Raw genomic sequence first — 144,179 nt, 5'->3', positions numbered from 1 at the left:
TATGCAGACAAGATGCCCTGTGGCTTCTTTGGTGAAGTGCACTCTTCTTACCTCCTCAGTAAAATCCTCATATGGCCTGGGCTGTTGGGTAGGAGGTGGGGAGTTGGGTGGGGGCGTGGAATGGTGACAATCCGGTAATTGTCTGACTCTGGCAGAGCAGTGAGAAACAAATCCAGGGCCAGAATTTTCTCGTCGGTGTGCGAGGGCAGGCCCTGCATGCTGACGCGTAAAGTGACGCGCGGTGATGTCGGGCAAGCGTCCTGACGTCACCGCGCGCCATCGCGATATTTAGGTGGGCAGGCGCGCAATGTTCTCTGATGCGCACCTGCCATTAATTAATGACCCACTTAAGGCGCTTCAGGCAGCAATTGTCAGGGATTTTTCGGGATCCGTGCGATCTTCAGGATGTCGCATGGGTGCAACGGGCAGGCGGGTAGGAGACATTTGTATAAACCTCATCCATGGGTGGGATAAGAGGGGTGAGTGGGGTCACAAGTGTTATTTGTCAGACATTTAATTGTTAAAGTTACTGCTACCTGCCTGTGTGAGCAGGAATGCTTCAAAACTTTTCACAGCTGCTTGGACAGGAGTAACAGGCTTCAGGTGATGAATCTGGAGAAAACATCATTTCTGGGGCCTTGCTGGTTTCAGGGAGCCTTCCCTTAGCCTGGGAATGGAAGTTGCGCTATCCATTGGAGGCATCTGATCTGAGGAGGAAGGGAGGGCCAGAAGGGGGAGGAGGCCAGGAGTGCACATTCAGCCTCCAGGTGAGCCACCTTTGGGTGGAGAGGCGCAGACACAAGGGGCGCAGGGCCAAAAGGAAGTCCAAGGCAGAAGGGACTGCAGAAGACGCCACTATCCTGTTGCCAGGGTATACAGACGGTGATGCAGCTACCTCAATATGTCTAAGGTGCTGTGCCGAAGGAAGCTCCGTCTCTCGAGGGAGACAGTGACCTCCATCTGTCAGATGATCGGCCCTGGGACCTGCACCAACTGTGTGGGTGGACACCCCATGCAGTGGCGCAGAAGGTCACAGCTGCCCTCAACTTCTATGCCTCCGGCTCTATCCAGGGGTCGGTGGGTGATCTTTGCGGAGTCTCCCAGTCAGCTGTCCACACTTGTGTCAAGCAGGTTACAGACACTCTGTTCAGGTGTGCATTGACCTTCATCCATTACCGCTGGAACGAGGCCAGCCAGACAGAGTCAGCCAGAGGCTTTGCGGCCATTGCTGGCTTCCCCCGCGTCCAGGGTGCAATAGACTGTACACATGTGGCCATCAAGGCGCCAGCAGGTGAGTCCGGTGCCTTCGTCAACAGGAAGGGCTTCCACTCCATGAACGTGCAGATAGTGTGTGACCACAGGATGTAGATTCTGCAAGTCTGCGCAAGGTACCCATGCAGCTCCCGTGACGCTTACATCCTTAGACACTCCCAGGTGCCAGGGCTCTTCAGTGCTTCAGCCCGGCTTGATGGATGGCTGCTGGGTGACCAGGGCTATCCCCTCAGAAGGTGGCTCATGATGCCTCTCCACCATCCAAAAGAAGCTGAGCAGCGGTACAATAGGAGCCACGCTTCCACAAGGGCTGTGGTGGAGAGAACCATTGGTCTTCTCAAGATGCGCTTCCGATGCCTGGACCGCTCAGGGAGTGCACCCCAGCACCCCCCAGATCGTGTGTCGCTGATAGTGGTTGCATGCTGCGCTCTCCACAATCTGGCGCTGGAAAGGGGGGATGCTGTGGACGATGAAGATGTAGACGCAGGTGCTCTGGCTGCACATGATGAGCCCAGCAGTGGGTCCGAGGATGAGCACGCGTAGGGAAATGCTGAGGGGGTAGACACTGACCCGAGCATACTCCAGGGAGGCAGGGACACCCAGAAGGCTTGAATCCAATGAACCTTCAGCTAGCATACCACATATGGACCTCCAACACAAGCCTGGGCTGCAGGCTCCATACTCGATACCTGAGTGCAAAATCTGCCTGGATAGGAACATTAACAAAGGGCTTTATCAATAAAGCTCAATGTCACACAAATCACTTATAACATCATGGGTTCCTGTCCACCTGCAGAAGGAAGGAGTCACCCTGAGCCATGCTTACATATCAAAATTTAATGATTTTACAAAATGAAGTACAAAAAAAATTACAAATGTGTTACGCATCACACAAAGTGGTCATGAACTAATAGTGGGGCAACATAAAAGCACCAGTGAGAAACCCGTGGTGTGCATAAGGTGCCTTAAGCTTATGGCTTGTGGGTGCTATGTCTTGTGCTCCCCCCTCGTTGGCACTGGCATCTCCTCACTCTGCTGTCCTGTTGGCTTCTATGACCTTGGCGGCCGTCCTCTAGCCAGTGGAGCCTTTGATGGCTCCGCCTAGGAGTGAGCGGCCAGTTCCACAGCTGGCATCTCCCCAGTTGCCACAGCCTCATCAGATCCCATGGTCACTGGCAGAGGGGCGGAGGAGCTGCTGCCCTCATCTGGAGCGCCCTGAGGAACCCGCAGAGGCAACAGGCAGCTGCTGTGCCAACTGAGGTTGCTTCGGACCTCCCTGCTCATCGTTGATGGATGGGCACTGAGCTAGGATACTTGGTGCCCAAACCAACCCAACACTGGCACTGACCAACTGAGTCCAATGCCGCAGTGAGGGCTTGCAGGTCCGAACGTAACCCCAGGAAGCCCTGATTGTTCTCCTGAGGCAGCTTCTCCACAAGAGTCGCCACTCTCTCCATGAAGCAAGCATGGCACTCGGCCATGAGGCTCATTGCAACGGTGAAGCTCTGCATGGACTCCTCCAGCACGGAGACCATGCCATGCATTGCCTCATGTATCTCCGCCAGATCCTCCCGCATACCGTGCTGCACTTACAGCGTCTGCTGCCTCACAGACGACTCCAGAGGCCCATCATCAGCCACCGACTGAGCATGTGCCTGGTCCCCTGCAGTCCTCTGATTGCCGGTGCCATGGGCACTCTCTATGTCCACTCGCACCACAAGAGCATGCGAAGTGCCCTCACTGCTGTGCCCTGGGACACTGGCCGATGATCTAATTCCCACCAAGGTACAAATATCTGTGTTGTTGCCTGCCTGGCAGAGATGGTGTGATGCTGGTGAGACCAATTGTTCATGGGCCTCAGGTTTGAGAAGTGGCTCCTCTGCCTCCTCCTGGCCTTGCTCCGGTGACGCTGAAAGGAAGAACAAGGACATTCGATTAGTTAAAGTGGAGACACTGTCAATGTGCATGCCTGGCCCCCGGATCAGTATGCACTCATCCTTCCATAATCAATGGTCAACCCATGTTGGAAGCTTCAGTCACTGAACATTCAGCAGTGCCATGGCTGCTGGGACACACATGGTGACCTCAGTGCTCGGCAAAATTGTCTCCCCCTGGCACCCCAGCCTCACCACCACCGGTGGACCTGTGTGCATGGTGCCTCTCCAGATCCATCGCCTCCTTCTCATATCTAATCACGATGGCCAACAGGGCCTGGCCTCTGCCAGTGCACATCCGCATAGTGGCATTGTGTGCAGCCTTTCCCTGAAAAGGAGAGAAGAACATTGATTAGTCCATTGATTGCATCCCTGCCACCCCAACCTGAGTGGGACATTGCAGGTCTCCAATGCTTCGTCACCCCACAGCTACCACACACTCACACAAAGAAGCCAGGGCTGAGCCCCCCCTTGCCCACATGCTGACTCCACCACATTTGGCAACACACGGTCTAACCTTTCAAAGCAAGGAGGCACAAGCACGTGGAACGCCAAGGGCAGCAGATGGATTGTTGCCCCGCCACCTGGAAGCTCCTCTCCCAGCATGTCAGCACTCTGACTTTGACACGTTTCAGACTCCCAGCACTCTGCCTAGGAGCAGATCATTGAGGTTGCCCCCAAAACAGTACTCTGGGTGTCAAAGTCACACATGCTACGGGGGCAGAACACATCTCAGCACTACCCTCTCAGGTTAAAGTAGGCATGGGCAATATCTGCTGGCCCACCCAGTGAGGGACACATACTGTGAATGATTCAATGCTGTAACTGCACTTAGAGTTTGGGGGGGGGGCCTTGGAGGGAAAGGCTACTGGCTTTATTAAGCGACCTCTGCCAACACAGTACTCACTCGTACACGAGCACAAGAGGTAGTGGAATCGCTTGCAGCACTGGATCCACGTGCGTTGCACTACGTCATGGGAGCTGACTATATCGGCCACCTCCTCCCAGGCACATTTGGTCAGGTGGGGGGGCCTCTGCCTCCCGTTCCTCGGAACAAGGACCTCCTGCTGTGCTGACACCTCTTCCAGGAGGGCAGCTAGGCACTCATCAGAAAACCGAGGGGCACACTGCCCCACTGCTCTACCCTCCGGCCTTGCCTGCTCTCCAGCAGTGCTCTGGGGAGCCCTTCTACCAGCCATTGTGATCAGCCTTTGCAAGGCTGCCAACGCTTCATTTACACAGGCTGACAGATCACCATTGGACCCAGCAGTCATTGCACTCCCGCCGCCACCCGCCATCCTCAGGAGCCGTGATTCAAGCTGGACGGGCCTTAATTGGCCCGCCCGCGTAAAATGGCGACGCAGAGCCGATCGCGGGTGGCGATTGGCGCCATGCCCACTCCCGAACAGCCCGCCTGAACGGAAGAAAATTCTCCTCCAGGTGTGTATATGTAAAATGGCAAAAAATAAACCTGTAAAATGGGTTTCCGAGCCTACGGGTAGCACTAGTAAAACTCACCAGGTCCTTCAGGTTCAGAATCATCTTACTTTCACCTGCATCAACTCATCAGTTTATAAATTCACTTCAAGTGAATTGTAAATATCAAAGCAAGAAACTAGGATCTGCAGCACCATTGGCCATCATTAGCATGGATTGAAATTAGGGCATTCGGGAATTGTATTGTGGGAAAGGCCAGAAAGTGAGAAGGAACTCAGCTCAGGAAGTGACTTAATGGCAGTAACTGCTTCAGTCTTAAATATGTCTAGCCTTGCCAATACGTTGGTATTTGCTATTCATGGTTGACAGCGGAGAAGTCCAGTTAAAATAAATTAAAGACAACATGGTGCATATCTGATTCAACGGGTGTTAATTTTACCCTTGCCCACCTGGTAAGGAACTGACTCCATCAGATCAGTTGCTTGTTTTAAATGCTGCTTGATTTTATTTTCCATTGACTTGATTCCCTAGAAACAACCCACATGCCAGAATTAGCTGACGATTGGTATGTTAATCCTGATGGGGCCAACGAAGGTAAGTGCTCTGCCAGCTTCATATCCAATGATGCTGACTGTTAATAATGAGATAGCTGCAGGATTACACCATTACAGACTTTAGTCTCTGATAATATTGGATGAGCAAGTAGACAATATAAAACTTCAAAGCTTAGCCATCTACAGATGAGTTTGCTCTTCCTACTCTATGAAGCACTGATAAGCATTGTAAATTGTCAGAAATTATTTCCAATTCTGAAGTGTAAAACCATATCAGAGATTAGTGCAACATATCAGAGTTATCACTCTTCTAACTTCTGATTCAGATTTTTAAAAAATGTCGATCAAAGCTATTTGGTAATCCAATCCAACTGTATATTTTTAAGGGAGGCATGGGAAAGAAAAAAAGTGGCCATTTCACTTCATTTTAAGATATAGAAACCAAAGGATAAGTAGGAAAAAGGTCACTTAAAATTTTTTGAATGGGAAAGAGAGGAAGAGAAGTAACATCTATTGGTCTAAAGCTGAGGTGGCCTTGTTACAAAAGGCAAAAGAGATATATCATCTGAAATAAGAATATATAGGGTCTGTCTTCATAAATGTGAAAATGAGGAAGAAAATATTAACTTTTTAGCAGTGGAAAAATCTCTTCGGTCATTGGTAATACACTTGCTTCATATGTTTATATTCATATTCGAGTGTTTCATATATTCTAAGATCACTGCCGTAGTTTTGCAACAATCCTTGGTACAGCTTGGTACATAAAGTGTATGGATCAAAGTGGAAGGTGAAAACTGAGCAACACAGTGGGCAGAATTTTACGTCCTGCGGGCAGGCGCGCGCCTAACCCGATTGGGAGTAAAATAGTGCACAATGACGTCTGGCGACCGTCCCGACATCATCGCACACTCGCGCAATATTTCGGTCGGCAGGCACGCATGAGTGTCGGCAGCACGCCCACCAACAATTAAGAGACCTATTAAGGCCATTAATTAATTAATTTAATCCTATTTTTTACTGCTCGTCCAACCTCATGGTTGGCAGGTGGGCGAATAGGCCAGGCAACCTTTGTGTTTTTGAGGAAATCTCACCCACGGGTGGGATGAGGTTTCCGACAGTAATTTTAAAAAAATAAAAATTTTGGAACATAATTTTTATGTCCCTGTTCCATGTGTCTGAGTCGTTTCCTTATTTTAAAAATCTTTAATTTTCATTTTAAAATTCTTCAGCTCCCTCAGGCAGCTCTGTGCTGCCCCCATCCCAGCAGCGCTGAGACTCTAAGCCTGTGTTTCACGCTGGCTGGGCCGTTAATTGGTCAGCCAGCGTGAAATCACGGTGGGAGCCCAATTGCGGGCGACAGTCCATTTTGCAGCCACATGCCAACAAAGGGAAAATCCTGCCCAGTGAGTTCGAAAACATTTTTTACTCTGGTACTTTTGTTGGAAACTGCCCAGACTGTTGTGTTAATTGTATTTCTTGGTCACATATGTGCAAATAGAAACATAGAAACTAGGAGCAGGAGTAGGCCATTCATTATGATCATGGCTGATCATCCAACTCAATAGCCTGCTCCCAATTTTTCCCCATATCCTTTGATCCCTTTCATCCCAAAAGCTATACCTAACTCCCCCTTGAAAACATACAATGTTTTGGCTTCAACTACTTTCTGTGGTAACGAATTCCACAGGCTCACCACTCTCTGGGTGAAGAAATTTCTCATCTCAGGCCTAAATGGTCTACCCCGTATCCTCAGACTGTGACCCCTGGTTCTGGACTCCCCCACCATTGGGAACATCCTTCCTGCATCTACCCTGTCTAGTCCTGTTGGAATTTTATAGGTTTTGATGAGATCCCCCCTCATTCTTCTGAACTCTAGCGAATATAATCCTAACCGAATCAATCTCTCCTCATATGTTAGTCCTACCATTCCAGGAATGTCGGCTAAACCTTTGCTGCACTCCCTCTATAGCAAGTAAACCCTTCCTCAGATAAGGAGACCAAAACTGAACACAATATTCCAGGTGTAGTCTCATCAGGGCCCTGAACAATTGCAACAAGACATCCCTGTTCCTGTACTCGAATCCTCTCGCTATGAAAGCCAACATACCATTTGCCTCCTTTACCGCCTGTTGCACCTACATACTTACCTTTAGCGACTGGTGTACGAGAACTCCCAGGTCTCATTGCACATTCCCCTCTCTCAATTTATAGCCATTCAGATAATAATCTGCCTTCCTGTTTTTGCCACCAAAGTGGATAACCTCACATTTATCCACATTATACTGCAAATATACCACAATGGTTAGTCTCAACCTAGGTCTCAGGTGCAACAAGGTCACAGAAAAGAAAAAAATCCCAGAGTTAGCTATGCAATTGTACTCAAAAAGCCTTAAGCTTAGAGTTTTTGAGAAAAGGGCATGTCAGGCAAGTGTATTACAATTTGCCTTTTTGAGGTTTGCATTGAAAATGTTTCAGGAGGAAAGCAAAAAGAGCTGTACAGAGTAACAACTTTGACATTCCCTGGCTTTGGATAATTTACCATCATGACAAGGTGGCCAATTTTAATAACAGTGGTTCCCAGCTGGAAGTCCATTTCAGGGTACCCTGAGAAGCATTTTAGGATAATGTAAAATTCAACTGCAGAATTACAATATAAAAATCTTAAATACCTGAACTACAGCCAGTTTTATTTTTAATATTGTACATTTGCTTTTTTTTTTACATTTGGGAATAGGCTTAACTAAGAACAACATTTTGTTCTTCAAAGTGCCTTAAATGAGTAATAATGTCAAGACACATTTAAAATGAAATTATGAGGCTGACTCATTGCTCTGTTTTATACTTCCACATGTCATAATGGAAAAAAAAGACCTGCTTGGAAGGAAACTTGCTCCTGATCATAAGCAGGTAATATAGATGTCATGTGTTACCTAAATGCCCACAGACATTGCAAGTTTCAATTACACATGCATATACAAACACATTAGCATGCAAATAACTGAGCTTTCTGCTCCTCATAGAATACAGCTGATATACAAGTTTACAACAAAATACAGAATTGTACAGTAAACAATGTAAAATAAACATTCCCTATTTAACTAATAAATACACATTGTAAAATAATTAAATTTGTAATGACATAATTTAATTGTTACAGATATGCAAAGTGTGCAGATTCAGACAGTCAATGCAAGTACTGGAGACTACCGGTCATAATTTTAACAAACTTTTCCTTCTTAAGCCATGTTGAGATCAGGTGTAGAACGCTTGCTGTGTGATTTTTTGTAGGATTAAAAAGTACTACCATTTAAGAAAGTCAGTGCAGCATAACCTGCACTGTCACTTTGAAATGTTATATGACTGAAGTTTTTATGTTAAATAAGAAAGCTTGTTCACGTTTCTGTGCAGCTCTGTTATGTACAGCTGGTGCAGATGATGATCTTGTTGCCCATCGTGATGGTAAGCGGCGGTTCTGTGGTCTTGCAGGACGTGAAAAGCTCATCCCATTTAAACTCATTGTCAGAGTTGGCAAGGTCTAAAAGAAAGATGTTTTGAAAGGCATTATGAAAAGTTTACTGCAATTCTACAACATGCAGTATAATATTATAAAATTTGATGTAACACTATCAATATGATACAGCACACCATGGCAAATTTATAAAAACATTGATTAGGCCCTACTTACAGTACTGTGTGTTGGTTCTGACACTCTCCTTATAGAAAGGGCATTTAATATAGAATGCATATAGTATAGATTCACCAGGATGGCACAAAGTATGGAAAGCTACTGTTAGGAGAAACTCGAGGTGCTGGAAATATTTCCACTGGAACAGAAGGCTTATAAAATCATAGAAGTTTATAAAATTATGAAGAATATTGACAGAGTTTATACAGAAAGATTGTTTTCTCTGATTCAGGCATCAGTGAAGAGGGCTATTAATTTAGAATTGGCACACATTGAAGAAAGGGGTTCGAAGCAACTGAGGATTGTTGGAGCATGACGTACACTGCCAGAGGGGCTGTTTGAGACACAGACTATTGCACCTTTTATGGAGAAAGTAGGTTAACATTTGAAGCAGAAAAAAATAAAATACCATGGATGGAAAGCAGGTTAGTGGCATTAATTTTGGATTGCTTCAGCAAAGAGCCAGCAGAGACACAATGGGCTGAATTTTCCCCCCGCTGGGGGAGGAAGTTGAATGGCGGGCACGCACAGGTGCGCTTCTGATCGGTGCCCCCGATCGGGGACATGGTGCCATTTTACGTGGGCGGGCCAATTAAGGCCCACCCAACGTGATGTCCGCACAGAAACGCTATGCGCTTCCTGTGCAGGCGGGGGGAAAATCCCAAAATCGAGTGCGCTCTTTTGCACATGCGCACATAAGAGCGCACTCATCTCCCTGAGGCTAAGTGCAGCCTCAGGGATATCGGCTGTAAATGTCAAAAACCTAAAAATAGAAAAATAAAATATCCGTAACATGTCCCCTCATGTGACAATGTCACATGAGTTGGGGCATGTCCATAATTTTCACAAAAACTTTATTAAAATTTTTAAAAAGCTACATGAAACCTCATCCCGCTGCTGGATGAGGTTTCATGCTTTTTCTAATTCGCGCCAGGGCTCCTGGCCTGCCCGGCAACCTTAAGGTTGGACGGGCAGGTCCTTTAATTATTTAATTGACTTTGTCAATGGCCTCAATTGGCCATTGACAGGTCGGCAGGCACGCAGCTGATTTCACTGTACCCCCGCCCTCCTGAAAATTTAAATGGGGCGCATGACATCGGGAGTTCCCCCAACGTCACCGCGCGTCATTTTACGTGTCGGCGAATGGGCCCCACCCCCGCTCACCAACGCATAAAATCCTGCCCAATGGGTTGATGTGGGTTTTTCTCTGTTCTGTAAACTTCTATGGTTCTATTTGGTTTAACACTGAAAAGAACACTATCAGAGGATTTTCCTTGGTCTGTGCCTAAGCATTTTGGATCAGCTGGGCTTAGCAGATATCAGGGTACTGAGCAAGTTGGAGTACATACATGTATGAACACATTCAAACTTAAATAGTAAATGATAAACTCAATAGTAATTAAATAGTAAACAATAGACAGTTCACCATAGGTAGAAGTAAAAAACAGGAGGTTAACCTCACTAGGTCATACTCATGCAAAGAGGCTTGAGAACAGGCACCTGCCTCGATCCCGTGTTGACCAGGAAGAAAAACAGATTTAAAATTAGAAGAGCAACATTAACAACAATTACCATTGAGGATTACAGCTAGAAACCTTCTTGGTTTGCACTGTTGTCAAATAATTTCATTTTGCTTACCACAGGTAATGAGGCTTGCTGCCCTGAGACACATCGGGATGGTCCTGATTTCTTCCTTACCTCTGGTTTTTCTTGTTCTAGGTGAAGTATTTGAAAAAGGTGAGTGATCTTATTTGGATTTTCATGCAAGGATCCAGAATGAGATGTCTGTGGCTTTGTCCTGCCATCAGCACAATTGGCAACCTTTTTCTTCATATGAAAAGAAGGACTTGCTGGTCTTTCATTGTTCCTCAATATTGTTCGGGCAAGATCAAAATTGGACTTTGCATACGATGACAGTTTTGGCCTGGAAAAATTATTAGGAATCAAGTCAACCTTGTCAAACATCTGGCTTTTGTCATTGTCAGTCATCCAACCAGGATATCCACTGCTCTGCTTATCCTGTCCCGCTATGTTTGTGTTGGCGATGTAAGGTGAAACATAAGGTCTAAAAGCTGAACCAGTATGCTTTGAAGAAAATTGTTTGATGGCATGAACGTTCCCTGCAGAGCGAAATGAGAAGTTAGATCTTGGGTAGCTAGATCCTGTCTCAATCTGTGCCAATTCCACTGATTTTCCACAGACAACAGGATCACAGCTTTCAGTATTTAAAGCAGCTTTTCTGAAATTACCAGTTTGTGTTGAAGGTACATCTAATGTGGATTGCACAAACACACTACTGGTACTACAAACTCCGGTTGTTGATGAAGAGCTTGCAAAGTTACACTCTGTTGGATTACATTTTGGAGACAGAGGTTTTGTTTGCCTAAGTCCACTGTTGGAGTTTCCATCCAGGCTCTGCTGCTGCGCTGGTAACATTATGTTGTTATCGGAAGAAAATGTTTTTACTGCTGAACCAAAGTAATTGTTTCCGGTTCCAAAGCCAAGTTTAGTTACATCAGATGACCACCTGCTGTGGTTATTGTTTTTATTGCATTTAGGCTCCATGTCACATTTAATTTGTGCTGCTAAAGTCTCAAAATGTCTTCCACCGATGAAAGATTTCTGTTCATTTTCCTGCAATGAGGCTTCACATTTTCTCAGAACGTAAGGGCAATTGTAACTTTTTTCCTCAATGTGATTTCGTGTTGTGTAGTCGCTGTTATCTTCCTTCACAACATCTTCATGATCCAGTGGAAATGTTAAAAATGAATTTGTAAGGTACCAAGAGGATGTCCTTGGTGGAACTGGTGGTGCTTTTCTCCTTGAGGAAGATACAACATTGAGGCCATCTCCTCCTGAACTTCCAGGAGAAATTCCATGCCTATCTCTACTGGAGTGACTCCAGTTTTTCTCATTATATAGCTCTTCAGGACATTTTTGGTATTCTGAGAGTGTAGGACTTAATGCTTTAAATATGTCATTTGACATGCAGCTATTCTCATCCCAGGAGCTTTCGTTCCTTAAAAGTGTATTTTCATTTTGTTTCTCTTTACATTCTTGCAGATATGAAACTGATTTTGTTCTGGTTAAAAAAGAAAACAGAACATAGATGGTCTATGAGATTAATAGCTTTAAAATGATTAACTACATTTTTTTCTCTTAATAATTCAGTTTGGTAAGCTATTGTGGCTTCCCTGTTGGTTCAAGCTAGTGGGGAGGAACCTGGGTCAGAGGATGCCCAAAGTGATGCCCAAAGTGATAAGTGGTTTTGTTTTTCTCTTTTACCTTCCTTGCAGGGTCTGGAGCAGCAGACGTGTTTTTTCCAGGTTCTAGAAAGAAAACTGGCTACTGACCTCTTCCTCTAAGTGTGATGCCCTCCTGAACCCCCATTTAGCTAAGCACTGGGACCTATTCCTTTGAGTACTTGGCAGCAGCTTCCTGCCACTTGACATCTTGTACTTGCCCGTTGGCCAGCTGCTGCTTCCAGCTGGGTTCAAGAGGACACCAGTGGTCTATGTAGATGAGGAACAGAAATTAAAAGCTCGAGGACATTATGCCGTAGAAGACTGGATCATCTGCTGTCCGCCTTGGTCCCCATCTGCACAACTCTCAACCCGAGTTTTAGTAGGCTCTATAGTTGGATGAAAATAAGAGACAACTGCCCCCAGCCAAAGTTAATGCCAGCCCGTTATGGTACGCTGCATTAATGCAGTGTCCCATCTCAAGTGACTCTTTTCAAAACCGACGCTTTGCTCGAGTCAACTTCATGTAGGATGCTGGATTCCAGCCTATCCTCACAGTACATTGCATCTTGGCAGAAAGTCCTGCAGACATGATTCAGCCCATTTCTGCCCATGAAATATTCTGTCCCATCTTTTTTCATCCTTGATATTTTAACCTGCACACTGTGAATAAATAGGAACTGCAACTTAAAATGTTTCTGATATATTGGTACCTTCTGTGGCTCACTTTTTTCTGGACGTCCTCTTGGTAACTGCACAATTCTTCACTTACTTTTGCTATTTCTTGTAAAGCCTGTGAAAATGATGAGAAAACTTGTAAGATGTAGGTGCCAAAATGTCAACCACATGGTACTTGACTCACTGTAATTTATAGAAATGGACTTACTGCATTCAGAGCACTGGAGAATTTCTTTTTATCATTCTGTATATTTCTCAAATTTTGGCTGCTACCATCTTCCTCTAAACTTTCAAGTGATAATTCCTCAATAAACAATGGAACAGTTGCACTATTTCCTATGCCTTGATCTGTATCATTTAAATCATCTTCCATCTCTGCACCATGGGCCCTTGTATTGTTCATACAATTCTGGTCTTTTTCATCGTGTTGCTCATTGCTTTCAGGACTTGAGGCATGTAAATTGAGCAGTACCCAATCATCTCTTGCGTTTTCTCTTTGTCTCTGCTCAGTTCTCTGTCCATTCAATTTACCATCTTGTCTTGAATTTACATCCCAATAAATCTGCAGATTAAAAAAAGAATTATTATGTTAATACAACATGTATTGTTTCAACAAGTATATAACAAATATTTATTATTCAATAGTTCTCAAATGGAACTAAAATGATCACAAGGCACCCTGCCCAAGCTCAGTTGATTCACCATTATGGATTAGGTGATGTCATTGGTTGCCGTAACATCCTTTCACTTCTAGAACCTGAAATTGAGTCCAGAGTAGATCCAAAAAAAAATTAGAAGCAGTCACTATTGACCAGAAACCTAACTGGACCAGCTATGGAAATACGGTGGCTATATGAACAGGTTAAAGGCTGGGAATTATTTGGCGAGTAATGCACCTCCTGACTCCCCAAAGTCTGCCCACCATTTACAAGGCACAAGTCAGGAGTCTGATGGAATACTCCCCATTTGGCTGGAAGAGTTCAACTGCAACAACAATCAAAAAGTTCAATACCACCCAGGACAAATCCACCTGCTTCAATCAAGCAACCCATCTATCATCTGAAACATTCACTCCTTCTGCCTTTGGTGCACAGTAGCAGCAGTGTGCATCACATACAAAATGCACTGCAGCAACTTTCCACACAGCCTCTACCACCTTGAAGAACAAGGGCACCAGATACATGGAAACACCATCACCTACAAGCTCCCTTCCAAGCCACACACCATCCTGGCCTGGAACTATTTTGCCATTCCTTCACTCTCGCTGAATCAAAATCTTGGAACAACCTCCCCAACAGCACTGTGGATGCACCTACACTACATGGACTGTAGTGCTTCAACAAGGTGGCTCACCACCACCTTCTCAAGGGTAATTAGGGATGGGTAATAATTGCTGGCCTTGCCACCAACTCTTACATCTTAAGAATTAATAAAATAACTCATACATTTTAAGTCCTTCAAGCAGTGAATGCCAGTGCCATATTCAATGATTTTGCATTATGCACTGTTTCCAGAAGCACAAAGAGTAAGCCTATCCATATTGTTGATGTTCAGATCCCTTTTATTTCTAATAATTCAATATCTGCTGGTCTTTTGAACAGCCATGCCGCCAATTCCAGAACTGTTCAGGTTGCCTACTTTTTCTACCAATCAGAGGTGACACATTGGAGCTAATGTAGCTCAAGAATTTTACCGAAAGCTCTATTAAAAGAATGGAGTAAATAATACTGTCTATTAAAAACTATTTATGTTCCAGATCTTGTGAGTAGCTAAGGGCAGAATCATAGCAGATTATACAAAGATAGCGGGTGGGAAAAATTACATTTTACCCACAGGCCGCAATTGCGTGTATTTGTGCCATATCGTCCCATTCCCGGCGCATCATTAATAATGCATTCCCGGAAAACACACCGGCGGGACGGCTTCTGATTTGCCCCGCCCGACATCACCTCAGGCCGTCAGTAATCCGGGCACCATATTTAAAGGGTGCCCCTGCACAGAGCTACACTCTCTAAGGGATCGGAAGCTGCTGCAAAGTCATAGTTGCCAAAGGGAGGAAACATGCTGCCCCCAAATTTAGCAACGTCACACTCGGGCACCTACTGGACGCAGTAGAGGCCCGTCATGAAGTCCTCTATCCCAACTTTGGGCAAAGACTAGCAAGCAAGGTCACCAATCCAACATGGGAGGTGGTGGCAGCGCCAACATCCAGCAAAAGAGGGCAGCCACCCAGTGGTGAAAGAGGATGAATGGTCTCCTCGTTTCTGCCAGGGTAAGTCACTCTTCTCATCACTCTCAATTCACACACTCACAAACCCATCACATATCTACAGTGATCTCACTCACTGCCAATTCAAGGGACATCACCATTCACTCTCAGTCATCCCATCCATGGCACCACTCACCACCCACACATGTCAGGCATCCTTCTCAAGTGGCCTGGCATGTATCCTGTTTACACTCTCTCCACCTGCCTTCATGCAGGACAAGCTGGCACACAATAAAAGGGAGAGATTGCAGACTGTTGGAGGAATGCCTGACATTAAGGCCCTCACAGACTTTGAAAATAGAGTTATCCAGCTGGCCAGCGACGATCTGGACCATTCCTGTGCTGATGTTGAGGTCAGCAGTGCTCAACCAAGAGAGGATCCCGGAGTGCAACATTCATCAGACATCATGCTGAGTCAGTTTCCCTGTTTCCCAGTCCCCTGCCATGCACTAAATATCTCTCCTTGCTTTCGCAGGCACATCTTGGAAGCAGCCAAGGGGGGTCCCCGGCCCACGTCCTTGACTCAAGCCCCAAAGACACCTCGGAAGAAGAAGCTGATGAGACCTTCATTGAAGACCTGTCACAGCACTCACCCAGAACCGCCACCAGAGGCACACACCTCGTCGGGACCTAGTTCTAGAATAGCCTCGGGGTCACAGCCTGGTGAGCACATCACGCAGGGACTTCCCAGGTTTCTGGCATTCGGAGGGCTGCTGGAGGCCAGAAATCTGCTGAGTTTGAGTCAGACGAGGAGTCACTGGATTCAGTCATAGCTCAATTGCTGAAGCTGTATAGGCAAGCTCCGGAACATCAGGAAGGGATGTCCACTGCACTCCTCAGATTGCAAGGCATGATGGGGGAGTCCTTTCGCCTTCAGTCTGAGGTGATAGTGCCGGCATGCCACTGCAGTGAAGTCAACAGTAGTAGGATGGCGGCCACCATGGAGACCTAGTTCCAGGACATCAGTCCTACACTGCTGCATGGGCTGAACTCCATCGCCATAGTTAGCCTCCAAAAATGTCAACGCGAGAGGGTTCGGGGCAGCTCCATCTCACTCCAGGTTCCCCTTCTCCTCAAGCAGTCAGCCCCTGGGCCCTCGGGCACCCATAGGGAGGAGGATCAGCCGGTGCTCACTCTGGGACCATCCATCCAGGTGACTCCGTGAGTGTGTAGCCCATCCGGATCCCCTCTACATGTGACCCCAGCAGCTCCAGCTCCACAGAAGTGGGTGGTAAATGTGACATGGGGTTATTCTAGCAGGCAGGGCTTATAATTAGATGCAAATGTATTAAAATGATGTTCCTGAATGTGTGGTGGCTGGAAACGCGGCCGACCATTGATGAGTGGAGCGGGTAATCGCAAGCTAGTTTCCCAACGGCTTAGAACCGATTTTTGGCCTTCTCGCCATTCTGTCCCACCCTGCCCGCCATGACGGCCAACATCAATGGGGCCAGAAAATTCCGGCCTAAGTCTTTTGAAAAATGGTAAATCCCATTGCGTGTTAAAAATATTCCTACTTGAACAAGCCTTTAGCAATATAAGTGGTGAAGAGAAGGGAAATTTACAGCAAAATGAAGACAAATTAAGGTCTGAGTGATTAAAAAGAACTGAATTGCAATCTAGATAAGAATTTGTGTAACAATGGATTCCGCAGTCAATGGCAAAGCGCTCCCCACTGCACTTGAAGAAAGATACCCACAATAGTCGATCTTTGTGAGATGGATGTCCCCTTTCATGACATCAGTTTGAATCTGGCATCAAGTCAACATCCATGCATTCGGCAACAATGATGTCATCAAGCAGGATAAGCTTTGAAGTATTCTCACAGACAATAAACCAGGAAGTTAAGCATTAAAACATTAGGAGCAGGAGTAGGCCACTCGGTCCCTCAAGCCTGCTCTGCCATTCAATAAGATCATGGCTGCTCTGATTGTAACCTTAACCCAACATTCCTGCCTACCCCCGATAACCTGTCACCCCCTTGTTAATCAAGAATCTATCTAGCTCTGCTTTAAAAATAAGACTCTACTTCCACCGCCTTTAGAAGGAGAAAGTTCCAAAGACTCACAACCCTCTGATAGAAAAAATTTCTCTTTATCTCTGTCTTAGATGAGCGATCCCTTATTTTTAAACAGTGACCCCTAGTTCTAGATTCTCCCACAAGAGGAAACATCCTCTCCACATCCATCATGTCAAGACCCCTCAGGATACTAGGGGGCGCGGTGGCATAGTGGTATTGTCACTGGACCAGTAATCTGGAAACCTAGGGGTAATGCTCTGGGGACCAGGGTTTGAATCCCACCATGGCAGATGGTGGAATTTGATTCCAATAAAAATCTGGAATTAAAAGTCTAATGATGACCGTGAAACCATTTCCAATTGTCATAAAAACCCATCTAGTTCACTAATGTCCATTAGAGAAAGAAATCTGCTTTCCTTACCTGGTCTGGCCTACATGTGGGGATAGGCAATAAATGCTGGCCATGAAAGCGATGCCCACACCCCATGAACGAATAAAAAAGTCTTCTACACACTCTCTCTCGCTGACTCAGCTGTTAGCAGTATCACTGCTTCACATGCCCATAGCAAAGAGTTATAGACCTTTAGTTGTCTCTTTGGACCTTCTGGCCTCTTGCAAGCTGATCTCACTTTAAATCTGTTTTCTGCATTTTGTTTCTTTAAACCTGAAGCTTGGAGCTTTTCTCTCTGCCCCTCACTCTCAGCTTCATTAACAGAACCTTTTCCAGGTTCCTTTGACTAGAAGGTCTGCTTGGGACATTCTCCTGTTCCACTGGACTTTTCTTTAGCTTGGGACTGGCTATCAGTCCTCTTTGCTGCAGTATCTCCTGGCAGCTACTTTCAAAACCAACTGAACTCAAACAGCTTCCCAAATCAAACTGCTGTTTCTAGTTTCTTGTGTGTTTGTCTGTGGGAGGGACCTACCTCTCTGGACCCCTGTAGCTCGGCAACAGCCCAGGTTTTTCCACCTTTGTGTTTGCTTAACTTCTCTTACAGTCATAAAACTTATTAGAAATGTAGACACCTTTTAAAGTGAAACTAAAACTTAACTTGACCTTTTTCTTAACACACAAATACAGGAATACAAATCAAACTTAAATTTTAAAGCTAAAACTCATTCCTAACACCAACAAATACCAATATAATTTACTTAAACTATGTCTATTTCCTAACACTTTCCTACCTATCTTCATGACACCAGAAAATCCCTTCAGTCTCTTCATCTAAGTCATTTATATAAATTGTAAACAGTTGAGGTTCCAGCACTGATCCCTGTGGTACACCACTCTTCACATCCTGCTAACCAGAAAAAGACCCATTTATGCCAACTCTCTGCTTCCTGTGAGCTAGCCAATCTTCTAACCATGCCAATATGTTACCCTTTACACCATGAGCTTTTTTTCTGCAATAACCTTTGATGTGGCACTTTATCAAATGCCTTCTGGAAATCTAAGTACAGTACATCCACCAGTTCCCCTTTATCCACATCATATGTGACTCCATCAAAGAACTCCAATAAATTCGTTAAACATGATTTCCCTTTCTTAAAACCATGTTGACTCTGCCTGATTGCCTTGAATTTTTCTAAGTGCCCTGCTATAACATCTTTAATAATAGCTTCTAACATTTTCCTTATGACAGATGTTAGGTTAACTGGCCTAAAGTTTCCTGCTTTCTGTCTCCCTCCCTTTTTGATTAAAGGAGTTACATTTGCTATTTTTCAATCCAATGGAACCTTCCCCAAATTTAGGGAATTTTGGAAAATTAAGAACATTAAGAAATAGAAGCAGGAGTAGGCCATTTGGCCCCTCAAGTCTGCCCTGCCATTCAATAAGATCATGGCTGATCTGCCCCAGGCCTCAACTCCTCTTTCGTGCCAGATCCTCATAGCCCTCAACTCCCCGATATTTCAAAAATCTATCTACCTCCTCTTTAAATACTTTCAGTGATCTAGCATCCACAACTCTCTGGGGTAGAGAATTCCAGACATTCACTTCCCTCTGAGAAAAGAAATTCCTTCACATCTCAGTTTTAAATGAGTGTCCCCCTTATTCTGTAACTATGTCCCCTAGTTCGAGATTCCCCCACTAGTCATCTTCTCAACATCTACCCTGTCAAGCCCCCTCAGAATCTTATACATTTCAATAAGATCACCTCTCATTCTTCTAAACTCTAATGAATAAAGGCCTAACCTGTTCTTGATATGTCAACCCCTTCATCCCAGAAATCAGCCTAGCGAATCTCTTTTGAACTGCCTCCAATGCCTGTATATCCTTTCCTAAATACAGGGACCAAAACTGTACACAGTACTCTAGGTGCGGCCTCACCAACACCCTGTACAGTCGTAACAAGACTTCCCTATTTTTAAACTCCAACCCCCTAGCAATACAGGCCAAAATTCCATTTGCCTACTTCATTACTTGCTGCATCTGCATGCTAACTTTTTGTGTTTCATGCACAAGAACACCTAGATCCCTCAGTGCTGCATATTTTTGGAGTCTCTCTCCACTTAAATAATAGTCTGCCTTTTGATTCTTCCTATCAAAATTCATGACCTCACACTTTCCTACATCAAATTCCATCTGCCAAGTTTTTGCCCACTCACTCAACCTGTCTATGTCCCCTCGCAGATTCCTTATGTCCTCATCGCAACATGCCCTCCCACCTTTTTTTGTATCATCAGAAAATTTGGATACATTACACTCTGTCCCCTCCTCCAAGTCATTAATATAGATAGTACATAATTGAGGCCCTAGGGCTGATCCTTGTGGCACTCCACTAGTTACGTCTTTCCAACCTGAAAAAGACCCATTAATCCCGACTCTCTGTCTTCTATGTGTTAGCCAATCCTCAATCCATGCTAATACGTTACCCCCAATACTGTGAGCTCCTATCTTGTGCAGTAACCTTTTATGTGGCACCTTATTGAATTAAAACCAATGCATCAACTATTTCACTAGCTACTTTTTTCAAGACCTTAGGGGGAAATCCATCCAGATCTGGAGATTTGTCAGCCCACAGCCCCAACATGGCAAGGCAATATAAGATAAGGGGTACAATTCTTAATGGGTGCAGGGATGAGGAACCTGGGTGTATATGTGCATAGGTCATTGAAGTTGGCAGGACAGGTGGAGAGGGCAGTTAATAAAGCATACAGCATCCTGGGCTTCATTAATAGGTGAATAGAGTACCAGAGCAAGGGGTTATGCTGAACTTATATAAGACACTAGTAAGACCTCAGCTGGAGTATTGTATATGTCTGAGAGCCACGCTCTAGGAAGGATGTGAATTCATTGGAGAGATTGCAGAGGAGGTTTACAAGAATGGTTCCAGGGATGAGAAACTTCAGTTATGAAGATAGATTGGAGGGTTTGGGACTTTTCTCTTTGGAGAGGAGAGGGCTAAGAGGAGATTTGATAGAGCCATTCAAAATTATGAGGGGGCTGGATAGAATAGATGGGGAGAAACTGTCCCTGCTTGTAAAAAGATCAAGAACGAGAGGGCACAGATTTAAAGTGATGTGCAAAAGAAGCAAATGAGATCTGAGAAAAACATTTTCACACAGGGACTGATTTGAGTCTGGAATGCATTGCCTGGAAGTGTGGTGCAGGCAGGTTCAATCGAGGCATTTGGAGCTTTGGATGACTATTTGAATGGAAACAATGTGCAAGAGTACGGGGAAAAGGCAGAGCAACGGCACTAAGTCATAATGCTCATTTGGAGAGCTGGTGCAGACACGATGGGCCAAATGGCCTCTTTCTGCACCATAACAATGCCGTAATTCTGTGATAGTAAAATTTAAAGGGTAGGAATAATTTAAGAAGAGTGGTGGGGTGAAAGTTCTGGAAGCTTATAGAAAATCTCAAATAACATATCCATCCATTAGCAACCTTTGTCAAGACTGGGGCAGAGGATTAAGAAGTGACAAGAACGAAGGTAAAGGAAGCCCAATGTGCAAATTGCAACTTTAGTTGACTGGTTCGAACACTTGTTGTGGCAGGTCTATGGCGCGTCCCAGCAACAGTTGTCTTTATAGCAGATAACACAGCTCTGCACCCGACTCTCTTCCGACCTAGATCCTATGAAGACGCTTTCCCATAGTCATCGAATGGTGGGTACGATGATGCCTGAAAACATGTTTGGCCACATCTTGCCAGGTGTGGCTAATTAGTCTTCACTGACATAATTTATTCATGTAGCATGATTTAAAACATGACATGGTATACATTGGATGCTACTAAAGAACCATCTAATGTAATAGCTTGTTAAGCCTTCTCACATTTTTGTGCTAATTGGCCTGTTGTCATACTTCCATTGAGAACTGGAGCCTTTATCTTCTCCAATTTTTTTAATATTCATTCATGGGATGTGCGGGTCACTGGCTAGGTCAGTATTTATTGTCCATCCCTAATCGCCCTTGAGAAGGTGGTGGTGAGCTGCCTTATGAACCGCTACAATCCATGTGGTGTAGGTACACCCACAGTGCTGTTAGGAAGGAAGTTCAAGGATTTTGACCCAGTGACAGTGAAGGAACGGTGATATATTTCCAAGTCAGGATGGTCAGTGACTTGGAGGGGACCTTCCAGGTGGTGGTTTTCCCATCTACCTACTGCCCTTGTCCTTTTAGATGGTCGTGGTCGTGGGTTTGGAAGGTGCTGTCGAAGGAACCTTGGTGAATTCCCACAGTGCATCTTATAGGTGGTACACACTGCTGCTACTGTGCAGCAGTGGGGGAGGGAGTGAATGTTTGTGAATGTGCTGCCAATCAAGTGGGCAGCTTTGTCCTGAATGGTGTCAAGCTCCTTGAGTGTTGTGGCAGCTGTACTCATCCGGGCAAGTGGGGAGAATTCTATCACACTCCTAACTTGTGCCTTGTAGATAGTAGACAGGCTTTGGGGAGTTTGGGGAGTCAGGAGGTGGGTTACTCGTCGCACAATTCCTAGCCTCTGACCTGCTCTTGTAGCCACAGTATTTATATGGCTAGTCCAGTTCAGTTTCTGGTCAATGGTAACCCCCAGGATGTTGATAGTGGGAGATTCAGTAATGGTAATGCCATTGAACATCAAGGGATGATGGTTGGATTCTCTCTTGTTGGAGATGGTCATTGCCTGACACTTGTGTGACGTGAATGCTACTTGCTACTTGTCAGCCCAAGCCTGGATATTGTCCAGGTCTTGCTGCGTTTGGACATAGACTGCTTCAGCATCTGAGGAGTCACGAATGGTGCTGAACATTGTGCAATTATCAGCGAACATCCTTACTTCTGACCTTATGATGGATGGAAGGTCATTGATGGAGCAGCTGAAGATGGTTGGGCCTAGGACACTACCCTGAGGGTAGATGCTGAGAGGATGTTTCCTCTCGTGGGAGAAACTAGAATTAGGGGGCATAGTTTACATATAAATTAGGAGCAGGAGTAGGCCACTCTGCCCCTCGAGCCAGCTCCACCATTCAATAAGATCATGGCTGATCTGATTGTAACCTCAACTCCACATTCCCGCCCACCCCTGATCACCTTTCACCCTCTCGCTTATCAATAATCAATCTCCCTCTGCCTTAAAAATATTCAAAGACTCTGCTTCCACCGCCTTTTGAGGAAGAGAATTCCAAAGGCTCACAACCCCCTGAGAGAAAAGTTTCTTCTCATCTCTGTCTTAAATGGAGGCCCATTATTTTTAAATAGCAAACCCTGGCTCCTGATTCTCCCACAAGAGAAAACATCCTCTCCACCTCCACCCTGTTAAGACCCCTCAGTCACAATCAGATCAGTCATGATCTTATTGAATGGTGGAGCAGGCTTGAAGTGCTGAATGGCCTACTGCTGTTCCTATTTCTTATATGTTTCAATCAAGTAAATCAACTTTAAAGATAAGGGGTCTCCCAAATAAGACAGAGATAAGGAGGAATTTCTTCTCTGAGGGTCATTAGTTTTTGGGATTTTGGGAGCAGGCACAGGTGGACACGGACCCGATTGGGTCCTCGCTGCCATTTTACATGGGTGGGCCAATTAAGGCCCGCCCAGCGTATTTCCCGACTCCCAAGGATAGCAGGAGTGTGCGGTTGGCAGCGGCGTGCACAGACCATCGGGTCCAACAGCGACCTGGCAGTCTGTTTAAAACAAGGCCTGGCAGCCGTTTCTAGGCTGCTCACAATGGCCAGTGCTAGGCCGCAGCAGAGGGGTTCGGGTGAGCAGGCCAGGCTGCAGGGTAGGCCAGCAGGGGGCCAGTGCGCCCCCTCGTTTTTCTGATGACTGCTTTGCTGCCCTCCTTGAGAAGGTAGCAGCATGGTGGGAGGTGCTGCTCCCCCAGGATGGGAGGAGGAGGCCCCCCCACATGACGAAACATACCTGGGAGGAGGTGGCGGAGGTGGTGAGCTCCCGCAACGTAGTGCAACACACCTGGATCCAGTGCCGCAAGCGCTTCAACGATTTGTTGCGCTCTGGCAGGGTGAGTACCCATGTTCACATTGGGCATTTAACTCAGCAGGTAGCCTTACCCTCTGCAACCCCCGCCCGCCAAGTCTCAGTATCATGACTGCATTGAATCATTGACGGTATTTTTCCTTTGCTGGGTCCAGATGCTGCCCATGCTAAGGTCAGCCTGGGTGGGTCATGAGGAGATGAGTTTTCCCTCGCAGCATGTGTTGACATGAGTCCCACATGACTGGTTTGGGGGCAACCTGGAGGAGCTGCACCTAGGCACAGACTCAGAACTCCAGGACATGTCCTAGTCAGGGTAATGAGATGGTGGAAGGGGAGCTTCAAGGCATCATGGCAACGAACCATCTGCTGCCCTCTACACTGCATGTGCTTGTGCCTCCTTGCTATGGGAGGAAATACCGTGTGGTTCCTAAAGTGATGTAGGCAGCATGTGTCCAAGGTGGGGGGGTTGGGGAGCAGGCCTAGCATCTTTGTCTGAGTGACCGGCTGCAGTGGAGTGAGGAGGCACTGGAGGCCTGATATGTCCCACTCTTGTTGGGATGGGCCGTGCATGAACAGAGTCAATGTGCAATTTGCCCTAATCAATGCTCTTCTCTCTTTCTCAGGAGAAGAATGTGCAGAACATGACCGAGCGTGTGAGGACTGGAGGCGGCCAGGCACAGCTCTCCATACTAAGCCGCTTCGAGTAGGAGGCCCTTGATCTAGAGAGGTGCCATGCACCCAGGCCTACTGGTGGCGGTGAGGCTGGGATGCCACGGCCAGGTATTTATGCCCAACAGTGAGGTCAGCATTGTCCTCCCAACAGCCATGGCACTGAAGATTGTTAAATTAGTTATTGTTGCAACATTGCTGGGCCATTGATTATGGAAGGTTGAGCACATAATGAGCTGGGGGGACAGGGATGAACTTTGTCATTGTCTCCATGCTAACTGATCCACTGAGGGTCATCATCAGAGCAGGGCCGGGAGGAGGAGCAGTAGATGCCCCCTCTCACACCTGAGGGGCCTGAAGTGTCACCAGCGTCACACCATTTCTGCGAGGCAGGCACCAGCGCAGATACTAGCACCTCAGTGGGAATTCGAACAATGGCTAGTGTCCCGGGGCACAGTGGTGACGGCACTTCACAATCGCTGGAGGAGCTGACAGAGACAGAGTGCCCATGGCCCCAGCAGTCGGAGGACTTCAGGGGACCAGGCACATGCTCAGACGGTGCCTGATGATGTGCCTCTGGAGTCGTCCGCAGCACAGCAGGGGCAGGAAATGTGGCCGGGTGTGCGGGAGCATCTGGGGGAGATACATGAGGCTATGCTTGGTTTGGTCTCCGTGGTGGAGGAGTCTACGCGGACGCTCACCGAAGCAATGAGCCACATGTCTGAGCGCCAAGCGTCCTCCATGGAGAGATTGGCAACTCTCGTGGACAGCCTACTCCAGGAGACCCATCAGGGCTTCCTGGGGATGTGCTCTGACCAGCAAACCCTCACATCAGCATTGACCTCAGCTGGTTACTGCCAATGTGGGAGATGGTGTGGGCAGCAAGTTTCCCGGCTTGTTGCTCATTCATCCACGGTGAGCAGGGAGGTCCAAAGAAACCTTACACCGGCGCAGCAGTTGCCTGTCATCTCTGCGGGCTCCTCTCAGGGTGCTCCAGATGAGGGCGGCAGCTCCTCCGCCCCTCTTCCAGTGACTGTATTATCTGGTGAGGCTGCGACGACTGGGGAGATGCCAGCTGTGGAACAGGCAGCTCCCTCCCAGGCGGGGCCAGCACAGGCTCCACGGGCCAGAGGACGATCGCCAAGGTCATCAAGGCCAACAGGACAGCAGAGTGAGCAGGCTGTCTCAGATGCCACTCCCAGCGATGGGGCAGCACCAAGACATAGCACCCATAAACAAAAGCACAAGGTACCTTAGGCACACCATGGGTTTTTCACTGGTGATTTTGTGTTGGCCCGAGATGAGGCCCTTATTAGTTCTTTTTGATCGTTAACCCTATTGTTTTCTCTTTGTGATAAGTTATTTTGCTTCACACATTAAATGTAGATGTGTGACCATGGCTGAGGGTGCCTCGTTTCTTCTGCATGTCTATGGTTGACAAAAGTGTAATGAGTGATTTGTTAGACATTCAAGGCCCTTAGTTAGTGCTGCTGACCTGGCAGATTTTGCACTTAGGTGTCGAGTGTCGAGCCGACAGCCCAGGCTTGTCCTGGTGATGCATCTGTGGTGTGCTAGCTGAAGGTTCACTGGATTAAAGCATCCAGGGTGTCCCTGCCTCTCTGGAGTATTCCCGGGTCAGGGTCCACCCCCTCAGCTTTTCCCTGTGCGTGCTCATCCTCGGATTCACTGCTGGACTCACCGTGTGCAGCCGCAGCCACTGTGTCGACGTCTTCATCGTCCACTGTATCCCGCTTTCCAGCGCAAGATTGTGTAGAGCGCAGCATGCAACCACTATCACCGAGACACGACCTGGGGGGTACTGGAGTGTGCCCCCTGAGCAGTCCAGGCATCGGAAGCGCATCTTGAGAAGACTGATGGCTCTCTCCACCACAGCCCTTGTGGTGCCGTGGCTCCTATTGTACCGCTGCTCAGCTTCTGTTCTTGGATGGCGGAGAGGCGTCATGAGCCACCTTCGGAGGGGATAGCCCTTGTCACCCACCAGCCATCCATCCAGCCGGGCTGGAGCACTGAAGAGCCCCGGCACCTGGGAGTGTCTGAGGATGTAGGTGTCGTGGGAGCTGCCTGGGTACCTTGCACAGACTTGTAGAATCTGCATTCTGTGATCACACACTATCTGCACGTTCATGGAGTGGAAGCCCTTCCTGTTGATGAAGGCACCGGGCTCACCTGCTGGCGCCTTGATGGCCACATGTGTACAGTCTATTGCACCCTGGACGCGGGAGAAGCCAGCAATCACCACGAAGCCTCTGGCTCACTGTGCCTGACTTGCCTGTTCCCAACGGAAGTGAATGAAGGTCAATGCATGTCTGAACTGAGCGTCTGTGACCTGCTTGACACAAGTGTGGACAGCTGATTGGGAGACACTGCAAAGATCACCCACCAACCCCTGGAAGGAGCCAGAGACATAAAAGTGAAGGGCAACTGTGACCTTCAGAGCCGCTGGCATGGGGTGTCCACCCACACAGTTAGGGGAGATCTCAGGGCCTATCATCTGACAGATATAGTTGACTGTCTCCTTTGATACACGGAGCCTCCTTCGGCACTGCACCTCAGACGTAGAGGTAGCTGCTTCGCCGCCTGTATACCCTGGCAGCAGGATAGTGGCAACTTCTGCGGCCCCTTCCACCTTGGACAACTTCTTGGTCCTGCACCCCTTGTGCCTGTCCTCTCAAAGATGGCTCCCCTGGAGGCTGAAAGTGCCACCTCCCCCTTCTAGCCCTCCCTTCCTCCTCAGAGGAGCTGCCTCCAGTGGACAGATCAGCTCCCAGACCCAGGCTAAGGGGAGGCTTCCTGGAACCTGCAGGCCCGGAAAAGATTCATCACGGCAGTGTGCTGACCTGAAGGTTAGGAGTCCAGAAAAAGCAGCTGGGATGCCTTCTGAAGTACTGCAGATCACACAGGCAAGTTTGTAAAACTTTCAAAAATAAATACTTCACAGAGCAGATTCACGGCCCCACTGAGCCCTCTTATAACGCCCGTAGATGTGGTTAATGCAAATGTCTCCTACCCACCTGCCCGTTGAGCCCGTGCGCTGACCCGAAGATTGCACGGGCGCCGAAAAATCAGCATCGATTGAATACTAAAGGGCCTTAAGTGGCCCGTTAATTAATGGCGGGCGTGCATCGGATTTCATCGCGTGCCCACCCAGTGAAATACCACGCGGACATGCAGGGCCCGCTCCCCCGCAGGTCAAATGGAAAACTCTGCCCAATATGACGTTATCAAGTTGCATGTAAATGGAGTAGAGAAGCAACGTAAAAGACTCCCTTCATACCATGCTATTTGCAAGAACATTTTAACATCTTACCAAGAATGTTTCTGCATGCTTTTTACATATGCTAAATACAGCACCTGCTCTATCTTCCTCTGCATGTCCTTCAGTTGACTTTCCCATTCCTTTCTTTCATTATCAAATTGTTCAAGTAACTCCATCTTCTCCCTGCCCCAGTTTCTCTCACTGATCTCCAGCTGTTTCCTTAGGTCCATGGCTGCTGAGCGAATGTTTGCCAACAACTGCTTCTGTTCTTCCCTTTCTTTTCCAAATGCTTCTCTTGGTTCTTGAGGTGTTTTTTCTACATACTGTTTACGTGCCTTTACTTCCAGCTATTTGAATGCAAGAAATAAGACATTTGTGAATATTTCATAATGATGAATTTGTATTTTTATAAATTGTGTGTTTTAGGTTTTTACCGTGTGCCATGTGCTATTTGTTAAGAGAATGATCATGAAAACCAAACCAGAAAATGCTCCATATTTCCAAAACAGTTAAAACGTAGACAGCGACATCACATTGTATATATATATATATATATATATATATATATATACATACACACATGAATAATTAAACTATCTGCACCTTTTTTAATTATGCTTGCTATCTGATTTTATGATGTTTACTTTTATTTTTTAGATTTTGAAAGTCTAACATTCTTGAATTGGCTGTCAACATCCATACTTTTAAATCCATTTATCATAGCCTATCCAGTTTTATCTGGTCTTATGAGTCTGCTGCCAGGCAATGGAAATTAGATTTAACAGTAGAACTCGGAATTTGAAGAATGTTACAAAGGCAATTATTTAAAAAGCTTTGGAACCACTGACCTTAAAATTATGCTGTGAAAATATGAGCCTACACGTGCTTAATGCATTTGTATCAAATTCTTTGTTGTTTTAACAGAGACAGTAATCCATTTACACACATGGAGGGAAATGTGTCATTGCAAACAGAAATTTCATGCAAATGTTTTAAGGCTCGAGATTCATGCTGCATAATTCTGAGATAAACGTACAGAAGATAGGGGCAAAACAAAGAATATATATTCAAATCTACTCAGAACAAGGACTAACAGAATTCACCTTTTTCAATAGTTTGCTGTAAAAAGTCCACAAAACAATGTATTTTAGAATTATTTTCCTGAATATATTCTTAATTACAGGTGAATGGTCATCTGCTATGTCTTACCTGAAGCTGCTTGAGTACAAACAAGAAGTACTGGATTGTGAAATTAGATCAAAGTCAGTTCTGTCTGACTACATTGAATTTTGACCCTGTACAAATTGATGCTTAAGCCTAGAGAGGGTATTGAGAATTTCTGTTTGAAGCAGATGGAAAGTTTTTCTTAATATTAGTAAGGGGCATGCAAGGCCTCTGTTCCATTTAACAACTGGTTAATGTTGTTGATGGTGAGCCCACACCATGCCATTGAAAACAGGTGTCCAGGGTTGTTGCCGAATATGTCATCGTTTAAAGAGCACTTAGGTGATATGGGTAGTAAAGTGTTAATATGTAGTCTAAATGAACAGCAGAGGTTCCCATCTTCTTCCTCTATTGAAATAGTAGAGTGGGCCTCTGCTTATCGTGCTTGAGATGCTAATGGAGAAGCTATACATGGTATCAGTAGACACCAGCCCACTGGCACTTAATGGAAAGTTGGCTGGGCAACCTTGAGAATAACAAAGTGAAAGTATGGAGCAAAATAGCATGGTGAAATGTGAGCTCATCCTCACCCATGCCAATAGCAGTACTATAGATTAGCCATTAGTCCCTATAGTTAAATGTCAGTGTAGCTTACCATCAACAGATATTTTGGTAAGGAATTTGTAGCTCAGGTACAAAATGGTGACAAATTATAACATGTATTAGATTCAAGCTGGGAAGTTTGAGCTCAAGAACTGCACTAAAGATAGACATTGTTTGCTTGGTTTGTAAACATTTCACTTTATTTGGAGGTTTTAATGTTGAATAAGGAAAAAATTGACATAGGGCAGAATCTTCTGCCTGTCAGGCAGGCCGGTCGGGAGTGGGCGCGGAGCCGATCGCCGCCCGCGATCAGCTGTGTGCCGCCATTTTACGTGGAGGGGCCAATTAAGGCCCACCCAGCATGATGTGCGCCCGGTAGCACTCGGTGCTACCTGTGCGGGCGGGAGGAGGAGAGTGAGTCGAGGCCTGTGCTTTTTCGCATATGTGCGCGAAAGAGCACAGAAACCTCCCTGAGGCAGCTCCGTGCCTCAGGGAGATTAAGTTCAATTTAAAAGTTCAAAATAAAGAAAAAATAAAATTATTTAGACAAGTCACATAAGCTGGGACATGTTTATGAAATGTGTAAAAAAAAAATATTTATTTAATAAAATCTTCATGAAACCTCATCCCACCTGTGGATGAGGTTTCATGAAAAAAGCGAAGGCCACTTGGGTTCTTCGCCTGCCCGCCAACCTTAAGGTTGGATGGGCAGCCCTGTCATTTAGTTTAATTGGTGAATTAATGGCCTTAACAGGCCTTTGACAGTTCGGCGGGCACGAAGCCACCTCCGGCACGCACCCGCCAAATGGAAGATTGGAATGACATGCGGTGACATCAGGACGCACACCCGACGTCACCGCGCATCATTTTAACATGTCGGCGTGTGGGAAAATTCAGCCCATATTGTCTTGCTGCCACTGAATAAATATGTATAAATGTAGCTAGTTAGCTAGCATTGTACTTAACACTGTAATAAACCCTTTGGTTTGGGGTTAGACCTCAATACACTGAGTAACTCCTTATTACAAATGTTCTTCACTGACATTTGCACTATCCAATTCAGTTGAATAACCACACATTGAAAGTTTACTCTTAGGCTGAGTGGATGCTGTTCATTATGAGGATAACTTAAAAATAAGGAGGTAAGCTTTATTCACTATGCTATCTGTAGTATACAGATGTAAATCAATTTACAAAGATCAGTTTTTCAATTCCATTATGCACATCATCCAGAGGAAATCTTCTTTAATATGCTTCCTTAAGATTGATGATAGTTATCTGATATACAAACTTAAGGCTAAATATTAATTTAACTGTCAAGACATAATTCAACTTACGTGTCTATTTAAATACAAACTGCTTCTTCCTAAAAGAAACTAATGAATGTCAACATGCTATGGAAAATAGCAAGGGGAATCAAGTATTAAGGTAGGCAAATGTTGCTACAGCTGTACAGGGCCTTAGTGAGGTCGGATCTGGAGTACTTGAACAGTTTTGGTCTGTGGAATTCTCTTCTCCAGAGAGCAGTGGAGGCTAGGCCATTGAATATATTCAAGGCTGTGTGAGATAATGTCATGCCCAGTACAGGCATGAAGATATTACAAATTTTAAAGCTATATTTAAAAAGTGGATACCAAAAGCTGTTTAAGATGACTGTAGGATATCATGTCACTTGACAGTATACAGCTCCAGACCACCCTTAAACTCAAGCCAATGCCTAATTAAATATGTGAAATCACAGCCACTTGTGGAATTCACACATCCCTTTGTTAAGGATGGACCATCAACAGAAAGGACAACATACCAGGCAACTCATCTTTCTGCTTTACCATGGACAGGAGAAACATCGAAACTCAATGGATGTTAGATGAATATGAAATGGATCGCATCAACCTTTCATTGTATTGTGATGGCTCCTCACTGCAAACACAAAGAACTTGGCTGTCTGAAACTTTTGGGGTTTCAAAAGCCACAACCCAGGATATTTACCACCGCATTTGGAAAAGGACTTTGGACTTGTAACCAGTCACATGGGTAAGGCAGCCAGGTTTCTTACCTGCTTTTAAAAGTAATAACAGAAGCCGTCCCAGGGCAGCTTGCATCATAAGCAACATCGGAAAGCCACTAAATCAGTTGCAAGGCAACTACACAGCAAAGGTAGTAAACAGCTATACCTTGAAAGTGGGAGGAGGAATCTCCTCCCAACCTGTTCCAACTTCAGTTCACCTGCGAGCTGTCCTCCTGGCAATTTGTTTACAAGAAGCCTCACAGCTAAGTGAGAATCCTCTGCTTTTAAAGGCCTTCACTCCAGCTAAAGCATCAATTCATCTAAGAAACTACGGGCCTGCTACGGAAGAGGTTGAAATAATTCCAGATTGTAAGCATATTTTTTTTATTCATCTGTATCTAATCTTTGTGTGTGGTAGAGTGTGAGATGTCGCATTTTAAACCTCCAGGGCAAGTGTGTAATAATAAATAATCTTTATTTTTAAATTCACAAAATCTTGCTGCTGAAATCGCTTAAATTGGACAGTAAGAAAACACACTAACATCACACATAAAAGTACTTTGATCATGGACAAAAATAAAACATGTAGGCTGGGATTTTCTGGCCCCTTTGTGGCAGGGCCCGCCACGAGAGATTCGGCGGCCCAGCCAAAAGTCCATTGACTTTCGGTATAAGCTGACAATTCCGGCAGCAAGCAGGGCCAGAAAATGCCGCCCTTAATTTCTGTCCATGACCATAGATTTTTGATTAACAGGGGAGACAAGGGTTATAGAGGGCAGACAATAAACTAAAGTTGAGGCCACAATCAGATAGCCATGATCTTATCAAATGGTGGAGCAGGCTCAAGGGGCCGAAAAGCCCACTCCTGTTCCTAATTCTCGTGTTATTGTATGCATGCTGCAGTAAATCATGGAATTCCAATAGCCACTCCCCTTGTCTAATTTTATTATTTACACAAACTGGTTATTAAGTGAAATTGCATTAGGAACAAAAAGGCAGGATGTCCGTTGCAAATACAACTCAAATCTGATATCCAAAAACAACCGTAAATGGAAAGTTGATACTGTTCATCTGGTCTATTTCTTGGTGTTGAGTTCATAAACTTAAAGGAATAATCAGTAGTCATAGATCAATGCTTCAGCAGCCTTTTTTAACTGAATTCTCAAAACAAAAGCATAGAAACGAAGAAGGTGTACATGTTTCTTCAGATGGGGCATGTATTTGTACATCTACATTTCTTAGCATGACTTGTGCTTTTGTTGAGAGAAATTTGGGTCAGGCAGTTGACACAACTTGTTTTGTCTTGGTTTATGAGGATTAGTTAGGTCTGGGAAGCTGGGGGAGATGAGAGGCCCTGCTTCAGTGGTCATCTTGGTTATGTTTGTTATGGTTCATGATTAATGGGTAGATTTCTGTGCTGGGGCAGGGATTGGTTTTGCAAAATAAGCCTCCAAGAATTTCTCCCAGACTGGTATTCCACCAGTTCCAGGTGGAGGCCAAACATCACTAATTCTGATCTCACATGTCAGTAACATTTCATATTGTCAATGAATCATTTACTTAAATTTGTAATACCGCATTGTGCAGTATAAATATTCTTGCTGAGAAAAGAGACATGTTGAAGTTTGTCATCTTGCACTCTTCAGGACACTTCTCAAGAATACCAATATACGGGGAAGACAATTTATACTGTATGTGAAGAGAGTGCTGATTGGTTGCCAAGTGGACTCTAATTGGTAGAGGCATTGCCATGGAGAATGCACCATTAATGGTGTCAGACAGTTAACTGCCAAGCATTGTTTGAAATTTAAACCAGGCAGCTTGACCCTGATTAGTCAAGGCATTGACCTGAGGAATGAGTCAGTGAACGACTGTCACTTATTTTATCTGAAACAGGCACAAGGTGTGTACATGTTCTTTCTGTCTGCAAAGAACAGGGCCCTGTGTATTAATATATGTAGTTTCCAGTACACATAAATGTGCCGCACAGTGAGCCCGACTGACTATTTTAAATTGTTGTCAGCGTAATTCTTAGCACACTGAGGGTTATTTAGCAAATGTTGTCCAATCGCGAAATCACATCTAATGTTGGACTGTGTTTTGAGTTTTGCAAGCACGGGCTGGTTGGGTATGGTCTGTATCTTTACCATTGCAAACAGCGGCTGGGACATGCTGTTTGATACGATCCGCCAGTCTTTGGGACATACGGCCTACATACCCAACATCACACTGGCACTGAACTCATATACCACATTACTCATCTGTGTGATAGGCAGAACATCTTTTTGGCTTGACGGCAGCATCCTGATAGTGACGAATAACACTCATGTTGCTATTGCATAGTAGTAGCATGAAACAGCTAGCTTCAGCTGTTGCTCAAATTTTTGAGATATTTTGCCCTTCCAGAGTAATCTGAGGTAGACTGGGCATTTTTCAGGGCCAAAAGTGAGGGCCCTAGGCCCGTTCATGGGTTTGTGCTGACAACCAATTTAAGATGGTCAGTTGGGCTCGCTTTTGTGGCACACTTGCATGCTCTGGAAGCTACATATATTAATACACAGGGCCCTGTTCTTTGCCGACAGAAAGAACATGTACACACATTGCGCCTGTTTCAGCTAAACAAAATAAGTGACAGTCATTCACTGATTCATTCTTCAGGGCAATGTCTTGACCAATCAGGGTCAAGCTGCCTGGTTTAAATTTCACACAATGCTTGGCAGTTAACTGTCAGTCACCATCACTGGTGCATTTGCCATGGTAATGCCTCTACCAATCAGAGTCTACTTGCCAACCAATCAGCACTCTCTTCACATACAGTATAAATTGTTGACTTCCCCCTATATAGGTATTCTTGCAAGGTGCCCTGATGAGCGCAAGATGAAAAGCTTCAAAGTCTCTTTTTTTCAGCAATTCTCAAGTTCTGTACTACCAAATTGCTATTTATAAATATTCTATCAAATTGTTGCGTAGTGTGCTACCAGATAATAAAGGTTTTCCTAGCATCAATTGCTGAATATTATCCAGAATCTCACTGCTTCCTGTTTCTTCTATACATCTTACAATCATGTAGAAACTTTTCCAATGTAAAGGTTTACCTGTCCAATACGACATTTCAGCTCTGCTCTCTCCAGTTCCCAGGCATACTTGTCACTGGAATACTGATGCTGCAGTTCTCCCCTTTGATCTTCTTCCTTTTTAACTTTAACCTGAACACCTTCCAAAATAGTCCTAAGATCAAGTAAAATTCTTCTGTTTTCACCAGTCTAGGATAAAAGTTTACAACTCTTTAGATATATATTTTAAAAATCAACATATAAAGTTTCATTATGTGCCAGCTTGTGTCAGGTGGTAGAACTCTCAACTCTTGTGCCAAAAGCTTTGAGTTCCATAACAGAGTTTATGTTTGTACTGCCAGCGAAAATCTAAGAAAATACAGTATATTTTAGCAGGATGAGTCATTAAACCTATCTGCCTGTTCAGATGGATGTTAAGATCTCATGGCATTATTAGGACAGCAGGCATGTCTCCTGATGCAGGCCTCACCAATACTACCAAAAAAATCTTCCACTTATGTGGGATACCAGAGTGCTGCTGACGCTGGTGGAACTATGTTCCTGTATGAGTCAGTAATTAGCAATAAATAAATCTAGAATACAGGTTTTGTTTTCCTGAGCTAATTTAATCTGATGACTAACATATGTTCAATCACGTTATTTCCACAAAAGGTTGAACTGTCAAATTGATCATCAAAACAAAGGAAGTTCTGTTTAATAAACATTCACACAGCTTTACAAATAGCTGAGGCCAGAGCACTGATCCTTGCAGCACTCCACTAGCCACAGCCTACCAACTTGAACATATCCCATTTATGCCTACTTCTTGCTTCCTGTCCGTTAACCAATTCTCTATCCATGCTAATATATTATCCCCAACTCTATGAGCCCTTAGCTTGTCGATTAACCTTTTTTGTGGCTCCTTATCGAATTTCTTTTGGATATCCAGGTATACTACATCTTCTGGTTCCCCTTTATCTACCCTACTTGATACATCCTCAAAAAGCTCTAATCAATTTGTCAGACATGAATTCTTCTTTGTAAAGCTGACAATACAAAGCTAGGTGAAACTGTAAACTGTGAGGAGGACACAGAGGCTGCAAAGAGATTATCAGGTCATTTATTTCATTGTTTGTGCAGTCTTGCTCTGTGTACAAATTGGCTGTAGTGTTTCCCACAGTACAACAGTGATCACATTTCAAAAGTACTCGATTGGCTGTGAAACATTTTGGAAGGTCCTGAAAGCAAGTTCTTTTTTAATCTTCCAAATCACACAGTACTTTGAACGGTCATGGAAATATAATTACTGTTGCTACTCAAATTACGTAGTAAATAGAGCATGTAAAATACTATTCAGAGTTAACAAAATGCCTTATTATCAGACTACTCAAAAGGCACCATTCCAAGAAACATATAAAATGTCCACTTGGTATTTATTCGATGTTTATAATTAATTGTTAATTAATTAAATTTTAATTTAATTAATTAATTAAAATTACATTTTCTTTTAAAAGTCAGAGTCTGTCGATGTTCACATTTCAGCAATTTTAAACATTTATCATGACTTTTTGGGAGGGAATGTTTTTAATTAATTGAAGGAAGCAAGAACATAGAACAGCTAAATACTGTTAGAAAGGGGCTGTGCACCCCATGAATCAAAATAAATGTTTGATTATTTAACTTTTAACATCAACATTTCATGTGAAGGAACTTCACATAGAGCACAATATGTGCTACCGTTAAAAAAGCAGAATGTACCAAGCCGCCTCTTTCAAAGATCATTGACTTTTTTCCTGTCAATTTGGAACTCAATATGAATTATATCTGACGCGAGAATCCCCTTTAGTAAACAACTACAATATGTACTTCATTTTTACACGATCTACCCTGTTGATGATGTTAATGTTGGGAACTTTGATGAAGTCAACAATGAAATATTCCCCAGATGACTTTAACCCTCACTTTGCCGATCAATGAGTGAACCCTGATGCACTGTATTTACTTGGATCTGGGCGATTTCCCTCAGTAACATCTCCTTTTCTTTCACCCAGACTTCTTTGTCTTGTCTGTAGCGTTTCTTCACTTCCTCGAATTTTCTCTTGAGCCGGAAGAGCTGATACTGGACCTCACTTCTATCGGGTTGAGTTGTGCTGGCGATCACTTGCACGAGCCCTTGCCTCGGCTCCTCAAAGCCATTTGAGGTTGACATGTTTCTGAGAGGACTCCGGCTCCTCTCCCTGCCTCTGCCCTTAGCCAGGGGCTTAGACACGGGCTCCGCGCCCCGCACTCTACTCGCACAGCCTCCACCATAAGACCCTGCATTATGGCCAAAGACATTCCACATCTCCGGCATTCTGCGAGCAGGGAAGATACCTTTTTTTTTTAAACCCCGCGTCCTTCGTCCAGAAAAGGAGTGGCGAGTCACTTCATCTAAAATCAGCCCTGGCTCCGTGCAGCCTCGCCTCTCGGCGCTGCTGAATGGCTCAGGGGCATCGGTTTCAACTGGTGCGCCCGCTAACAAGGTCAAATCAGGCACAACACGTTGCCAAGATTACGGTGTGCAAACCACACGATGGAACACCGCAGATTCCTAAACTTATTTTAGCACAGTTTGTTTAACAACACCAGTGACATTTAGCCCCCTGGGGATTATGGTATTGCTACCTTAAAGGCGCCATATAAATGCAAGTTAGCTGTTAAACTCCAACGGACACTCCCCCAATCGCAGTCCTCACAAATAACCTCACAAAACTATAGATTTAGTGCAAACATACCGGCTCCTATAAATATAACTGGTGATGCAAGGCGATTGCACTTGGCAGCAAGCTTTATTTCCCTCGCTCAGAATGCCCAGAGCTGTTTTCTCTCCAGCTGTTACAAACTACAAAGCTTTCATTGCTTTGGATCTGATGGTCGGTTGTTGTTGGATAGTGCAAAACCGCCACTGCTAAGCTGAAGAACCGATCCTTCATAAAACTGCAAGAAAGCTGCCTATATCGTGGATATTATTGAAAATGGTAGAAACTCTGGCACTGAATAGCTGTCATCACTGAGCAACAGGAACTCAGGATAAACACCCTCCTCAGAGCATCACGTTCTAGAAACATTTTTAAAACCCGTCCAGTTTAGTTTAAATTCTGAAAGAACAAACAGCAACATCAGGCCACCCTGTGAGCAAGCATCGCTGCTAAAAACAAAACATGTGTTCGGTGTGCCTCACCTGCCTTCCCCCATGAAGTTACTCTCAGTTTTCCCCCTTCTCTGGACATGCTGAACGTGTGGGTCCACAACAGAGCGAGCCACTGCATGCGGAAAGATGACGCGCTTCGGAAATCTCTGTCCGACCCCTTCTGAGAAAGCGAAAGAGACGTCAAGAACAAGATCATTGTTCAATTTATCTCCAAGTCCAAAGCGGCTCACTTCCCAACACGTGACGTAAAATCAGAGCACTTAAAAAACCCAGGCTGACTCTCCAACATGAAATGTGACCCTCCCAGGCTGAGACCACTTTCAGGTTTACAATGAACCACAGCTATGACAAGGAATTCAGCAGCGTGTAGTGACAACAACAACTCTGTCACCTCCGGTTTAGGGCCTTAATCCTCGGGTCACATACACCACACCCCCATCTCCGTGCTTCGGAGACCCAGCAGGCGTTATATAAAACACAAAGCCCTTGATGCACAGAGCCACCAGGATCGTTATTGATTGTATAATTCACAACAGCATAAAACTCGTCTCTTTTCTATTCTGAGTAAAATTGATGCGATTTTGGTTTTCAAGAAACACCTGCATTTGCTGCTTGGTACAGAACAGGAATCTGTGCGCTATCTTCGTATGTTTTTGTCTTTGCTAGCGGTGTATGACACACATACTATGCATAACCGGATGTTTATAAGTGAAATCCCTGGCAAAGCAGCACAACCCGTTAAAGTAAAGGGGGTCACGTTATACTGAGTAGCCCAAGCGTCCCAGCTTCCAGATGGTGGATTTATGTCATTGACGTTGTGCTTATTAACCAGTAAGTTTGTGATGCATTTAACCGTTTTATGTTATCAAACTGCAGATACCCACTACGTTTTAGAAATTAAAAAATTGCATTTATTTAGCGCCTTTCACACACTCATGATGTCTCAAGGTGCTTTTCAGCCAATGAAGTATTTTTGAAGTGTAGTTACTGTGGCAGCCAATTTGTACACAGCACCTCCCACAAACAGCACTGTGATAATGGCCAAATGATTTTTTTTGTGTGTGTGATGTTGATGGAGGGGTATATCTTGTCAGGACACTGGGGATACCTCCCTGGTTCCTTTTGAAACAGTGTCATGGGATCTTTTACGGCCAAAGTGCAGATGGGGCCTGGTTTAATAGGCTGGATTTTCAAGGCGCCAAAAAGCTGGCCATCCTGCAGCCATTTTACCCTGAAAGCAGTATTAACTGCCCACCCCCATCTGGGGAGGAAGTCCTGCCTTAGAGAGCTGCCGACCCAGCTCTGTGGCCCCAGCAGCACCAGGTTCAAGTGGTGACCACTAGTGGAGCTACAGGAAATCCCTGAACAAGAGGGGGTTATGGAGCCCGGACTTCAAGGTAAGTCCATGGTATTGGCGGGGCCTGGTTGGCAGGTCCCAGCAAGGGGGGGGGCGAGGGTGGGTGAAGGAGTGGGGGTTGGGTATGTGAGGCTGGAGGGTGGGGGGGGGGTGAGAGTTAAAGGGTATGTATGACCTTGAGAGGATGTCCCCAAGGGGCCCGGGGACCTGCCAAAAGTGGTCCTCCCCTCTTGCCCGACACCAGCTTGCGCAGCAAAAGCTCCTGGGCTACATGCCTGGCATGGGCCTCCCTGTGCTGTGGGTAAAATACCAACAGCGCCAGGATGAGGCACTTTACTGGCCATTAATTGGCCACTTAAGGGCCTCAATAATTACTAGGACAGACAGGCTGCCTGGCACCTCCCCCCACCTGGCATAAAATGGGGGACAAGTCAGGGCAGACAGCAAAGCAGTGGGCAGGCCACACATTGCATTTTACAAGCCCCTCCACTGCCTTCAAACACACCAGCGGGGAGCCATAAAATCCAACCCAGTGTCTTATCTGAAAGATGGCACTTCTGGCAGAGCAGCACTCCTTCAATACTGCATTGAAGGGTCAGCTTAGATTTTTGTGCTGATATCATGGAGTGGGACTTGGCCCCAGAACCTTCTGACTCAGAGGCAAGAGTGCTACCAACTGAGTTACAGCTTACTCATGAAGGTAAGTTAGGTATAACAAGGGCCAGCCTTTACATCCTGCTATTGAACTGTCACAAGATCATCCGAGTCTCATGTTTCTACATTTTTTTAGTTCTTTGATCATTGAGTTTTTTATTCTGCAAATAAATGGAACTGGCAACATTAGTTAGTGTCCTTCCCCATTATCAATGTTAAGATAATAACAATTTCTTATTGCATATCCGTATAAACAATATTTAAACAGAAAATAATAAAAACATGCAACCAATCTGACAGCTGCATCTCTGGAAAGAGAAAGGCGGCCAATGTTTCAGGTTAATTACCGCTCATCAAAACTGGCAGATGCTCGAAATGAAGAGCTCTCAACCAAGTACGAGCAAGTACGAACAGGAGAAAGGGCGGATTGAAGAACAGGAGAGAACAAAGGTGAAGATTCATAAACAGGGTGGAGGGCTGGATTAAGTAACAAAACATATGACAGTGCAAAAGGAGGTGATAATTGAACAAGTGCAATTCTGATGAAAGGCAATCAACCTGAAATATTAACTTTGTTTCTCTCTCCATAAGGGTCTTGCCTGATCTATGAGAATTTCCAGAATTTTCTGTTTTTATTTTGTAGAATCATAGAATGGTTACAGCACAGATGGAAGCTATTTGGTCCATCGTATCTATGCCAGCTCTCTACGAGAGCAACTGAGTTGATCCCACTCCCTCTATTTTTTCCCTGTATCTCTGAATTTTTTTCTCTTCAGATAATTATTCAATACCCTTTTAAAAGCCATAAATTACAGATTTCCAGCAGCTACACTATTTGGCTTTTGTAATGTGTCTCCAGAGTGCACATCTTTTTGCATCCTGTTTATTTACTCAACCTTGGGACATTGTAGCATTTTCATTCCCAATTGTGGATCATATGCTATTTTTGAATCTTTGAATCATAAAATTTCTTCTTGAGACTGTCAATGTAGTGTTTTTTTTTTATCGACAGGGTATTCGTTCATAGGATATGGACATTGTTGACTAGACCAGCATTTATTGCCCATCCCTGATTGCCCTTGAGGAAGTGATGGTGAGCTGCCTTCTTTAACTGCTGCAGTCCATGTGGTCAGAAACTGGCACAGAAATATTGATATTTTTTTCTGCTTTGGGTCTTTAAGTTATGACAGAGAGAGGTAGCCTCTATGCAATTAGCATGGGTTTCATTGGAATTCAGATGATGAGGTCAGAAACTGTGGTTTCATTCAATCCATTTAATCACATTATTGATAAATAAGGAAATATCCAGAGGGACAAACATGTATGCTAATGGAAACAGAATTAAGAATAATAGCTTATGCTGGAAAGGCAACAGTATATAGATTAGGAGATATAACAGAAGTAAAGATCACCAGAACCCAATTATGAAAAATAACATAGGCATATTGCCTCATCTCACTTTCTAGAGCATTTAATTGCACTTGAAGTTACTTCAGATAAGCTGTGTACAGACATGTTTACTTTAAAATGACCGGATTGCTGCTCATATGTATATGGAGAGTTTCTATCTTATAAATCAAACACCCATAGGTTAATTGCAAAACCCAAGAAAATAATTAGTGTATCAACTCAAAAATGTAAAGGTACCCTTATATAATGACTTGTGAATATGTTTCCTCGTAAAGCAGTAGCACCACCAGCAATCCCCCCCACCCCCTCAAAACTTCAGACAATGGATAATTCTTTCATCCTTAACACTGGATAGCCAATGATGGCAGGTAATTCCGCTTTGGAGATATCACAGTTAGGCTTGATATTATGGTTATTTGGTGTGCACATGTACACACTTTCAGCAAGGATCACTGGATAGTGATCAGAAGCTTTTAACCTGAGTAGTCTTTTGCAACAAGAACAGAAAATGCTGGAAAAACTCAACAGGTCTAATGGCATCTGTGGAGAGAAAAACTGAGTTAACGTTTTGAGTCCGTATGACTCTTCTTCAGAGTTAAAGAGAAGTAAAAATGTGATGAAATCTATACTGTTTAAGGGGGGTGGAGCAGGTGAAGCTGGATAGAAGGCCAGCAATAGATGGGGGCAAAGGAGACAGACAAAGATGTCATGAACAAAAGGACAAAGGGGTGTTAATGATAGTGGTACTGGCTAAAGGAGGTGCTGATGGTGGCCTTAAGGTAAGAAAGCAGAATGTGATAAGAGCAGGACAAGGGTAAGCACTCTGGAAAGAACATGAACAAGTGACAGATGGCCCCAGTGGGGGTGGAGTGGGGGGAGGGGACTGTAGTGTGAAAAAAGATTGAAAATAGGATAAAAATTGGGGATAAAACAATGAATAAAAATGAAAATAAAAAAAAATAAAATAAGTGGATAAAAAATAAAGATTAAATAATAAAAATGAATATTGAGTAATGGGGATAAAAAAAGGGAATGGAGGAGAGAGTTCATGGTCTGAAGTTGTTGAACTCAATGTTAAGTCTGTATGTTAAGTCTCAATGGAAGGCTGTAAAGTGCCTAATCAGAAAATGAGGTGCTGTATCTTCAGTTTGCATTGGGCTTCACTGGAACATTGCAGCAGGCCAAGGACGCACATGTGGGCATGAGAGCAGAATGGGATGTTGAAATGGCAAGCGACAGGAAGGTCTGGGTCATGCTTACAAACAGACCGAAGGTGTTCCGCAAAGTGGTCACCCAGTCTGCATTTGGACTCTCCAATGTACAGAGGACCGCATTGGGAGCAGCAAATGCAGTAGACCAAATTGAAGGAGGTGCAAGTGAAGTGCTGCTTCACCTGAAAGGAGTGTTTGGGCCCTTGGACAGTGAGGAGGGAAGAGGTAAAGGGGCAGGTGTTGCACCTTCTGCGATTCCATGGGAAGGTGCTGTGTTTGGTGGTAGGGCCTCCCTTGTCCTCACTTTTCACCCCACCAGCCTCTGCATTCAAAGGATTATCCTCTGACATTTCTGCCAACTCCAGCATGATGCCACCACCAAACACATCCTCCCTTCACCACCACCCCCCGCCCACTACGGCACTTTTTCACACCACCGTCCCTTCCCCCACCCCACCACTACTGCAGCAACCTGTCACTTGTGCATGTTGTTCTTTCCAGAGTGCTTACCCTTGTCCTGCTATTATCACATTCTGCTTTCTTACCTAAATGCCACCATCAGCACCTCCTTTAGCCAATACCACTAATATTAACACCCCTTTGTCCTTTTGTTCATGACATCTTTGTCTATCTCTCCTTTGCCCCCACCTATTACTGGCCTTCTATCCAGCTTCACCTACTCCAATCATCCCCCCCCCCCGCCTTAAACAGTGTGAATTTCATATTTTTACTTCTCTTTAGCTCTGAAGAAGTCATACAGACTCGAAACGTTGACTCAGTTTTTCTCTCCACAGATGCTGTTAGACCTGCTGAGTTTTTCCAGCATTTTCTGGTTTTGTTTCAGATTTCCAGCATCCGCAGTATTTTGCTTTTAATCTTTTGCAACTGCCAGGTAAGAAGTACTGAGGCCAACTCCATCATTAACCATAACTGCAACTTCAACACATAGCAGGGAGAAAATATGGGATATCTTTAGATCATGTAACTTAGTACATTTAACCACTGGGCCAGCTGTAGCAGGTGAATGCATATGTAAATAAGTAGTTTTTACTAGAAACTGTAGAAATTGGAATAAACATTTTGTTCATCATTTTTGTCTCCCACTGAAATTGTGGAACAATTCATACTTATACAACAACTTCAATGTAACAAAACATTCCAAAGTGTTTCACTGAGGGCAAGGCAAAATAGAGTTGGACACACACTTGGTGCCATGTTTAGGGAGGTTGAAGTAAATACTGTAAAAAGAACCATAGCACCAATCCAGAAGTGTTTATTACATTGCTACTGAGTTTTGGGTATAATAGGATAATACAGTCTAAAGCCTGGAGAGAAAGTTCAATATTATGTCTTTGATCAATCATATCAAAATTTAAATATTTTAATACCTCAACAAACATTCCAGAGTAATGCTTTTTTCCAAGTTAATTTTACTGCCTTAATTTTCTTTATGCTAATAGGGACATCATGGTGAACCATAATAGATCGTAAAACTACTCCTAGTCTATCCTGTCATTAGGTCAGAATGAGGTTGCACCACATGATTCAGCCAAGACTGTTTTAGGTTTCATTTTACTGAGTGATAGGCATTTGAAAAGACATTCCGCTCTATTTTCAGGTTTTCTTACTGGAAGAGCTAACAAGTTTTCACTCTGTGATTAAATTGCAGATGAAGTGGAGTCAGAGTTGGTAGCAGTACAGTAGTTCTCTGTGCATCACAATAGACTGCTATCAGTGTCAAGCACAGCCATAAACGTTATTTCTCCATGAAATTAAATCAGTGCTTTTCTCTGACAGATCAGATCAGAACAAAACTGAACATTAGAGAAGGGTGAGGAATTTAGAATAAAAAAGGCTCTTCTTCCTAATAATTGAAACTTAATGCTGTTGTAAGGCATTGACCCAAAATGGTGGCTAATTATTACTTCTAATTGCATGGACTTTACCTGCTTAAATTAGGCTCTTCTGAGCAAAAATATTGGTGGATTTAACAGTGCAAATTCTTTGATCTCTAACAATCAAATTAGCCAGGCCTATTGTTGCACGCTTTCCTTCACCATTTGTTGGAGAAAGGGGAGCAGGAGGTTGTTAGAAAAGCCAAATGTATGAGGTAAAATCACAGGAAAGTTACACAATCCTATCACTACCTGTCCAGCAAGATGTACTCCAATTCTGGAACATGACTACTGATGTTCCCCAGCAATCTGTAATGAGGCTGCAGCTTTTCACTGTAATTTATCAATGACTTAGATGAAAAAATAATTGCATTTCCAAATTTGCAGACAACATTAAGGTGGCTCGGTAGCACCACTACTGACCAAGCTGGTCGAGTCCTAAAGGACAAAGCTGCTAGGCTGGGCCTGTGGCAGGTGATGAGGGAAACAACAAGAGGGAAAAACATACTGATCTCATCCTCACCAACCTGCCTGCCGCAGATGCATCTGTCCATGACAGTATCTGTAGGAAAGACTACTGCACAGTTGTTGTGGAGACAAAGTCACGCCTTCACATTGAGGATACCCTCTATCGTGTTGTGTGGCACTACCATGCTAAACGGGATAGATTTTGAACAGATCTAGCAACTCAAGACTGGGCATCCATGAGGCGCTGTGGGCCATCAGCAGCAGCAGGATTGTACTCGAACACAATCTGTACCTCATGGTCCGGCATATCCCCGCACTCTACCATTACCACCAAGCCAGGGGATCAACCCTGGTTCAGTGGAGAGTGCAGGAGGGCATGCCAGGAACAGCACCAGGCATACCTAAAAATGAGGTGTCAACCTGGTGAGGCTATAACATAGGACTACTTGCATGCCAAATAGCATAAGCAGCAAGTGATGGACAGAGCTAAGCGATTACACAACCAATGGATCACATGTAAGCTCTGCAGTCCTGTCACATCCAGTCATGAATGGTGGTGGACAATTAAACAACTCACTGGAGGAGGCAAGTCCACAAATATCCCCATCCTCAATGATGGGGGAGCCCAGCACATCAGTGCAAAAGATAAGCATTTGCTACAAACTTCAGCCAGAAGTGCCGAGCGGATGGTCCATCTCGGCCTTCTCCGGAGGTCCCCAGCATCACAAATGTCAGTCTTCTCCATGTGGTATCAAGAAACGGCTGAAGGCACTGGATACTGCAAAGGCTATTGGCCCCGACAATATTCCAGCAATAGTACTGAAGACTTGTGCTCCAGAACTTGCCACGCCCCTAGCCAAGCTGTTCCAGTACAACTACAACACTGACATCTAACCAGCTATGTGGAAAATTGCCCAGGTATGTCCTGTACACATAAAGCAGGACAAATCCAACCTGGCCAATTAACGCCCCATCAGTCTACTCTCGATCATCAGTAAAGTAATGGAAGGGGTCATCAACAGTGTTATCAAGTGGCACTTGCTTAGCAATTACCTGCTCACTGACGCTCAGCTTGTGTTCCGCCAGGGCCACTCAGCTCCTGACCACATTACAGCCTTGGTTCAAACATGGACAAAAGAGCTGAACTCTCGAGGTGAGGTGAGAGTGACTGCCCTTGACATCAAGGCCGTATTTGACCAAGTGTGGCATCAAGGAGCCCTAGCAAAACTGGAGTCAATGGGAATCAGGGGGAAAAGTTTCGTGGCACAAAGAGAGATGGCTGTGGTTGTTGGAGGTCAGTCATCTCAGCTCCAGGACATCACTGCAGGAGTTCCTCAGGGTAGTGTCCTCGGCCCAACTATCTTCAGCTGCTTCATCAATGACCTTCCTTCCATCATAAGATCACAAGTGGGGATGTTTGCTGATGATTGCACAATGTTCAGCACCATTCGCGACTCCTCAGATACTGAAGCAGTCCATGTCCAAACGCAGCAAGATCTGGACGGTATCCAGGCTTGGGCTGACAAGTAACATTCACGCCACACAAGTGTCAGGCAATGACCATCTCCAACAAGAGAGAATCCAACCATCACCCCTTGATATTCAATGGCATTACCATCACTGAATCCCCCACTATCAACATCCTGGGGATATCATTGGCCAGAAACTGAACTGGACTAGCCATATAAATACTGTGGCTACAAGAGCAGGTCAAAGACTAGGAAGTGTGCGATGAGTAACTCACCTCCTGACTCCTCAAATCCTGTCTGCCATCTACATGGCACAAGTCAGGAGTGTGATGGAATAATCCCCACTTGCTTGGATGAGTGCAGCTCCCACAATACTCAAGATGCTTGACACCATCCAGGACAAAGCAGTCGCTTGATTGGCACCATATTCACAAACATTCACTCCCGCTACCACCAACGCACAGTGGCAGCAGTGTGTACCATCTACAAGATGTACTGCAGAAATTCACCAAGGCTCTTTGACAGCACCTTCCAAATCCACAACCACTGCCATCTAGAAGGACAAGGGCAGCAGATAGATGAGAACACCACAACCCGGAAGTTCCGCTCCAAGTCACTCACCATCCTGACTTGGAAATATATCACCGTTCCTTCACTGTCATTGGGCCAAACTCTTGGAACTCCCTCCCTAACTGCACTGTGGGTGTACCTACTTCACAACAACTGCAGCGCTTCAAGAAGGCAGTTCACCACCACCTTCTCAAGGGCAACTAGGGATGGGCAATAAATGCTGGCCTAGCCAGTGATGCTCACACCCCATGAATGAATAATGAAAAAACGTATGACATTGAGAGATTTTAGTTAGGTAAGGGTAACATGTAGATGGAATTCAGATACAGATCAGCCCTGTTCTTCTAACCAAGTGTCAGAAAATGCTTGAGGGGTTGAATGACCTACCCCTTCTCCTATGATTTATAGATCCAGGTACAGTTTTCAAGACTTCTATCAGTTATGAAGCTTCAGAGGAACTTTATTGATTGCCGTAGTCAGTTTTTCAAACAAGGTTCACAGCTCTCACAGAAAGTAACTATTGCTCTTAATTCTTTTGCCACAGGTTTATTTCAAGGAGCTATTGGGAACTTTTGTCAGATCAGGCAACATGTTGTGTATTGCTCGAAAGACGAGTCACCAATATCCTCTTTGGCAGGGTATTTCTACGAATTTTTAGTGAATCCACAGATGACTGAGATGAGAACAAATTTTTCAGACTGCCAGTTTACCTAGGGTTGGAGTGTGTGGCTATTGATTGCTTCCATGTGGCATTGCATGCCTGTACTTATATGAATCACACTGGCTTCCATTTTCTACAGTTCAGCTGATTTGTGATGACAGACAAGGCTTTTTGTATGTGAATTCCCAACATGTTGGGTGCTTTCATGATTCTTTTAGGCTTCATTAGTCCAATGCTCCAGCTCTATTTCAAGGCAGAGCTGCCTCTGAGGCATGCACACCAACTTCTCCACTGGTGCTGGGAAAATAATTTTGGTTATTAGTGATCAGTTGGAGAACAGACTTCACAGAATCAGAAATCCACTGTGTTAGGAGTCATTCAATGTCCATTAGCCCTCCAAAATGCTGCTATGTCTACTTTGCAATCTGGTTGATGTTTTCAACATTTCCAATCAGGCTGCTAAGGCCTGAAAACCTTTGTTCAGTGCCTCCACATTGAAATGACAAAATTGCCTAGGTATCTCATGAAGTGAAAAAACATTGCAGACTTTCTCCACACTGTTTGGCAGAAAATTGGGATGAGAAGGAGAGATTGAGTAGAATGGGCCTATATTTTCTGGAGTTTACATGACGAGAGGCTGTCTCATTGAAATGTATAAAATTCTTAGAGGACTAGTCAGGGTAGATACTGATGTCACCATTAGCACATTTCTTAGCTAATATCACCACCGTCAACACCCCTTTGTCCTTTTGTCTATGACATCTTTGGCAATCTCTTTTTTGCCTCCACCTATCACTGGCTTCTACCCAGCTCTACTTGTCCCACCCTCCTCAACCAGCTTATATTTCACCTCATTTCTATTTTTCCTCAGTTTTGATGAAGAGTCATACGGACTTGAAACGTTAACTGTATTCCTCTCCGCAGATGCTGTCAGACCTGCTGAGTTTTTCCAGCTATTTTTATTTTTGTTTTAGATACTGAGAGGCTGTTTCGTCTTGCTGAAGTATCCAGAATTAGGGTTTATATGTCTCTGGATAAGAGATTAGGATTTAGGATTGAGATCAGGAGAAATGTCTTCACTCAGGGTGCTGTGAATCTTTGAAATTCTCGACCCCAGAGGTCTGTGGATGTTCAGCTGGTGAGTATATTCAAGATTGAGATCTCTAGATTCTTGGGCACTAAGGGAATCAAGAGATATGAGGGTAGGGCAGGAAAGTGAAGTTGATGTAGATGTTCTGCCATGATCTTACTGAATGGCAAGCTCAAGGGGCCAAATAGCCTACTCTTGCTCATTAGGTTCTTATGGTTTTATGGACGATCACTCAGATGTTAATGATCAACTGAGTAATGGATTCCAATGCTATCCCCACTGTTTTTTTTATTTGTTCATGGGATGTGGGCATCACTGGCTAGGCCAGCACTTATTGCCCAACCCAAATTGCCCTTAAGGGCAATGTCCAGAGGGCATTTAAGTGTCAACCACATTGCTGTGGGTCTGGAGTCACAATTAGGCTAGACAGGTAAAGGATGGCAGATTTCCTTCTCTAAAGGACATTAGTGAGCCAGATGGGTTTTTACAACAATCGGCAATGGTTTCGTGGTCATCATCAGGCTTTTAACTCCAGATTTTTGTTGGATTCAAATTTCACCATCTGCTGTGGGATTTGAAACCAGGTTCCCAGAGTATTACTCTGGGTCTCTGGAATACTAGCCCAGTGACTATGCCACCGCCTCCCTCTCGCCTGTCTGTCGCGCATCTTAGGGGAGGCCATGGAGAATCTTCATAGGTCTCTGATGTTCTGATAGCATCCTTCTCTTCATGGCAAGAACCCCAAGATCACCAACCATTTTCTTTCAACCAGGGTTTGACTTGTCTATGGGTTTGTTCAACTCCCTCAGACACCAATTCCACATTTGCATTCTCTGACTTCCAAGTACTCTGTGGTCTCACCACATTTAATTCCTCATCCACACAGTCTAGAATCCATGAATGTCTCTTGTTTGCTGTGTGTGAGGGACAAGGTGAGTGAAGGGGTAGTCATTGCAAGGTGTAATGGGGATTGAATTCTCTTTCTCATTATCATCCTGCTCATCTATATTTTGCCTTGCAGCTTCTTGTGGGAGAAAACAGTACTGCAAACTTCAGTCTGCTTGAGCATCATTCTATCTTAACAAAGGGGACTGTAAGTAAGGTTGTTGGAATACAGCATCTGTAATATTGTAAACAGGCGGTGTGTCAAACACATTGGCCTGGAAATTACTGGGTCCAGAATGTTGCAATCAAGTGCAACAGAGCAGGATATGCCGACAGAAATTGGAGGAGCCTGACCCCGTAGGAAATCCTGGCGTCAGTGAACTTATTTTTCTTTGGCGCAGCCAGCAGAGGGTTAGATACACCAGGGGAGCCTTCAGAATTCAGGAGCAGCTTGAACAAGGGTGCAACTACCCTATCTAAAGGGCGACATTCAGTTAAAGGGCCAAGCAAACGTTTGGAAGAGAGACTGAAAATGTTAGTGCTAAAAAGCCCTGAGCTGGCGCATTTCTGCTGCTGCTGGGGTCGGAAGTCCTGGCTGAATACGCACAATATAATCAAAGCACAGAAAACTTCAGGGGCAGTGGCAATGTGCCCAGCATTGTCACTGACTGGAAGTTCTGAGCCTTGGTGTTCAATTGGCTGCCCAATCACCGGATCCTATAGTCACAATCAGTCAGGATCCACAGATCTTGTAGTAACTGTAGGTGTCAAGGAAAAGGATCTAATTTGAGACTTCAGTGTGGTAGCATGAGTTATAGGATGTGTTGCCAATTGACTTTGTTTCTGGGACAAAGAAAATGGCACCATGTAATACCCTAAAGGGCAAATACCAGCAAGTTTATTAGCTCTATTATTCATAAGAAGGTTTTCTTACTTTTGTTGACCTTGTGAGGTCATTAAACTTATACTGACACCGCAAGAGGGTCCTGGAGATTGTGTAGGGACACTTATAGCAACAGTCAATCTCCTCGTTTTGGCTGCATGAGATGGTTTCTTCCATGGGAGTCCAATGATTGTGTCCCTCCTTTCTCTATTTCAGGTCAGTTGCACTTCTACATCAACCTCTGGGAAGTTAGATGCTCACTCTTTCCCTTCTTTAGCACTAACAATTTCAGTCTCTCTTCCAAACGTATGCTTGGCCCTTTAACTGAATGTCACCCCTTAGATAGGGTATTGCACCCTTGCTCAAGCTGCTCCTGAATTCTGAAGGATCCCCTGGTGTATCTAACCCTCTGCTGGCTGCGCCAAAGTAAAATAAGTTCAATGACGCCAGGATTTCCTATGGGGTCAGGCTCCTCCAATTTCTCTATGCATGTCCTGCTCTGTTGCACTTGATTGCGACATTCTGGACCCAGGAATTCTCAGGCCAAAGTGTTTGAGACGCTGCCCGTTTACAATATTACAGATGCTGTATTTCAATAATCTTCCCTTCACTTACAGTCCCCTTTGTACCAAAGTCCGTTGGCTGGGTTTCATGTAAATGTCATTTATTCAAACACAGAGACAATTCCGTTCATTGTTTTCCCCGTTTGGAAGCCCTATTAAGATTTTATAATTTAGGCAGTTGGCGATACATTCTTCCCATATAATGAAAACAAAATACTGCAGATGCTGGAGATCTGAAATAAAAACAGAAAGTGCTGGAAAGACTCAGCAGATCTGGCAGTATCTGGATAGAGAAACAGAGTTAATGGGCAGAATTTTTCAGATGGCGTGCGGGGGCGGGCCCAACACGCTGACGCGTAAAATGACGCGCAATGACATCGGGCATGCGTCCCAACGTCATCGTGCAGTCCCGCGATATTTCGTTCAGCGGGCATGCGCCAGAGTCGTCTGTGCGCCCACTGATATGTAAATGGCCTATTAAGAAAGTAATTCATGTAATTAGTAACGCTGCCCGTCCAACCTTACAGTTGGCAGCCAGGCGAAAAGGTTAGGAAACCTCATCCACGAGTGGGTTGAGGTTTCCTAAAGCTTTTATTAAATAAATTTTAAAAATTCCCAAAATATAAAAACATGTCCCAAGTCATGTGACAGAGTCACATGAGGGGACAGGTTTAAATAACTTTTTAAGTCCTTTATTTAATTATTTTAACATTGATTCAATCCCCTGAGGCACGAAGCCGCCTCAGGGAGATTGAAGAGCTCTTTCACGTGCATGCGCACGAAAAAGCACTGGCCCTGACTCTCCCTCCTCCCCATGCCCGCACAGTTGCGTCTTCCACTGGGTGGGCCTTAATTGGCCTGCTGCGTAAAATGGCAGCACGGAGCCGATCATGGGCAGCGATTGACTCCTCACCCGCTCCCGCCAAGCCTGCCCACCATATGAAAAATTCTGCCCAATGTTTCAAGTCCAATAATACTCTTCTTCAGAACTAAGACTTTCTTCTTGTCTGTGTGTTTTTAAAATCCAGATAAATGCAATTTGTTTCATTTCTGTACCCAGTAAGAGGATTAAATCCTCTACAGCCTGACATAGTCATTGTGCATGCAAACCTCTTTACAGTTACACTGTATCTCAAGTCCAAACCTCATAAATCCAAATCTTACTGTACCAGTATGATATTCCTTATCCTTATTCAACATGCAACCCAGAGTCAACTTAAGCGTCATGCTACCCAGTCTGATGTGAAACTTTAGTTTAAAAATAAATATTCACAGACAGTCATCATAAAAAAAAATATGTTTACTGTTTTATTAATATTTTTACTTTTTATCAAAATAATTCTAATAAAAAGATACAACAGCACATTTCCTTTAGGCTAGACCTCAATCCACTAATGTTGATTTCTTACATTATGGCATTCTGACTGTTACTTTGCTTTTGATATTCTCCATTTATGTTTTCATACTTCCCAGTATAATCCAGCTTTTTAAGGTTACAGAATCTTACACGAGGTTGTCTCCAGGCAGAACAATTAATACAGATATCTGCAGCGACCCTAAGCAGGTTAACAAATTTTTTTTTGTGGACGAGATTAATAACTGACAGTTTTCCTTGTACGTATTGAGCACAAGTAAATGAGTTACATTCAATATGGCATAGGCAATGTTTAAAATTAATCCATTTATGCACTTGCAGCAGAGACTTTCCATGTTACATGTTGAAGTTCACATTAATCATCTCATCACTAAATGCACATAGTACTACTTATATGGGCAAAAGTTTTGATTCCTTTGCAAACACCACTGTGTCTCTAAACATAATGCTGGCAAAGCACCAAAACATTACAACATGCTGTTGACCTTAAATAGGAGATCAAATTCCTTGGTTGTTCTGGGGAACATCTGTTATAAGTCTGGTGGAAAAACAATGGAACAGCTCAAAACTGGTTAGGACCTGGTTAAGCCAGGTTCCAAACGAAGCTAAAATAAAAGCAAAATACTGCAGATGCTGATCCAAAGTAAGCTGGGAGTTTTCTGCAAGCAGCAGAGCTACTGTCCATCCCTTCTGAGGCCATTGGAACTGAGATGGTAGGATCAGGGACAATAACTCTTTATGCTGAGGTAGCCAGCTACCTTGGCTGTTATGGGTCACAATATCTGTCTGGAAGTGGGTATGCCCAGTGTCAGATGAGATGCACCAGTGGTGAAAAGGATGTTACTGGCCCCCATCAAGGATGTATAACCCAGAAAAATGGTTTGGCCCCTACTCCCATGAAGTTGAGAGGATTTTTAAAATATATTTTTCAGTGTCACTATGAGGTTCTTCTCGAGTCCGGGAGGAGCCTGAGCATCCCCCCAGAGGGCAGCATGGATATGGCAGTGTACCAGAAATAGGCCTACAGTGATGTGGATGCCTGTCCTAATGAGCTGTGCTCCTATTTAACCAGAAACTCTAGCAGAATCGGTGCTGGAGATCACCAATGGTAATTGTAACTGTTCGGAACATGCCCTGCCATTTTAAACATCCTAGGAGACTGAGGAACTAAACCAAGAACACAGAAACTGAACATCAGTTATCTCAGTCATATGTCAGAGCTTCTGTCCATCCCTTCTGAGGCCACTGGAACAGAGGTGGTGGGATCAGTATCACTATAATCACTATAATATCATTATCAACACTATGAAAATCCTGATTACATTCACTCATGTTATTTAGTTAACATTGCCATCCATTGTATTAGTTTCAAACCTTGCACAAGCAATTGCATTGCAGCCTTATTGTTTTGTTCAGGCATTTCAATTTTGATTTACTAAGGGATTAGGCTCAGATCAGAAAAAAATGAAGTTGAAGGTCCTCTATATTCCACCAGACTGGTCTTCAAATAAAAGCGTTAAGCCTATTGCAAGTTTCAAATTAAACATTTTATGCTAGTTTCAAATAAGGAAAGACAAGTAGTTTTAACAACTTAGTATACCATTGCACTTTAGACCCAGGCAATAGGGTTAACCTTACCTGCTAAATTCTCTTCAAAGTTCTTCTAAATACACAATGTAAAGTGAAATTAATATCTCACAATGCATGATAGATTCTAGTGCTCCTGACCCTGCTGTTCTAAAATCTTATACTGATAAACTCTGAATCACCACATTTTAAGTAAAGTAAAAAGTGCACTCCCTGAAAATTATCAACATACTAATATTCTTTAAGTGTAAATACTACTGCTCTTTCAATTCAAGTGGTATCATTCTAACTCAAAACTTCATATCGCTTAGGTGCAGGAAGTTAAACAATAGATGGATCACATTTAGAAAGAAACAGTGTGTTGCAACAATGTGTTGCATTAGCAACGCATTACATAATCTAAAATCATAAGAATATACCAACATAAGAAATTGGAGCAGGAGTAGACCATACGACCCTTCGAGCTTGCTCAACTATTCAACATGATCATGGCTGATCTTCTGTCTCAACTCCAATTTCCCACCTGCTCCCCATATCCCTTGATTTCCTGACAGACCAATAATCTGTCTATCTCAGCCTTAAATATATTAAGTGATGGAACATCCACAAACCTCTGGGATAGAGAATTCCAAAAATTCACACCCCTTTAAGTGAAGGTGCTTCTCCTCATCTCAGTCCTAAACAATTGATCCCTATCCTGAGACTGCATGTGCCCCATATTCTAGATTCCCAGGCAAGGGAAACAGCCTCTCAGTGTCTACCCTGTTAAGCCCCTTCAAAATCCTGTATGCTTCATTGAGATCACCTTTCATTCTTCTGAAATCCAGAGAATACAGACCTAATTTACTCAGCCTCTCATCATAGGACAGCTCTCTCACCCCAGGAACCAATCTACTGAACCTTCACTGTACCACCTCCAATGCGAGATATGGAAACCAAAAGTGCACCCAGTACTCCAGATGTGGTCTCACCAAAGCCCTGTACAATTGTTGTAAGACTTTCTTATTCTTCTACTCCAATCCCTTTCCAATAAATGTCAACATGTCATTTGCCTTCATTTTTGTTTGCTGTACTTGTCTGCTAACTTTCTGTGCTCCTTTACGCAAGTCTCTCTGCGCATCAAAATTTAGAAGTTTCACGTCTTTTAAAAATATTGTTTTTCTGTTCTACCAAAGTGAATTACTTCACACTTCCCCACAGTATACCTCATGTGCCACCTTGTTGCTAATTCACTTAACCTGTATATTACTGAAAAGAGAGATATGTTGCCAAATCTTTCCACCTTGTATTCATTAAAACAAATGCAAGAATGCCAAATTTCAAACAATCACAATAATTTATACTACAGGAGAAAAGAGTGCTGACTGTTTGGAAAATTGACTCTGATTGGCTGAGGCATTGCCATGGGGAAAGCAATGAGGAACTACAGGCAACAAAAACAAAAATTGCTGGAAAAACTCAGCAGGTCTGACAGCATCTGTGGAGAGAAAGAGTTAACGTTTCGAGTTCAGGTAACTCTTCAGAACTAAAGAGAAGTAGAAATGTCATGAAATATATACCGTATAAGGGGGGTGGGACAGATGAAGTTGGATAGAAGGCCAGTGATAGATGGAGGCAAAGGAGAGATTGCAAAAGATGTCATAAACAAAAGATCAAAGGGGTGTTGATGGTGGTGATACAGGCTAAAGGAGGTGCTAATGGTGACATTAAGATTAGAAAGCAGGATGACCCAGTGACAGATGGCCCTAGTGGGGGTGTGGTGGGGGCAGGGGACTGTTTGGGAGCAAGGATCAAAATAGGCTAAAAGGTGGGGTTAAAATGGAATGGAAATAATTTTTTAAAACAATAATAGAAATAGGTGGGGAAAAAAAATTAAAAATAAACATTTGAAAAAAGGGGATCAAAAAGGGTTCAGGATGGAAGAGAGAGTTCATGATCTGAAGTTGTTGAACTCAATGTTAAGTCCAGAAGGCTGTAAAGTGCCTAATCGAAGATGAGGTGCTGTTCCTCCAGTTTGTGTTGAGCTTCACTGCAACATTGCAGCAGGCCAAGAATGGACATGTGGGCATGAGAGCAGGGTGGTGTGTTGAAATGGCAAGCGACAGGAAGGTCTGGGTCATGTTTGCGGACAGACCGAAGGTGTTCCGCAAAGCGGTCACTCAGTCTGTGTTTGGTCTCTCCAATGTAGAGGAGACCGCATTGAGAGCAGCGCATACAGTAGACTAAATTGAGGGAAGTGCAAGTGAAGTGCTGCTTCACTTGAAAGGAGTGTTTGGGCCCTTGGACGATGAGGAGGGGGGAATTAAAGGGGCAGGTGTTGCACCTTCTGCGATTGCATGGGAAGATGCTGTGGGAGGGGGTAGAGTGTAGAGGGTGATGGAGGAGTGGACCAGGGTGTCCCAGAGGGAACGGTCCCTACGGAATGCCGAGAGGGGGGGTGAAGGAAAGACGTGTTTTGTGGTGGCATCATGCTGGAGTTAGCGGAAATGGCGGAGGATGATCCTTTGGTTTTTTTTCTCTCCATGGATGCTGTTAGGCCTGCTGAGTTTTTCCAACATTTTCTGTTTTTGTATTAAACAGCATAGGTGACCTCCATTGTATTTTAAAAGTCATTAGTTAATGTTCAGCAATGCAATCAAACATTCCAAACATTCCGATAAAGTCTTTAAGCAAACAAAATTCAGCATTTTCCAGGAGTGCACAGACCTGTTTGCAAAACAATTTTCACCTTGAAAATATGTGTCGATAGTCTATCAAGCAAGTTGCTGAGAAATCCACACAGGGAAAATTTGTGCGTTTAATATAGAGTGAACACACTCTCTCTGCTTAGGGCCGCATTGTTAATTTTGCCATTGTTTGTCCAGCGGTACCACCCTGCTATTAGAGCTTGGCTTGCAGCATTGGCAGAAGCCCAGCAGAAAAAGCCCAGGCCCCAGTGACAGAACTAACCATATAGGGCCCAGTGATCGGTCAGGCTGATTGTTGAACTACCAACTCAGGAAGGAAGAAAACAGGCAACATAGCTGTTGCATTAATAGTTTCAAAATGAATAAAGTTCAGAAATATCCAAGGGTTTTAGTGGACTCAACAGAGGTCAGGCGAGGTGGTATCAGGGAAGGCCTTCTTGGGAAGGTATTGGAGGGGACAGTGCCCAATCATGGGGGCTTTCGCAAACAGACATGCTGGATCAGCAGGATAGGTCTAAATGCACTGACCTCCAGTCTTAAACTAAATGTAACTGTTGTGTTCCCCAAGTCTTGGATAATCCAGCTGTCCATAGTTAAATTTAAAAAGCTGAATGACAATGGAGCTTGCAACCTCATTATAATATTTAAAGAGCCAATTTGCTTCCTTGAAACAAGTTGATTGCCCATCCACCGACCCACCTCCATGAAAGCCAGGAGTGGGCAGGTTGGAGGTGAGTAGGTTGGGATTTTGATTTTTAAGACTTTAACCCCTCACCTGACTCCAACCCACCCATTTTCCATGGTTAAAATGCTCCTCTTCTATGGAGAAACATAGATGGTACAGCAATTCAGGCAGATGAGCAGATGCATGGTTTAATGTGAATATCCGAAGTTTTTAATCCAAGTTTTGCATTCCTATTAGTTTTATGAAAACAATGGGCGGAATCGTCCAGTCCAGTTGGCGTCAGGCATCATGGCGGGTGGGCAGTTGGGGTGGGGACAATATAGCGAGAAGGCCAAAAATCGGTTTCATGCTGCCGTGAAACCAGTTTGTGATCACCTGCTCACCTGTCAATGGCAGGCTGCATTTCCAGCCACCACATGTTGGGAACCTAATTTCTCATTATAAGCCCTGCTTGCCGGAATCATCCCCCCACATCAAATTTACCGCCCATGTCGGCATGACTTGAGAATGACGTGCTTCATGGCTGCTTTTAAAAGGCGTGCACCTGGCGACCTGAACCTCGAGGGGAACTCAGAGGTCAGTGCACACAACCTTACGCAACATTCACAACGTTCATCAAGGACATCAAGGAAGAGGCACTGTGCATTTGGGGGACACAGGCAAGTTGTTTTATCTCGGCTGGCTTTCAGTGCAGTGCCAGGGCAAGGGCTCCAGTGCAGGTCAGGCCAGGGAGAGGGGTGGTTGGGGGGGCAAGGCAGCGCAGACTGAACAAGGTACACAAGGACATGACTGGGTGGGGGTGCGGTCAAGGCAGCACAGGCTGAAGGAAGTCCTCAAGCACATGTTGGGGGGGGTGGGGGTGAGAGAAGCGGCCACGCAATTGGAAAAGCTTGTCGAAACTGAGCATTCTTCTACAGCTGAGACCATTCAGCAACAGTTCCATTGACATGCTTGGAGTCTGGCCTCTGAAGTTTTCCTGGCCACTCAAACAAAGTAAAACTTGAAAGTGCTACCAAATGCTCTAGAACTTCTCACATCTTGGGTGCAAACTGCAAATTAACGTGCGTTTTAAGGGGCAGCAGAACAATTAGATGACTGGGCAAAAGAATCGCCTTGCGACAGGTGGCCATGGCGCAGTCACTGGTGGAGGTGCTCGCAGCCCCATTCCAGTATCTTCATTAAGGTTTGGACCAGTGTCCCTCATGGTTCAAGCTAACAGTGCAGCCTTGCAGTGCGGGTTAGGAGAATACCTGCGCCTGAGCTGAGAGCACAGTATGCAGTCCAGTGGCTGAAGCTGCTGCCAATCGGTCAAGTGGAGTGGGGCGGAGGTGGCTGGGGTTTCAGACAGCCAATGAGCGCTTTACATATTGGTCATCCAAGTGGTGGCCAGCACTCTCCTGCATGCATGAAGGGGCCTTCAGACTTAACCAAGAGAGGTTCTTAGGACACATATGCAAACCCACATGGTTCTCTCTTTAATCCAGCAGGAGGAGAACATCAGGATCATGGAGCCTGGTGATTTAGCGGTATGCATCATGGCTTACAGAGAACAGGGAAGAAGAAGAAGAGAGCGGCGGAGGCGCCTGGCTTGGCAAAGGGAGCAGCACCTCCCTCAAGGCGGAGGGCCTGCTGTGCAGACAGCTGAAGATCCACAGTAAGCCGTCACTCATAGGCTCTTTGCTAGACCAGGGCCTATGGACGGCATTTGTCATTCCTACAGATGACTGAGAATCAGTGTCAGCGAAGACTGCGCATGTTTACGGAACTGGTCGGTCACATATGACACCTGCTGCAGGATTTGGCGCCATGGGGAGATGGAGGGCATCCACTGCCAGTGACTGTGAAGGTAACCACAGCGCTCTTTCCAGGGCTTCCACAGGTGACCTGTGCAGGATCTCACAAGCCTCTACGTACAAGTGTATCCAGAAGGTCACAGATGTCATCTTCGCGAAGGCGCCGAACTTTGTGCATTTCGCTTGGGATCAGAAAATCCAGGAAGCAAGAGCGCTGGGATCGGCGCAGATCTCTGGTTTTCCACAAGTGCAGGGTGCCATAAACCCTACTCAGGTTGTGCTTAGATCTCCGTGGCAACAAGCAGTTAACTATGTCAATCACAAGGACTTCCACTCGCTGAGTGTTCAGCTGATCTGCAACAACCACAAACGCATCCTACAGATCAGCACATGATTCCCAGGGAGGGTCCATGACTCCTACATCCTTATCAGGTTTCAGATACCTGACGTCTTCCAGGGTCCACAAAGGCTGCAGGAATGGTTCCATGGAGACAAGGGATACCCACAGAGGATGAGGCTGATGACCCTTGTGTAGCGGCCTCAGACTGCAGCAGAGCGATGGTATAACAAGGCTCATGCCGCGACCCGGACTTTGGTGGAGCAAACAACAGGCATTTTGAAAATGAGGTTCCAGTGCCTCGAAAGGTCCAGTGGAGCACTGCAATACAGTTCCCAGAGGGTGTTGTGCAACATTGTAGCTTGCTGTGCATTACACAACCTGGCATGGCAATAGGGGAGGACCTGGCTGAGGTGGAGATGGAGGAGCTGCACGTCTCCTTCGATAAGGGGAACTTCAAGGGGATGATGGTTGATGAGGTCCTAGAAGGTGAGGATACTGGTGATGAGGCCATCGCACTGGCCATACAAGGCAGGCAGGCTCGGGAGGCCCTCATTGCCACAAGATTCATGGAGGATGATGACGAGATGCAGTGAGGACAGTCCTGACATCCCTACCTTGCATCTGTGAATGTTTGATTCCCTTGTGGCTGATGCCAGTGCACATACCCTCAGTGCTCAGGTTCATGTCATGGAGACGCAGCGGAGGCCCTAATAGTCACTAGATTCCAGGAGGATGATGACAACATGCAGTGAGGGCACTCCACAGATCTTCACATTGCCTCTGAAGATTTCTGACTCCTATCTGGCTGAAGACAGCCCACTTGCGCTCCGTGATCAGGGTCATATCATGGAGTCGCAGCCGTGAAACTTTAAATGCACCTGATCCTTTGTCCGCCTTCAGCACCTGAGCCCTTCAGGAGCACAGCATCACCGGTCACAGATGCTGAAGAGATGGGGATCAGCCCCACCTTAAAGGTGCTGAGAGACACAGAGAGAATGACGGAACTCAGCGACACCTGCCCACTACATCCTGTCAGCAATGACCAGCACCGTCGAGGTGCAGGCATCAGTAATGTGTCCAGTGAGTGTGAGGCCAGACCATCACTTTAGTCTGAAGTGCTGCACAGGGAAGAGGCCCTGGACTGAGACACCTGCCTTTATCTTATACAGGAAGGTTTGACATCTGACTGGCACGAACACTGCTCATCAAAACGAGGAGCCATAGGCAGGGAGACATTCTTGGGAGTTTATTGACAATAGTGAACATTATGTACAAGTGATTAACACTTGGTGACAGGCAGCCTGCTGATTGCTACGCCCTGAATGTGATGACCTTGGCGGGCATCGTCTGGAAGGGTGTGACCTGGAGCGCTCTGGCCTGCTTTCGGGTTCTGCCTTGTGGCAGTGGCACCCTCCTCGGCTTGTGGAGCTGGAGCTGCTGGGGTCACAGGAAGAGGGGATATGGATGGGCTGGACACTCCCTGAGTCACATGGGTGGATGGTCCTGGGGGGTGCACGTGCTGATCCTCCTCATTATGGGTGCCCAATGGACCCTGGTTGACTCCTTGAGGAATAGGGGTAGCTGGAGTGAAATTGAGCTGCCATGCACCCCTCTCGTGTACACACTGTTGGAGGCCAATTATGGCATCTGCGATGGAGTTCAGCCCGTGCAGCAGTGCAGGACCAACGTCCTGGACCAAGATTTCCATGGCGGCTGCCATTCTACCAGTGTTGACCTCAGCGCATTGGCATGCTGGCACTATCACCTCAGCCTGAGGCAGACAGACTCCTCCATCATGCTTTGCAATCTGACGAGTGCAGTGGACATTCCTTCCTGATGTTCTGAGCTTTCCTTTAAAGTTTCAGCAACTGAGCCATGCCCGAGTCCAGAGACTCCTCATCTGAATCGGAATCAGCAGATTTCTGGCCTCCAGCAGCCCTCCAAGTGCCAGAAACCTGGGATGTCCCTGCCTCCGCCTGCTGTGGATCAGACTGTGTGATGTGCCTCACCTGATTGTGACCCTGAGGCTACTCTAGAACTAGGACCCACTGAGGTGTGTATCTCTGCGTTGGTGGAGGGTGTGGGTGAGTGCTGTGATGGGACTTCAATTAGAGTATCATCGGATTCTGTTCCAAGATGCCTTCGGGGCTTGAGTCGAGAACCTGGCTCGTGGACTCCCTCAGCTGCTTCCCAGATGTGCTTGCTAAAGCAAGGAGAGATAATTAGTGCATGGCAGTGGACTGCAGAGCAGGGGAACTTACTCAAAGTATATACGTCTGATGGATGTTGCACTGCTGGATCCTCACTTGATTGAGCATTGTTGACCTCACCGTCAGCACAGGAACAGTCCAGATCATCACCAGCCAGCTGGATGATTCTGTTTTCAAAGTCTGTGAGGACCTTGATGTCGGGCATTCCTCCACCAGTCTGCAGCCTCTCCCTTTTGTTGTGTGCTAGCTTGTTCTGCATGAATAGAGGTGGAGAGAGTGCCAGGCCAGATAAGAAGAATGCCTGGCAAGTGTGGGTGGTGAGTGGTGCCGTGGACAGGATGAGAACACGATCTGCAGAGCAGATGAAGCTGTGAGAGAGTGAATGGTGATGTCATACGAACATACAAATTAGCAGCAGGAGTAGGACAGTCGGTTCCTTGAGGCTGCTCTGCCATTCAATAAGATCATGGCTGATCTGAATGTAACCTCAACCCCATATTCCTGCCTAACCCAGTAACGTTTCACCCCCTTGTTAATCAAGGATTTATCTAGCTCTGCCTTAAAAATATTCAAAGACTCTGCTTCCACCACCTTTTGATGAAGAGAGCTCCAAACACTCACTATCCCCTGTGAGAAAAAACTCTCACCTTTGTCTTAAATGAGCGACCCCTTATTTTTAAACAGTAATCCCTAGTTCTCGATTCTTCCACACAAGGAAACATCCTCTCCACATCCACCATGTCAAGATCCCTCAGGATCTTAAAGGTTTCAATCAATTTGCCTCTTACACTTCTAAATTCCAGTGGATACAAGCCTAACCTGTCCAGTCTTTCCTCAAAAGACAACCCTCCTATTCCTGGTATCAGTCTACTAAACCCTCTCTGAACTGCTTCTAAAGCATTTACATCTTTCCTTAAATAAGGAGACCAGTACTGTACACAATACTCCACATGTGGTCTCAACAGTGCCCTATACAACTGAAGCATAACCTCCCTACTTTTGTAATCAATTCCCCTCACAATAAATGATAACATTTTATTAGCTTTCCTAGTTACCTATTGTACCTGCATACTAACCTTCTGTGACTCATGCACTAGGACACCCAGATTCCTCTGAATCTCAGAGTTCTGCAATCTCTCACCATTTAGTTAATAAGCTTCTTTTTCATTTTTCCTGCCAAATGGACAATTACTCATTTGCTCACATTATACTGCATTTGCCAAGTCTTTGTCCACTCACTTAACCTATCTCTGTCCCTCTGTAGCCTCCTTATGTCCTCTTCACAATTTACTTTTCTACCTATCTTTGTGCCATCAGCAAATTTAGCAATCACCCCTTTGGTCCCTTCATCCAAGTCATTTATATAAATTGTAAAAAAGTTGAGGCTCGAGCACTGACTCGTGTGGCACACCACTCGTCACATTCAGCCAACCAGAAAAATACCCATTTATGCCAGCTCTCTGCTTCCTGTTAGCTAGCCAATCTTCTATCCATGCCAATATGTTACCCCCAACACCATGAGTTTTATTTTCCACAATAACCTTTGATACGGCACTTAATCAAATGCCTTCTGGAAATCTAAGTACAGTACATCTACTGATCCTCCTTTATCCACAGCACATGTGACTCCTTCAAAGAACTCCAGTGAATTGGTTAAACATGATTCCCCTTTCACAAAACCATGTTGACTCTGCGTGATTGCCTTGAGTTTTTTAAGTGCCCTTTAATATTAGCTTCTAACATTTTCCCTATGACAGAATAAAGGGGTAGCATTTGCTCTTTTCCAATCGAATGGAACGTTCCCCGAATCTAGGGAATTATGGAAAATTAAAACCAATGCATCAACTATCTCACTAGCCACTTCTTTCAAGACCTTAGGGTGAAGTCCATCCAGGACCTGGGGATTTTCTGCCCACAGCCCCTACAATTAGGTATACTCCAAATTCCCCAATTGCTGAATCATAGAGTCATAGAGGTCCACAGTACAGAAAAAGGCCCTTCAGCCCATCGAGTCTGGGCCGGTCAAACAAGTACCTAACTATTCTAATCCCATTTTCCAGCACTAGGCCCATAGCCTTGTATGCCATGGCATCGCAAGTGCACATCCAAATACTTCTTAAATGTTATGAGGGTATCTGCCTCTACCACCCTTTCAGGCAGTGAGTTCCAGATTCCCCCCACCCTCTGGGTGAAAAAATTCTTCCTCACACTCCCTCTAAGCCTCCTGCCCCTTACCTTAAATCTATGCTCCCTGGTTATTGATCCCTCCACCAAGGGGAAAAGTTCCTTCCTGTCTACCCTATCTATGACCTTCATAGTTTTATACACCTCAATCATGTCCCACCTCAATCTCCTCTGCTCCAGGGAAAATGACCCCAGTCTATCCAATCTCTCCTCATAACTAAAACTCTCCAGCCCAGGCAACATCTTGGTAAATCTCCTCTGCACATCCTTCCTATAATGCAGATTCCAGAACTGCACGCAATACTCTAGCTGTGACCTAACCAACGTTTTATACAGTTCCAGCATAACCTCTTATAGTCTATGCCTCAGCTAATAAAGGCAAGTATCCCATATGCCTTCTTAACCACCTTAGCTACCTGTCCTGCTACCTTAAGGGACCAGTGGACATGCACACCAAGGTCCCTCTGATCCTCGGTACTTCCCAGGGACCTAGCATTCATCGTGTATTCCCGTGCCTTGTTTGTCCTGCCCAAGTGCATCACCTCACACTTGCCTGGATTAAATTCCATGTGCCACTGATCAGCCCATCTGACCAGCCCGTCTATATCCTCCTGTAATCTAAGGCTATCCTCCTCACTAATTACCACCCCAACAATTTTCATGTCATTCGCAAATTACTGATCAACCCTCCTATATTCAAGTCTAAATCATTTAAATATACCACAAACAGCTAGGGACCCAACGCCGATCCCTGTGGAACCCCACTGGACACAGGCATCCAGTCACAAAAACACCCCTCAACCATCACCCTCTCCTTCCTGCCACTCAGCCAATTCTGGATCCAATTTGCCAAATTGCCTTGGATCCCATGGGCTCTTACCTTCGTTATCAGTCTCCCATGCGGGTCCTTAACATAAGCCTTGCTGAAGTCCAAATAGACTACGTCAAATGCATTGCTCTCATCTACACACACCTGGTCACCTCTTCAAAAAGTTCAATCAAATCGGTCAGACATGACCTTCCCTTAACAAAACCATGCTGACTGTCCTTGATTAATCCCTGCCACTCCAAATGTAGATTAATTCTGTCCCTCAGAATTGCTTCCATTAGTTTCCCCACCACTGAGGTTAGACTGACTGGCCTGTAGTTCCCTGGTTTATCTCCTCCTCCCTTCTTGAATAACGGTACCACATTGGCTGTTCTCCAGTCCTCTGGCACCTCTCCTGTGGCCAAAGAGGTATTGAAAATTATTGCCAGCACACCTGCTATCTCGTCCCTTGCCTCAATCAACAGCCTGGGATACATTCCATCTGGGCCTGGAGATTTATCTACTTCTAGGCCTGCCAGACCACTTAGAACCTCCTCCCTTTCTATGCTAATTTCTTTAATTATATCACAGTACTTCTGACCTGATTTCCATACCCACGTCGTCCCTCTCACTTGTGAACACTGACACAAAGTATTCATTTAGTACCCTACCTACGTCTTCCAGCTCCACACATAAATTACCACTATGGTCCTTCTTGGGCTCTACTCTTGCCCTAGTTATCCTCTTATTCTTAATGTACTTGTAAAATAACTTTGGATTTTCCTTTATTTTACCTGCCAATGTTTTCTCGTGTCCCCTTTTTGCTCTCTTAATTTCCTTTTTAAGCTCCCCCCTACAAATTCTATACTCCTCTAGAGCTCCCACTGTTTTTGAGCCCTCGGTATCTGCCATAAGACTTCCTTTTTCTCTTTATCCAATCCTGTATAATCCCTCGACATCCAGGGTTCCCTGGATTTGTTGGTCACACCCTTTGTCTTTACTGGAATATGTTGGCCCTCTACTCTCCCTATTTCCTTTTTGAATGAGTCCCATTGCTCTGACGCCGATTTACCTAATAGTATCTGCTCCCAGTCCACTCTGGCCAAATCATATCTGATCTTATTAAAATCGGCCTTCCCTCAATTTAGAACTCTGATTTCTGGCCCATCCTTGTCCTTTTCCATAACAGCCTTGAAACTAACGGAGTTATGATCACTATCTTCAAAATGCTCCCCCACTGATACCTCTCCCACTTGCCCGGCTTCATTCCCTAAAATTAAGTCCAGGACCATCCCCTCTCTTGTAGGATCTTCTACATACTGGCTTAAAAAGCTCTCCTGGATGCATTTTAAGAATTCTGCTCCCTCTAAACCTATCACACTATGACTAGTTAATGCCAGTTAATGTTGGGGAAGTTGAAATCCCCCGCTATTACTACCCTATTTTTACACTTCTCTGAAATTTGCCTACATATCTGCTCTTCTATTTCTCCCTGACTGTTTGGGGGCCTATAGTACACTCCCAGCAATGTGATTACTCCTTTTTTGTTTTTATGTTCTACCCATAAGGCTTAGTTTGAGGAACCTTCTAAGATGTCATCCCTCCTTACTGCTGTAATTTATTCCTTGATCAATATTGCGATACCCCCTCCTCTTTTACCTCTTTCCCTGTCTTGTCTGAAGACCCTATATCCTGGAGTATTGAGCTGCCAATCCTGCCCCTCTCTCAACCAACTCTGTGACAGCAATGATATCATACTTCCATGTGTTAATTTGTGCCCTCAACTCATCTGCCTTTTCAGACTCCTTGCATTAAAATAAATACCATCCAACCTTGCCAAGCTCCCTTGTGCCTTAACTGGCCTATAATTTCTATGCCTTCCAGACTCACTTGCTCTCTCTTCTAATTTTGGCTGTGCATCTCCCGCTGCTGAACCTCCTCTCAGGATCCCATCCCCCTGCCAAGTTAGTTTAAACCCTCCCCAACAGCACTAGCAAACCTCCCCGCAAGGATGTTGGTCCCATTCCGATCCAGGTACAACCCGTCCATCTTGTACAGGTCCCACCACCCCCAGAAACGGTCCCAATGTCCCAGATATCTAAAGCCCTCCCTCCTGCAGCATCTCTCCAGCCACGCATTCATCTGGACTAACCTCTTATTTCTATACCTACTAGTGCGTGGCACTGAATCGATAAACAATTAGTAAGAAAGCATGTAGAGGCAAAATTCAACATTTGCAGGGACCCCAAATCAGATCAGGCATTCATTATATACATGGCCAAATGTTTGTTTCCATTGACTTCAATAGGCATGTGTTACTGCGGTTTTGTGCTGCCAAGATTGAATTTTACTCTAGTAGAATGAAAATATAGCCAGAATTTTTAGCTGTGCGGGTGGGCATGTGCCCAACCTGACCGAGCGTGAAATGACACGCGATGACGTCGGCCAAGCGTGCCGTCATCGTGCAGTTGTGCAACAGTTCAGTCAGCGGGCCAGCAGCGCGCTTGCCGTCGATTAAAAGGCCTGTTAAGGCCATTAAGTTATCAATTGACTTTAATTTTTCACTGCTCGTTCAACCTAACGGTTGGCGGGCAGGTGAAAAGGCCAAGCGGCCTTTGCATTTTTTTGGAAACCCCATCCACAGGCAGGATGAAGTTTCCAAAAGCAAATACAAATAAAATAAAAACTTTATTTGTTAATTAAAGACATGACTCTGCTCATGTGACAGAGTCACATGAGGGGACATGTTTCATTACATTTTTCTTCTTTTAAAAAAAATATCTCTTCATCCCACTGTGGCAACCCCGTGCCTCAGAGAGATTATTCAGCATTCTTTCGCGTGCATGCCTTAATTGGCTTGCCCGCGTAAAATCGCGGTTCGCTGCCAATCGCAGGCAGCGTCGGCTTCCTGACTGCCCCCGTTGATCCCGCATGCCAAGGGCAAAATTCTGCCCATATATTGTGAGCTCCCCCTGATAGCTCAGTGGATAAATACACCAAATGGCTTAATATTCAGGCATACATATCAGGAAAATAGCAGATTTGGTTTTTGTATTCCCTGAGTTAGTGCACCTCAATAGGAACAGCAGTAGGAACTGGTGGCTCTGGATAGAAAGAAAAATCAGCCACACATTAATGGCTGATTGCTATCCAATTACCTGGAAATTGTATATGTGTGCGGGTGTCTAGAGGATTCAGGTTTCTTCCCGGGTTGTGATGCCTACAGTCAAACAATCTGCTAAAACTCAACTGTGGGCCCATATTGAAGAATGAGCAAATTGATGAAGTACTCACACTTTGTCAGTACTTGTGGAACATTGTGCTGCCTTAGGAAAAAGTTAACATACAAAAAAGATATTATGTATTGGACCCCATGCATTTTAGTTCATCTTATCTTGCATTTGGCAGGAATGGATCAAAATTCCACTTGGTGTTCTATGCAATATCAATTTTTGAAAATAATTAGCAGTGACATTTGACTCATAACTTGAAGTTACCACAATAAAATTAGAAAGAAACATGACAACAAAATCACATCAACGCTCAATTCCATCAATTAAATTGACATTCAGTGAAGCTGTTGCAAAACACTAGACAACGTTAAGAAATCACCTGGAAGTATAGGGAGGCTTTTCAAGGTCCTCTTCATCTCTTGCCAGGACACATATCCATTCTTCAGTGAAATCAAAGTGGCTGCCAGTTGCAGTTCTAAATTTTCAAATCATTTCGCCACAGAAGGGGTGTTGAAGTAACTTGAATCAAGGCATTGCTTCTACAATAAATCCTGCTCTTAAGAGTATTAGGTTCAAAGGATAGCCACATTGGGACAAATAGAGGATTTGTATGTTCATGAGCTCCTCTAAAAGCCAACTGCTGAATTTGTTATGGTTAATGACATTGGGAAATAGGTTCAAAAACTTCCGGTTGACAATTAGACTTGAAATGTTGGGAAGAACTAAATTCTGTATGTACAGGAGGAGTTAATTGACAGGAATTTTCATGCAGGCAGGAGTGGTAGCTGATTTAATTGGTAGTTCTTCTAACTACCTGGAAACAGAACACGAGTCGAGGGTCATCCCTCAATTTTCTGTGGACACACAACAAAAGAGAGAAACATATGTTCTTGATTAATTGGTAAGGTCTGTTCTGAAAGGCAGGTAAGGTCTAATTCATCTTTAGTCTAGCTTAGGACTGGAGCTTGTCAAGCCCAATGTAGGCATTTTCAGTTAGTCCAAAGAAGTGCTACTTACCTGGTAACCATAACAGAGTGGCATGGCTTGTTATTTTTCTCAAGGAGGAACAGAAGTAAATGTAAGCAAGATGATATTTGCTATAACCAATACTCAGTGTTTTCACTGACTGTTAAATAAGGCAGGTTAATTATTAATATCTGGCCTTAGATATTAGGTGGTGAAAATAAGTAATACAAGATCTAGTTACATGAGAGACTGGTTAGCAATTTACCCAAAAGAATATCTCAGGCTGACCTCACTTTTGTAACAGTTCCTTTTAAGTAATGGGGTTAAGCAGCATGCAGAACACCACCAAAGTATGATGGCTGGTAGGGGGTGAGCGGGCGGTGGGATCAGGGTGGTGGTCAGACTTGAAGATTGACTAGACCAATCAAAGAACATGTAATCTGGCATCTTTTCCACAGGGGGTTTGTGGTATCTGCAAGCAGGGAAATAAACAGCAAGGCTCTTCAATCAACAAGACTGAAGAACCTTCAATGGGACACACAGGTCGGAAATTTCCTATTGGAAGTGAGAAGCTGGGATCAAGATTAATCCCGATATTGTGATCCTACCTCCATCCTGGCAGGTGGGATTTTTATGTCTTGGGGGGAGGAATAGTCTAGAATCAGGCCTGCTTCTAAGGCAGCAAAAGAGGCAGGCTGGTGCAAAAGTAGCCAGGTTAAAAGGCCTGCCTCCATTCCCAAAAGCATTGGCTCAGTTCTTAATTGCCATCAGCAGCTCCTCCAAATAACCTGCAGATCAGCGTAAAGATCTTCTCACCCTCACCCCCTTAAACACCCTATCCCTCTCACCCCTACAGCCTCCTCACTTCCCCTTCACTCACCCCCTCATCGCCTAGCCCACTCACTTAGTATCCACTGTAAAAACAGAACTCACAAGCCCTATAACATTTGGAAGTTGTTGAAAAGCTCATAAATCTGTCAAAATAAAACATCACTTGATAATGCACTTACAAAAAATAAACCTCTTCAGAGTCTCATAAATCTGTCAAAATATACAAATGTCATTTGAATAGACACATAAAATTGATTAGCCTCTTCAGGAGCTCATAAATCTGTCAAAACCATCAAACTCACATTCCAAAGAATAGCTGAATGAACAAACTCTGCACTTCAGAACACATTAGTGCTTTTGAAGGCAGCCAAGCTATCAAACTCACATTCCCTACAGCAGCTGAGTAAACAAACTCTGCACTTCAGAATCCATCTATGCTTTTAAAGGCAACGAAAAGTTAATATATCTGTCAAAGCTTTGCAAACAGCCAAACAGATGACTGAACTGATCCACAAAGAAGGAATGAATGCAACGTGGAAAGCTTAAACAATTAGCTCTGGATCTCACACTTGGCTAGCCTTTCAATACTATACAATGTAGAATAGCACTTTATCCAGTGGATAATCTATTCTAATGTATCTGAAGACCTGTCCACATTTGCAGTGCTGTTCTTTCACTTGACAGCTTGCCAGCTGTCAGAAGTAACAACCTGGCAACCACATTATTTAATGGTCACTTACATTTTCCAATCACATCATCATCATCATCATCATTTATTTTAGGAAACACATGTACAACTCAGGCTACAGCATTTCATGATAAACTGTAAAGGGGACAACACCACTTTTATTCATCTCTTAAAATTCTTCCTGCCTCCAACCCATGGTTCACACCTCCACTCTGCAATTGTGATTTAGAAGGGCTTCCAAATCCTGGATGCTTTCATCAAAATCCCAGAGTTTTGATATTCCTACTTCTAAAACGTTGCCAGCAGCTTCTAAAACAAAGCACCCCAGATCCTGCTCCTTCCCCTTTCCGCATCACTAAAATAGCCAGAGCTGGAAACAGAGACGGGACTTCCACTTTCACATCTTGGGAGCCTTTTTTTTAATGAATCTGACCTCGTTTGGACCCATTTCTGGACCACAAAATCCTGATCCCATAATCCAAACCTCTTATATAAGGAAGTGGAAAATAAGGTTCAAATTATCTATAGAAAGTGAAATAAAGATTGTGAAATACAGTTGGTATTAATTGAGATATACAAAAGAGACAGGCAGAAAAAGTAAAAAATAAATTCAAATTTTCTTGTAAAAAAAATTTCCAACATTCGTTTTCTTCTGAGGGAATGAGACTCTGCAATTGTAAAATTAATTTTTCAGGGCCAGAGAAATTCTTCATTAATAATTATTACTTATTACCCCATTAAAAACTCACTTAATCCTGAATACATCAGCCCTAATTTTTCAATCTGATTTTAGTACAGAACTAATGGGGCATGTACAGCAAGTTCATGCCATTGCATCACTTCAGTGTGAGTCTATCTCCAAGAACTGTAATAGTGACCCATGTGGTGGAGCAAAGTGCCTCTGACAGCAACTTTTAGATCCTCATGTTTAACTATGCACATGCAGATATCTGAATGCTGTCTAGGTATTATTGCATGTGGGCACAGGTTGCTTCAGTATTTGAGGATCTGTGAATGGAACTGAACACTGCAAGCATCAGTGAACATCTCCATTTCTGACATTTTGATGGAGGGAAGGTCGTTGATGAAGCAGCTAAAGAGGTTTGGATCTAGGACACTACTCAGCGGAGCTCCTGCAGTGATAGCCCGGGTCTAAGATGATTTGACTCAAACAACCACGACCACCTTCCTTTGGGTTAGTTATGACTCCAGCCAGTGGAGAGTTGATTCCCATTTACTTCAATTTTACTCGGGTTCCTTGATGTCATACCTGGTCAAGTGCTGCTTTGATGTCAAGGGCAATCACTCTTCACCTCACATCTGAAATTCAGACAATTTGTCCGTGTTTAGACGAAGGGTCTATTGAAGTCTGGTGCCAAGTGGTCCTGGCGAAAAACAAACTGAGCAGGATCGAGCAAATTATTGGTTAGTAAATGCCACTTGATCGCACTGTCAATATCACTTTCCGTCACTTTTATGTTGATTGAGAGTAGACTGGGGTGGTAATGCCAAGGTTTGATCTGTCCTTTTGTGTACAGAACATACCTAGGCAACTTTCTACTTTGTTGGTTAGATGCTAATGTTGTAGTTGTACTGGAACAGCTTGGCTAGTTTTGGAGAGCCACTCTTTGGCACTACGTTCAGGATGTTGTCAGGGCCCACAGTCTTTGCTGTATCCAGTGCATTCAATGGAGTCAATGGGAATCAGGGGGAAAACTCTCTACTCATTGGAGTCACACCTAGCGGTTGTTGGAGGTCAATCATCTCAGTACCAGGACATCATTGCAGGAGTTCCTCAGGTTAGTATCCTTGCCCTAACCATCTTCAGCTGCTTCATCAATGGTCAGAAATGGGGATGTTCGCTGATGATTGCACAATGTTCAGCACCATTCGCGACTCCTCAGATACTGAAGCAGTCCATGCCCATATGCAGAAAGACCTAGACAAAATTCAGGTTTGGGCTGATAAGTGGCAAGTAACATTCATGCCACACAAGTGTCAGGCAACCACCATCTCCAACAAGAGAGAATCCAACCATCTCCCCTTGACATGCAATGGCATTACTATCATTGAATCCACCACTTTCAACATCCTGGGGGTTACCATTGACCAGAAACTGAACTGCATCAACCACATAAATACTGTGACTACAACAGCAGGTCAGAGGCTGAGAATCCTGTGACTAGTAACTCATCTCCTGACTCCCCAAAACCTGTCCACCATCTACCAGGCACAAGTCAGGAGTGTGGTGGAATACACTCCACTTGCCTGGATGAATGCAGCTCCAATAACACTTAAGAAGCTTGACATCATCCAGGACAAAGCTGCCCACTTGATTGATACCACATCCACCACCTTCAACATCCACTTCCTCCACAACCAACGCACAATGGCAGCAATGTGTACCATCTACAAGATGCACTGCAGCAACTCACCAAGGCTCCTTTGATAGCACCTTCCAAACCCACGACCGCTATCATTAGAAGGACAAGGGCAGTGCATTGGAATACTCAAGTTCCCCTCCAAGCCACACACCATTCTGACTTGGAACTATATCGCTATTCCTTCACTGTAGCTGGATTAAAACCCTGGAACTCATTCCCTAACAGCATTGTAGGTGTACCTATACCACATGGACTGCAGCAGTTCAAGAAAGCAGCACATCATCACCTTCTCAAGAACAACTAGGGATGTGCAATTTAAAAATGCTGGCCTAGCAATGATGCCCACAACACATGAAAGAATTAAAAAAAACTCAGCCATATCTTGATATCATGCAAAGTGAACTATTTGGTAGGCTAGCTGAAGGAGCATTGGATCAAAGCTTCCCGGGTGTCCCTGCCTACCTGGAGGTTACCCAAGTCTGCGTCTATGCCCTCAGCGTTCTCCTAGAGTGTGGAGAGTGCAGCATGCCACCACTATAGTGACACATGATCTAGGGGGTATTGCAGTGCACTCAGGCATCGGAAGCGCATCTTGACAAGACCAATGGTTCTCTCTACCACCGCCCCTGTGGAGGCATGGCTCCTATTGTACCGCTGCTCGGCCTCTGTTCTTGGGTGGCGGAGAGGCGTCATGAGCCGCCTTATCAAGGGATAGTTGATGTCACCAAACAGCCATCCATCCAGCCGGGCTGGAGCACGGAAGAGCCTCGGCACCTTGGAGTGTCTCAGGATGTAAGCGTCATGGGAGCTGCCAGGATACTTTGCAGAGACTTGCAGATTCTGCATCCTGTGATCACACACTATCTACATGTTCATGGAGTGGAAGCCCTTCCTATTGATGAAGGCACCCGGCAGACCCACTGGTGCCTTGATGGCCATGTGTGCAGTCTATTGCACCCTGGACACGGGAGAACCCAGCAATCGCTGCGAAGCCTCTGGCTTGCTCAGCCTGGCTGGCCTTGTCTGTACGGTAATGAATGAAAGTCAATGCACACCTGAACAGAGCTTCTGTCACCAGCTTGATGCAGCTCAAGATTGGGACCATTCCACACAGATTCCCCCACTGACCCCTGGAAAGAGCTGGAGGCATAGAAGTTTAGGGCCACCATGACCTTCAGCACCACTGGCATGAGGTGTCCACCCACACAGCTGGAGCTGATCTCAGGGCCGATCCTCTGACAGATGGAGGCCACTGTCTCCCTTGAGAGACAGAGCCTCCTTCGGCATTGCACCTCAGACATATTGAGGTAGTTGCATCGCTGTCTGTAAATCCTGGCAGCCGCGTTCTGCAGCCCCTTGGGCCTTGGCCTTCCTGTTGGCCCTGCGCCTCTTGCGCCTGCGCCTCTCCTCCCACAGGTCGCTCCCCTGGAGGCTGAATAGGGACACCTGGCCTCCTCCTCCTCTGGCCCTCCTCAGAGGAAGTACCTCCAGCGGAGACCACAACCCCCCATTACCAGGTTAAGGGAAGGCTGTCTGATACCTGGAAGACTCCACATGATGTGAGTCCTTCGGGGGCCTGGAAGACAACACTGAGTCCTGAACTGAAGCTCTAAATGCTCTGAATACAGCGCTAAAGCAAAATGAACTGTCCTGTTCACAGAAGCAAGCAGCAGCAAATGTTATCCAAAACTTCTCACTATTCTCTTTGTGAAGCCCACTGACCCCTCTTATTCTGCCCGTGGATGAGGTTTTGCAAATTGTGGCCTGCCCACCTGCCTGTTTTGCCCATGTGACAGCCTGAAAATCACATGGGCTTCATAAACTTGAGTCAATTGGTCTCTCAAGGGCCTTAACTGGCCACTTAATTAATGACGGGCGTGCCTCCATCTTCATTGCGTGCTCGCCTAGCGAAATATCATGAGAGTGCACGTTGACATCAGGACACTCGGCCAACGTCAATGTGCTTTATTTTACACATGGGCATGTCAGGAGTGCACCCGCACACCAAGGGTAAAATTTTGCCCCAGAAGTTTGTTCCATCTCTCTTAACCTGCAGACACCTGTATTTCCAACTTCACATTATCTGCTTAGGCCTGACATGCCCCATAGTAATGGCATGGAAGGAAAGTCAACTTCCACAGAAGCCCAAGAAAAATAATGGCTACCAGCTTCAGGGTCTTCTGACTTTTGTCCAAAAACATGCTGTGTGAAGTCTGCCCCTATCAAAATATTGCACTTTCCTTTTTTCAGCATCCTAACTCCAAATGTCTTTTCAGGTACTTTAATATCTGTGGACTGGCCAAAGCTGTAACTTGCATTTTCTAACCTTGGGTTGCCACCTAGAGAAGGCAGACCCAACAAAAAATAAAATAGGCAGAAGGTACAGTGACATTATCCTGTCTTATTTCAAAATAAATATGGTATTTGCGCATATTTTAAGTGCGGGACTCTGATCCCTCCACCTCCTCAGAAGTATGCAAACAATGCAAAAGAGTTTATGGAATATAGGAAAACATCCCAAGGTGTTTCACAGGATACAAATTGACACTGAATCAAAGAAGGCGATGATAGGATATCAAGATGGGTGACTAAAAGCTTGGTCAAAGAGGTAGGTTTTAAGGAGGGTCATAATGGAGGAGAGAGAAATGGAGAGGTGGAAATGAGAATTGTGCATTGGGTCTGTGTGAATGTCAGTTCTCCAAAGAATATAATGATCATGTGGATGAGGTATTGGTGAGGATCAAACATACTGCAGCATTTCCATCACCCTGTAAAAAATTATAAGTTGTTATATCCTCTACTACATGCAACAAGAACGTGACCATGCTTTTGCTCCAAAAATATAAATGACACCTCTATTCCTAGCCAGTGATGAGACTGCTACCAATTAAACCATTGGGCTAGAGATAATTTCTGTTGTTACTGCTACTATGATGCCTCAGTGAAATAAATATTATTTCATTTTTCACCGTCATATATCGTCATTTGGTAAAATTTTGTTAAATTTATAAGCAGCGTACATAGGAAGTTAAGTACAGCAAAGATGTTGTAAGAGCTCATATTCTTATACAGTATCAAACTTAACCAAAAGAGAAACAATTTAGAAAATCACTCACCTAATGGCTTCATGTAACAATCCATGTTGAAAATTGGTAGTCTCCAGTATTTTACAAAGCTTTGCATAAGATGATTCTGTAATGTCTTGAATGCTATGTGTGTTATTTTGTATTTGCTGAATTCTTGATGAGATATTAAAATAAACAAACAAACTAAAAAGGTGGTATACTGAAGTAGATGGAGATTCTACAGAACAAAGAAAAGTGTGAAAAGAAAAACCAATTTAAATATGGTAGCGTAAGACAATGATGAAAATAATACAAGGATGAGAATAAGCAAAATAATAGGTTGAAACATCTGGGCAGGCAAATACAAAAAGCAAGAATTACCGTTAAATAACAGTCATACATATATCAATAGAAGCAACTTGAGTTTTCAGAAAAAATACAAGTATACAAATGTCACAATATAATTTTATGAATATATTATTGCAGATAAAACAGTAAAGGACTTTTGATACATAAAGCTGATGACTGTTACTGAACTTGTTATGTCAGGATAGGTAATGTTTGCAATGCACACTACTGAACTTATCCAAGGTTCTTAGAACTTAAGGATAAAGTGAAACTAAATATATGTACTACATGTGTTACCTGAGAATCTACCTGAACATTTTTGTGCATTTAGGTTGTCTGCTTTCTTAAATACTGCTAAAGTCCAGTGAACTACCCTATTTTGCTAACTGTGCTGTTACTTACAATATAATAACCAACGATGTACCCACCAGAATATAAGTATGCTACAAAAATGTAAATTATACATTGAAGTTGCCAACATTTAATTATATTAAACAATTGATGTTGAACTTGCTTACCTGACTGACAGACAAAGGTTCCTCTGTATTTTTTTCATCTGTTGTTTTTGGAACCTCTAGTCTGTCTATGAAAGTTTGCAGCTCCTTCCTAAATGCTTTCATCTGAGCATTGATCCTGTAGAGAAGTTCATGTTCTCTAATCCTGCTGCTTTCATCTTCTTCCTCCATTCTGCCAAACAGATCACCATTTGCTACATAAATTCTTGCTTCAGTTATAATTGTGCTTGTGTCTGTGATCAATCGATCTATAGTTCTGCTCAGTCGCTCTGCCTCCAGCCGTATGTCCGACATCTGTTGTCGGTCCTTGAGGTTTTTTTGAAGCAATCTGCCATCTGTAGAAAATAAAGACCTTGGTGGAGTCTGTAAGCACCTGATGTTGCGAACTTCTTCAGAGTCACTTTCTCCACCAATGGGCCCTTCTCTTTTCCTGTGAGGAGGCCGAGAGTCATCATCACTTTCTTTTTTTCCTGTGTCACTTTCTGCATCACTGTCTCTGGGGCTGCCACGGATGCCCAAATGGGATGCCAGGTCATAGCGCTGCATATTGGACATCAGTACACGATTTTCATATTGTAGTTGCATGACTTTGCCACTGAGTTCATTGATTTGCATCCTAGCTGCCTTTAGTTCCTCTTGAAGGACTTCTGTAACTTTGGAATTATCATTATTCCTGGATGTATCCTGCACACTTCCTGTTTTATACTTGTATTTATTGACTTCAGCAGAAAGTCGTTTATTTTGGTCTTCCAAGTCAGCCAGATTTCGTCTCAGCAATTCAGCTTCATCCTCAACAAGCTGCAAGTTCTGTCTTAGTTCTGACACAGCTTCACTTTGATCCCGAAAAGCAGAAGCACCAACACCAATATAATCTTCACCACCCGCTCCTTCTTTCTCATAGTGGCCCCTTATATCATCCAACTCAGCCTTCAATCCTCTATTTTCAACCTCAAGCTCAACTATCTTTCTCCCCAGGATATTGGCTTCTTCTTCCACCAGTCGGAGACGAAGTTTTAGTTCAGCTTCTCTGGTTGTAGGAGGTCCTCCTGCTTCACCTTTTGGCAAAGGACTATCCAGATCCCCATAAAAGGATCTGTACTTTTGCAGTTCGCACTCAAGTCTATCTTTCTCTTTATCAATTTTTGCCATTTTCTTACGCATTAGAATTGCTTCTTCCTTGACAAACTGTAGTTGGCATTTTATATCATCATTGTCCTCCTTGGGGTGGGGGGGTAATTAACAAAAAAGATTCTCATGTCTACCATTTGAAGTAACAGATATCAGTGAAGCACTACAAACAAGTAAAATTGACTTTGTACAACTGTGAATCAGTGAAATAGTGCAACAGTTTCAGTTTTTTTTCATGCTTCAGAAGATTTCTATTAGAATGAATACTTTCAGCTACCAGCATGTGAAAAGTTAACAACAAAGAAAACTTGTATTTGTATAACAACATTGACATAATAAAAGATCCCAAGGTGCTTCACAGCAGTGTTAAAAGCAAAATTTCAAACCGAGCCTCATAAAGTGATATTAGGGCAGAAGGCCAAAAGCTTGGCCAAAAGGATCGGTCTTCAGGGACTATCTTAAAGGAAGAAAGAGAGAGATAGATAGATAGATAGATAGAGAGAGAGAGAGAGAGAGAGAGAGAGAGAGAGAGAGAGAGAGAGAGAAAGAGGAAGAGATTTGGGATGGCAAAGAGGTTTAGGGAGGGAATTCAAGAGCTTTGTGCCTAGGCAGCTGAAGGCATGGCCACCAATGGTGGAGCAATTAAAATCGGCGATGTTCAAGAGATCAGAATTAGAGGAGCGTAGATGTCACAGGGGGTTGTGGGGCTGGAGGAGATTACAGAAATAGGGAAGGGTGAGGCCATGGAGGGATTTGAAAACAAGAATGAGGATTTGGCATTACTCAACCAGGAGCCAATATAGGTCAGGAAACTCAGGGTTGATGAATACGCTATACATATAACTAAAATATCAGAGAGGTGCATTATTCAATCTAAAATCCATCTGAATTTCATGAAATAATGCTGGAATGTACTGACAGAATTAATTTATTAAAGATTACATCATAAATCAACTGATCCAGATGCAGATTGGGGAGCAAGACTGCACCATGCTTCAAGTTCACTTATTTGGTTGAAGGCAAGCCATGTTCAGATTTTTAGGATTATCTTGACAATAATCCGATGATTTTGCAATTTGTATATCATGAGTATTGGAAGCCCTTCTCTTTAAAGGTGAAATGTTTGCAGAGGTAGATTTTCATTTTACAATAAGAGATAAAATAGAACAGAATGGAAAAGAAGCACTGAGCCCATGGTTCTCAGATGCCAGCACTGCATCCCATTAGAACTGGTTCATCTCAGGGCAGCAGCTACCTCTGCCATTCAAGTCAAAAGGCCTCATAGAAAAATGGTTCAAAGGTAATTGGAGTCAGTGCTTAAAGCTTAAATCAAAGTCTATGGCACAATAAACACCAAAGGACAGGAGTTCAAGTAGGCAATAAGTTTAGAGATCTTCTAGGGTCACTTTAGAAGGAAAGAGACAACAAAATATTCTTTAAGTAGGACTCTGAAATATACAAGTACCATTGTACTTTTTAAGTCCCTTCAGACTACCTTTCACTTATATCAATGCTTACCTTGCATGCCTATTTTGCCATAATGCTCCATTGACATCCTAACAACAACCTAAAAAGAAACTGGTGGGGGAGGTGTGGCAGGTGAGGGGGGATGAATTTTAACTCCAAAATGTTGGTGGGTTGTGGTCAGATGAGATTTTTAAAATTTTAACACCCAATCCACGCACTTCCAGGATTAACAGAAGCAAGATATCAAGATATTCAAAGGCACACAACCTGCTCCCAGCAGGTGAGTTAGTCACTTAATCATTTTAATAAGGATGGCAGCCTCAGGTTTAACATATTTTCTAGGTTCAACCCTGGTTTCTCACGTTTTCTAGGTGTGACAAGCCCAGCAGCTCAAGCGAGCAAAGGAAGGCTTCAGAGAAAAGCTAAATGCCTTTACAGCACTGCTTGTGGGCCAGTAAGAGCTGGAATGCTTCATCCCAGACTCCTAAACTAACCTGCTACCCTTACATTAGAACACAGCCCAGCCTGATACAAAGAATCCCCGATCGGGGACTGCGTCCCAACCCGCAAACAAACCCACTCTTCAGGAGGAAGCTCGAATTCATCGAACAAACCCCATCCCCAACTGAGATCAGACCCACAACCCTCACCCCGCCAACTAGCAGCTGCAGGCTCCTTACTGGGGCTAGAAGTCTGTTTTGGAGTCTTCGGTGCCTGATTAGAAACCACACCTATCAATCAGGATGTCTTCCTGATGGGGATCCTTCTATCGAAGAAAATGCTTCTTGTGGAGATAAACCTCTACAGCATGTGTAGAAAACCTTCAACCCTCAGAAAACTTGTCCTCATCAAAATTGGGCCCTGAGTAGCCGAGTGAATGGGTAAAAATTGCACAAAAGCAAAATACCACAGATGCTGGAAATCTGATATAAAAACACAAATTGCTGGAAGTACTCAGCAGATCTGGTAGCATCTGTGGAGAGAAAAAATGTTAATGTTTCATGTTGATGACCTTTCGTTAGATAAAAATTATTCTTGCCCTAAATTTGGGTGTGTGTATGGAGGGGATCTCCTTACAGCATCTGCTTTTGGAAGAAGAATGCTTTCTACAATTAGAAGCATTTTACAGTCAGTGGACACAATGCTCATCAACCAGGGACAGCTAAAGGTCACTGTGGAGAAGGCATACCCATGGGGATAAATTATGCTTTCAAAGCAACACAGCAACAGTAGCAGCCCATTTAGATCACTAGTGAGCTGCTGAACTTTGAACAAACTGATACATGTCCTTATTATCAAAATTGTACAAGAAAAGCATCCAACACATTTGCAAGCAGGTTATCTGCCCCACACTGTTGATAGAAAAAAATATGGCTAATGAGAGGTGGAATGTGAAATTCCACAAAACAGTTTTAAACTCTTGGCTTTAATCATAGAATCAAAGACATTTATGGCACAGAAGGAAGCCATTTGGTCCATGAATCTGCTGTCTGAGAAAGAGCTATCCAGCTTAATCCCATTGTCCAGTTCTTGGTCCGAAGTCTTGCAGGGTATAGCACTCCAAGTGCATATCTAAGTACCTTTTAAATACAGTGAGGGTTTCTGCCTCTACAACCCTTTCAGGCAGTGAGTTCAATGTCACTCTAGGTGAAAAGATTTCTCCTCAACACCTCACTAACCCTTCTACCATTTACTTTAAAGCTAGGCTCCCTGCTTGTTGACCTCTTTCCTAAGGGAAAATAGATCCTTTATACCCACTTTATCTAAGCCCCTCATAATTTTATCGTGCTTTCCATGTAGCATCCTCATTATTCGAGAGTTGCTAATCATGGTTCAAGCTGTAATGTAACTGCAGGGCAAGACGAAGAGGCCCCCAGAGCTACCTCAGTCGATACAAGGATTGAACCCACACTGTTGATGTTATTCTGTACCATACTCTAACTATCTGAGCTAATTGACCCCTCATAATTTTATACACCTTAGTTAAATCTCCCCTCAGCCTCCTCTGTTCCAAAAAAAACCCCAGGCCGGGATTTTCCCTGAAATCAGGCAAAGTGCATTAGCGGGCGTTAAAAATTGGCACTGCACCCGCCGACTGCATTGGTGGGTTTTTGCGCTGTATCGTGCTCTCCCGCCTTAAGTAATTAGTGATCCACGGGGATCATGCCGTATTGCTGACGGGCAGACTTTGATTCGCCCATCCCGCCCGTGACCTCTGAGCTCCCTAACTCCGGGCATCATATTTAAAGGGTACTCCTGCACAGTGTTTGCACTATCTCAGCTGAAGAAAGCTGCAGGAAACAAATAGCATCCAAAGTGGGGAATCATGCAGTGCCTAAATTTAGTGATGCCGCACTGGAGCGCCTGCTGGATGCAGTGGAGGCCTGCTGCAATGTCCTCTACCCCTGCTCTGGACACAGAACTGCAGGCAATTGAACCAATCCAGCTTGGGAGGTGGTGGCAGTGGTGATCAGTGCCACAATGCACTGCAAAAGAGGTCAGCCACCCAGTGCAGGAAGAGGATGAATGATCTCCTCCGTTTCTCTAGGGTAAGTCACCCATATCATTACTCTCAACTCAAGCACTCATAAGCCCATCACACATTCACAAGGATCTCACTCGCTGCCACCTCAAGGGACATCACCACTCATTCTCACACACCCTCACATCGCCATCTGGCCTCACCTCCTCTGGAGCTTGCAACCTTATCCTGTCCAGGGCTCCACTGGCCACCCATACATGCCAGGCATTCTCGTCATCATTACTCACATGTGTCTTGCTCACACTTTCTCCATCTGTCTTCATGCAGGTCAAGGTTGCTCACAATAAAAAGAGGTCCCATACCGACGGAGGAGTTGTCAAGATCAAGGTCCTCTCTGACTTTGAGAATAGAGCCATCCAGCTGACCAGCGAGGATCTGGGCCGCTCCTGTGCTGACGGTGAGGTCGGCGGCACTCAACCAAGTGATGTCCTTCACCACAACATTCATCAAACAACCATACTATGAGTGATGTGTCCTGTTTCACAGTCCCCTGCCATGCACTAATTATCTCTTCTTTCTTTCGCAGGCCCCTCTGGAAAGCTGCCGAGGTCAGGCAGAAGCCAGGCCATCGACTCCAGCCCCAAGGGCACCTCAGATGAGGAAGCTGAGGGGAGCCACATTGAAGACTCATCATCACACTGCTCACTCACAATCACCACCAGCGTGGAGACAAGCACCTCGGTGGGACCTAGTTCTAGAGTAGCCTCAGGATCATAATCTGGTGAGCACATCACATTGTCTGGTCCACAACAGGCGGAAGCAGGGACTTCCCAGGTTGCCAACACTTGGAGAACTGCTGGAGGCCAGGAATCTGCTGAGGCCAAGTCAGATGACGAGCCTCCTGACTCGGTCCTAAATCAGTTGCTGGAGCTTCCGTGACAGTCAAGGGAAAGCAGGAAGGGATTTCAGCTGCCCTCAGATTGCAAGGCAAATGGAGGAGCGCACCTGCATTCAAAATAGCACCGGCATGCCAATGCTCCGAGGTCAACACTGGTGGGACGGTAGCCAACATGGAGACCTTGGTCCAGGACATCAGTCCTGCACTGCTGTGCGGGCTGAACTCCATCGCTAAGGCCCCTGGTAGCATCCATCAGTGTCAATGCAAGAGGGGATGGGGCATTTTCATCTCACTCCAGCTGCCCCTTCTCCTCAAGGAGACAGCCAGGGGCCCTTGAGCACCCATAGGGGGGAGGACCAGCAGCTCGATATCCCAGGGCCATCCACCCAGGTGACTCCGGGACAGTCTGGCCGATCCAAATCCCCTCTTCTTGTGATCCCACTAGCTCCAGCTCTAGAAGGCCAAGGGGGGTGCAACTGGCCCACAGTAGGACCCCGAAAGCAGGCTGGGGCCCTCCAGGTCTTAGCCATCCAGAGGAAGCACACAGAAGTCATCAAAGACAGGGCATAGCAGTCAACAAGCTACCTCCATCTCTGCTGTGGATGTTGGAGGAGCAGTAAGATGTAGTGGGAGGCTAAGGAAGGCGAAGATGTAGTTGCACAACGTGAGCACTGTTGTTAAACACTTGTACATAATGTTCACAAGTGAAAATACACTCCCAATTATTTCATGCCTCCTTGTGTATGCCTCCTTTTTATGATGAGCTTTTTAATGTCAATCAAGTGTGAAACCTTGGTTTCTGCACACACTAATGGCAATTGTTGGTATCCTGGGCCTCTCTTCTGTACAGTGTGTTCCAATCTGACCACAGTGAGTGTCCTGTTTCAATGTCACTCTCCTGATCAGTAATGCCTGCACTTTGAAGTAAAGTGTGGTTGCTGCAAGAATCTTGTACCCAAGTGTCGTGGGGTCCCATGATGTGCTATGTTGGTTCTGCACCATTGAGGTGGAGGTGTCCCCCTATCTCGTCTGCATTCTTGAGATGTAAAGATGTGGTGTTGAAGGGAACAGGTGATGATGCTTGCAGAAGGCTCATGTACTCTGAAACTCCATGTGCCCACAGTCTCTCAGCAGGGTCTCCACGCTACAAACCCATTCACAGAGATTATGTGTGCTGCCGTCAGCCAGACACCTGTCTGGAGAACCTTTCCACCTCAAGTTGATGAAGCAATGGCACACTGGTGTACAGGCACTGAGATGTCCAACCTTGAGTGTGCAACCCTGAACTTGTGACTATTGCGGGAAGAATGGTATCTTCATAAAGTTGGTGGACAGTGATATTTGTCCCATCGCCTTCACTCTCCAACAGTTTACTGATGCAGCTTGCAAATGGTGATCTCAAAGGGCCACATCAGCCTTTAGGCCTGCCCTGGAATCACTCATCCTTTCTCCTTTATACATATCTTTCTCTTTGAATGTAAATTTTCCATTGTATCACGAGACTTTTAATTTTACCTCTTTTAACAATAACATCCTTTGATTTCGGCAATCTTATTAGTAAGCTGAGGGAAAAAAATGAACACATTGCTTGGCGTCTTCTAGCTAGATGCAAGATTTCACCCATTCTTTTGAATGGTTTATTTAAAAATACAACTTGCCTCCTTGAAACCTATGTTTCTAAACTTCCCCATGTTTATCTAATTACCATTTCAAACCTACTTCTTTCTATACATCAAAGCCTCTAAACCAGCTGGCTTTAATCCATTTAAGACACACACACATAGACACAGACACTACAAGACTCTATTTTAAAAAATAATTTCCAATAACAGTATAGACATTAATATCTCTTCATGACAATGACTTCTCTCAGCAGCAGTCTGAGGCCACCGCACAGGCATCATCAGCCACGTCCTTTGTGGGTAGCGCTTGTCTCCGAGGAGCCAACCCTGCATGCTGTGTGGTCCCTGGAAGATGTCAGGGGTCTAAGGCCTCCTGAGGATGTAGGAGTCGTGGACGCTTCCTGGGTATCTTGCGCAAACGCGCATGATATATTTGTTATAGTTGCAGACCAGGTGAGCATTGAGAGGGTGGAAGCTTTTGCGGTTCACTGCTTATTGCCAGGGAGATTCAAGAGCCACATGAGTGCAATCGATGACACCCTGCACCCTGGAAATCCAGAAATCTTAGCAAAGTCCAGTGCTCTTGCCTCATAGCTCGCCTGGTCTCTGTCAAAGTTGGCAAAATTATGTGCCTTGGCAAAAATGGCATCCGTGACTTCCTGGATACATTTGTGGGTGGACGCTTGCAAAATTCCAGAAAAGTCCCCAGTGGAGGCCTGGAAGGAGCCACTGCCGTAGAAGTTGAGTGTGGCTGTAACTTTCACTTCCACTGGCAGTGGATGCCTTCCAAGTCCCCATGGCACCAAATCCTGCAGAATGTGGCATGTGTGCATGACCAGTTCCCTTGACATGTGCAGGCGTCAGCGATGCTGGTTCTTGCTCATTTGCAGGTAGCACATGCGCCATCTCTAGACCCTGGGTCTAGTGTGGCTCCTATTCATGACGGCTCTCTGGCGATCATCCTCTGCATCTGGAGAAGGCCCTGCTGCCCCTTGGTATTGAGGGTTCTGCTCCTCCCTTTGGTGAGACAGGCGCCTCCATTGCATTCTTCTACTTCTTCTCTCCTGCCTATAAGCAATAATGCAGTCAGTGATAGCACCAGGCTCCATCTTCGTGACGGTCTCCTCACTGCAGTATCAATGAGGAAGAAACAACATTTGTTTCCTAAGGTCCACTTTTGGTCAAGGCATCACCTGTGATTGTGGTCTCAAGGCCCATTTATGCATGCTAGAGTTCAGGCCCCCAAAATCCAAAATGATGCTCAGTGGGATAAAGGTTGACCGCCACCACCCAACCCCGCCCCAACCTACATGACCAACTGCCGACAGCTTTGGCCACTTGACTAGGTGTTCTGCCCTCATCTCAGGCATTGCATCATTTTAACCTGCACTCCAAGATTGCACGGTTTGGTATGACCATGGGGGTGAATGTTCAGTGTCTACCTTAGAATAATTTAGGGGGGTTGGAGTGTTCCCCTCTGTGAGTGTTCCATGGCCACTTCTCCAAAGGGGATCCTCAAGCTTGTTCAGTCACCCAATAGTTCTGCTGTGCCATAAAACTCTGTTGATTTTGAAGGCTGCAAGCAAGGGGTTAAAACTAGGGAAGCAATCATTGCCACTTTGAGGAATTAGTGTTGCTTGAGTGGGCATGATTGTTTCACTTGCCTGACTCCATTCATGTCAATTGAGATGGTGGTAAATTGTCTCAGCTGTGGCAGTGCCCTCACTTTTGAACTTATTTTCCAATTGGGTAGCCATTTGCTTCCCCCCAACCCCCCCAGTCATGTGTTTGTGTACAACCTTCCCCGCTCTTCGCTCCCAGTGGAGCACTTCCCCTTAGGCCCCTTCCCTTTACTTAGTGCTGCCTTGCCCCTTCCAGAATGGAGCCCATGCCTGCAGCGCAGTAAAAGCCAGCCACGCCATAACCCTGGTCTGGTCGCTGTGCAGACTTGCCTGAGAGATACCCATGAATCCGCAGCATGCTTACGTCAAAGCCTTGTGCTGATTCCCACGAGCACTGCGCTAAGTTGTGCGAACTAACCTCGGAGTTCCCAGCAAAGCGCAGGTCGCCAGCTGCACATTGTTTCAATGCTGTTGTAAAACACGTTCTGATTTCACATCAATGTGGGATTCAAATTCAATGTGGGGGGATGATTCTTGCGAGTAAGCATCATAATGAGATGTAAACATATGATGATGGCGTTCCCGACGGGAAACGCGGCCTGCCATTGACAGGAGGAGCACACAATCGCTTCCTGCTTTTACGGCGTAGGAAATCGTGCCTCAGGCCTTCTCGTGAGATTTTGCGATCATGCCTGCCAGGGCACCTGCCCCAATCGGGACTGGAAAATTCCGGCCCCAGTCTCTCCAATCTTTCCTCATAGTTAAAATTTTCCAATCCTGGCAATATTTTCATAAATCTCCTCTGTAATCTCTCCCGTGCATTCGCATCCTTCTTGTAATGCAGTGATCAGCATTGTACGCAGTACTCTGGCTGTGACCTAGCCAGTATTTCATCACCTCCCTACTCTTTTTATTAGACATGGTAGTGTAGCGGTGATAATACTGGTAATCTCGAGGCCTAGACTACTGAATGCAATAAACAGGAGTTCAAGTCCCACCTTGGGCTGTAATGAACATGAATTCTGTCTGTCAAATTAGCTCAGCTGGTATCATGGTCACATTTGTGTCTGAAGGTTCTTGGTTCAAGCCCCACTCTATAAGCCTTGAGTGCATAATTCGGGTCAACACTTCAACATATACTGAAGCACTGCTGCATTATCAGGAGTGCTACCTTTCATTAGTTTTTGGTATGCATAATGTTAAGGTTCAATCCCTGTACAGACCATTAGGAGTTTATTTTTAGGGAGAGAGTGAACCTGTGAGAAAACAGTAACAGGGGCCAACAGGTAAAAGTGGTAGATAAGAAACAGTGAGAGTGGAGAAAGTAAATCTGAAGGTAAACATTGTGACAGTCAGTGTGAGAGGAGAAAGACAGCCTGTGGGGAAACAGTGTGAGAGGCCAATTGATAAAAGCAGTAGCATGGAGTTAATGAGAGCATATCTCAGTCTTTCAGCAGTCAGCTTCTAAGAAAGAAATGAAATGCCGGAGGCAAGGAAGCGTGCACCTGTTCATGGGCAGAGTAGCGAAGTGGCAGAAGCGCTATAAATAGCAAGTCCCAGAAAGTAGAGCTCAATCTAAGTGTTTGGTGCTAAAGGAATGCCAGCATCAGGGAGAGAGGCAAAAAACACCCAAAATGACGTCAACCCAAAGGAAGGAGTTGGCATGTGAAAGCAAGTTCTCAACTGGGGAAAGGCCAACTGCCCTCTTGAACAACTGCAGTCCACCTGGTGTAGGAACCACCCACTGTGCGGTCATGGAGGGGGTTCCTGGATTTTGACCCAGTGGCAGTGAAGGAGCGGTGATATAGTTCCAAGTCAGGATAGTGTGTGACTTGGAGGGGAACTTGTAGGGGGTGGTGTTCCCATGCATCTCCTGCCCTTGTCCTTCTAGGTGGTAAAGTGTATGGTGCTGTCGAAAGAGGTTTAGCAAATTGCTGCAGTATCTCTTGTAAATGGTATACACTGCTGCAACTGTGTGTCAGTGGTGAAGGGAGCGAATAAGGCGGTGGATAGGTTGCAAACTGCTTTGTCCTGGATGGTATCAAGCTTTTTAAATATTATTGGAGCTGCACTCAGCCAGACAAAAGAGGACTATAAAAAGCTACATGAATGTAAATCATTGTCAGAGCAGTATGAGGCATTCAAAGAGGATTCAGAATAAATATTGTTCCACAGAAGAGTGGATTTCCATATTGAAAGCCCCTTGGATGTCAAGGAGCATACAAAGTAAGATGACAAAATTAGAGAAACCTTTGTCAGATACTGAGTGCTCAATGCTGCAGGAAGCCTAAAGGAATAGAGAAAATCCAAGGGTGAAAATAAAGAGGAAATTAGGAAAGCAAAATGAGGGCATGACAAAAATATGTGCAAGTAAAATTAAGGAAAACCCAAAGATGTTTTATAAATACACGAAGAGTCAGTGGATAACTAAGGAAAGAGTAGGATCACAGAATCACAGAATTTTAATGGCACAGGAGGCCATTCAGCCCATCATGTCTGCACCGGTTCTCCAAATGAGCATTATGACCTAGTGCCATTGCCCTGCCTTTTCCCCATACCCTGGCACATTGCTTCTATTCAAATAATCATCCAATGCCCTCCTGAATGCCTCGATTGAACCTGCCTCCACCACACTTCCAGGCAGTGCATTCCAGACCCGAACCACTCGTGTTGTGAAAAAGTTTTTTCTCACATCACACTTGCTTCTTTTGCAAGTCAATTTAAATCTGTGCCCTCTCATTCTTGATCCTTTTACGGCCTCCTTCTGTGCCATTAAGATTCTGTGATTCTGTGATCCTACTCTTTCCTTAGTTATCCACTGACTCTTCATGTATTTATAAAACACCTTTGGATTTTCCTTAATTTCAATGGGAACATTGAAAGATCAAAAAGGTTAACTTGTGTGTGGAGGCAGAAGACATGTGCATGGTTCTCAATGAATACTTTGGGTTGTCTTCACAAAGGAGAAGATAATGTAGACATTGGGATGAATTTAGTCAGGGTGACAGGAGACCCGAAAGCTTTGGGGGGGGGGGGGGGGGGCGCAGGCGGTGGGGGACTAGGGAGGGAAGAACCCTGCCTCGGTTTTTTATGGGCCTCCGGCTGCATTTTGGGCCCATCCGGCAACTAATTAGTTGGCTCCCATCCCTTTAAGGGCGGAGATCCTGCCTCCGAGGGCTGTTGGCCAATCAGAGGGCCAGCAGCCTTCAGTCTCAGCAGCAGCACTGGGAGCAGTGGCTACTGCTGGGACTGCATCCAGCTGAGAGGAAACCACCCTCACAAAGAGGTGACTGGATCATTTGGCAACTTCAGCAACATCTGCACGAGCACTCCCACAGTCAGAACCCTTTGGCTCTACGATAGCTTGTGCTTTCTCCTCTGATTTCCAAATACTTGTAAAGCACATTGAGAAAATCAGCATTAAGGACTTCACAGGTCTCACTGTTTCCATCAAATCTGTTCTCACACAACAGAAGACAGGCAGGTGTTGACAATGGTGAGGAAACTGCTCTCTAATCTGCTCTAAAGCTTTCTGCAGCCTCCCTTCACCGACTAGTCAGGAAGAAAACTTGTATAGAGCCAGGCAGCCCCTGCAACTGCCTATGTTTATGGGCATCTCCTTCTGGTTATGAAAGCTCCACATCACTCGCAATGGGTTAATGCTGATGCCTTTCTCCAGGGTAAAATTCTGCAACATGCAGATTGCCATGGTGAAATGGAAGACTTTAGCAAACTATATTATAATGCATTGTCTGAAAAGTCTGGGTAATGGAAGAGTCATTTGCGGGTCCAAACTGCAAGCTTAAGTTTTTTTAAAATTCATTATAAGGCTGTGGGTGTCACTGGCTTGGCTGGTATTTATTGCACAGCCCTAATTGCCCTTGAGAAGGTGGAGGTGAGCTGCCTTCTTGAACTGTTCCAATCTCTGTGGTGTAGGTACACCCACAGTGCCGTAAGGAAGGGAGTTCCAGGATTTTGCCCCAGCGACAGTGAAGGAACGGCGATATATTTCCAAGCCAGGATGGTGAGTGACTTGGAGGTGAACTTCCAGGTGGTGGTGTTCCCATCTATCAGCTGCCCTTGTCCTTCCAGGTGATAGTGGCCGTGGGTTTGGAAGGTGCTGTATAAGGAGCCTTGGTGAGTTCCTGCAGTGCATCTTATAGATGGTAAACACTGCTGCTACTGTGCAGAGTGGTGGAGAGAGTGAATGTTTGTGAATGTGGTGCCAATCAAGCGGGCTGCTTTGTCTTGGAGAGTGTCAAGCTTCTTGAGTGTTGTGGGAGCTGCACTCATCCAGGCAAGTGGAAAGTATTCCATCACAATCCTGACTTGTGCCTTGTAGATGGTGGACAGGCTTTGGGGAGTCAGGAGGTGAGTTACTCGCTGCAGGACTTCTAGCTTCTGACCTGCTCTTATAGCCACAGTATTTATATGGCTAGTCCAGTTCAGTTTCTGGTCAATGGTAATCCCCAAGATGTAATAGTGGGGGATTCAGCGATGGTAATGCCATTGAATTTCATTGATGGTTAGATTCGCACTTGCTGGAGATGGTCATTGCCTGGCACTTGTGCGGTGCGAATGTTACTTGCCACTTGTCAGCCCAAGCCTGGATATTGTCCAGGTCTTGCTGCATTTGGACATGGACTGCTTCTGTATTTGAGGAGTCGCGACTGGTGCTGAACATTGTACAATCATCAGCGAACATCCCCACTTCTGACCTTATGATGGAGGGAACATCATTGATGACGCAGCTGAAGATGGTTGGGCCGAGGACACTGCCCTGAGGAACTCATGCGTGATGACCTGAAACTGAGATGATTGACCTCCAACAACCACAACCATCTTCCTTTGTGCTGGTATGACTCCAACCAACAGAGAGCTTTCCCCCTGATTCCCATTGACTCTAGTTTTGCTAGGGCTCCTTGATGCCACACTCGGTCAAATGCTGCCTTGATGTCAAGGGCAGTCACTCTCACCTCAGGAGCTCTGCTCTTTTGTCCATATTTGAACCAAGGCTGTAATGAGGTTAGGAGCTGAGTGATACTGGCTGAATCCAAACTGAGCGTCAGTGAGCAGGTTATTGCTAAGCAAGTGTCGCTTGACAGCACTGCTGATGACCCCTTCCATCACTTTTCTGATGATAGAGAGTAGACTGATGGGGCAGTAATTGGCCGAGTTGGATTTGTCCTGCTTTTTGTGTTCAGGACATACCTGGGCAATTTTTTACATGGCCGGGTAGATGCCAGTATTGTAGCTGCACTGGAACTGCTTGGCTAGGGGCACGGCAAGTTCTGGAGCACAAGTCTTCAGTGCTGTTGCCAGAATATTGTCTGGGCCTATAGCCTTTTCAGTATACAGTGCCTTCAGCCATTTCTTGATATCACATGGAGTGAATCAAATTGGCTGAAGACTGGCATCTGTGATGCTGGGGACCTCCGCAAGAGGCCGAGATGGATCATCCAATCGGCACTTCTGGCTGAAGCTTGTTGCAAATACTTCAGACTTATCTTTTGCACTGATATGCTGGGCTCCGCCTCCATAAGAATGGAGGTATTTATGGAGCCTCCTCCTTCAGTGAGTTGTTTAATTGTCCACCACCATTCACGACCAGATGTGGCAGGATTGCAGCACTTAGATCTGATCTGTTGGTTGTGTAATCGCTTAGCTCTGTCTGTCACTTTCTGCTTATGCTGTTTGTCACACAAGCAGTCCTGTGTTATTGCTTCACCAGGTGGACACCTCATTTTTAGGTTTGTTTGGTGCTGCTCCTGGCATGCCCTTCTGCACTCTTCATTGAACCAGGATTGATCCCCTAGCTTGATGGTAATGGTAGAGTGGGGGATATGCCAGGCCATAAGGATACAGATTGTGTTCGAGTACAATCCTGCTGCTGCTGATGGCCCAGAGCCTCATGGCTGCCCAGCACTGAGGTGCTAGATCTGTTCAAGATCTAATCCATTTAGCATGGTGGTAGTGCCACACAACACGATGGGGGTATCCTCAATGTGAAGACAAGACTTTATCTCCACAATGACTGTGCGGTTGTCACTTCTACTGATACTGTCATGGACAGATGCAACTGCGGCAGCAGGTTGGTGAGGATGAGGTCAAGTTTGTTTGCCCTTTTCTTGATTGCTGCATTGCATCTTGATATTATACATGATGCTGCCACTGTGCATTGCTGGTGGAGGGAGTAGATGTTTAAGGTGGTGGATAGGGTGCCTGTCAAGCTGGCTACTTTGGCATCAATGGCGTTGAGCTTCTTGAATGTGGCATCAAGGAGCCCCAGAAAAATTGGAGTCAATGGGAATCAGGGGGAAAGGTCTCCTCTGGTTGGACTTATACCTAGCACAAAGGAAAATGGTTGTGGTTGTTGGAGGTCAATCATCTCAGTTCCAGGACATCACTGCAGGAGTTCCTCAGGTTAGTGTCCTAAGCCCAACCATCTTCAGCTGCTTCATCAATTACCTTCTTTCCATCATAAGGTCAGAAGTGGGGATGTTCGTTGATGATTGTACAATGTTCAGCACCATTCACGACTCCTCAAATACTGAAGCAGTCCATGTCCAAATGCAGCAAGACCTGGACAATATCCAGGCTTGGGCTGACAAAAGGCAAGTAACATTCACGCCAAGCAATGACCGTCTCCAACAAGAGAGAATCCAACCATCACCCCTTGACATTCAATGGCATTACCATCACTGAATCCCCACTGTCAACATCCTGGGGGTTACTATTGACCAGAAACTGAACTGGACTAGCTATATAAATACTGTGACAACAAGAGCAGGTCAGAGGTTAGGAATCCTACACGGGTAACTCACCTCCTGACTCCCCAAAGCCTGTCCACCATCTACAAGGCACAAGTCAGGAGTGTGATGGAATACTGTCCACTTGCCGGGATGAGTGCAGCTCCCATAACACTCAAGAAGCTTGACACCATCCAGTACAAAGCAGCCCGCTTGATTGGCAACCCACACACAAACATTCCCTCCTTCCACCACCGACACACAGTAGCAGCAGTGTGTACCATCTACAAGATGCACTGCAGGAATTCACCAAGGCTCCTTAGACAGCACCTTCCAAACCCACAACCACTACCTCTAGAAGGACAAGGGCAGCTGATAGATGGGAACACCACTACCTGGATGTTCCCCTCCCTTCCTAACAGCACTGTGGGTGTACCTACACCACATGGGCTGCAGTGGTTCAAGAAGGCAGCTCACCACCACCTTCTCTAGTTCAACTAGGAATGGGCAAAAAATGCTGGCCCAGCCAACAAAGCCCACATCCCTTGAATGAATAAAAAACTTGCCAAGGCTCCTTCAACCTTCCAAATTCATAACTTCTGACACCTCGAAAGACAAAGGCAGCAGATGCTTGGGAACACCATCACATTCAAGCTCCCCTCCAAGTCACACACCAACCTGACTTGGAAATATATCGCCATTCCTTCACTGGGTCAAAATCCTGGAACTCCCTCCCTACCAGCACTGTGGGTGTGCCTGCACCTCAAGGACTGCAGCGGTTGAAGGCGATAGCTCACCACCACCTTCTCAAGAGCAATTAGGGATGGACAATAAATCCTTACCATGCCAGCTATGCTTACATACAATGAATAAAAAAAGCAAATCTGCACACCTTTAACATTTTCCAAAATGTTGCATACCAAATAACAGACGTCAGTTGCACAAAACCCAGAAATATGCATGCAGTCTTCAGGGTTCATTATGCTGCTTAATACCATATGACAATAAGCATCTTGTTGGCTTTCGGTGAGGCTGCTGAGAGATGATCTCCTGCCTAACCAAAAGTGGATAGGCTTGGGGGTGGCAATCGATTTTGGCAATTTCTGATCATACTTCCAGTGCCTAATGCTGAACTTACACTGCCACTGCTAACATAAAGCAGTGAAGTACATCTAAAAATCTAGACTGGAAGAGATGCAATAAATTATTACGTTGTAATAAATTTATAGCTTCATGGTGCTGATTTTTACTTTCGGTGGACTTGAGGTGTACGGTGGGCAGTGACTGTGTCACCCACTTAATGTCCTTGTGTGAGGTCTGAGCCATTTTGATGCTTGGGCTTCATTTGCAGGGAAATACAATGGTGTGATCATTGAATCAACACTCAAAGGCAGCGTAGCCGAGCAAAGGAGGCACACAAAATTCGGCGACTTCTCCCCACAACTGGAAGTGAGAGCATAACAAGAAAGGCAACCTTGGGAAGTGGTGGGGTGGTGGGGCAGGGGGGGTAGGAGGTGTGGGGGTGGAGTCTGAGGGCATGAAGGACCAACAGTTAATGGGGAAGATTTACGTAGGCTTTAATGCTCCTTCTGATTCCACAAATATCTTTAAAACGTAATGGTCCCATTTTTCTGAGCACCGATCACTCTACAGTGATCTCTTTAAGGATTAATAGTAAGGCTGCTCTACATCTAGCACCAATGGGTAGAGTGTGTGCTGCACACACTCTGCTCATTAGGACTGGAAAATTGCATTGAGATCCTATATACGGTACATCTTGGGACCCCTACATGCATGCCTTAATATGGTGTCAGCTTGATCCAGGTAGTCACTCTGGCTGCCTAATTCCAAGGCCACCTAGAAATGTCAGTGGGCCTATTGGGAGGGGAACAAGGCAATAAGATCAGCGCTGCAATTTTTTGAGTGCTACTGCCCTGTTCCTTCTCAATGGTGATAGGGAAAATTAGCCCCCATAATTATGTAAAAACAAATTTGAACAATTCATCCTAAAAAAATACAAAATATTGCATCTTTTATTTTCTGTTAAAAATGGTGTCCTGTAATCACACAGCTACCAGCATCAGTCTTCAAACGTCCCTTGAAAAACTGACACAGCGCTGTTAAAAATCGATTATAAACCTATTATTGATATTGCTAATGTACATTTCATATTTGCTCATCTAAATCAATTTCCCTCTGACAATAATTTGATACAGTGAGATGATTTGATTTTACAAATAAATGTTTGCTATTATCAATATAGATTACTTTATATAATATGTCTTAAGCACAATCACAATACCTCGTGAGTGACCTGTTGGGATTTCTTTTCAGATTTTTGCAGGTCTTTACTTCCTCGTCGCTTTAATGAAGACTACAAGGGAAAAGAAATCAGATAATCATGATGGTAATTTTCAATTTAACCACTAGTGGATGGAAAAATATTCATTACTATTTAGCATAGTCAAATAATACATTCATGAAAATTCCTTTGAAACTTCCTTGCCATCAGTACTACACCCTTCAATGTTCATTTGTTACATTTTATTTAATTTTAGTGCATGTATAGATTCTAACAACAAATTAGCAAAAAAATCAGCACACAATAAGTAATGTTTCTTCATATTCAACTCAGTTTTAACAAGCCAAGTGAGATTAAAAATACAATTTAAAATATTATGGGACCAAATTATGCAATTCTTACCCCAACATCTAATGCTACACATGCTAAATTTTAAGGCAAATGTATTATCTTTTATTTTTATTTAGCTGTCATGTTTTATGCTAAAAAAATATTTCATTTGTATATGTGAGGTATTTAAATGGGCTGCATTTTGTCCACTGCAAATACATTCAGATCTTTTATATCATTCTCAACCCCCTAAGCTATACATTTTTCTCAGCTGCCCTTCATAAAGCTTAACATATTACGCCTATCCATCTATGTTATATATCACATTCAGTAAACAGTACATGCATTTCATTGAAAACTCATTACAAGTATCTCCAATACCTCCTATTCCTGTAGGAATTGCTAATAATATGTATTTTCAATGTTAAAAATACCACACAGTGTGAAAAATAACAGCTGTTTTTTTATGCTTGAGAGTATATTATTCATAGTATGCAGCTGGCTGACAGGTTTACAAGAATCATTCAAAATATTTGCTGAATTTCTTTTAGGCCAGCATCTTTTTTCTCAGTAACAAGGAGGTTGATTTAAACTGGTGTGGGCTTTAGCCAGTTACACATTTCAGGCCCAGGGTATTTTAATTACCAAGCTTCATTTAAATGCCAGTGGTGTGGAACAGGTGTGAAGAGGGTGCACAGCAACTGGTAGATGAAGATCAGGCAGCCAAATGTAAGTGACAAGGAGAGGGGTTCCTGGAATTTAATAGAAATGAAAATCGGGAGAGATGTATAACAATGTATAACAAGATGGTTGAATCGATGTCACCCGTTTTACACTGCCACCAAAATCAAAATTATGCCCAATGTTTTGTAAGTATTGGGCATAGTTCAGTAGGTCTTATTAAAGTATTTGTACTCTTAGGTAGTTCAACAGATAGTATTTATTAACCACTAGAAACTATATACATAGGTACAATAAAGGTCCACACTAGGAGCTGTCTCCATGCTTGCTTCTACACACAGCTCTGTCCAATACTACACTGACCCCCTAGGTGCAGGTCATGTGTTCTCTTACATCGCTGTGTGGCGTTGCTGTACTCAGGCCCACATTAACCCTTTGTGTGCCAGGGCCTTATACCATACCTCGACCCAAGTCTTTATCCAATGTATTTACAAGTTATCCCAGTTTACCCCATGTACTGTATTACATCATTACTAACACCTCATCTCCCATTCAAGTCTTTGAGTTCAGAGGTTCAGGCAGTCTCGAGACCTTATAACCCTTCCACATCTTGTCCTCACCACTGTTGGAGGAGCGGCAGGCTCTGCTAGTAGAGGTAAACTTTGTTGAATTGGAGGTTGTTCAGGCATTTGGGTGTCTTTTCATTCTCTTTTTCCTTTCTTTTTGGCATTGAATTGCTCTTTTTCGATTCCCCAATTGTAGTGATCAATGGCAGTTGGTTTATCCTGCTCTTTATGGGGTGAACCATCTCTGGGCTTGTCCCTATAGTGTTTTTTCCTCTTCTTCCTTTATGCAGCTTGGACGCATGCTGGAATGGAAGATGGCTCTTCCTGTTGTGATGGTGTGACCTGGTAGTAAGCTCACTGTTGTGTTTGGCTCTGTGGTGTGCTGTCGCCAATGGATGGCTGCTACTCAGTTCCAGCATTGCTTGTGGCCCTGTCATGCAGGCTGGGGATGGCAACATCTGCTCTATGGTCTCAGGACCTAAATCTACAACTGGCACTGGAGCCAGAGGTTGAGGCTCTTCTCATTGCTGATTCCTCTCTTGACTGTCATCTGCTCGAGGTGTCATGGTATCCATCTGAGTGATTCACTGTCTGACCAATGTGGGGCTTCTGGCACCTGTAGCAAAAGTGGACAAACCTGCTCTGCAAACAGAGAAGACAATTCAGAGCTGAAGTCCCAGTCAAATGAATCTTTCTTGTTGGATGGAGCTCTCAGGAACTTGCAGTTCTGTATAATTTATGACAATAGTTGTCTTGGCATCTTTTGCTGTTTTGAGAAGATTCAGGACGACACAGGTATCTCTGTTCAAGAGGAAAAAGACTGGCTACAGATGACATACATCAGCTGAAAGGTTTGTTTGCTGCCATACCTTAGTGGTTCCAGAATCATGCCTGTGACCGGAAGTCAGGTTCCTCTAGGCCCATAAAGTGGTGCGTCTGTTGTTCCGAGCCAGAGGTCTCTCAGCCATAGTTCTTTGTCCAATAGGAACACTGGCTCCTGTGTCCAATTACATTTGTGAAATGGCCATTAACTGAGATGTCCGCATTCCAGAACGAAAGTCCAGGATTTTTGGCCTTACCCAAGAAGTACAGTTGTGTGTCCTCTTGGAGTGCTGTCTCGAAATCGTGAATCCGCTTGGGATCTTCTGTGTGTTTAGGTGTTTTGGCTTTGCACAGCTTTCCGGAGTGTCCTATTCAGTTACATTGAAAGCATTCGGCTGAAATTGTCAGATATTGATCATGTCTGTGGGGACGCTTTACTCCACAATGCTGGCATGGTCATTCTGTTGATTGGGTAGGGTATTGCTTCCTTTCACCTGGAATGTCCCTGTTTCTGTGCCGTTTCACTAGCTGGACAGTGGAGTTTACTTTGTACCATGATTTGCATTCTCCCCTTATTTTGGAGCTGCAAATGGATTTCAAATCGCCTGAAAATCTGAATGGCCTTCTAAAGGGTTTGATTTTCCTTTGCTTGAAGTATGTCTGAGAGTGCGTCTGCCACTCCTACAACTATTCTATCCCTGATTAGCTCAGATTTCAAGTCACCATAATCACAGCGTTCAGCCATTCTGTACAGCTCAGTAATGAATGAGTCAATAGGTTCCCCTGACTGCTGGACACATTTATTAAATTTAGACCTTTTATTTAGCAGTATTTAACTTTTTTCAGAACCTGTGTTGTTCAGGAATTTTAAATTTTTTGCTCACCTCTGCTAGGTCTGCTGACTATGCATACTCTGGGCATTGAAGTTGGACTTCCACAGGATTCAATGGAGTCTTCTGCTTTTCTCTGGAATTTCCTTCTGCGTCTTCGCTTCTTGAGGTTTTCATCAGGTCAGAATGCTTCTTTGACTTTTTTCTGCGGTTTTCCAGTGTTTTAATTTTCTTCTCCGTTCTATGTGAGGATTTGAGTTGTTCAGCCATGTTGTAAGTTGTTGGGCTAGTTCAGTAGGTCTTATTAAAGTATTCGTAGTCTTAGGTAGTTGATTAGTAAGTATTTATCAACCACTAGAACCTATATACATAGGTAAAATAAAGGTCCAAACTAAGAGCTGTCTCATGCTTGCTTCTACAGGTGGCTCTATCAAACAAGGCACTGACCCTTAGGTGCACGTCATGTGTTCTCTTACATCACTGTGTAGGCAGTACTCTACTCAGTCCCACATTAACCCTATATGTGTCACACCCTTCTACTACACAATGTATGAGTGAAATAGAGAGAAACAAAAGGCAATGCTCCAATTGCTTACATTTGTTTTGTGTTTTGTAAAGTTTCAAAAGTGTTCTTGACTAAGGAAGTGAAAGGCAGAATTAGAGAGAGGGATGAGGGTGAAAGAGAAAGACAAGAGGTAAACACACAGAAAGAGGGGAAAGGAGAGACCGTACTTTTAAAATCTAATGTTAATTACATTTTCAAAATGATCAATTGAATTTTGAAGCCATTTGATTATCCACCTCTATTTTCTTGACAGAAAAAGTCATTGCTATTTGCATGTAACTTTGAGCTAGAAGGGGATAGAGACACAAACAGAAAGATGCAAATAGAGAGAAACACATTAGAATTTCTTTTGTTAATGTTGAATTTTGAAGACAAACCAAGCTTTTGAGGGAAACAAGTAAGAAAGAATATTAGGAGGGGAGGGGAAGAGGGAAACCTCTTAAGAGAAAAGAGCTCTACACTTTTCATTACACATTCCTGCAGGAGTAACTGAAAAAAAGAGAAGTGGATTAAGGGATAGGGTAGAAGAAGGTAACAATAGACCAAGGGGGCGGGAAGGAATAGCAGTTGAATGGGTTACTCAAAGGCAAAGAAAGACCGAGGACATGGAGGGAGAAGAAAGGGTAATGGGAAGGTACAGCAGTGGCGAGAAGGCCAGGGGAGGAATTTTCCGTGCCCGCTGGCATCGAGCGTACTCGGTGGCGTGAGCGGACAATATAGCAAGAAGGTCAGAAATCGGTTTCATGGTGTCGTGAAACCAGTTTGCGATCGTCTGCTCAGCCCGTCAATGGCGGACCGTGTTTCTTGCCATCGGACATCAGGAATCTCATCGTAATACATCTGCATATCATTATAAGCCCAGCCAGCCAGCCAGAATCATCGCCCCACGCTGGATGGTCCACGCACATCGGCATGAATGCACACTGACGTCTGTCACAGCAGTATGTATAAGGCGTGCACTTGGTGTGCTGCACTTTGAGGGGAACTCAGAGGTGAGTGCACAGTATCGGTACGCAGTGCTCACCTGAGGCACCTGTTGGACTTCAAGGTTGAGGCCCATTGCAGGGGCAAGGTCTGCCCTGCAGTTGAAATAACTTGGGGGTCGGGGCAAGGGCTGCCCTGTGGCTGAAGGTATTGCACAAGCACGTGCGAGGTGAGGGGGAGAGAAGCGGCCACGCATTAGGGAAACCTGTATAAAGTGACCATTCCTCTGCAGCTGAGGCAGTTCAGACGCAGCCACATTGACATGCGTGGAGTCAGATCTCTAGTTTATCTGCCCACTCAAGCAACTCAGGGACATGAAAGTGCCACCAAGTGCTCCAGAGCTTTTCATCCCTTGGGTACAAACTGCAAACTAATGAGTATTTTAGTGGACTGCAGAACAGTTGGACAACTGGGCACATTGTACAATCCCCTTGCTAAAACTGGCCATGGAGCAGTCACTGCTGGAGGTGCTCACAGCCCCTTGCAATGTCAGCATCCTGGTTTGGACCAGTCTCCCCCATGGTTCAAGCTAACAGTGCAGCCTTGCACTAATAAAAACAGAAAATGCTGCAAAGACTCAGCAGGTCTGACAGCATCTGTGGAGAGAGAAACAGAGTTAACATTTCGAGTCCGTATGAATCTTCTTCAGAGCCATACGGACTCGAATCATGGGCCAGAATACTGCCGTCGGCATGGTGGGGGGCGGGCCCGATGCGCAAAGTGACGCGAGATGATATCGAGCATGCGTCCCGACGTCATGGCGCATCATTTAGATATTTCACTCGGCGGACACACTCCGGAGGCGGCTGCACACCCGCCAAACTGTCAACGGCCTACTAAGGCCATTAAAAAAAAAATTAAACTTGTTAGTAATGCTGCCCATCCAACCTTAAGGTCGGCAAGCAGGCGAAGAGCCCAAGCGGCCTTCGCGTTTTTCAGGAAGCCTCATCCATGGGTAGGATGAAGTTTCCTGAAGGTTTAATAAAATAATTAAATAAATTTTGCGAAATACACAAACATGTCCCAGCGCATGTGACACTGTCACATGAGGAGACATGTTTAAATAATTTTTTAGATCATTTATTGAAAATTTTCATTACCAACTTAATCTCCCTGAGGCAGCTCAATGCCTCAGGGAGGTTTCTGCGCTCTTTTGCGTGCATGCATGAAAGAGCACAGGCCCCGACTCTCCCTCCTCCCCCCCGCCTGCATAGGTAGTGCTGAGCGCTACCAGCCACGTATTATGCTAGGCGGGCTTTAATTGGCCTGCCCATGTAAAATGGCAGCGCGCAGCTGATCGCGGGTGACAATCCGCACCGCGCCCGCCCTCGCCCACCCGGCACAGGTAAGATGCAGCCCATTAACTCTGTCTATCTCCCCACAGATGCTGTCAGACCTGCTGAGTTTTTCCAGGATTTTTTGTTTTTATTTTAGATTTCCACCACCCGCAGTATTTTGCTTTTATCTTAGTGCAGCCTTGCAGTGCAGGTTAGGAGAATGCCTGCACCTGAGCTGAGATACAGCATGCAGTCCAATGGGCAAAGCTGCCGCCAATCGGTCAGGTAGAGTGAGGCAGAGGTGGTTAGAGTTTTGGGCAGCCTTGCAGCGCAGTAAACTCTGGCCATCCAAGTGGTAGCCAGCACTCTCCAGAATGCATTAAGGGGCCTTCAGACTTAACCAAGAGAGGTTCTTAGAACGCCCAAGCTAACCCACACATCTCTCTCTTTCCTTCTGCAGGAGGAATACATCAGGGACATGGAGCCTGGTGAACTAGCTGTGTACCTCATGGCGTACAGAGAGCGAAGACGACAGAGAAGAGCATGATGGAGGTACCTTGTTGCATAGAGGGAGGAGCAGTGCCCTCAGGAAGAAGGGGCAGCTGAGGCTCCTGCACAGGCTGCTGAAGAGCCACAGCGAGCCGTTGTCAGTCGGCGCCTAGCTAGATCCAGGGTCTATAGATGCCACCTTCATTCCTGCAGATGACCGACAACTAATGTCGCCGAAGGCTGCACGTTACGGTGCTGAAGGTGAGGAGGTTCTCGAAGAGGGTGATGATGAAGCGGCAAGGTGATGGCGTGGTAGGCGAATGAGACCCCATCCGCCATGGAATCGGCGTGCTTCCTGGAAATTCATAATTAATGAGGCGGGTTTGGTACGATACGGCGTGAGAAGCCGTTGTTGCAGTGGGCGGGTAATCTGGGACGATTCCGCCCAAAGGATATAAGCTAATGGGCCGTAACTTCATCAGTGTGGCAATCAGCATCAAATTACCACTCCATGCCCACTTACCTATGCCAAATCTCTTCCATGTCAGCCTCGCCCGACCTTTTAACTCAGGTCCGGCAAGATCCAGGCAATGCAGCTGTCTCCGAAGTCCAGCACCATCGAATTGAAGGAAGACACACCCCCTTTTTTACAGCACTAGCTGTAAGTGCCTAAGGTCAGGTGAGGATAGGGGGAGGAGGTTGGACATCAGGAGGGGCTGGGTGGGTTGGACATCGGGAGGGGGTGCAGCGGGCCGGACATTTATGGGGTTGGGGGTGCTGGACATTTGTGGGGTTAGGGTATTGGACATTCAGGGGGACTGGGAGTGGGTCGGACATAGGGAGGGCTGGTGGGGTCGGACATCGGGAGGGGGTGGAGCGGGTCAGACATTCAGGGTTTGGGGGGTGCTGGGGGTTCGGGCATGGAGGTGGGGTGGGGTGGATAGGACATCAGGGGGACTGGGGGGGATCGGACATGCACGTGGGCTGGGGAGATTGGCATTTCGGGGAGTGTGGATCAGACATGATAGTTGGGGATTCGGATCAGGTCAGGGGGTAAGTGTTGGGCCCCGGACGGGGGTGTCATGTGAGGAGTCCCATACAGGTGGGCGGAATCCCATGGGGGGCTGGCGGGTGGGGAATACTGTGGCAGGTGTGGTTAGTCACAGGTGGGGGAGTCCACTGGGGGGTCAGGGGTCGGGGGAGTGTGGGGGGAGTCCTATGTGGGATCGGTCTGGGTCTTTACAATAGTTACCCAGAAGTTGGAAGAGGTTTCAATTCTTCTAACATTTTCTGGATAGCTATTGGTATAACCTCGGTGGAACTATCCGAAGTTTGCGATTTAAGCCGCATTTTCAGATGGTACCCAGTGCAGCGCAATTGTCCAGAGGAAGTGTGCACTTCTGAGCAATTGCCGTACAAACCCTTACCTGCTAGAGGGATTCCCCAGTGCAGCTTTGGGGTACCTCCCCAAATCCGACACTGGGGAGCTCGGAGGTTACGGCCCATTAATCATGTAGTTCGCGAGTTTATTATATAAAAAAAATTGTTTAACCTCAAAAATGGATCAGATATTTTTAAATATATACAGTCAAAAGTGATGATTGATAAAAATAATTCTTTACCACCAATTTCTATTTTATTTCCTAATCACCAACAAAAAAACGCATTTATTTTTTCACATCTGTTCCTGATCGCATGTGCTGCTTTAGTCTATCTGTCATTTCAGAAAAGCATGATAGCAATATATTTATATAAGTACACCAGATACCTGAAGTAAAAGCTTTGATAATTCAATCCCCATCTCCAGTTTATTTTAAAGTATTGGAAAAGGCAAATAAATTCTCAAATCCTCAAAGGATAAGTGGGCAATCCCTCTTAACCTTCAAACTATAGCTTACATTCCAGAAAAATCTGCAAACTGTGCATGCTTAGAATGCATAGATGTGATTGAAAGTACCATGGGATAAAAAATGTTAACTGAAGCCCAGCCCTTTAAGACAGACGGCCACCTTCAAAACACTTCAACGAAAGCATTAAAAGACACAAAGAGCAATGCAATACATTTAATTTCTTACAACATTTCCTTGAAATCTTTAATGCGAAAATTGAAATTACAGCTAATGAAGAAAAAAGGGAAAATTAAAAATATTCAGAGGGAGAATGCCAAATCTGTCCCATGTTACCACCTGGTGACCACAGCAGGGAACTACAGAGTCACAGGCTGTCACATTAATGAGAAAATACTGGAAACACGAAGCAGGCCTGGCACCAGCTGTGGAGATAATCTGATGAATGATCACAGGCCTTAAACGTGCAGGCTGTTTCTCTCTCCTCAGATGCTGCCAGGTCTGCTGAGCTTAAGAACATAAGAAATAGGAGCAGGAGTAGGCCATTCGGCCCCTCAAGCCTGCCCCACCATTCAATAAGATCATGGCCGATATGCCCCAAGCCTCACCTCCTCTTTCGTGCCAGCTCCTCATAGCCCTCAACTCCCCGATATTTCAAAAATCTATCTACCTTATCTTTAAATACTTTCAGTGATCTAGCCACCTCTGAGGTAGGGAATTCCAGGCATTCACTACCCTATGAGAGAAGAATTTCCAACATTTTCTGTTTTATTTCAGATTTCCAGTATCTGCAGTATTTTGCTTTTGAGTGGGAAAATCCTAATGTGGCAGGACAGGAGTCACTAAATCTGAACATAATTAATATTGAAATACCCACATGCCATGTTGAAACAGGAAAGGTGACAGGAAGTACCATATATGTATTTCCTGTCATCATTCTACATGTGTGTCTGCTGTGGCTCAGTTGATGGCACTCTAGTCTCTAACTCAGGAGCTTGGCCAGATGGATCACACCTCCCCGCCCCGGAAGAAAATCCGGCATAGAGCCTGCAGATTGCCAGCCCATCCCACAGCCATTACGCAGTGCAGGTGGGACAGTGTGGGACTTCCGCCCCTCACTGGGGAGGATGTCCCGCCCTCAGAAGCTGCTGGCCAATCTAATTGGCCGGCAGGTCCATCAGTCCTGGCAGTGCCAAGGGCATATTAGTGGGCACTACCAGTACTGCAACCAGGAGCAAGAAGAAGATCCATGAATCCCAGAGCCAGGTAAGTCTGGGGTTTTGGGCAGGGTGTGTTTGGGCAGTTTAGTAATGGGTGCATGGGGGTCGTGTCTTTTATAGAGCAGGCAGCGAGGAAGAGAACTATTATCTTAGGGGGGGGTCTGCCCCCCGGAAGAGCAAAGGGCACCCCCCTGAAGTTCGTGCACTCCCTTCCTTCCCTCTCTTTGAAAAAGTTTTTTTTAAATGGCTTGCCCACTCCCACCCAACTGCTCATGCCAGCCGCGTTATGGTGTGGGCAGTGTATTATCCAGGTCAATTGACTTGTTAACAAGCTCAATTGACCCCTAATAATTTATTTAAATATAGCAGACAGGCTGCCGATTTCAGCGCCCACCCACCCCCCATATTATGCGAGTGGGTCCTATTTTTCGTGCCACCCCCAAATCCCCAACATCCCCCCGCCGAAAACACACCCGGCAGGGACACGTAAAGTGCAGCCCCAGGAATCAATGCTGACATTCCAGTGCAGTACTGAGGGAGTGCCACAATGTCAGAAATTGTACATGATGCTAAACCAAGGCCCCATCTGCCCTCTCAGGTGAATGTAAAATAACCTGTGGCACTATTTCGAAGAGGGGTAGGGCTGTTATCTCCAGGTCCTGGCCAATATTTATCCCTCAATCAACATCACAATAAAAAGATTATCTGGTCTTTATCACATTGCTGTTGATAGGAGCTTGCTGTACATTTACTGGCTGCTGTGTTTCCTACATTATAATGACTACACTTGAATAGTATTTCATTGGTTATAGAGCCCTTGTGATATCTGGTGGTCATAAAGGGAATTATATAAGTGCAATTCTTTCTTTTTTTAGTGTATAAAATGATCATATTCGCAACTTAGCAGGAATAATCTTTATTTTTACAAGGCGGCAAATTTTATAGTCAGGCCAGTATCTCATAGTACGGAGTACTGCATGTTCGAGATAGACACAATTCATAATGTAACTCCATAATTCAACAGGATAATTCATGCATGTGGAAAATAATAATTTAGGTTTGTGAATTATAGTGGTCCAATTGTGCTAGCAGTAAAACTTGGACTACAATTAAAAGATCTTGATTTAAATCAACTATTATTAATTACTAATTCATGGTTCATAGTAATATTTTACAGAATGCAACCCAATGTCAGTATTCTCAAATTAGGCTTGGAACTTGCTGTATAATGTATGTAAATTTGGAGCTAGAATCTATGTAGGGCAATTCTGTTCTACTTTTGGCATTTCCTCCCCAGTGGCAGGCTTAACGCAGCACAACAATTGATGGCAGACTCCTAGATAACTCACAGAGGAGTCTCTCCAGTTTTTGATTTCCTTTGTAACTATTTGCACTAATTCTAAATCTATTACTTTTGCCACCAATCTCTAATAGAGCACTTATTCAAAACAAACATATTTAATCACCTTAATATATTGTCTTACTGCACTGGTCAGAACTACCAACAATCTATCAGTAAAGCATGTTTGGGAACTGGGTAATGCAGCGAATTAGACATGATCTTCCAGTTCTAGGACTGGGATTCAAATTGTCAGCCTAAACTTATAGGATGAAAGAGTTCTCCATCTGTTCACTGTAAAGGTTCTTTGTGAAATGAGTGTGGGCAGCCACAATGCAATGTCTAGTGGGCATGGGTCAACAGCAAAATAACTATGCCATATTTGGTGTTAATTGGCAATGTTATTCAGATAGCTGGTGTAGAAAATGAAAAATTGTCACATTGGTGCAGGATGCTGTTCTGATGCTGGGCCTGAGGCATGGTGTTGGGGCAAAGTGGAGGATGCTTTACTTAGCCTGCCTGTGCTGCAACTGGTTTGGGAGTGTTAGATCCTGACAGTCATTTGGAAGAGTTTAATTCCCCAATAAAACACCCCCATCTTAATAAGAGCAGCATTATTTTAAAATAAAAAAAACCCTTCAATTTTGCAGTATGACTTCCTATTAATAAATCAACAGGAATTAGATTTCAAAGATTGCTCAATAAATAAATTCTGTTCTATTTCAATCCTTATTACATTTAATATAGAAAATAACAAATAGCTGAGGATCATTCCTCCTGTAATTTGAAACACTGCAATTTTCCTTATTTTACAACAGAGGTGGTTAATGTCATATTTTAAAGGATTAGCGCTTAGATCCCCGGTGTGCATAAAATCTTGACAATGGCATAAAAAGCATAATTGCTAAGTATGCTGATGACATAAGCATGCAGAAAGAATAGTGAAAGTTAATTCAATTCAAAGAAACCTAGACAGGGTAATTAGTTTGACTGGTTGTCAAATCGCATTGAATAAGAAAACACAAAATAATGAACATAAAAGGCACATTTCATTCATTTTAAATCACTATGAATAGTCGCACCTTAACTGCAAGGGAGCAGGAGAAAAAAATTGGACATTGTTACCAATTGCTCTTCAAAAATATCTCCATACTGTAGGAATGTGATTAGTAAGTCAAACATAATGTTTGGGTCCCTTGCCAAAGACAAGAAATGTGAATTTGGGGCTGTGACATTAACCCACTATAACACAACTGTGAGATTATCTTCAAGCAGTATTTTTAATATTAATCATTGTACCTCCAGCTTTTTGCTGATGCAGATAAAAGCAACAGCAGTGATGATTTCCAAAAAGCAATGACTGTGTTTTGAGTAAATGCTTATGGCACTAAAATTATTTCCCACAACAGGGGCAAAACTGACTAAAATAATTGGGGGACAGCTGAATGACTTTAGAAAGGATTCAAAATATTCCTTCTAATTCCTGAAATTATCAAGATTTATATTTCAATAGTTGGATTGGATATAAGATGGATAAAACTGAAGAATGAGAGTAAGAAGAAAGTAAGAGAGGTTGAGGAGATTGTTTGAATTAGTTATCTTATCTTGCACGTGGTGTGTGATGAGTACCGAGTCTGCAGAATCTTTTGAAAAGTAACTAGAAACATTTCAAATACAGAAATGTGTAAAAAGACATTAGCTTACTAGTCTTGATCATTAATGTGGTTGCATTTTTTTGTTTCCAGGATGTGGGCAACACTGCCAAGGCTGCATTAATCACCTATTCCTTGTTCCTTTGAGTGGTGATGGTGGGCTTTTCCCTTGTGGTGATGGTCTTCCCACAATGTGTATTTCTTGTACGTTGCCCAGTGGTGATAAAGAAATAGTGGTTTATGTCCAAGCAGAATGGTTTATGACTTAGACGGGAACTTACAGGTGATGGCATTCCCATGATGTCGTTGTCCTGGTCCTTTTCAATGGTAGGGATTGCAAAGTTGGAAAATGTTGAAGTAAGTGTAGCAGGTTGCTGCAGTGCACACTGTACATTCTGCAGCCACGTTGCACTGGTGGTGGTGACTACAGAGTTGAGTGGCAGGAGTACTGGTCAAGCTAATTGCTTTGCCCAGATGGTGCCAAGCTTTCTGAATGATATTCCACCTGCATGAATCCAGGCTTCAGCCTACCAAACAATGAAATCTAGAACAGTAAGGGCCTATTCTTCTATTAACTGTGCCTGTTGTTTCATTCTTCTTGATGCATTAGTTTTATCTTTTTTTTTCTTTATTTTTCCATGAGATATGGGCATCGCTGGAAAGGCAGCATTTGTTGCCCGCCCCTAGTAGCCCTTGAACTGAGTGGCTTGCTCGACCATTTCAGGAGACAATTAAAAGTTAACTACACTGCTGTGGGACTGGAGTCACATGTATTCCAGAACTGGTGAGGAAGGCAGTTTTCCTTCCCTGAAATACTTTAGTGAACCACATAGGTTTTTACAACAATTAATGATAGTTGTCATGGTCATCATTACTGAGACCGGCTTTATATTCCAGACTTATTAATTGAATTGAAATTTCACCGATTTTAATTTGAATAGGTTAAATTTGGGCCCATGTCCCCAGACCATTCACGAAGGTGGATTTTTGCCATAAACACTATGGGTAGTAATTATTAATACCCTTGCGCTGATAGTTTTCTCTATGTTAGTTTGAACAAGTTCATCAATGCTCATGTGTAAATGTGTTTATGAATTCATTAGCATATTGGAATTGGCTTCAGTGAAATGTGTGCAGTGAACATGACATACAAATTAGCTTTGATGAGTCTGACTTCTAGGAGGTACAAATTACAGAGATAAATACTACCACAAATTGGTACCATTACCACATCTACAAATTTAAAATGTGAGCTTACACTACTTCCCATGATACCAATTGTTTCTTTCTTCATCTTGCTTGTTTGAATACTGTGGTTTGTCAGGAAGATATAATAATTTCCATAATGTTATTGGAACTTATTGTAAAATAGAGTAATAGTGCGATGTGTCTATGTGTGTGTGTGTGTGTGTGTCTGTGTCTGTTTGTGTGTGTGAGAAAGAGACTTAATTGAATTAGAGGCAGCTCGTCTGGGTACTTTGATGTAAGAAGAGAAGTTAGGTTTGAAATGTTAATTAGGTAAACATGGGAAATTTTAGAATGTGAAGTGTAAAGGAAATATTTGCATTTTTAAACAAACTATAGTTGCTTGAATTCAAAGGAGGGGATGCAATGTATACCTAGCCAGCAGAAGTAGTAAGAAATAGTGTGTTAATTTATTTTTCCCAAAGAATACTGGTGGAATTGGTACTATGATAGATTTTTTATTCGTAGAGGTAAAGTACAAAAGACAGCGAAACAATGGGAATTTGCATTCAAAGAGGAAAATATGTATAAAGGAATGAAGGCTGTTTGTAAGGGAGGCATTTTGAGATCTAACAAGTGTGAAAAGCCTTCAGTATCCAAGCTTCAAGCTGTTGTCTTCAAAGGGCTGAAGTTAAGAAAACTCACTTTGAATTCGACTTGTTCAGGGTATCATGTTTCTTTGCCTGGGTCTTTTAAAATCTATGGGGAGGATTTTCCCCTCATTGGGCAGCCATGGGCAGGCAAGCCCGGGAGCAGCCGCGAAACCAACCGCTGCCCGCAATCGGGCCCTGACCGCAATTTCACACTGGCTGGCCAATTAACGGCCAGCCAGTGTGAATCACACGCTGAAATGCTCAGCCCTGCCTGGGTGGGGGGGGTGGAGAGGAGGGCAGGTGCGGAAGTCAGCGCATGCATGTGGGTACGCTCGCAGAAAGCTCCCTGAAGGTACAGGGCTACCTCAGGGAGCTGAAGATTTTTAACTTCACAAATAAAGATTTTAAAATTAAGGAAAACATGTCCCCGCTCATGTGACTTTGTCACATGAGCAGGGACATGTTGAAAATGAGTTTCAAAGTTGTTTTAAAATCAATGGTCAAAACTCATCCCACCCATGGATGAGGATTCACAAAAAATGCAAAGGCCACTTGGCCTTTTTGCCCACCTGCCAACCTTAAGGTTGGACGGGCAGTGAAAAATGCAATTCCATTAATTGATTAACAGTCTTAATAGGCCTCTTAATTGTCAGCGGGCGTGCTGCCGACTCCCACCCGCCGACTAAAATATTGCATGAGTGCACAGTGATATCGCGACGCTTGCCCAACGTCATCACGCGCTATTTTACTCTCGTTCAAGTCAGGCGCGCGCCCCTGATGAAGGAAAAACCTGCCCTATGTGTCTTACTGTTGCCTTAACAAAAGTGTAACTGGGAGTCAGATTAAGTAGGGGATTTAGAAGTTATCATAGTAGTAATTTGTAGATCTATGTATGTATTTAAAGTAATTTCTTCTATTAATAAATGTTTAATCTAGTTTGTAAAAACCTATAGGACTTGGTAGTCTTATTATTACTGAATTCAAGTCACACATCTCAAAATTTATACAAATTGCAAAACAAGTTGTGGCAATTGTTTTATGTTTCCCTTTGGGGTCTGAACAACTCAGCATTTACCATCAGCTGTGCCATAGTTGGAGGCTCTCTGCGGGATATATATGAAATTCCTTGATTGGCTTGGAGTTGGTGCATCCCAAGGTTACGAGAAGCGCTTTGAATTCAGGAGTTGGTGTGAGGTTTTTTTTAAGTGGTGAGACTGCATTATGGCTTTGGCAGTTGCTCAGACTTGTCTGGGAGTTGAAGTTATAGCTTTGGTTGCTTACATTGGTAACTAAAGATAAGTTAATGCAGTTGGCTGATAAGTTACAATTAGGGTTATCTGCAGTGGCTAAGAAAGCAGATATAATTGAAGGAATAATACAGCATTTAAAGTTGGAATTGATACCTGACACTAGTGAGTCACAGCTGGAGGTGGTGAGACTCCAGATGGAAATGATAAGGCTTGAGCTTGAACAAGCAAAGGAAATGAAAAAAACTGGAGCTAGACACCACTGAAAAAGAAAGGACATTTCAAAGGGAGCAAGCGGAAAGGCAGAAGAAAGAAAACAAGCTGCAATTGGAATTCCAGACAAGAGAGAAGGATAAAAAAAGGGAAAAAGAGAAGGAAAGAGACAGGACATACCAGCTTAAAAGGCTGGAAGTTAAAAAAGAGATATCAGATTCTGAGGAAAGTTCTGATGTGGAAAAAACCTTTAACCTAAAACCCAGTGGGGAGATGTTTAATTTTGTACAAGCTCTTCCAAAGTTTGAGGAAAGAGATGTGGAAACATTCTTTATTTCATTTCAGAAGATAGCTAAGCAAATGAAATAGCTACAGGAAAACTGGACATTGGTGTTATAATCTAGGTTGGTGGGCAGAGCACATGAGGTTTATGCTTCATTGTCAGAAGAAATGTCGGTGAACTATGATGTGGTAAAAACGGCTATTTTGAGTGCATATGAGTTGGCTCCAGAGGCATACAGGCAGAAATTTAGGAATATGAGTAAACATCCTGGGCAAATTTATATTGTGTTTTAAAGAGTAAAACAAAGTAATTTTGACCGGTGGATACAGGCATTAAAGATAGAGGCAACATAGAGAAGTAATTCTTTTGGAAGAATTTAAAGATTCAATTGCTTCGGTAGTGAGAATCATGTGGAGGAACAGAGGATTCAAACAGTAAGACAAGCAGCAGAGATAGCTGATGATCGTGAGTTTGTTCATAGTGCCAATCCTTTTTTCTGTCACCCTTTCAAATCGGAAAAGGATAGAAATTGAGAAGGTGAAAGGAAGGTGGGTAGTCAGGGAAGAGAAGTTGTTGGAAATTTGTCGGAAGTTTTTTCTCAGAATAAAAAGGAAGGTGTTGAGGGTAGAAGTGACATTCAAAAATTGAGGTGTTTTCATTGTAATAAAGTAGGACATAAAAATATGTGTGCTGGAAATTGCAGGAAAAATCTGTTGGAATTATAAGGGTGCAGTGAAGTTCTGGAAGTAAGAGTAGTGTGGGTTCTGAGGTTCAGGCACAGGAAAAAACAGTGGTTTGTGTACAGGTAAAACAGGGAGAATCAGCGATAGGTAAAAAAGTGGGAATGTGTTCACAATTTACCCAGGAGAATTCTAAGGAGCAGGTTGCAGAGATGTTTAAATATTGTGTATATGAAGGGAAAATCTTTCCATGTGTACAGAGTAGAGTAGATAAAGATGCTAAAATTTTTAGAGACATGGGCTAGTCAATCCTTAATGTTGTGAGATAGTGATATTTTTTGTTCAGAGGGAGTATTGCAGGAACAGTGATAATAAGTCGGGTTCATAGAGGTGCTTAACCTATTCCCTTGTGGAAGGTAAATTTAAAGCGTAAGTGGAAAACAGGTGATGTGAATGTTGGGAGCGGTGGGAAAATTGCCCACTGCAGAAGTTCAATTTGTCCTGGGTAATGATATAGCTGAATCAGAAATGTGGGTGATGCCTATGGTAGTTGAGCAGACTGTAGAGGTGTCTTCAACAGAAGTGTCGCAGAGGTAGCATCTCGGATTGTTTCAAAATTGTGCGATAACAAGATCACAGGCTCACAGGGTGAAACAAGAACAATAGGAAGTTCAAAGCAGGGAGAAGACGTGAAGTCCAATTAGCTAACACTGTGTTTGGTAACATTATTCAGGAGGAAAGAACAGAGGTCAATTCATCTGAAGTGTTTAACTCAAGGAGGTTAATGGAGTTACAGAGAAAGGATTTGCAATTACAACATTTATATCAAACAGCTTACTCAGAAACAGAGGCAAAATGTATTCCAGAATGTTATTACCTTAAGGGTAATAAAGAAAATGGGGGCCTTATCATGTTTCAGCAAATGAAAGCTGGAGGGAGGTACATCAGATTGTAATACCATTTGGATATAGAAATTAGATTCTGAGGATAGCTCATGAAATTCCAATGGGGAGACATTTAGGAATTAGAAAGACACTGGCGTAGACACAAAAACATTTTTTTTGGCCTGGATGGCATAGGGATGTAGTCAATTTCTGTAGAACATGTCACACATGTTAGGTGATAGGGAAACCACAAACAGTGATTAACAGTGATTAATTCTAATTCCAGCATTTGAAGAACCTTTTACTAGGGCCATGATTGATTGTGTAGGACCCCTCCCTGAAACGAAAAGTGGAAATCACTATTTACTGACAATAATGGATGTGTCTCCCAGACATTACAACAACGAAGATTGTTTAAATAAGGAAATACAATCAGATCTAGGTTCATTTTTTTTTGTCACAGCTGTTTAAGGAAGTAATGAACAGTTTGGGGATAAAATAATTTAAGTTAACAGCTTATCATCCTGTGTCACAAGGGGCTTTGGAAAGATGGCACTAAAAACTGTGATGAGAAAGTACAGTCAGGATTATCCGCAGAATTGGGGTAGCGGAATTCCATTCTTGTTATTTGCTATTAGGGACGCTCCTAATGCATCGACTGGTTTAGTCCTTTTGAACTAGTTTATGGTCATGAGGTCAGGCGGCCACTGAAATTGATTTATGAGAAATTGGTGGGTCAAAATTCAGAAACTACTCTCCTGGATTACGTATCAAATTTCAGAAAGATTGGACAGAGCATGTGAGTTGGCTAGGGAACATTTAAAGATGTCACAGCAAGTGATGAAACTGAAAGCAGACAGGAAAGCTACAGCCCAGAATTTTGTTGCTAGGGAGAAAGTGTTAGTCCTGTTACCAGTACTGGGTGATTCATTAAAGGAAAGGTTTAGTGGGCCTGACAGGATTGAAAAGAAATTGAGTGAAGTAAATTATTTAAAAAATACTCCAGATAGAAGAAAGAAGCAGAGGGCATGTCATGTAAATATGCTTAAAAAATACTTTGACAGGGAAGAGGACCAAAATGAGTTTTTAGTGGTGGTAGATAATGAGAAAGAAGTAGAAATGCAGAATTATGAAATTGACTTGCCTCTAAGCAAATTGGATAATGAGGGGGCACGTGAAAATTTAAATGTAATATTGAATTACCTTCCAGACAAGTGTCAAAGTTATTTGGAAAAGTTATTGTAGTCACACAAAGATATTTGTGGAAATAAGCTGGGAAGGACAAATTTAGATATAAATGATGTATGTGTATAAGTTTTATCTTTGCTAAGGCAACATCCTCATAGATTAAATCTGGCAAAGTTATCACAAGTACAGAAAGAAATTGAATTTATGCTTCAAAATGATATCATTAAGTCTAGTTGCAGTAACTGGAGTTCGCCTATTGTACTGGTACCAGAACCAGATGGGACATAAAGACTGTGTGTGCACTATCAAAAGTTGAATGCAGTGACAAAAGTGGATTCATGCCCTATACCAAGGTTGGAAGATTGCATTGAGAAAGTGGGACAATCAAAATTTATCACAAAGGTTGACTTGCTAAAAAACATATTGGCAAGTACCGTTATCGGAGAAAGCAAAGGAAATATCGGTTTCTGTGATGCCAAATGCACTTTATCAGTTTAAAGTTATGCCATTTGGTATGAAGAATGCACCTCTGACATTTTAAAGATTCACGAACAAAATAATTGGAGGCCTGAGCAGTTGTGCTGTATATATTGACAACTTGATAGTTTTCAGTCCTATGTGGGAGGAGCATTCACAACATCTGGAAGAATTATTTACTCAATTACAAGAAGCTAATTTGGTGATGAACTTGGCTAAAAGTGGATTTGCAAAACCACAAGTTACTTATCTAGGCCATACCATTGGATATGGTAAGGTGGCTCTGAGTGATGTGAAAGTCAAGGCTATCGTGGATTTCCCAGTGCCTACAACAAAACAAGAAGTTTTGAGATTTCTGGGCATGAGTGGGTTTTATCGGAAATTTGTACCAAATTTTAGCATGGTGTTGCTGCACTGACCAAATTATTAAAAAAGAATAAGAAGTTTCAATGGACACTATAGTGTCAGAAGACATTAGACAGTCTGAAAACAGTATTAACCAGGACACCAGTTTTGGCAGTACCCAATTACAGCAAGCAATTTAAGCTGGCCATTGATGCAAGCGGTATAAGCATTGGGCCATACTGTTACAAGAAGATGAAAATGGAATTGAAAAACCGATAGGGCAGTTTTCGCAAAAGTTGAATGTACAACAGAGAAGATATTCAACGACTGAAAAGGAGACATTGGGTTTGGTGTTAGCATTGCAGCATTTTGAAATTTATGTGGCAAACAATTCTTCAGAAACAATTGTTTATACAGACCACAATCCTTTAAAAGCTTCTGGAAAAATTTCGAGACAGAAGTACAAGGCTATTCAAATAGAGTTTATTACTGCAGCCATTTAATCTACAGATTATACATGTCGCTGGACAAGAAAATATAAATGCAGATGCGTCATCAAGAGTTTGAAGCCTAAAGGGAAAATTAGACGTTTAAAAACCTGGACTCTGAACTGGAATGATTTCTGTTCATGCAAAAGATTTGTGTATATATATATATATATATATTATGTTAATGCATGCATCTGGTAATGTAATAGTGTAAGTATATACATAAGTATAAGAGATAGTATAAGATGGGTTGATAAAAATGAAGCCATCTTTTTAAATTTTAACAGTTCATTTTTCAATACGGAGGTGGATGTCAGGAAGATAGAATAATTTCCATAATGTCATTGGAATTTATTGTAAAATAGAGTGGGCGCCGCCATTTTACGTTGGCAGGCCTTAACGCATGCCTGGAAGTGCTGAGCATTCCCTGTGCGGGCGGGGGAAGTAGACTGAGTCGGGGAGTGCACTCTTTCGTGCATGATGTGAAAGAGTGCTGAAATCTCCCTGAGACACAGAGGTGCCTCAGGAGATTAGTTACACGTTTAAAACATTGAATAACGGGAGAAAAAAGTTTTAAGGACATGTCCCCTATGTGAAACTGTCACATGAGCTGGGACATGTCCATTAATGTTAATAAAAAATTTTCCAACACTTTAAAAACGTTCATTAAACCTCATCCCATTCGTGGATGAGGTTCCATGAAAAATGCAAAGGCCACCTGGGCTCTTCGCCAACCTTAAGGTTGGACGGGCAGCTCAGGTTAATGATTTAATTGGTTGTTAAATGGCCTTCATAGGCTCTTGAAAATTCGGTGGGCGTGCAGCCGAGCAGGGCGCACGCCGGACGTCACCCCGCGTCATTTTACGCCTCAGCGAGCGGGGGCAGGGCTCGCCCCCACTCGCCAAACCGAAGATTCTACCATGTGTGTGTGTATGAGACTTAATTGAATTAGAGGCAGCTTGCCTGGGTACCTTGATGTAAGAAGTTAGGTTTGAAATGTTAATTAGTTAAACATGGGAAGTTTTAGAATGTGAAGTGTAAAGGGAATATTTGCATTTTTAAACAAACTATAGTGGCTTGAATTCAAAGGATGAGGTGTAATGTATACCTAGGCAGCAGAAGTAGTAAGAAATAGTGTGTTTATTTATTTTTCCCAAAGATTACTGGTGGAATTAGTACCATGATAGAATTTTTTATTAGTAGAGAGGTAAAGTTCAAAAGACAGTGAAACAATGCGAATTTGCATTCAAAGAGGAAAATATGTATATAGGAGGGTCAAAATCCTGGAACTCCCTCCCTAACAGCATTGTGGGTGTACCTACACCACATGGACTGCAGCGGTTCAAGGCGGCAGCTCACCACCACCTTCTCAAGGGCAACTAGGGATGGGCAATAAATGCTGGCCCAGGCAGCAGAGCCAAAACCCCATGAATAAATTTTAAAAAGGCTGTTTGTAAGCGAGGCATTTTGAGATCTAACAAGTGTGAAATGCCTTCAGCATTCATGCCTCAAGCTGCTGTCTTCAAAGGGCTGAAATTAAGCAAATTCACTTTGAATTCGACTTGGTCAGGGTCTCATGTTTCTTTATCTGGGTATTTTAAAATCTGTGTCATACTGTTGACTTAACGAAAGTGTAACTGGGAGTTAGATTGATTAGGGGACTTAGAAGTAATCACAGTAGCAATTTGTAGATCTATGTATGATTTAAAGTAATTTCTTCTGTTAATAAATGTTTAATCTAGTTTGTAAATCCCCAGAAGACTTGGTGGTCTTACTACTACTGAATTCAAGGCACGCATCTCGAAATGGATACAAATTGCAAAACAAGTTGTGACGGATGTTTCAAGTTTCCCTCTGGGATTTGAACAACTCAGCATTTACCATCAGCTGTGCTGTAACAGGTTCTCCAGGTTTTAGTGGTTGTTTTCTGCACTGCTGTTGGTGGGTAAAACAGCACTGGGACCCCAAGAAGAGATGGTGGCATACTGATATCACTGGACTAGTAATCCAGAGGCCCAGGCTAATGCAGTAAAATGGTCTAGCAAGCCACTCAGTTCAAGGGCTATTAGGGATGGGCAACAAATGCTGCCTTTCCAGCCATGCCCACATCCAATGAAAGAATAAAGAAAAAAAAGATAAAACTACTGCATTAAGAAGAATGAAACAACAGGCACAGTGGGATAGTACTATGTCTGGAAGAGTTTTGGAGAACAGCAGAAAGGTGTTTCAAGCAACAGCAATGAATAGATAAGCAGCAAAATCAGCTGGTGGGGGAGGGGCCAATGGGTAGGCTGTAATCCTGGTCAACAAGAGAAAGGGTATTGCAAGAGCTGACAGCAGGAGAGTGGCAAGTGGGACAGCAAGGCCAGTGAGAAAGTAGTCAGTGGGAGAATGGAGAATAAGACCAGTGGGAAAATGGCTTGTGGATGATTGTGGAGATTCATGCATGATGAATTATCTGTATTTACCTGTGGTTGATACTGTTGATCTGCCTACAGTGGCTGACAACGGAGACCAATTCTGCATAAAGGTTTTTGGTTTACTTTCAGTAAGCACATCATTTTTCAAACTTGTCCATTTTCCTACAGTGACTCAACATATTATCAAAAGGGTAGGAGTCCACCTTATGCTATTGAATGAAATCCATTGCCAATGAGGGAAATATCCCTCTGCAAATGCAGCTAATTTGAGGTGCCAAGCCTGCTGTTTCTGACTGCTTCACATCTGCTTAGCTTGTTACTGACACAGTCACATGGAACAGAAGGTGGATCCAATTAAGAGGGAGAGAGCCTCCCTGTGATTAACATTTATTTGAGGAAAGGTTCTCCTGGTTTCTCTATTTTGTTGAGTTTTTTGTGTCATTCTGACTCAGACCAGTAATTATTATTTAAAAAAGGAGCCTTTTCAAAGCAGGAAGTTAGCTTTCTCACTTTCGTGGAAGAATCTATTTTTACCATTTTATAGTTTATTTTCCATATCAATGATCCAAGAACCAATCAAATCAATCTGTAAAAGGGAAAGAGTTATGTTGGGAACCATCAAATACAATTGATGATCACAGAATCTGGCACAGGCACCTCAAGGGATGGTCAGGAAAGTCCTGGCAAACTTTAACAAGAGCTAGAATGCCAATTTTTTTCATCAACACAAATCCCAGCTCCAATAGGATTCTTCTTCATCAACTATCTGAGAGACCCATCAACTATCTATTCATGCAATTCTCTTCAGTCTCCCCACTTGACATCTTCAATGATAGGCAACTCCAACAATGAAGGACCAGTAGAAAAATAAAAATATAGCAAAGGCAAAAAAAAAAGCAAGAGAGTAAAACAAAATAAGAAAGGTAGGAAAATAAGGAGGAAGACAAAGATCAAAGTAGAGGAGATTAATAAATAGAATGAGCGATATGAAAGCAGGAAGAGCGAATAGAAGTCGAGGTAACAGTGAGAAATGTATGTGGAAGAGGGAGTGAGGACGGAGATGGAAGTGCCGAGCCTGAAACTGAATTGGAGATGAGAACAAGGAACAGATGCAAAGGAGTGGAGTATTAAAAACAATGGAAGCAAGAGAGAAAAGCACAATAGCAAAGGAGGGTCAAAGTGATATTTTGCTGACTTAACACCTAAATGGAATTGCATGTAAAAGATTTTACTCAAATGCTATTGTTCATTATTTAAATATACAGAATAACTAAAGGGATTCCCCCATTCTCTTAATTCAAAAATGCTCAGGCCAAAAACTGAGCAGCAGAAGCATCACAGAATGAAACCAAACAATCACACTGTATTTTCAATTTCATTGGCGAGGTTTGACAATCTGTCAAATATTATTAAGCCAGCACAAGGAACAGCAGTAGGTGAGCTTACAATCAAAGCATCAATGTTTATTCTATGACATAAAAACTATAAGTGTATTCAATGCAGCACTGAAGATGAAGGACATGAAAGATAAGTCTTTAAATATTTTGTAAGGGTTTGAGCAATGGTAAGCAGGGAGCATAAATTTTGGATTAGTATCGGAGGCAAAATGAAGGAAGTTATGTTTTTCACAAAAATAATATCTGAAATACAAAATGCTATTGAAACTGAAGTTATTCACAAAACTAATGGGGGGATTAAAGCGGTGGTTTTAGGAATTTGCATTCTCATCACGGAGTTCTGTCAACAGGGGCTCATTTTGGGAAATGGTAAAAGAAATGTATGTTCAATTTCCCAAATACATCCTGAAATTAAACACCCTTGACAGTTCTGTCAGTGCAAACTACTACCTCATCGTCAATCTCTTTTTCTGGCAGTGAGCTAGAGTTTTGTTGTGAGTCCAAGAGGAGACATGAAAATTAAAATTTCCTAGACACTATTTTGTGCAACTTCCAATAGTCCCTTTAAGGACTATTGGTTCAGCTGCACAATGGCTGCTACAACTACCTGCATCCTGTATCAGGCATGAGGATTGTACGCCCATTTACAGATCTATCCGAAAATTGCATCAGACAAGCCTTGGGAATCAATAGGGCAGCTGGGACACCCCCATCCTCTAAGTTTTCAACTTTCAGCCACCTGGTTTTCATACAGAAAACAAGAAACCATGAGTACCCCCATTTAGAATCTCTCCCATTAGCTTTTCATTCCTGCCACAACACTGAAACTCCATTAGTTATCAATGACATCCTCTGCATCTGTGGCCAAGGTCTGGAACCTTTGACAGACAGGCTGATATGCCTGTCCTCCATTGTCTGGCTCACTGGAACCGCCCTAACTTGGTTCCATTCTTAGCTATCAATCATAGCCAGAGCATCTCCAGCAATTGCTTCTTTTCTTGCCCCTGCACCATTATCTCTAGTGTACCCAAAAGTTCAATACTTGGCCTACTCTTCTTCTTCACATACATGCTGTTCCCTTGATAATACCATTCAAAGATCTGGAGACAGCTTTCACATGTTCACTGACAATATGCAGCTCTACACCTCCACCACTTCTCTCAACTCCTCCATTGTCTCTCTGCTTATCTGACATCCAGTCCTGGATGAGGCTCAATTTCCTCCAGTTGGTCATTGGGAAGACCGAAACCATCATCATCATTCATCATAGTCACTTTGTATCCTTGCCACCAATTCCATCCCCTTTCCCAGCCATTGCCTCGGGTTAAACCAAAATGTTTGCAACCTTGGCATCCTATTTGATCCTAAACTGAGCTTCAGACCCATAGCATCTTCATTAGGAAGCTCACCTTCTTTCACCTCCATTGCATCACTCACCTTGTCCTGTGTGCTATTGAAACCCTCACCTATCCCTTTGTTACCTTCCAACCTCCATGAAGCCTCAGCTCATTTAATACTCTGCTGCCTGTATCCTTTCTCATAACAAGTCCCACTCAACAATCATACGTGTGTCTGTTGATCTAAATTGACTCCAAGTCCCCCAGTCCATCTAATTTATTTGAAGGTCTTGAGAGGATGCAGAGGAAATTTACCAAAATGGTTCCAGGGATGAGGGAATGTAGCTACAAGGTTAGATTGGAGAAGCTGGGATTGTTCTCCTTGGAGCAAAGAAGGTTGAGGGGAGACCTGATAAAGGTGTACAAGATTATGACGGGTTTAGATAAGGCAGACAATAAAAAAAGCTGTTCCCATTAACAGATAGTGCAGGGACTAGGCGATTCAGATTTTAGGTTTCAGGCAAGACATGCCGGGGTGAGGAGGGGGGTGGTGGGTGGGGAGGTGGTGTGAGGAAGAACATTTTTACACAACAAGTGGTAATGACCTGAAACTCTCTGATTACAAGGGTGGTGGAAGTGGAGAAAATCAAAGATTTCAAAAAGAAATTGAATGGGCACTTGAAGCAAATAAACTTTTAGGGCTACAGGGATAGAGCAGGGGAATGGGACTGACTAGATTGCTGTACAGGGAGTCAGAATGGATGCAACAAGCCAAATGGTCTCCTTCTGTGCTCACTTCCCTCTCCTCATTAATACTGCTTAAAATCAATTGATCAAACTTTGTTCATCTCTCTCCTTCTTTGCCCTGACATCCATTTCTAATTACATGTCCTTAAAGTGCCTTGGGACATTTTTTTCTACATTAAAGGTAAAAGAAAATTGCTGCTATTTGTTGATGTGCTCCAGTCGGTTGAAATACTACATCACAAAGAAAAATATATTAAAGAGTGCATGAAAGGTGCAAGAAAATGTAGAGCTAGCTCTGGCACAAATATGATGGACAGAATGGCGTCCTTTTGTGCTGAGATTATGTGATTCGTTCATGTGAAAGAAATCATCTGAAAATATGTGGCTTGGGAAACAAATGGTGGAATTTTCTGCTCCCATTGGTGGTGGGCGTGTTTGGCACCTTGAGCATACAACATGGTGAGAAGGCCAAAAATCAGTTTTACACTGTCGGGAAACCAGTTTGCGACTGTCCACTCCACCTGTCAATGGTGGGCCGTGTTTCTACCACCGCACGTCGGGAAAATAATTTTAATGCTTTAGCATCTCATTATAAGCCCTGCTCGCCATCATCACCCCCCACAGTGGATCATCGGGGCACTTTCACAACTGTACACAAGCAGCGTGCGCCTTAGAGCTGCACTTCACTCGGGACTTGGGGGTTTGTTGCCTACCTTGTTTTGGGCAGCACTTGCTGTCATCAGCACCAGGCTTCGCAGGCAACACCACATCACTTCTAGGGAGGCTCATGGACAGGTCTCTACCTACCAGACCAGCCATAAGGCGGGGGTGGCTTCTCAATGGCTGCAAGGCGAGGACTTGCTTGGGGAAGGGGGATAAGTGGCCTCAGGCAACGGGAGGGGCAATGGGGTGAGGGCTGTACGGGGAAGGGGGTATCACTGGGTGTGTGTGGGGGCACTTGTTGATCTTTGCAAGTGGCCTTAAGATACTAAGGGCTGAGGGGGCAGTCTCCAGAGGAGATGAGACCAGATGGAGATGCGAGGGTGCATGTAAGAGAGCGACTGGTGATGTTCCTTGAGCTGGCAGTGAGTGAGTTGCCAGTGAATGTGTGGTGGCCTTGTCAGTGTGTGAGCTTAAAGTGATGAGATGGCTGCCTTACCCTGGCGGCACAGATGCGGTCATTCATCCTATTTCTGCACTGTATGGACAACCTCTTCTGTGCAGCATTGGCATTGACCACCAGTGTCACACCTCCCAAGCCAGAGTGGTGAAATTGCTGTACCTCCTACAGCCAGAGAGGGGCTGGAGGATATCACGGCGGGCCTCCAAAAGGCATTCCAGTGAAGGGTCACTGTACATTCCTTGGCTTTCAGGGCCATAACTTCACTGGGGCAGTTCTGGGCTGCAAACATCGAGAACTATGTGCACGGCTGCTGATAGATATGGCACCTGGGGTGAGGAAATGGTGAGGTAATGGCGTGGCAGGTGATTCAGAAGCTGCACACTAGTGGCTGCGTAATTAATGAGGCGGGAAGCAGACAACTTGCTGTGAAAACACGCCATTGCAGCTGGCAGATAAAATGTCATTTTTCACCTCCGCCACCACACTTAATGCAATTCTGGGATGATTCCATCCAAAGAATAATAGACACAAAATGATACACAGAGCAAAAGCCAGGCTGGACATAAAATGGACTCCATGAAACGTCAGATGGATGTGAGATGATGGTAAAGACAAAGTGTGAGTAAAACAGTGACACCTGATGAGAGCAATGGAATAAAGCATGTGAGACAGCAGATCAATACAGGATAAGGGTTGCATTTCAATCGTTTAATGCACTGACAATGGGGGGAGCCCACTGGTGCATGAGGAACCAAGAAATTTCAGCAGTGTGTGTAACCCAGCCACTCCATTAGCATCTCTATGGCAGCCTTCCATCTCATGAGACAATGGTGTAGGTCGTGGTGATCAACTCTGTGCTAAGCATCATCTGGTGTGGCTCAGGAGCCCCACTCTCGCACGGCAGTCTCTGTCACGTTTGGAACAGAAGAAAATAGTGGACTGAGAAGGTGCATGATTCATTGGTCTCTGTTTTCTCTGGGCCCTCTTCTCGGCCAGCTGAGCTTTTCATTTCTGCTCGCCTCTTCCAATATCCCTCCAAACATTCAGCCTCCAGAGGTTAGGGCCATCCGCCGGTGTACTTTGGTGGTGGAGGGAGTGAACGTTTAAGGTGGTGGATAGGGTACCAATCAAGCAGGCTGTTTTGTCCTGGATGATGTCAAGCTTCCTGAGTGTTTGTTGGAGCTGCACTCATCCAGGCAAGTGGACAGTATTCCATTACACTCCTGATTTGAGCCTTGTACATGTGGACAGGCTTTGGGGAGTCAGGAGGTGAGTTATTCACTATAGAGTTCCCAGTCTCTGACCTGCTCCTGTAGCCACAGCATTTGTACAGCTGGACCAGTTCAGTTTCTGGTCAATGGCAACCCCCAGGATGTTGATAGTGGGATTTCAGTAATTCGTTCTTTTTGAAGATGGGCATTACTTGGCACTTGTGTGACACGATTGTTTCTTGAGTTCTTGCTGCATTTGGACATGGACTGCTTCAGTATCTGAGGAGTTGCAAATGGTGCTGAATGTTGTGCAATCATCAGCAAACATCCTCACTTCTGACCTTATGATGGAAGGAAGGTCATTGATGAAGCAACTGAAGATGGTGGGGCCGAGAACACTACCCTGAGGAACTCCTGCAGTGATGTCCTGGAGCTGAGATAGCTGACCTCCAACAATCACAACCTTCTTCCTTTGTGCTGGGTATGACTCCAACTGGCAGAAAGATTTCCCCCTGATTCCCATTGGCTTCAGTTTTACTAGGGCTCCTTGATGCCACACTCGGTCAAATGCTGCCTTGATGTCAAGGGCAGTCACTCTCACCTCACCTCTGGAGTTCAGCTCTTTTGTTCACATTTGGACCAAGGCTGTAATGAGGTCAGGAGCTGAATGACTCTGGTGGAACACAAACTGAGCGCCAGCGGGCAGGTTATTGCTGAGCAAATGTCGCTTGATAGCATTGTCGACGACCCCTTTCATCACTTTGCTGATGATTGAGAATAGACTGATGGAACAGTAATTGGCTGGGTTGGATTTGTCCTGCTTTTTGTGTACAGGATAGACCTGGGCAATTTTCCACATTTCTGGGTAGATGCCAGTGTTGTAGCTGTACTGGAACAGCTTGGCTAGGGGCCTGGCTTGTTCTGGAGCACAGGTCTTCAGTACTTTTGCCAGAATATTGTCAGGACCCATAGCCTTTGTAGTAACCAGTGCCTTCAGCTGTTTCTTGCTATCACGTGGAGTGAATCGAATTGGCTGAAGACTGGCATCTGTGATGCTGGGGACCTCCGGAGGAGGAGGCCGAGATGGATCATCCACTCAGCACTTCTGGCTAAAGCTGGTTGCAAATGCTTCAGCCTTATCTTTTGCACTGATGTGCTGGGCTCCTCCATCATTGAGGATGGGGATATTTATACAGCCTCCTCCTCCTGTTAGCTGTTTAATTGTCAGCAGGTGGCAGTACTGCATACCTTAGATCTGATCCTTTGGTTGTGGGATTTCTTAGCTCTGTTCATTACATGTTGCTCCTGCTGTTTGGCATGCAAGTAATCATGTGTTGAAGCTTCGCCAGGTTGACACCTCATTTTTTTTTATGTCCGGTGCTGCTCCTGGCATGTCCTCCTGCATTCTTCATTGAACCAGGGTTAAACCCCTGGCTTAATGGTAACAGTAGAATGGAGGATATGCTGGGCCATGTTACAGATTGTGGTTGAATACAATTCTCCTGCTGCTGATGGCCCACAATGCCTCATGGATGCCCAATTTTGAGTTGCTAGATCTTTTTGAAATCTATCCCATTTAGTATAGTGGTAATGCCACACAACATGATGGAGGATATCCTTAATGTGAAGACAGGGCTGTGTCTCCACAAGAACTGTGTGGTGATCACTCCTACCAATACTGTCACGGACAGATGCATCTGCGACAAGTATACTGGTGAGGATGAGATCAAGTAGGTTTTTCCCTCTTGTTGGTTCCCTTACCACCAGCACAGGCCCAACCTAGCAGCTATGTCCTTTAGGACTTGGCCAGCTTGGTCAGTAGTGGTGCTACCGAGCCACTCTTGGTGATGGACATTGAAATCCCCCACCCAAGGTACAGTTTGTGCCCTTGCCACCCTCGGCGCTTCCTCCAAGTGGTATTCAAAATGGAGGAACGCTGATTCATCAGCTGAAGGGGCGGGGGGAGAGGAGGAGGAGGAGGAGGAGGTGGTAATCAGCAGGAGGTTTCCTTGTCTATATTTGACCTGATGCCATGAGATTTCATGGGCTGCAGAATCAATGTTGAGGGCTCCGAGGGCAACTCCCTCCCGGCTGCATACCACTATGCCATCACATCTGGTGGGTCTGCCCTGCCGGTGACAAGAGGAAAAACATTTTCACCCAGCAAGTGGTTAGGATCTGGAATGAGAGTGTGGTGGGTGCAGGTTCAATCCATACATTCAAGACGGAATTGGATTGTTGTCTGAAAAGGAAGAATGTGCAAGGCTACAGGAAGAAGCCTGGGAGTGGCACTAGGTAAATTGCTCTTACGGTGAGTCGGCACAGACAATATTGGCCAAATGCAGGTCAGATGGCTCGTAAGATACAAAGAACAGCAGAGAATGACTAAAAGCTTAACCAGGAATAGGAGATTAAAGTATGAGAGCAAGCTAGCTAAAACAGATAGAAAGAGTTTCTACAGGTATTTATAAAGGAAAAGAGTAAGTAAAGTGAGTGTTGGTCCTCGAAAGAGTGAGAATGGGGAGTTAATAGTAGATAATAAGGAAATGCAGATGAAATGAACAAATATTTTGCTTCTGTCTTCACCATAGAGGATACAAACAACATTTCAGTAATAGCTGTAAATCAGGAGGTGGGAGGGAGAGGGGAACTTGGTGAAATTACAATCACTAGGGAAGCGGTAATGAGCAAACTGATGGAGCTGTGAGCTGACCAGTCTCCAGGTCCAGATGGACTACATCCCAGAGTCTTAAAAGGGGTGGCTAATGAGGAAGTAGACACGTTGGTGTTAATTTTCCAAAATTCCCTAGATTCTGAAAGGTTCCATCAGATTGAAAAAGTGACAAATATAACTTCTCTATTCAGGAAGGGAGGCAGAAAACAGGAAACTATAGGCCACTTAGCTTGACGTCTGTCATGGGGAAATTGTTCGAATCGACCCTTAGAGAGGTTGTAACTCTTATCGAGTTAAAACAATTAACTAAATTAGACGGTCACTTAGAGAAACTCAAGGTAATTGGGAAGAGTCAGCATGGTTTTGTGAAAGGGAAATCATGGGCAGGATTTTCCATCCCGACCCGATCGGGCTTAAAATCACACGCGATATTTTGGTCGGTGGGCGCGCTGCCGACTCATGACCTATTAAGGCCCTTAATCAAATAATTGAACACTATTTTTTGCTGCTCGTCCAAACTTATGGTTGGCAGGCGGGCGAATCGGCCAGGTGGCCTTTGGATTTTTTATGAAATCTCATCCACAGGCGGGATGAGGTTTCCAGCAGTAATTTTTTTTAAAATTTTTTTCAACATAATTTTTAGCATGTCCCTCTTCATGTGACTGAGTCACATGTGGGGACATGTTTATATCATTTGTAAAATCTTTATTGGTTAGTGTCCAATTCTTCAGCTCCCTGAGGCAGTTCTGTGCCTTCAGGGAGTTGTCGGTGCGTGCTACCCCGCACATGCGCAGACTTCCGCGCTCGCCCTCCTTCTGTCCCCACCCTGGGAGCACTGAGCGTTTCAGTGCACCTTTCATGCTGGCTGGCCATTAATTGGCCAGCCAGTGTGAAATCACGATCGAGGCCCGATTGCAGACAGCTGTCCATTTTGCGACCGCTGCTGGGCCTGCCCAACAAAATGAAAATCCTGCCCCATGTTTAACCAATTTATTGGAGCTCTTTGAAGGAGTAACATGCGCTGTGGATAAAGGGAAGCTTATAGACGCGCTGCACTTAGATTTCTAGAAGGCATTTGAAAAGGTGCCACATCAAAGGTTATTGCAGAAAATAAAAGCTCATGGTGTAGGAGGGAACATATTAACCTGGATAGAAGATGGGTTGGCTGGCAGAAAACAGAGAGTATGCATAAATGGGTCCTTTTCTGATTGGCAGGATGTGATGAGTGGAGTCCCACAGGGGTCTGTGCTAAGGTCTCAACATTTTACAATTTATATCAATGACTTAGATGAGGAGAGTGAAGGCTAAATTTGCAGGTGACACAAAGATATGTGGGAAAGTATGTTGTGAAGAGGGCATAAGGAGTTGCAGATGGATATAGATAGGTTGAGTGAGTGTGTAAATTATGGCAGGTGGAGTATAATGTGGAAAAATATGAAGTTGTTCAATTTGACAGGAAGAATAAAAAAGCAGATTATTACTTAAATGGAGAAAGGCTGCAGAATTCCGAGGTGCACAGGGATCTAGGTGTTCTGGTGCATTAGTCACATAAAGTTAATATGCAGGTACAGCAAGTAATTAAGAAGGCTAATGGAATGCTGTTCTTTATTACAAGAGGAATTGAACATAAAACTAATGATGTTATGCTTCAGTTATTCAAAGCATTGGTGAGACCACATCTCGAATACTGTGTGCAGTTTTGGTCTCCTTATTTACGTGCTTAAATGCATTGGAGGTGGTTCAAAGGAGGTTTACTAGATTGATAGCTGGAATGAGCGGGTTGTCTTATGAGGAAAGGTTGAACAGACTGGGCTTGTTTCCACTGGAGTTTAGAAGGGTGAGAGGTGGCTTGATTGAAGTATGCAAGATCCTGAACAGTACTGACAAGGTGGATGTGGAAAGGATGTCTCTTCATGTGGGTGAACTAAGGAGCACTGTTTTGAAATTAGGATTTGCCCGTTTAGGACAGAGATGAAGAGATTTTTTTTCTCTCAGAGGGTTGTGAGGCCAGCTGTAAAACTACCTACCAAATCCAAGTTATAGTCCATATGAATGGGAACGGCACCCATGGCAGGACATACCTTGCAAGTGACTCAGAGGGTCCCTGCCCAAACTCTGTGAGAAATGGACAAGGATGGCTACAGAAGAAAGTCAGAAGGAAAGGTGAACAGATGACCAAACTCAAAATAGCCTGACAGGAAGTCACTACCATGGAAAGGATGGGAGAATAAATGGGGTTGGAGCAGTACCAAGCAAGGAAATAAAGGACAAGGTGCTGGCAGTGGAAAAAAAATGACAGAATCAAAGAAAAGCTAGAAATCAGGGGCAAAATGTAGAACATAGTTGATTGTTGTGCACCACAGATCAGGTATGATACAGAGGCAAAAGGAGAATTCTGGGAACAGATGGATAATACAAATCAAACAAAACCAGGCAGCGACAGAATAGTGGTGACCAGTGACCTAAATGGACATGTGGGGAGAGAAAGACAGGATACGAGGTTATCCATGGTGGACACGGTTTTGGAGAAACAATAAAGAAGGAGCCAAGACATTGAATAAATAAAAGAAAAATACTGAGGATGCTGGAAATCTGAAATAAGAAAAGCAAATGCTGAAAAAACTCAGCAGGTCTGGCAGCATCTGTGCAGAGAGAAAAAGAATTAACGTTTCGAGTCCGTGTGACTCTTCTTCACCAAGATCCTGAAGTTTGCTATGTCATACCAACTGGTAATGCTAAACAACTGATAACAAAAACACAGAAAACATCTTATAACCTACAACAGTGGCGGCAGAGAAACACAGCTGGACTGCATAATGGTTAGCAAAGAACATCAAAGGAAGCAAAGAACTGCCAAGTCTTCCCAAACAAGGCACTGGCTACCCAACATGCATTGCTGATGGCATAGCTGCAAACAAGGCAGCAGAAGACAAGAGGTAGACAGAACATCTGGTGGTGGCAGCTCAACGATCCACAAGTGAATGAGGAATTCAGAGAGCAGATGGGAAGATAGCCAGAAGAAATAGAAGAAGTTATAACTGACACCATGGAAGACTGGCGGAGCTCACTGGCAGGCTGAATTAGGAAGACTGGTGGAACTCATTGGCAGACTGGATTAGGAAGACTGGTGAAGACGTGTGTAAAAGATCATCAGGGAGGAGAAAGGCTGGAAAAGAAACTTGGTACTGGAATGGAAACACAGAAAGTACAATAAAAAAATATAAGAAACTGTTAAAGAAGTGGAAATAGTCAGGGTTCAAAGAAGGGAAAGAACAGTACAAAAAGGCAAAAAGGAAAACAAAGAAAATGACTGCTAGAGATCCATGGCCATGGAAGAAATGTATAAAAGTCTGGATACCAAAGAGGAACAAAAAGATCTCAGCAGCTGCTAGATAGATTATCAAAGATGTGGAACATGTACATACAATCAAGGAATCAGGTGCCATAACCTTAGTGAAAGAGGGTAAAATCAACGCAAGGTGGGATCAATACTTTAACTGGCTTATGAACTGGCTAAGAACAAAGACAGAAGCGATAGCTGCAAATCAAGAAATGACAACTAGCATCAATCTGGAAGAAATCAGAGCAGCACTGAACGGAATGAAAAATGGCAAAGCAGTGGAACCTGATAAGGTACAGTGCAGTGTCTCAATCCTAATGCCTAAAATTTGAAGTTGTCTGCAAACCAGACATTTTTAGAATGTGCCATGCATCAATTTTAATTGAGTAAAATAAAAAAACTTACCTGGACAATTTGGCTAGGCACAGCGTTGGCATGGTCTGGCAGCAGACTAGTTATCCCCTTCACTGCTTCGGTGCCAGTTTATTCCCATGCTCTGAGCGATACCTGATCCCACCCATCCCAGCTTGCCCCAAACCATTGATGGTCTGAACCACTGACCCGAAATCCGGAAAGATCCAAAATCCGGCATGGCTTCAGTCCCAAGGTTGCTGGCTTTGAGACACTGACGGAAGTATGGGATTGGAAATCCAGCAATGGATTAGCTCTGGTTGGAGTAATTGGAAGAAGCACAGTGGAGTGTTGTGTTTTGCAAAATTACCACTGAAACTGAAAGGAAGAATCTATAAGACAGTTGTGAGATCAGCCTTGTAATATAGTGCAGAAACTTTGGCAACTTCAAGACAAGAGGAAAAATGACTGGATATGAATGAGATGTGGATGCTGAAATGGATGTGTGGAGACACAAGAAAAGACAAGATCAGGAACTAGTACATAAGGAGGTCAGTGAAGATTGTGGAAGCATCAAAGAAAGTAGCCAAATTGAGATTGAAATAATATGGTAATCTGTTGCAACCAAGAGAGGAGATGGTAAGGCGAGCGATGGAGACAAGACTTCCAGGAAGTAGGAGGAGAGGAAGGCTTAAGATGAAAGGATGCAGTGGTGAGAGACTGGGAAGAAGATTGGGTGACTGACTGGAGGAGATGGTGAAGATGATCAACCAACATTTTGGCAACCCCAAGTAAAATGGGAGAAGCCAAAAGAAGAAGACGACGACTAGAAAGTAGTTTTCTCACTTGTGATGAGGTAAGAAAAGAGTTAAAGATGAACAATGGGTGTCTTGACAGGAATGCTTTGTAGATTACAGGACTGCTTTGTGTTGTGAGATGGGATCCAAGTTGGTTCAGCATTTAGCTGCCAGATGAATTCACTGCTTCAATCTACCTAAAACCAGCCACAATTAGGCAATCACAGTTATCACTGACACTTATGTGCTCCAATACTGGTGCCCATCACATTTCTCTTTGTGTTGCTCTTCCTCCTACTCTAAAAAAGCAATGTACTCAGTACCTTCTTCCTCCAAGAACTCCAGTCCTCACTGTTATACTACGTTGTGCGAGGCATAACACAACACTAGCATTCTCAATACCCAGGCTGGCGCATCCAGATTTACTCAGCTACCTTAAATCATATCTTCAGCATCCCATTTATTTGGTGATGACCACTGTCATGGTCAGCTAACTTCTACTGTAACTCTCCTGGACTACAATGTCTGTACTCCTAACAGGTGTCATCAGCCATATCTTCAATAGATATCCCTTGCCTCTAATGAGCCAGCCATTAACTTTGCTTTGAGGTGTGAAGAGCTCAGGGAGGCTTGACTGGTGGAGAACAAAAGCATGTACATTTGTGCATTGTCTTGTTGCAGCCGCTGATAAAGTTGATGCTCTTAGGGTTGATGAAAAGTCCAGATGATCTGATGCACCCCAGATGGTCATAAAGGAGGGCTATGAGTAGCCAGCTTTTATTGCTACTGAAGCCACAGAAGTTGCACCATATAGGAGTAATAGAGGAAGAAAAAGTAAAGAATTCTAGCTGCACAATGGTATGCACATGAGTGTTTAGCACAATGTTAGATGTTGAGTATTTGCTTAAATTTTCTTAAGGTTGTGCAGATTTATGCATGCAGTTGATGATTCCCTGGATCTGTGGGAAGCCAAACAGAGCCACAAAGCTAAATGCGCGCTCCTTTTGACTGGGCTCATCAGTTATATGATCCAAATAATTATTTGCCTAGGCAAACATGGATTCACTCACACTGAGATGAATTTGTGGGCACGGGATTACAAAAACGTGATGTTAAAGGCGGAAGTCAGTATGTTGCTGCCAGCTTCCCAACACACCATCAATTTGAGCTTTTTTTAAACACCCACCTACTCCCAAAACCACTCATATTTTCAGGTTAAAATTCCCATTAAGAGTGACCAGAAACGAAAAAGTGAGACAAATACATGCAAACATGAACAGATGAAGAAAGTTGCAGAAAAACTGAGCTAACGATAGATACTCCAGATACATATAAAAACAAAGAAATATAGCTAAAATGCAAAAGAATCTCACATAAGTGAGAGAAAGCAGTGGGAAGTCAGTGAAAATGCAAATGAATGATAAATGGCATCTAGAGACAGCCTATATTATTTACGTCCAGCTAGAATCATATATTTCTCTGGTTAATAGCATGAGGCACAACATGATTTGGAATTCTTTATGATCATCAACAGACAATTTTTTTTAAAAAGGAAATATTTCCTAGGAAAATTCATCCATCAGGCAACAGTTTGGTTCTCATCCAAGTAGCCATAGAGAACAAGGCCACAATATCTACCAATGTAAAGGAGTCCTTCCATAATCCCTGAGCACTTAAGAGTGCACCCTGCACCAATCACTCCTTGTTCATACTCCAGAGATTTATTTTTTTATTTCTGACATTGTTGCCATGGTATAGCTAAAAGAAACAAACTATCTTTGTTGTCCTTAAATAAAATTCGTTTTAGTTATGTTTCCCCTAATACACATCAATAATGTTCCTAGCAAGATTTGACTGTCAACAAAATAAGAGCTTGGGGGTGATAGTTTTTTTAAATCACTGGATGATAAATAGGCAATAAGGAATTTTATACCTCACCTATTTTAATTTCTATTTTCGGGGTATTACATAAACAGCTGATTTGATTTTGCCCATTTTTTGCCCTGCCATAAAAGTTAAAATTACACTCCCCCACCATCTTTCTGAAATGTACCAGCCTATTGGACAAGAATTTGTTTTGTGCCAGGTAACCCTAGACAAGCAAATGCTTGTCCCACAGAAGTCTTCCCTGACTCATGAGATTGATATAGCCTGCTTTATAGTTTCTCCCTCTGATGTATGTATGTATATATGTATTTATATATATACACACACACACATGTTTACCTACAAGTTAACTGGCTTAAGGCCATTACCACCTTGAATTTGTTCTCATCAACAGGGGAGCAATTGTTTAGTTGCTGCTATTGGCACTGATGAGTTGCTTCCAGTGGTCTGCTTGCCACCACAGTTCAGTGCAGATAAGGCCTGGTACCAAATGTGGTACTGGCCTCATATCAGCAAAGACCAGGTGCATGGGATAATCACTCCACTGACTTCATTTGGGCAGAAGGCCAATTTCTATCCATCTTTTTTTTGGAAAACTGTAAAAAAAAAAGCCTAAGAAACCACACAAGAAAGCTTATCAGGGTCTCATAACTTCCACTTCCAAAAAACATTTTAAGACACATATAAGTCTATAAATTGCAGTTGGCAATATTACTGAGTGAACATTTAACTCAATGGTTTGGCAATTTCAATAGGGTCTAACCCCATTTAAAGTAATACAGAAATGTTGTATATGTTAAGTTCTGCCACTATCATCAAAGATGATTTCTGAGCTTGTATTCTGTTTTCTTCGATTCACGACCCAATAATAGAGAAAGAATGGTCACCATTACTGTACTTGCCTCTTTTATCTTGTCCAGCTCATTTTGTAAAGCTTGTTTGGTAATTTCAGCTTCTATTAACTGCTGACGTAAGGTTTCATTTTCTTCCTCTGTTTTGGTGCGTTTTTCTTCTACGTTTTCCAATTCGTGGTGCAGTCGGACAGACACGTCTTTGGCAACCTGTAAGTGGTGGCAACGGTAAATATCATCATCATCACCATCACAGAAAATAAACAAAAAAAAATAACTGTTTTAAAATGGATGCAAATTACTTAAAAGTCCGTTATATCAAAAGGTGCAGATTTTTCTTTATCTTTGGTAACTTCAGGAAACTCATGGCATGTAAGAGATTGAAACGAAGTTGACCTTGAGGTCTTGTTCCAGACTTCTCAGGAGCTCGTTGTCCATCTCGCCGGTTTGGGCGAATCTCATCCTTTTCCTCTCTGTCTTCCGCAGACGGTATTGCAGGATCCGGCAGTTCTTGTTGGCCCGCTCCAGTTCCCGCCGGAGGTCCTGCAGCTGACAGGCATCCTCCTCGTAGAAACTGTCCCTCATTTCGTCCATTTCGTTTCGCATTTCCTCGATCTCGGTCTGACAAAACAAAGATTTCTTTTTTAAATGTGGAGTAAAATCAAAACAAAAGAAACGAAAACTAGATCCCCCGCCCCAAAAAAAAAACTCTTCCAAATCTGCGGCAGGCGTTTCCCCAACACAATGGCCACATTGCAAATTGTCAACATCATGTCTTGGGCGAGCATTGCAGCTTCCAGGCCCAGGGGGAATGAAGCCTCTTCCCCACAAATGCTGTGATGTTTTGATATTTTTGCTGTTGTGTTGTTGCATTCTGTCCATTAACATCCCCCAGCAGAGATCCCCCTCCTCCAACCTCTGTCTGCAATCTGCCAGATGCCGTCCCTACCTTGAGGCCCAGGTTTTCCGAGCGCAGTTTCTCGACCTCATCTTGCAGGCTCTTTTCTTGCTCTGTCATTGTCTCCATGTTGGATCCGCCCGCCGCCCTCTCGCTCTCCCTCTCGGGCTCTGGTGGCTGCGCCGCTGCATTTTTCATGTGCATGATAGCAGCATTGGGCGGCGGCGCCGAGCCCGCGCTTTCACTCTGAAGGCCGGCACGGCTACCGCTCCCGACGCCTTCCAGCTCTGCCGCTGCTGGCTGCCAGCTGGCGTCCGCCTCCCCTCCTCCTCCTCCTCCTCCCCCTCCTCCTGGCAGCTGCTGCTCGCCTTGTTTACCCCGCGGTGCCTTTACCGCACCGTCTGCTTTCTCGGGGGTGACCCCTGCCCGGCCGTTCTTCGCGAGGGACAAATCCGAGTTCTTCCGTTGGGCGAAATGGCAGCTTTCCGCCTCCACCTTCCGGAGGCCCTCGGGCGCGGCGATCTCCTTTTCAGCACCAACAGGACGGACAGCAGCCCCGGCTCGGTACCCTTTCTCTTTGACGTTTGCAGCTCCCTGGTTGGAAAGCCGGCTCGGGTGGTAACCCTGCTTCAATGTGTTGGATCTGACACCGAACGAAGTCTTTATGGAGGGTCTGGAGTTAATATCCCGGAACCTGGCCGGCGAAGAGGCTCGCTGCTGTTTCTTATTGTGAGAATGCTGTCGGTTTTCAGCAGCGCCACTGGCTGGGTTCATGGTGCTATCGTCATCTAAAGGCGATTCTCAGTCAACTCCATGCATACCACTTAGAGAGTTATCCACTTCCGGGCTGCAGAAAATTTCAATTTATAACAAACCCTGCAATTACAAAATAACAAGAAAGCTTACAATATCATGTGTAGCTGCATTTCTTGCAAACTGTTTCAAAGGAAAATGTAAGCGGGGGGAGGGGGGGGGGAAACTTAAATGGACGTTATTTGGATTATCTTTAGCTAATCTCAGGTGGAAATCTCCGGAATAGTTTACGTTCGTAATGTATATGCGATTTTTAATCTGCACCATAATGCAGGACATAAGGAATCATTTGGGTTTTATACATGAGGCATTATACCGTCCATCTTCACTGTTTCGCAGGCGCACTGAAGTAGGAGTAATGTGGAAACCCAATTAATTCGTCATTGTTTTAGGGTGCTAAAAATATTACTTTTAATTACGAAATAATAGGTGTATAGATCTATGGAGAAGTTAATACATGCAATCAGTATAAAAAGTTGGCTTTATTGAATCAAGTTTCAAGAAAACCTAGGCAAAAAAATCTTTCATCTCTGAAAGTTTACCAAAGTCTGTGTAGACATAAATCATTGAAGAGGATCATATTGCCTGGAGTCCACGTTAAACCGATATCCTATATGCCCAATTACACCTTGCAGGAATTAATGACTAGGTGAAGTTGCGTTTCACCATTTGCTCTTTAGATTTCCATACCTCAAGATTATAGAGTTAAAATAATTATACTTGCATTTTCAAACTGGAGTTCCTCCCTGGACCATGATGGTGGATCCTCGAAGTAATCAAATTTCTTCCATCCACCATCAAATTTGTTTACTAGTTAGCACAGTATTCATGTCAGGAAATACTAATAACATTTTCTCCAATAATTGCACTATTATATTTTGGGTCCTTTGGAAGTTAGATCAGCAGATCCCCACGAGTGTATCAATATTTGCAGGGAGACACCTTGAGTGTCTGTATTTCCAGTGATCACTAAGAGTATGCTGCTATTTTCAGACTTGTAATGTTTGATATTAGAATGAATTACAACTAATGTTTTGATATTTGTAGAGGGTTGCTACAAATGTGTCAATAGTTGCAGTAGCTTATTCCTTTATTCTTTCCTGGGATGTGGGTGGCACTGGCAAAGCCAGCATTTGTTGCCCATTCTTAATTACCCTTGAACTGAATGGTTTGCTATGCCATTTCAGAGGGCAATTAAGAGTCAACCATATTGCTGTGGGTCTGAAGTCAGATGTAGGCCAGACTAGGTAAGGACAGCAGATTTCCTTCCTTAAAGGACATTTGTGAACCAGATGGGTTTTCATGATAATTGATGATAGTTTCATGGTCACCATTACTGAGACTATCTTCATATTCCAGATTTATTAACTAAATTTAAATTCCACCATATCCTCAGAGCATTAACCTAGATTACTAGTCCAGTGGCTTTACCACTATGCCACCAGCTCCCCTGTGAGTGATATTTTCTATATAGGCAATTCTCTGCAAAGATTAAAAATCACTGCATTAACTTATGTTCATGCTTTATTAGGAATTTTGCCCCAAAACTGGTTAGCTGTTTTTGTCCCACTTGACAATACTGAACACAGTAATCTAACTGTGATCTAACCATCACCGTATGAAAAATGATAATACCCGCTTTGCTCATGTACTCGATATGCCTGCTTATAAAGGCTAGTTTTCTGTTTTAATCTACCCATTCTCCAATGTTCTGAGAATTATGTATGGCACCCCTGTAGTATCTCCATTCCTCCATACCTTTCAGTGTCTTTCCATTGGTTGCATATACTCATTCTTTGTTTATCCTCTCAAAATGTATTACCTTATGCATCTCCCATCTGCCACCAGTCTGCCCATCCTGCCAACTTGCCTATATCTTCCTGAAGATACTTATAGTTCTCTTCATTGTTTATTAAACCATCTGCCGTTGTGTCTTCAGCAAGTGTTGATATTTTGTTCCTATGCTCAAGTCCAAATCATCAATTGAGAACAAAAGTGGAGCCAGCACTGACCTCTCTGATATAACACTTCCAGCCCTTCTTTAATCCAAGCAGCACTCATTTACCTGAACTCTTTTATGTTTATCAACCAACTTTCTGCCCATGCTGCTCAATTCCTCATATATCATATGCCTGAATTTTGTAGCAAGGTCCAGTAAGCCACCTTAGCAAATACATTCTGATATTCTGTAAACTTTGCATCTACTGTGCTCACCTTATCTATACAATCAAAAACTCCATTAAATTTGTCAAACATCATTAACAAATCCATGCTGGTTAACCTTGATTGTTCCTTTCATTTCAGAACACATTCATTTGATCTTGAATCTCTAGCCTAAGAGTTTATGCCCAACTTTTATTAGGCTAACTAATTTATCATTCTTTCCTTTTTTGAAGTGAACTAATGCAATTCTCCAGTCCTCCAGAACCATTTACACATCAAAGGGGAAATGAAAAATTATCAGCCCCTCAGCTATCTCTTCTCTGACATCCTCCAACAAGGAATATCACCATCAGGACTGAATGAACTACTTACAATGAGGAGTGCATGCTATCAGGATACCATGACTTATCAATTTTGACTCCTTTTTTTCAGAACTGATTCTTTTACCTGTAACAATTCTCCTACAGTCTCTCCTATTTCACCTATATTCTCGCTTCCATCATCATTTGTAAAAATAATTATTTAATTGTTGTGCCATATTTTCATCTTCTACATCTAGATTCCCCTTTTCATTAGAAAGGTACTTCATTTCTTCCATTACTTCTGTATTGTAATAATTAATATTTCACAACTGTTAACTATGATGATCTTTTCTCAAGACAGATCCCTGAATGATAAAACATCAATTCTTTCAGTGTTTTAAGTAACTCTTTACATAAGTGTTATTTGGCACCTATTTGTTCCTGAAGAATCCATAAAAATTGCCACCTTGGAGAGGATCCAATGTTGATGTACCAATACACTGGAGAACAATACTAAACATCACAGTCTTATTCCTGTGATTCCACACACAATGGATTGCTAATATCTACTGAGTTGTGTATGAGGAGTCTTAGAAGATGACACAATCTCTCATACATAGGGCTGAATAAAACATCCCAGACCACTGAGATACAACTACTATTAACTGGGTAAAGAGCACCATCTGTGATCATCAGGAACAGTGTGCCTGAGATCTTGATTAAGTGAAGATGCAAGCCACCCAGAAGGGGGGAAATTAAAGCAAGGAAGACATTTTGAAAAATTGAAGTTGTGAATGAGTTTATAAAACAACAAAATCCAATCATATATAATTTAATATTTAAATGATTTTGCTTGACCTTGCCACATAGCAAAAACAAAATTGTGTTTATGTATCAATGTTCATGGCTTAGGATGTCCCAAAATACTGAGGAATTTTAGATGTCTAGTCAGTGTTGTAGTGATGGCATGCAAGAAGCTTAGCTATTGTAAGTATGTGAACAAAGTAGAAATTTAAGTAATTGAAGAATTTATAAGGTGAATTTACAAATGCAATGCTTCTAGTGCAAAGGCATGCTCAAAGGGGTTATGGTTCAGAGAATCAGCAAAACATTGTTGTAGCCCCATCTCGGGCCAAATTCCTTTCAGCACAGCTCCCCGCAGGGAATGCAGGGTTGGTGAAGTTTTCTGTTGTGTAAAGTAAGAAATCAATTTATTCAAGGAGTTATGCCACAGAAATCTAATCTTGCATGGTATCTGCGATGAACAGTATCACTTTATGAATCACATATGGAGCAAAGTTGAGGCTTAAAAATAATTTGCTTGCATCAGATCATTGAAAGAAATTTACTTGCAAGAGGATTGCATTTATGTGTATTTCACTATATGTTTCTCCTTCCTTGTCCTTGTGCCCAAGAAAGAATTGTAAATTATTTTTTCCAAGGGTCGGCACAACTAATAAAACCTGAATAGTTATAAATTTTGAATCTTGAAACTACACTAAATTCCCTCCCTGTTTGAATATATATAAAACAAAAAATATCAAGTTTGGGTGCCAACAGGGTGTTTCATTGTATTATCCAGTCTGACTTGTCGAATTGTTTCAGTATTTCTGAAGTTTGTGATTATGTTTATAGGATCACGAAAAAAATGATTAATCACACTTAAAAATTCTATGCAATTACGACAGTTCTCCATATACTGACTTCTATTAAAGTTAACGAGGTAAATGGTAGCATTATCTAATATCTATCTTTTTTGCTACTCATAATTGAATAAATTACAAATTTCAAATTTCAGGAATGTCAGAGGGTATTCTGCAAAGGTCCTTCCACCATGCTGGAAGTGGACATCTATCATACAGTTCATGATGAAACTCAAACTTGGGATTAAAATTATTGTCAGACATCAACTGGTGGCCAGGTATGAAAATATGTGCCATATATCCAGAAATTTATACTTACCATCCTTGTGTTGAAAAGAGACAGGTAGATGCTAAAGCTTCATACTTCCAACTGGCAGAGCCATCATTTAATGGAGCATGATATCTGCTCAAAGGGATAGCAGTAATGCACACTCAGGATGTGCTGCTCACAATGCTGCTCAGAAGAAATTCTTAGCAACTATTGTCTGTTTCTTGAGAGCTCAAATTGATGTTTATCATTTCTTCAATAACCAGCTAATGACTATCTGTCTTGGGATGGGAGAAGTGTAGGCTATTTTCTTTGCAGTTTAGGTATCTCCAGAACAGCAAGCTGTAACAAAAGGCTGGAACCAAGTCAACCATTGTGGTGGACCAGCCAGCCTGTTATCTAAGCCAGGTAGATCCATAGTACTCTAAGGTACTATTGGTGACTGACTAACCAGTCTCGCTCACTAATTGGAATTGGTAGGACAGTCATTGAAGGCTGGGATTCTTCCCAGAGTTCCAGAACTTTACAAGCCAATGTCCTAATGAGGAGTGATATATGATTGGCAGCAAAAGAATCTTACCAATGCTCTGTGCTAGTCACCTGCATGGCCAAATTCAGCAGCATTCTGATACATACTTTTGAGTTCCCTAAATCTTTGCCTCAGCCAACCTGCATAAGGCCCTTAGTTCTGGCTAAGTGGGATGCATTCTTGTGGGCAGAGGTGATCAGTTTCCACACATTCAAAAAAAAACACAAATAATAAATCTCACTATTAAGTTAATGTCCCTAATCTTAGTGACATCCATTGTCTCTCTGTTGGGCTGCTGTTCTTCCTAACTCATATACCAGTCAATATTCTTCCTTTCCTGCTCATGGACCACCTCTACATGCACTGTCCTTGCTGTATAGATCCGACACCCTGCAAGAGACCCATTCCTGTCAGCTTGTTAAAACAGCTGTGGCACAAAAGCAACCTCCATTGGATATCCCCATATAAGTGTATCAGAAAATATGGCTCTTCAGCTGTAAAGATAAGTCCTTACTAAGCTAGTCTGTCTGGTGATCCACTTACTTAAGTCATTGGCCAGTACGGATTTCTTTTTTAAATAAAGATGCTTCAGAGATCTCAAATATTCCCAACAGCGATATTACCGAAGGATGGGGAATGGAAATTTCGGACGTTATAGTCTAAATGACATGGAATATCTTGACGTTCTCAAGATACAAAAGAGGTTACCAATTTTCTCTGGAACCGTTTTCATAAATTGTGACATTGTTGTTGGGGACACAATTGTCACATGAAATGAACTCGTAACCATCTTGTCTCAGGGCTCTGAACAAGGGTGCGGCTGGGTGGGCGGAGATACAGGGTCGAATATTTAGATACTGAGTGTAATAGAAAGTAAACCCTAGATTACGTGAATATTTGAACTCTTCCTGCTGATACAATTTTAACAATGAAAAATATCAGCTGGAAAATTTCCTAACTCTCCCCTCCCCCTTTCCTAAAGCAGCGGGAATGATTTTCTTTCTTCGGCGTCCGACTGTAACAAGAGACATAAAGCGACGTCTCTGCAGCCGCTATTGTGCAAAGTGCTGTGGCAGCCAAATTTCAACACCCAGGAGAGCCCGCAAAAGACGAGATATTAAAGCTATTAAAAACCGACCGTGGATAAATTAACCAGTAATATTAGTGGAGAATTCAGTCATGGAAAAAGAACAAGTGATTTTTCATTGAGTAACGGCAATAAATCTATAGGAACAGTCAAAGGGCAGTAGAAGTTTTATTGGCAAAATCTGAAGATGCTTTTTTTTTTCGTCTCTTTGCGAAGATGCACCATTGAGTCTAATAAACGAGCCTCCTGGCTTGGCAAGCGGAAGGTCTTAGGAAGAAGGGACTCACCGTGTTCGGTTAGTGTTGCTCGGAAACCTACCCCTGGTTGAGTTCGGCTTGCTGCTTTACTTGCGTCCCCCCTGCCAGTACTCTGCCCTGATAGACAGATAAGCTATTTGGAGAGGGAGGGACTTCTCACTGACTGACTACTTGCTCCAAGAGGCGGTCCTATTTACGCCACTTTGGATCAGCGAAACCACTGGTGATCCCGACATTTACTGCGACCTTGCAGGAAGTGACTCGGAATGTATAACGCAGGAAAATGTCTTTGTTTCCCCACCCACTTCACTTTCCCTTGTCTGATACTGTACATCTTTAGTTGTGTGCTTTAAAAGAACACTTCCCCAATGTAAAGGCAGATTTATTTCTATATTTACTTCAACAGGGCAAGTGGCACAAAAGTGCACTTCAAAGCTTTAGGTATTATTTGCATTTGATGTTATTAGTGTTACAAATTCGTCCCTTCCGCAAGTATCTTCTTGGGTTCATCGTGTCAGCCGCTCCCTTAAGCATGGTAGCATTGTAGGCTTTCAGCAGCAGGTTTCTATACTACTACAATATCTAACATAAGAAATAGCAACGAGCAGGACATGCGCCCCCTAAAGCCCGCAGTGCCATTTAATAAGTTCATGGCTGAACTTATACCTCGATTTCCCGCCCTATTTACATTTCCCTTGATTCACTTAGTGCACAAAGATTTATTAATCTTAGTCTTGAATATACTCAATGACTGAGCAATCACAACTCACAAGATTTACATTCTTCTGAGGAGAGAAATTGTTCCTGTTCTCAATCCTAAATGGCTAATCCCTTGTCCCAGAACCATGACCACCAGTTCTAGTCTCCAGCCAGAAGAAACAGTTTCTCAGCATATATCCTGTCAAGCCCACTAAGAATTTTATACATTTCAATGAGATCACCTCTCATCCTTCTAAATTCCACCTCCTCATAGGACAGCCCTCTCATCCCAGGAAGCAATCTAATGAACCATCCCTTCTAAAGCAAGTATATTGTTCCTTAGATAAAGAGACCAAAATTGTTCATTATACTCTAGTTGTGGTCTCACCAATGCCCCATATAATTGCAGCAAGATTAAATTACTCTTATACTGCTAACCCCTTGGACCACCTTAATTGTTTGCTCTACCTATATATTAACTTTCTGTGATTTGTGTGCAAAGACCTCAAAATCCCTTTGAATCGCAGCATTTTTTACAATCTAATCATTTTTTAAAATTCTGCTTTTCATTTTCCTACCAAAGTGGATAATTTCACACTTCCTCACATTATACTCCATCTGTCATCTTGTTGGTCTATGTCCCTTGCAGCCTCTTTGCAACTTCCTCACAGCATTTTTAAAAATCCTTTTATGGGATGTGGGCATCGTTGGCTAGGCCAGAATTTATTGCCATCACCAATTGCCCTTGAGAAGGTGGTGGTGAGCCACCTCCTTGAACCGCTGCAGTCCATGTGGTGTAGGTACACCCACCGAGCTGTTAGGGAGGGAGTTTCAGGCTTTTGACCCAGTGACAGTGAAGGAACGGCGATATATTTCCAAGTCAGGATGGTGAGTGACTTGGAGGGGAACTTGCAGGTGGTGGTGTTCCCATGTGTCTGTGGCCCTTGTCCTCCTAGATGGTACAGGTTGCGGATTTGGAAAGTGCTGTCAAAGGAGCTTTGGCGAGTTGCTGCAGTGCATCTTAGAGATGGGACACAATGCTGCCACTGTGCACCGGTGGTGGAGAGAGTGAATATTTACCCTAATGCTTACTTCCCTACCTAGCTTTGCAACATTGGCAAACTTATGTATATTAACTCAGTCACCATCTATGTTATTAGTGTAGATCAGGCTTGTCCATCCATTTTGGGTGGGGGGCCACATTTCAATTTTTTCTCACTCAATGATGATCAAATTTCAGTAAGATAAGGTTTCTTACAACATTAAACATGAATTTCAATCATATCAATGTCAAAGCAATAAATTTCAAAAAAGAGTAATAAATGAAAATGTCCAATAAAATTGCCAAGCAATTTTCACTTAAGAAGCAGAGCTAGAGAGAAGCAGACTAAACTCCAAGCCTTGGACACTGAGGAAGGGATGGGGATCAGGCCTTGGCTAGTGAGTTGGGTTTAGCTAACAGTGACCTTGCATTGGGCTCTGGTGTCGCGCATTCAGTGCTGGCCTTGGAGGATTTCATATGAAAGTGGGGGTCAGAAGCAGGTTGCCTTTCAGCTTGGGATTTCCTCCTCTCCCGACCTTAAATGTGAATAGGTTTTTGGGGAGGGAGGATGAGGAAGGCATGGTGTGTGTTTTTGGCTCACTCCAAGACAGACTCTCTCTCTCACACACAACACACACTCACGCTCTCGCACACATGCATATACTCTCACACACTCACACTCTCTCTCTCTCTCACACATGGTGGGTGGAATTTTCCATAAGTGAGACTAAATGCGGTGGTGGGTTGTTTCAGCAGCGCCCACCACGCTGACCCAGAATGGCGGGAACTCATGCACGATTCTGCACTTGGAGCCTCATTAATTATGCAAAGGTGCGTATCAATCCGAATGACTTGTGTAAGTTCATTGATATGGCGGCCATCAGCTGGCAAGTTTGCAGGTCCAGGCGCCATGTTTAAAGGCCAGTCCAACAGACAATCTCACTCTCTCCAGCCCGCCAGAGATGTCTGGCAGCCAGAAGGAGGCCGAGAGCCTGATGAAAAAGGCAGCAGCACTTCACGCACAAGGCCCTCCAGGCCTTGATCAGAGGGGTGCAGGTGCACAGGCATGCATTCTATCCCAAGGATGGCTGCAGGAAGCACAGCAGCCTCACCTCTCCGCCCTGCAAATCCATCACGGAGCAGGTCAGCGCAGCTGGCACCCGCGCCCGAAATGCCAGCCAGTGCAGGAAAAAGATGAACGAGCTCATCCACTCCACCAGAGTAAGACACCCCGGGGGCCTCCTCTCAGGACACTTCAAGTGTGTGCAGCTGCTCACAGCCTCCTCTGCATGTGACCCCATCCACTCCAGCTTCTCAGGCCACCGAGGGCGCTTCTGCCCCCTGAGCAGGTGACCCTTATCTGGCCGGAACCCTCCAGGCCTCGGGCCATCATAGGTCGTCCACCAAGGTCATCACAGACATCAGGACGTGGCTGTCCGCAGGCTGCCTCCACCTCTGCTGCAGATGTCGGGGCTGCAGCCAGGCCTAGTGCTAGAGTTAGTGAAGTTAAGAAAAATTGATGTCACTTTTGGGTCACG

The 144,179-nt window shown here is 44.0% G+C and overlaps 2 protein-coding genes across 4 annotated transcripts; both read right to left on the bottom strand.

Annotated features, from left to right (window-relative positions):
- Nucleotides 1-7,863: 7,863 nt before the first annotated feature.
- Nucleotides 7,864-37,485, bottom strand: LOC144680763 (uncharacterized protein KIAA0408-like). 3 transcript variants are annotated; one of them, XM_078542132.1, is made up of 7 exons: nt 36,288-37,485; nt 34,328-34,495; nt 27,553-27,804; nt 13,011-13,364; nt 12,838-12,917; nt 10,581-11,964; nt 7,864-8,732 (listed from the first exon to the last, which is right to left on the bottom strand). In XM_078542132.1, the coding sequence occupies exons 1-7, from the start codon at nt 36,636-36,638 to the stop codon at nt 8,550-8,552; spliced, it is 2,772 nt and encodes a 923-aa protein (XP_078398258.1). In that variant the 5' UTR covers nt 36,639-37,485; the 3' UTR covers nt 7,864-8,549. The 3 variants fall into 3 exon arrangements, with proteins under 3 accessions (XP_078398258.1, XP_078398257.1, XP_078398260.1); XM_078542131.1 differs by having other exon boundaries at nt 10,521-11,964; nt 36,288-37,482; XM_078542134.1 differs by lacking the exon at nt 27,553-27,804 and having other exon boundaries at nt 10,521-11,964; nt 36,288-37,484.
- Nucleotides 37,486-67,872: 30,387 nt separating this feature from the next.
- Nucleotides 67,873-141,009, bottom strand: mtcl3 (MTCL family member 3). The gene is made up of 8 exons (XM_078542135.1): nt 140,931-141,009; nt 133,890-134,714; nt 133,337-133,561; nt 132,992-133,150; nt 94,561-94,632; nt 76,294-77,508; nt 75,479-75,776; nt 67,873-68,347 (listed from the first exon to the last, which is right to left on the bottom strand). The coding sequence occupies exons 2-7, from the start codon at nt 134,610-134,612 to the stop codon at nt 75,666-75,668; spliced, it is 2,505 nt and encodes an 834-aa protein (XP_078398261.1). The 5' UTR covers nt 134,613-134,714; nt 140,931-141,009; the 3' UTR covers nt 67,873-68,347; nt 75,479-75,665.
- Between the last annotated feature and the right edge of the window lie 3,170 nt (nt 141,010-144,179).

Source organism: Cetorhinus maximus, chromosome 5, assembly GCF_964194155.1.
Source record: "Cetorhinus maximus chromosome 5, sCetMax3.hap1.1, whole genome shotgun sequence".
Classification (NCBI taxonomy): Eukaryota; Metazoa; Chordata; class Chondrichthyes; order Lamniformes; family Cetorhinidae; genus Cetorhinus; species Cetorhinus maximus.
This window is presented reverse-complemented; position numbering and strand designations above follow the sequence as displayed.

What these genes read in the sequence shown, in the direction of transcription:
- LOC144680763 (XM_078542131.1), bottom strand. Translation starts at nt 36,638, where the DNA reads ATGCCGGAGATGTGGAATGTCTTTGGCCATAATGCAGGGTCTTATGGT. An exon ending in GGGAAATCGCCCAGATCCAA is followed by an intron (nt 34,496 to 36,287) that starts GTAAATACAGTG and finishes CTTTTATCCTAG; the next exon opens with ACTGGTGAAAACAGAAGAAT. An exon ending in TGAAATGTCGTATTGGACAG is followed by an intron (nt 27,805 to 34,327) that starts GTAAACCTTTAC and finishes GCATTCAAATAG; the next exon opens with CTGGAAGTAAAGGCACGTAA.
- mtcl3 (XM_078542135.1), bottom strand. Translation starts at nt 134,612, where the DNA reads ATGAACCCAGCCAGTGGCGCTGCTGAAAACCGACAGCATTCTCACAAT. An exon ending in CGGAAAACCTGGGCCTCAAG is followed by an intron (nt 133,562 to 133,889) that starts GTAGGGACGGCA and finishes TTGTTTTGTCAG; the next exon opens with ACCGAGATCGAGGAAATGCG. An exon ending in GTCTGGAACAAGACCTCAAG is followed by an intron (nt 133,151 to 133,336) that starts GTCAACTTCGTT and finishes CACCACTTACAG; the next exon opens with GTTGCCAAAGACGTGTCTGT.